The sequence below is a fragment of the Plectropomus leopardus genome, chromosome 6 (assembly GCF_008729295.1).
Source record: "Plectropomus leopardus isolate mb chromosome 6, YSFRI_Pleo_2.0, whole genome shotgun sequence".
Taxonomy (NCBI): Eukaryota; Metazoa; Chordata; class Actinopteri; order Perciformes; family Serranidae; genus Plectropomus; species Plectropomus leopardus.
This window is the reverse complement of record NC_056468.1, coordinates 19473967-19615776: the sequence shown is the minus strand read 5'-3', so window position 1 is coordinate 19615776 and position 141810 is coordinate 19473967. Positions and strand designations below refer to the sequence as shown.

The 141810-nt window shown below is 38.6% G+C and overlaps 11 protein-coding genes and 1 pseudogene across 17 annotated transcripts in view; 5 read left to right on the top strand and 7 right to left on the bottom strand.

Moving 5' to 3' along the window:
• Positions 1 to 19612, bottom strand: part of clip1a (CAP-GLY domain containing linker protein 1a) — a 23498-nt gene extending 3886 nt beyond the window's left edge. For 2 of the 4 annotated variants that reach the window (XM_042488547.1, XM_042488548.1), the window contains exons 1-22: positions 19363 to 19612; positions 18427 to 18989; positions 17395 to 17519; positions 17073 to 17289; positions 16784 to 16981; positions 16557 to 16648; positions 16233 to 16293; positions 12963 to 13067; positions 10778 to 11686; positions 9951 to 10067; positions 9614 to 9662; positions 9408 to 9491; positions 9135 to 9291; positions 8770 to 8935; positions 8371 to 8586; positions 4623 to 7076; positions 2815 to 2952; positions 2607 to 2713; positions 2333 to 2453; positions 2167 to 2210; positions 1316 to 1433; positions 1 to 77 (exon numbers count right to left, since the gene is read on the bottom strand). The exon at positions 1 to 77 is cut by the window's left edge and continues 74 nt beyond it. In XM_042488547.1, coding sequence (XP_042344481.1) covers positions 1 to 77; positions 1316 to 1433; positions 2167 to 2210; positions 2333 to 2453; positions 2607 to 2713; positions 2815 to 2952; positions 4623 to 7076; positions 8371 to 8586; positions 8770 to 8935; positions 9135 to 9291; positions 9408 to 9491; positions 9614 to 9662; positions 9951 to 10067; positions 10778 to 11686; positions 12963 to 13067; positions 16233 to 16293; positions 16557 to 16648; positions 16784 to 16981; positions 17073 to 17289; positions 17395 to 17519; positions 18427 to 18989; positions 19363 to 19453 — 6209 coding nt within the window. In that variant the 5' untranslated portion in view covers positions 19454 to 19612. The remainder of the gene's footprint in view (positions 78 to 1315; positions 1434 to 2166; positions 2211 to 2332; positions 2454 to 2606; positions 2714 to 2814; positions 2953 to 4622; positions 7077 to 8370; positions 8587 to 8769; positions 8936 to 9134; positions 9292 to 9407; positions 9492 to 9613; positions 9663 to 9950; positions 10068 to 10777; positions 11687 to 12962; positions 13068 to 16232; positions 16294 to 16556; positions 16649 to 16783; positions 16982 to 17072; positions 17290 to 17394; positions 17520 to 18426; positions 18990 to 19362) is intronic. The other 2 variants (XM_042488550.1, XM_042488549.1) reach the window with 2 other exon arrangements.
• Positions 19613 to 27835: 8223 nt separating this feature from the next.
• zcchc8 (zinc finger, CCHC domain containing 8) lies at positions 27836 to 34595 on the bottom strand. Its single transcript, XM_042489007.1, has 14 exons — positions 34403 to 34595; positions 34201 to 34243; positions 34042 to 34116; positions 32849 to 32951; positions 32669 to 32746; positions 32443 to 32546; positions 32088 to 32153; positions 31924 to 31984; positions 31708 to 31844; positions 31453 to 31595; positions 31219 to 31334; positions 30460 to 30546; positions 29408 to 29528; positions 27836 to 29116 (listed from the first exon to the last, which is right to left on the bottom strand). Exons 1-14 carry the CDS (start codon positions 34575 to 34577, stop codon positions 28209 to 28211), a joined length of 2217 nt encoding a protein of 738 aa, XP_042344941.1. The 5' UTR covers positions 34578 to 34595; the 3' UTR covers positions 27836 to 28208.
• A 683-nt stretch (positions 34596 to 35278) lies between these two features.
• Positions 35279 to 38598, top strand: si:ch211-110p13.9 (uncharacterized protein LOC562347 homolog). Its single transcript, XM_042488863.1, has 4 exons — positions 35279 to 35533; positions 36531 to 36660; positions 36744 to 36877; positions 37727 to 38598. Exons 1-4 carry the CDS (start codon positions 35414 to 35416, stop codon positions 38501 to 38503), a joined length of 1161 nt encoding a protein of 386 aa, XP_042344797.1. The 5' UTR covers positions 35279 to 35413; the 3' UTR covers positions 38504 to 38598.
• A 1203-nt stretch (positions 38599 to 39801) lies between these two features.
• On the bottom strand, positions 39802 to 46960 carry rsrc2 (arginine/serine-rich coiled-coil 2). Of its 2 annotated transcripts, none has more exons than XM_042488453.1 (10): positions 46877 to 46960; positions 45265 to 45409; positions 44744 to 44784; positions 43221 to 43384; positions 42787 to 42918; positions 42457 to 42573; positions 41666 to 41751; positions 41310 to 41575; positions 40619 to 40708; positions 39802 to 40525 (listed from the first exon to the last, which is right to left on the bottom strand). In XM_042488453.1, exons 1-10 carry the CDS (start codon positions 46880 to 46882, stop codon positions 40340 to 40342), a joined length of 1233 nt encoding a protein of 410 aa, XP_042344387.1. In that variant the 5' UTR covers positions 46883 to 46960; the 3' UTR covers positions 39802 to 40339. The 2 variants fall into 2 exon arrangements, with proteins under 2 accessions (XP_042344387.1, XP_042344388.1); XM_042488454.1 differs by having other exon boundaries at positions 42526 to 42573.
• Positions 46961 to 48025: 1065 nt separating this feature from the next.
• kntc1 (kinetochore associated 1) lies at positions 48026 to 72652 on the top strand. Its single transcript, XM_042487817.1, is given in 64 exon segments — positions 48026 to 48074; positions 48327 to 48473; positions 49557 to 49677; positions 49859 to 49974; positions 50214 to 50292; positions 50442 to 50519; positions 50610 to 50644; positions 50728 to 50838; positions 51162 to 51255; positions 51917 to 51969; positions 52076 to 52188; positions 52291 to 52345; positions 52460 to 52558; positions 52686 to 52729; positions 52835 to 52900; positions 53006 to 53081; positions 53283 to 53408; positions 53525 to 53691; positions 54248 to 54359; positions 54453 to 54596; positions 54685 to 54741; positions 54931 to 55002; positions 55128 to 55247; positions 55363 to 55506; positions 55599 to 55694; positions 56233 to 56336; positions 56445 to 56547; positions 56641 to 56775; positions 56876 to 56995; positions 58193 to 58265; positions 58879 to 58946; positions 59032 to 59333; positions 59496 to 59668; positions 60614 to 60714; positions 61100 to 61244; positions 61368 to 61424; positions 61515 to 61678; positions 61813 to 61917; positions 62018 to 62146; positions 62687 to 62803; positions 62915 to 63024; positions 63173 to 63389; positions 63956 to 64045; positions 64144 to 64309; positions 64627 to 64685; positions 65365 to 65581; positions 65664 to 65737; positions 65842 to 66052; positions 66337 to 66449; positions 66555 to 66610; positions 67666 to 67744; positions 67830 to 67954; positions 68055 to 68190; positions 68307 to 68402; positions 68995 to 69051; positions 69640 to 69694; positions 69831 to 69894; positions 70697 to 70826; positions 70922 to 71011; positions 71494 to 71635; positions 71638 to 71647; positions 72319 to 72376; positions 72378 to 72422; positions 72617 to 72652. Coding segments are annotated over 63 exon segments (6648 nt in total). The 5' UTR covers positions 48026 to 48074; positions 48327 to 48335.
• Positions 72379 to 75094, bottom strand: LOC121944827 (annotated as a pseudogene).
• A 3150-nt stretch (positions 75095 to 78244) lies between these two features.
• Positions 78245 to 79218, bottom strand: LOC121944130 (hydroxycarboxylic acid receptor 2-like). The gene is given in 2 exon segments (XM_042487816.1): positions 78245 to 78285; positions 78288 to 79218. Coding segments are annotated over 2 exon segments (972 nt in total).
• A 6884-nt stretch (positions 79219 to 86102) lies between these two features.
• Positions 86103 to 119508, top strand: hip1rb (huntingtin interacting protein 1 related b). Of its 2 annotated transcripts, XM_042488063.1 has the most exons (32): positions 86103 to 86393; positions 99923 to 99986; positions 102006 to 102148; positions 102462 to 102518; positions 102736 to 102816; positions 102936 to 103012; positions 103206 to 103267; positions 104625 to 104765; positions 105520 to 105577; positions 105981 to 106056; positions 106312 to 106479; positions 107165 to 107217; positions 107326 to 107398; positions 107854 to 108037; positions 109139 to 109227; positions 109327 to 109443; positions 109545 to 109646; positions 109858 to 110052; positions 111771 to 111918; positions 112111 to 112197; positions 112308 to 112415; positions 112663 to 112799; positions 113893 to 114003; positions 114760 to 114818; positions 114983 to 115013; positions 115140 to 115202; positions 115363 to 115463; positions 116258 to 116363; positions 116457 to 116580; positions 116659 to 116720; positions 118008 to 118238; positions 118339 to 119508. In XM_042488063.1, the coding sequence occupies exons 1-32, from the start codon at positions 86301 to 86303 to the stop codon at positions 118345 to 118347; spliced, it is 3210 nt and encodes a 1069-aa protein (XP_042343997.1). In that variant the 5' UTR covers positions 86103 to 86300; the 3' UTR covers positions 118348 to 119508. The 2 variants fall into 2 exon arrangements, with proteins under 2 accessions (XP_042343997.1, XP_042343996.1); XM_042488062.1 differs by having other exon boundaries at positions 116258 to 116580.
• Positions 119509 to 120684: 1176 nt separating this feature from the next.
• Positions 120685 to 127728, top strand: LOC121944409 (RILP-like protein 1). The gene is given in 8 exon segments (XM_042488190.1): positions 120685 to 121176; positions 122492 to 122642; positions 124291 to 124409; positions 124529 to 124804; positions 124886 to 125065; positions 126027 to 126190; positions 126281 to 126379; positions 126726 to 127728. Coding segments are annotated over 8 exon segments (1410 nt in total). The 5' UTR covers positions 120685 to 120846; the 3' UTR covers positions 126817 to 127728.
• Positions 127729 to 128757: 1029 nt separating this feature from the next.
• On the top strand, positions 128758 to 132214 carry rilpl2 (Rab interacting lysosomal protein-like 2). Its single transcript, XM_042488724.1, has 4 exons — positions 128758 to 129195; positions 129282 to 129433; positions 130521 to 130643; positions 131093 to 132214. The coding sequence occupies exons 1-4, from the start codon at positions 128902 to 128904 to the stop codon at positions 131112 to 131114; spliced, it is 591 nt and encodes a 196-aa protein (XP_042344658.1). The 5' UTR covers positions 128758 to 128901; the 3' UTR covers positions 131115 to 132214.
• Positions 132215 to 132396: 182 nt separating this feature from the next.
• Positions 132397 to 137995, bottom strand: kmt5ab (lysine methyltransferase 5Ab). Of its 2 annotated transcripts, none has more exons than XM_042488722.1 (8): positions 137848 to 137995; positions 137530 to 137633; positions 135764 to 135911; positions 135293 to 135503; positions 135098 to 135185; positions 134913 to 134972; positions 134325 to 134515; positions 132397 to 133256 (listed from the first exon to the last, which is right to left on the bottom strand). In XM_042488722.1, the coding sequence occupies exons 1-8, from the start codon at positions 137855 to 137857 to the stop codon at positions 133046 to 133048; spliced, it is 1023 nt and encodes a 340-aa protein (XP_042344656.1). In that variant the 5' UTR covers positions 137858 to 137995; the 3' UTR covers positions 132397 to 133045. The 2 variants fall into 2 exon arrangements, with proteins under 2 accessions (XP_042344656.1, XP_042344657.1); XM_042488723.1 differs by having other exon boundaries at positions 135764 to 135878.
• An 876-nt stretch (positions 137996 to 138871) lies between these two features.
• On the bottom strand, positions 138872 to 140975 carry mtrfr (mitochondrial translation release factor in rescue). The gene is made up of 2 exons (XM_042488834.1): positions 140552 to 140975; positions 138872 to 139271 (listed from the first exon to the last, which is right to left on the bottom strand). The coding sequence occupies exons 1-2, from the start codon at positions 140819 to 140821 to the stop codon at positions 139041 to 139043; spliced, it is 501 nt and encodes a 166-aa protein (XP_042344768.1). The 5' UTR covers positions 140822 to 140975; the 3' UTR covers positions 138872 to 139040.
• Between the last annotated feature and the right edge of the window lie 835 nt (positions 140976 to 141810).

Below are 141810 nucleotides of genomic sequence, written 5' to 3'. Positions count from 1 at the left end.
GCCTTGTCCCGCTCCAAGGCCTGAATTGTACCCTGCAGTGTCTTAACTGAGGCACTTTCCCCACGCAGCGCAGCCAGCTGTGAAGAAAACAACCCATGCTTTTCAATAATGAAAAAGATGTTGAGAGGTTAGGTACAAACTGATACAGTACAGAGTCATCCAAAACTCTTTATCCATCCGTTTCCCTGTTATGTGACCGGTGCAAAGAAGCAGAGGGCTCTTGAACACATCTTTTCTGACTTTGTCCTCAATAACACTGTTATTGGTGTGAAACATTTCAGTGGTTCTCCAGGCTCTATGGAAGGGATGTTTCCCCCTGACTCAGAACTGGCACTCTTTGGATCTGAGGAGCAATTGGCATTGATGCTTGGACAGAAAGCTGCCAAGAAGATGAGTCTAACCAGCTGGAAATCTTGTCCACCCCCTGCTTTCAGAAACCACTCAAATAAATTATCATAATCACAGAAATGGAAAGGGCACAGCTCTACAACACTCAAGCATACCATTGATTTGTGGGCAGATGGGGTCCATTCTTAGACTATCTCAGATTCTTTTTCTTTTCTTTTTCTTTCCTTACTTCCTTCTTTCTTTTTATAGTCTAATTGCCTAAAATTGATTTTATGTTTCCTGTATATAAAACAAAACATTTAAAAGTAAAATATATTAGAAAGAAAGAAAGAAAGAAAGAAAAAAAGAAATTCTGTGTCTTAGATCAAATATTACTCTTTACTGTAATAATATTATGCCATGTCAAGTGAGCTCACTTATGAAAAACAATACATTATCAATTATCATAATCAGTTATTTAATTTGGGAATTTATCAACAAGTGTTTATGTTTTATGAGAATAAAGGCATAATAGCTCTCATGAGCATGCAAAAAAAATGTGTCACTGGGTTGGCACAGGCCGCAGGGTTTTTTTTCACACTCTTCAGTGTTGCGCTTTTAAGTCAGACTCTTGTAGGGTCATTTGCATGCTCACTCAAAATGAAAGTGGAACAACATATTTGACCCAAATGTTACATCTGTTGACTCTGAAATGCAAGAAATCTCATAGCAAGGTCCAAGCTTCTTAAGTCTAACGGCTGTGAAAAGGAAATGAGGAGGCATGACACACAGCAAAGGGCCACAGATCGGAATCGAAGCCAAGCTGCTGCGAAGGCCTCAGACTATATGGGGCACACACTCTTCCAGGTGAGCCAGAGGACACCCCACACACTCTAAAATATTGCTTGAATTCATTTTGTGCAAGCTCAACAGTTCTGTCAATACACAGATGACAATATCAGACTTTCACCATGCATCAGATTCTCACCTCACTCTTGAGGTTTTCCACCTGCTGGTCCTTTTCTGACATTAAGGCACTGTTTTTGTGGATGGACTGTTGAAGGGCAGCCTTCTCCTTGTCAAACTGCTCTTTCAAGGCGCTCTCACTATCAAATAAATAATATCAATTAAATCAAAGAGGTACAGTACACAATCACTACAGGCAGAGAAAAAATGGCCCCAAAACTCTAAAAAAAAAATGGGTCTTATCACATTTCCAACATGGAATTTTAACTTTTTATCTGAGATTTTGGGTCAAAAAAGATATTTCACAAATTTGAAGAGCCATTTTCTCTGGCAGCTGTTTGGTCAAAATATCTGGTGTACTTGTAAAAAAATTTAAGATTGCAAATAAAGAAAACATCAAAAACTAATGTATATTACTGTCATCACATTAAATGTAAAATAAAGTGGAAGAGGCGGACGGCAATGGCAAAAAAAACCCAACAAAAAACATGCAAGGTCAGAAGTGAAAGCGCATGAAAATGTTGAGCGAGTGAGATGGGACGGTAGGTTAAATTACCTTTTGTATAAAAACCTAGGCTGTTAATGTAAGTGAATCTTCTTGCATATATGTGATTAATGTATTTGTACTACTAAATGATGATGACCAACATCACATAGTTTTAATGGTGTGAAGTACCTGAAGGCATTATTTGGCAGGCTTTAAAGGAAATGAACAGTATCACATACCATTTCTTTATTAATAAATGCACTGCATATTAGCAAATGCCACACAGGTGAAAGCATTTGTATCTATCTTTATAGGCTTTCAACATGTTGTTGAATTTGCAGACATCTGAGAATCTGCCTGAATCACAAAATGATGCCTTTTCTTACCTTTGCTTCAACTGTTTTTTGAGTTTTGCATGCTCGTCCTTGAGCTAACAAAGCAAAAACATAGTTAAAATCCAATGATGGTCAGCAGATTAATAGTTGAAAAACAACATTTCTGATGCTTGTTGGTTTATGATTTTTTTTAAAATGAAGATTTAAAGTGTTGTACCTTCACAAGATCACTCTGCCCTTTGTGATTGTTATCCAGCTCCTGAGTCAGCTTGTTGTTCTCCTCTTGAAGTGTGTGTACGGACTGCGTCTTCATAGAAACTGCTTCTTTGAGCTCCTCACTGAAAAAAATACATAATCTTAAAAGATCTGACATATCATGTAGACAACATGAAAGTTTGGAGAAGCTCTTTCTCCCATGTCTCTTGTTTTACTTAATTAAAATAATACTTTATTTTTGGTTCCCCAGCATCCAAAACTGAGGACATACTCACATTTCCTTGCACAGATTCTCAGTCCTCTGGGTTTCTATGCTAAGCAGCTCTTTGGAAACATTCAAATCTTCTTGGTACTTGGAATTATTTTCCTCCAAAGCTTTCAGCTAAAAACATGATAATACATTTATTTATTTGCTGAAATTGCAGCTATAATACACATACAGCATAGCAAAGATTTTCCGTAATTCACATTTGCATCTTTCACCTGTTTCTCCATCTTCTGCTTGGTGCTCTGGAGCTCTTCCAGCAAAGACCGGGCTTCGTTCTTCTCCTGCATCAGACTGTTTTTCTCTTTCGTCAGCTGTTCCAGAGCCTCAGCAGTCTTGCCAGAGGCCTCTGTCGCCTAAACGGTGCATGAGCAGGACATTTACTAAGAATGGTTTCAAATTAAGAGTAGCAAATACTTGGTTGACATCAACGCCTAATGACCTCAACCAGCTGGAATAAGTAATTTGCAGGTCATTTGATGGAGCTATTCATGATGCAACATTTGAACTCCACCAATGATTTTAATATTATCTATTAAATTAATGCATGCTTCATCAGTTATCTAACTGAATTACTGATTTAGAATCAGTTATTCAAATCTCAGTTCATTGCAATTTGGACTGCATTCTTGTCGAGAATTAACACATAAATTCATATGTTGGAGGACAATAATTAGTATCTACTCTAACAACTCTACAACCTGTGGCCTCAGAACGGATACTAACACCCCATTAATTTATGAAACAAATTAAATAAGGACAGAAAAAGTTTAAGGGGTATTCTTACTTTAAACACAGCCTGAAATACTTTTTTTCCCTGTTTACACCAGTGCACTAGTACATGTAAATTTATAAATGACATGCACCAAAATGTTTTACCTGCACCCAATTAATTTTTACCACACCATCTGGTGTATTTGTCTTTTCTCAGCATGTTCGCCACAGCCAGAGCAGACCGGTAGAAATCCTGTATCGACCGCTAAGGCATTTTCCTTTGGAGGATTACACTGAAAATTTTGGCAAACCTCCAAAGGAAAACATTTAATATGTAAGAGTTTAAAAATAAGGACATCTTTTAATGTGTTAACTTATTTAACATATGTTTTATAATAAATTATTGCTAAAATGAATCTCTCTTTCTATTTTGGCCACTGGCACAAACAGCTGGCACAAACAGCATGAATGGATGCGTATCAAAATCCAGGCTACTGTTGTTTGACTGCACTGTTTTGCACAGTGCTGCTGTCACACTGCTCTGCACCATTATCAGTAACAAATTTGTCCTTCACTGTGTGAGAAAATTAAAACGGACATGTGGTGCGAGAGTGCGTGAAAAGTGTCAACTGCATAAGTCTTATGTCAATGCGTGAGAGTTGGCAGCCCTGCACGACATATTTTCTGTACCAAGTTACTTGAACCAGTGCATGTAGAGCTGAGAATCATGTGCACAGCTCAAATCTTACTTGCGCTATTATGCAAATGCACATGGTATTTCAAGCCCTGTTTTAAGTAAGTTGTCCCTCTATTAGCCCTGAGAGTGACATTATATCAAAATATTTCTTTTTGTTCTTCATACTTTTTGTGTAATTCTGCTCAGAGATTTTGCAAGCCCCATAAACTTACAGATCCGACCGAATAACATACTAAAGCAGGTTATTGGGGCTAAATTTCTAAAAATGATATGTTGATGAATCTATCAGTAAGTACATCTGTCAACATCTGTTATACAATCAAGTCAAAAATGGCACACCATCAGATGGTGAGCATGATAAAGATCACCTTAGACCCATAGAATCATGTAACCCAGAAGAATTTCGCCTTATGTTAGATCACGTTATAAGCCCACAGGCAAAGGCTGGGAGCTAGGGGTAATTTACAGCGGTTAGTAAATGGAAGATGAAAGTTAGACACGAAAATAAAAGGAAAGGGGAAGGAAAACAAACCAGCAAGCATGCAGTGAGAAGGTGACATAGCTCCAGCCACTCTACGGTTTGTGTGACAGTGATTACTACTGGAGGAGGAATACCTCAAGCTGCTTAGAAATGGCATTTTTTAGTTGGGACTGCAGCTGCGTGACTTGCTTGGTGGCTTCATCTCTCTCGACCAGCAGGGCATCCTTCTGAGCTGTTAGGCTGGACATGTTGGAGGAAATCTCCTCTTTTACAACAGCAGAAGCAGACGCCTCCGCGACAGCATTCGTGTATTGCTTTTCTAAAAGTTCTTTATCGTTTTGCAGGCCCTTGACATCAGCCTCGAGTTGTTTCTGACTAGCTTGCATCTTTGCTATCTCTCCAAGAAGTCTTGACTGTTCTGCAAGCCAGTTTTCTTGGCTTGTGTTGAGAGAAGAAACGTTCTGCTCCAATTTACACTGTCCAGCTAAAAGATCTTCCTTCTCTGTGGTCAGGGTGGTCATCTGTTTGCCTATCTCCTCAAGCTTAGACAATAGCTGCTTTTTATCTTCTGTCAGCTGACTGGTTTCTTGCTCCCGCTGCTTCAATTGCACTTTCAGAGCTTCCATATCTTTCATAAAAGACTTCTTTTGCTCATCAGTGTTCTTAAGATTAGAGGAAATGTCTTTATTTTCTTGTGTAACTTTGGACAACATTTTCTGGAGCTCCTCAATTTGTTTGGAGAGACTATCCTTGTCAGATATGGCTTTCTTCCGTTCACTGGACTCAGCCTGTAGCTGGGTCTCCAGAAGATGCCTGGCCCCTGACACTGACTCAGTCTGACATTTCAACTCCTGGATTTCTTGAAGCAGACCCTGGTTTTCTTTCTGCAAGGACTGTGCTCTGCTGTCTGCTTCAGTCTGCAACGACTGCAGACGCTGACAATCTTTTTTAAGGTTATCAACCTGTTGAACAAGTTCTGAATTAGCCTCCTCTAAATCCCTTTTTACTTTACTGTGCTCTTCAACAAGTTCATTTTTGGCCTTTTTGAGAATTTCAAAATCAGAGTTGAGTTTCTGCAGCTCGTTTTGTAGGTCAGCTTTTTCTCGTTTCAAAGAGGTCATCTCCGCCTCAACTTTTTCTTTTTGCCGTTTGGTTTCCTCGATCATTGCTGTTAAATCAGACTTTTCTTCAATAAAGACGTCATTAGCTCTGGAGTAACTATCCAACTGGTCCTTAATTGTTCGGATGTCACTAGCTAGCTTATCGCGCTCAAGAGAAATTGCATTATTCTCAGATACAGCTTTTGTGAGCTTCTCCTCTAATTCACCCTTCTCCCCTTCCAAACGCTCATAATCCATTTTCTGCTGCTCTAATGCTGAATCCAGGCTCATCTTTTCTTTTCTTACAACATGTAGAGCCATCTCATTTTCACAATTCTGAAGGCGAAATGCTTCCTTCTCATGCTCAAAGGATGATAATGCTTGCTTAAATTTATCATTGGACTTTGACAGTTGTTGTGTTGAAACCTGAAGCTTCTCCTTTAATTCCTCTATCTCTTTGAGGAGCTCTTCCTTCTCATTACAGACTTTTCTTTGGACTGCAAGTAAGTCTTCTTTCTCCTGCAGAAGGTGAAGTCTCTCAGAATCAGTCACCTGACTGCTCGTCTTGAACTCTTCCAACATCTGGGTCAGGCTCATTTTGCAGGCTTTAAGTTCCTCACATTCTCGGACAGAGCTCTCCAAGTCTTTCTTGGTAACACTGAGCTTATTTTGGAGCTCCTCCTTCTCTGTCTCAAGGCCCTTTTTATCTAACACAGCAGCACTAATCTCAGAAGACATTTCCACCTTCTCATTTGTCAGTGTTTCTGTGAGAGCCTGCAGCTGGGTGTTCTTCATTGTAAGATCTTCTTTTTCCAAATTCAGGGATTTAAGTTTTGCCTGCAGTTCAGCGTTTTTAGCATCAAGAGATTTTTTGGCATTTCTAGCAGAATCTCTTTCTAAAATCAGATTGTCCTTCTCACTTGTGAACTTCGACCTGCTTTCACTGAAGTCGTCTTCAAGGCGGTTCTTCTCTTTGCAGACATTTTCAAAATCCTCATGTAGTTGCTTCTTTTTAGCCTCAATTTGCTGGATGTCCTGCTGATACTTTAAAAGCAAGTCATTCTTCTCTGTATTTTGTTTTTGAAACTCCTCAATTTGGGCCTGTTGTTCATTTTTAGCATACTTCAGGCTTTGGTTTTCAGTCTGAACCTCCTGAAGAAGATTTTTAAGCTTCTCCAACTCCTTCTCCAATGAAATCTTCTCTTCATCTGAGCTCTTGTTGTTGGCGAGTAGTTCCTCTTGGTGTTTTGAAAGCTTATCTCTGTTTATTTGGAGTTCTTCATGCTGGACTGACAGCTCCCGGTGAATATTCTCAAGGGCAGAGAGCTTAGTCTGCACATCTGAAAGCTGTTTCTTCAATTTGCCTTTCTCATCCTTAATATTCTCATTTTCTTTACCCACATTTTCCAGATCTAGACTCTGCTTTTCCAGTTTTTTGGACAAATTTTCAACATCATGCTTGGAGGAGTCAAGCCCAGCAGAAAGACACTGGGAAAATAAAAGTTGAAAGAAAAAAAGGAGGGGGATATATATATATATATATATGTATGTATACAGGGAAAAGTAAGATGAATCCAAAAATAAACCAAGCAGATATGGACATAAGTGATATGCAATTGGAAAGGTTAAGCTGCAGAAGCATCAAAAATGGCAAAAGATCACACCACAGCTTTCACCACAATGGTTTTGAATAATATAAGATGAAACATTTTCACTTTGGCCCATCCATACTTTTAATATGTGTAATTAAATTGATGCCTACAAAGTTGACTGGCATGTAAACAAAGAGTGGCTGCCAGCTGCCAGAGTGCATTACTATGATCACTGGCAGCGTCTTAGACAGCCCTTATTTGATTACTTACAGATATCTGTATTGCACGAGTATTTTCTATGTGTATTATTGTATACTGGATTTTTTTCATTAATAAAAAAAGCAGAAAACATATACTGTATAAGCCAATGTTATCAATGAATGTTTTCCATAATGCATATGTGGACACAAAAGTTAGTTGGTTTTTCTTTTTAAAGTGAAAATGTTCTTCTTGAATGAAATATCAGGATAATAAATAATGCTAGCAGGGGTACAGAGCAAAAGCTGTTAATGTTATGTGAAAGAAAATTTTAATCAATAGCTATTCAGTAGGTTAACGAAAGCTAGTGATTCAATTTCAACTCAACTTGAATCCTACTAAGTGCATAAAATATCAATTTTGCAGCCACAGCACACAAGGTTAAATCTTATTTTTACAATAACTTATTTGGCTTTTCATAAATACATTATAGACAAAATACATTATAGACAATGTAATCCGATGTACCCCTGCAAGCATATAGCCCATGGCATCCTCCAGTAAAAAGATGAATATTAAAAAGAAGATGTTAGCCTTTATGTTGTGGTGGAAATGAGCAACAAATCACAAAAAAATCTGTTTGGAGGTAATTAAGAGTGAAAATGTAATAAATGATATGATAATAAATATTAATCACTGAAAAATTAAGACAAAAATTCTTACATAGCTACATATTGTCTCCCATAACTTAGTTGTAAAGGGTATGTAAGGTCATGTTCTTCACATTTAACTGGTTTGGGGGACAGCTTTTGTCAATTTTTCATTTACAAAAAAGGACAGGGACATTTTTCCTAATGATTTTCACTGATTAAACATTAGCAAAATCAATAATACATTAAAGTACCTGTGTACATGAAACAACTTCCTGGTAGAAAAAAGTAAAACCCATTAATTTAACCAATGTGTCGATACCTTTCCAGGTCTGTTCTTACCTGAGCCTGTTCCTTGAATGGCTGCAGCTCAGATACCAACTTCTCCAGCTCCTGGGTTTTGTCCCTGGAGGAGGAGAGCTCCTGTGCCAACTTGTCAGCCTGACTTTGCAGCACCTCAAGTTCCTTTGCATGGAGCTCTGAGGCCTCAGACAGGGATTTTTCTTGTGAGGCCTTCAGCTCCACAACCTGGGTCTCACCTTGTTTGACTGTCTTCTCCTGGAAAACAGGAAATGAGAGAGACAATAACTACTCACATTAAAGCGCCTATGTACTTGTTCTGTACTCCCAATGTGTAGTTGGCCGAGTATTACACATTTTAATGTCTATAATACTATTTCTAAGCCTTATCTGACATTTAATACTCTAACGCATTTTTTCTGATTGTCCAAATATACTAACCAAGTTAGAAATCGTCTCCTGAAGGCTACTTATTTCAGACTGATGTGTATCTCTGGTCTCTTTCAGCTCCTGCTCTTTGCGGGACTGTTCCTGCTTGAGTTGTTCATTTGAGTGTTCCACCTTCTCCTTCTCCTCTGATAGTTGACTCTGTAACTCCTCAAGCCTCCTGAGTGATGACAAAAAAGTGGAAATTTGAGGAGGATGTTCAGTGACAGGTTAGATCATTTAAATATACACTGATTACAGCAAGACGTGTACTTTAACACATCATTGGAAATAGAGTATCCACTTCTGACATTATTGGTATAATATGTTTTGTGGTATAATGAAGTAATACCGGAGCAGAGAATAATGAATTGTGGTACCTTTCTTTCTGCATGAGATCTTCATTCATTTTGGTCAGCTGTGCCGAACTGTCACCAGATGTCTTCATCATGTCTGAAATATCATTTTTCAGCTTGCACTTGTCCTTTGAAAGCTGCTCAAGTTTTTCATCTGCGGCCTTCAGCTTCCTCTCTAGTCCTGAGTAAAGACAACAGAAATTTGTTCGGATCTTCTGAGGTTAGAATTCAATCAAACGCAAAAAATTAATTAATTAATTAATTAGTAAACTTATTACAATACACTGATGTTCGCACCTGCAAGTTGACTTCGTAGAGACTCTGATTCGGTGGTGAGAGATGTGCACTGCTCTTCCTTCTGACTGAGCTTCTCAAGAGTTTCTGTAAAAATAAAGTGGTACGGTTTAGATTCTTAAAGCCTTTGAAAACTGAAACAGGCATAGCAGTAGCAGGAGAAAAAAAATACCTGACGAACCGAACCTTTGAAATTGCTTGTCATTTACCTTGCATAGTGTTTGAGGATTTTGTCATCTCTTCAGCCAACTTTTGTTTCTGTGGGGAAAAAAATTGAATCAAAGTTTTATGTATGATTTTTTAGCAAAAGAAAAAACTTGAATCAGGTTTAACCATGTGATAAACCCATAATTTGGAGGAGCCAATATTTTGGCTTATATAAGCTCATTGCAGATAGCAGTGTACATGTTAGCCAATCAGTACCAAGACACTGCAGTAGAGAAATGCCAGACGTGATAAAGGTAGTTTGTTCGTCAATCCTATTCTTTCAATCACAATGCAAAAAAGGTACTGAATCAACATTCAAAATAAAACCATGAGCCTCACCAGGCCTTCCAAGTCCTGTTTCAAGGCATCCTTCTCCTGCTGCACAGTGGCCAGACTCTGCTGTAAAGAGACAACTTCCTGCTTTTGGCCCTCCAACTGTGAGGTCAATTCACTAACCTATAGCACAAGTTAAATAAAAATTACAAAGGCTAAAGCAAACAGAAAGAAAATAAATACAAAGAAATACATCATAACAAAAACATTAAAGTTGGGCTGCAGGACTTTTTCATATTATTTAACATCTGTTACATTCAAGCCCTTGCCAAATGAGTTCACACAATGCTGATTAAGTCGCCAAGGGAAGGTTCTCTGTATTTCGCCATATACCAGAGTTGAGGTATTTGGTGTCTGTGGCAATTTTCCCAAGCAAGCGAATCATAGGTGATGTGTTTTACATCAACCAGTTAGAGCTACAAGGGCAGACAAAGGGAAAACACTGTTGTGATGGAGCAGTATCTTGGAGAACGGTGGAAAGTCCTTACAAGCATCCAAGAGAAGTTTCTAAAGTGGATGCTAGAGGAAAAATAGAAACTGTGTTAAGAGGAAGGATTCAAGTCATAAACGGTCATTCCTGGGGGTGGGGGAGATGCTGCAAGCTTTCCTGCAGGCATACATTATAAACATGCATCGACAGTGTTTGGCAAGATCTCTCACTGTCAGAGGGGAGAGAAAAAAGTCCTGCACTCCAGCTTTAACAAAATATGACTGACAATCCTCCGGATATGTCACATTGACTTAACAGAAGAATTAAGGACACAGCTTTGTTCAAACATGAGACACACTGAAAATGAAACATTAAAATGGTCAGGAGGTGAATAAGAACCCACCTTGGCACCCTGGTCGTCCCCTTGGCTCTGAATCACTTCTAACTGACTCTTTAGGGTCACAAGCTCCTGGTTACCTTGTGCTACTTGGCTGCGCAGAGCCACGATTTCTGACATCTTCTCTTTGGTTTCTCTGTCCTTGTCTTGGGCCTGTTGTACCACTGTTGCTTCTTTCTCCTCGAGTTCCTTCACCCTAACTTCTGCTGCATGTAGTTTTCCGAGAACATCCTCCATCTCCACAAGGTGCTGCTCTTCTGTTTTATCGACGCTGGCTCGAAGTGACTCCTCCAGTCGCTCCTTGTCCTCAGTCAAAGTCGACACCTGTGCCTTCAGTGTCTGCGTCTCCCGAGTCCAAGCTGCAACATCAGCCTCATGTTTGGTTCCAGCCTCCTCTACAGCCAACTTGTGCTCCATCTTCAGCCTCTCTAGTGCACTTTTGGTTTCAATAAGTTCTTCCGTCTGGGCACCTGCACCCTTGCTGAATGACACCTTCAGCTCCTCCATGGCTTGCTGGTGAGAGGCAACAGCAGACTCCAACTTGGCACGCCACTGTTCAATAGTGTCAGCATTCTCCTTTTCAGCCTGGCTTAAGCGCATCTGCAACTGCTCGTTGTCACCAGAGAGCCTTACAGACGCAGCCTGAAGCTGGGCAACTGCCTCACTGTGGGTCTTTTCTTCAGCTTCAAGCTTATCCTTGTACTTTGCCAGCTCCTCTTGCTGCTTAGCTTCTTGGGCAGCCAACTGATCCCTCAAAGAGTTAATCTCATCCAGAAGAGGAGAAAGAGTAGTGTTTGAGTCCTCAGAGCCCTGCTGGATACCAAGACGCAGCTGCAGGTCAGCTACCTCTCTTGTTCGTAGTGAAAGGTCCCTCTCCAGGTCCATAATACGGGATCTTTCAGACACAGTTGCAACCTTTAAAAGGAGAAATCTTACATTCAAAGATGTTTCCTGATCTGGCATACTGAGGCACTATGTGCTAACAAAAGTGAGTTAATTACTTAATCATACTTTACTGTTATTGAACAAATGGAAACCTACAAGACAGCACTTGGTAATAGTATAGTTCAATTTGCTTACTACATGAGGAGGGTATGAATAACATTGATCCTAAAACCAAGGTCTCATACTGACCTCTAGTGGCTAAAAACGGTATGATCAAAATAATGGAAGTGAACACTGAAAGCATGTATGGAGCTATAGCTGTGTGTAACATATTTTCCACCATCCATAACACTAACACTTTAAATTGCTCAATCAACATTATTATTGACCTCGTGATTTAGGAGAGGCATAAAAAACTATTTGGGAGCATTGGCCATTATTTTATGTTAATCCAGCTATATTCCAAATATATTGTTTATTCTACAGTTCTCAAACATGCATCCTCTTTTGCTGTTTAAAATAATTGTCAGTATAGAAACCTAAACTCTGGAACTATAGAAATATATTTTTCCCCGATACCCCATATGATTATACTACCTTAAGGGAGCACAGGGATGCAAAGTTTGGGAGGTGGAGCAAGTTTTAGACTAGAAGAACGCAGGGACACCAAAAAAGCAGGACAAATGGATGCTGGGAAGGACTGAGGAAGTAGGACATAGGATAACCGAGAAAATGATTAGCTGGGACAAAGGAGAAGTTTGTCTGTCTGGTTAAGCAGTGATACAATTTAAGCAAGAGTGAGTTCAAGTTGGATGACTTACTGTAAATTAGTACAAGTAAAAGAGCCATCACCCAGGACAGCTGAAAGATGCATGTGGTTATTTGTTTTTGACCTTTATATCAGAAATTGATATTTTTCAAAGTGAGAGAATTTTGATTGAGTCAATTCAAATGTGAGGGAACACTTAAAAAATGTTTCCAAAACTGTCTGCAGCTAATGCCACAAATTGTGTTTTAAAAATCTAACTTCACACTGGATGAACTGCTTTGAGCATTTAAGTTTTTTTTCCTATTTTAAACCTAATATATGCAGTTACTTTTTATTTGTATGCTTTAAAATCAGGAGTCTTATTTTTCTTATGGAAATCCTGAAAAATGTATTTTTGGGGTTCAATACTAGCCCATACAAAGCAAAGCTCCAGTTACTGCCCAGCACCTCTCTGTACCCCTTGCAAATTTTTTGGCCACTCTCCCCGGCACAGGCCCTCGTTTCCAACGCAGCACACTGCAGAGCAGAATTCATTACCCTAGTGTCTTCTAACTCTCTTTGGAGTTTCTCAGCTTTGGTCTTTTCAAAGAGTAGGCTCTGTTCAAGCTCCTTAATGTGGGCATGCTCCAGTCTGGTCTGCGTCTGTTAGTAAACAAGGGGGAGAGGAAGAGAACACACCAGTGCCACCATCACATGCTAGCCCAACGCAGACAGAGAGGGAGGGAGACAGGAGAGAGGATGGAGGGGTTTTGGACAATGACAATGTTCATGGTGACTGTGATTATGTGTGTGTGTGTGTGTGTGTGTGTGTGTGTGTGTGTGTGTGTGTGTGTGTGTGTGTGTGTGTGTCTTGAATGTTTAAGGGATTGGGGAGAGGATATTGGGTGGGGTTGGGAAGTGATGGATGAGTGGAAATGGGAAGAACACCCCATGCAGAACTTTCAGGCTGTGCCATAAACAGCTGCTCAAAGGGAATTTTGTGAAAGAATGGTGGGAAATACAAAACAAGCGACAAGAGATGGGGGCCATGTGTTATGGATGTGCAGGATGAGTATGTTGATGAAGGCAGTTTATAAGTAACCATGCAAAATTGACACCTGGTGAACAAAGCACATTGATTGTTATGATACAGAGAAAATTTGATAATGTGTATCAAGCCAGCAAATAAATTAAGTAAAATGACTTCACCACATTGTGGAGAGATAGCAGCGACGTTTGTTTTCGGATCTCTATACTTGAATGCATTATAATATACAGAACATATCTAATGTTGACATATTGATTTAAAAATTCAGAGCCAATGTAAAAACATATTTATGCATGTATTGTATTTAAACCTAAACCAACATTGTAGTTTGATTGAGTACAGGTAACCTCATAAAGCTTGAAGCATAATCAATAACCACACTGCTTTCTCTCTTTGGTGATGAGGCCATTGTCCACAATGTATATAATAAGTAAGAAACCACCAGTTATCAGACCACCATGTGCAGGATTTGTGACCAACTTAACAGAAATTAATCAGTGACACAAGAGCTGTTGGGATCAAGAAACACAAAGGATTCCCATTTGACTTCTTACTACTGTGTGCTATGAATAAAGGCTTTATGGCAACTTGCTGAAGCATTTCCTGGCATAACTTTGTGCTTCTTATCTAGCGTGTTACCATGTGTATGTTAACTTAAAGTTTCATTTTAAAAAGGGGAATAACACCAATTTTACTTGTTGTGCCAGCAGCGTATCCTGGGACATACATTAGGTCTTCCATGGACACAGTCTGACAAAATGACGTCATCTCGCAGGATATGTGAAATGACCACAACCTCTAAACATCACATCATTTTGTTGTGGCAACTAGAGTGTTGAAATTATATGTGGCAGCACGGTTGAGTTTAGGCACCAAAACTGCTTGGATAGGTTTAGAAAAAAAGATTGCTTTTGGTTGAATTATGTTTGTCACGTAGAGGACAGAAGGACAATGAACTAAGTTTGTCACGTAATGTGACGCAACGAAGCAAAGGACGTAAAGTTTAGAAAAGTCGACACTGACTTTTAGCTTCACATACAAAATGAAAAGCGGTCTCCTGTATTTCTTTGACCCATCAACCCCCCCAACCTTCTCTCTACTCTCAGACTTTCTCACTCTTTGGACTGCCTATGTGGTCATAACGTGAACCACCACCCATTACATAATGAACCAGGGAATAATGTCTATTTACTTTCCATTGGCATTGTGAACAGTATGTGATTTCACCACCATATGTGCCACTACCACATAATGCAGTGTTACGAGGTCATGGTCATTTCAGGAATTTCTGTGAGACCAGGCTGCAAATGAACTGTCATGCTTGATTAACTGACATACATGGATGTGATTATGAAACTATTATAATTACATATTATAGACATTTCCTGGGTACTCTGAATGTATAGGTTTTCATATATGCACCCACTGATCATTGTCTGTGTAGTCGGGAGAACTTTATATAGACTAGCACAAATACTTGTGAATGAAAATTACATTTGAAGTCTTAATCTGAGTGTTATTCCCCTTTAGTTGCAGTGGGCAAACTGAATTCAGGTCTGTGACTGGGCAGTGGAATGACAAGGGAGCATCTCCAGTGGTTCCATGCTGAGCACTGGACCAACATGAAAGACGAGGAAGAGAAGGAAGAAGAAGCAATAACACATCACATCACTGAACAGGGAGGCACCAAGGGTTATAGCACAACATTAGTACACCTTCAACAGCTTGAAGTCAACAAAGCGTTTTTGAGTTTGGCCTATTAGGAGTGTTTGTTTTTTGTTGATGTCTTTCAAGCTGCATGCAAGTTTTTAATATATCCACAGCTGTGAGTAAGTAATAAACTGTTAGTATACACGTTTAAAAAGAAGATAAAGGGATATTCTAACCCTGTAGCCCTGAATTTAAACATCTATTTTGAGCTTGGATGCCTTCAGGAGTAACTGAGATGGTCCCCTGTGTAGCACTGTGGAATAAATGACAAATCCTTTAATCAGATATGAACACAAATACCAGTGGGCCCCACTACTCTGCATATCATAACTTAGGAAGAGAACATGACTCATTGAAGAAGAGGACAAGGAATAATCAGAGCCTACTGCATTAAATTACTGTATAACAATATATGAAGGAAAATGAAAGATGCAGGCCCTTTTGGAACAATACCCCTAGCTTTGAATTAACCAGGGCCATACAATTACTCATTTCTATATATAATGTATAAATATAACAAATTCATCTCACAAGGCTAATCCCTATAGTCTACAGCAGCATCAGCATGTCTTCTGTTTAGTAACCACATGGATTTTGGGCCTGGGTATGTATTTGTTTCTGGTTTAGGTAAAGTCTGGCCTTGTCATCAAAGACAGAGCCTTCCTGCACCACAGTATCAAACTGTTAACGCACACACGCCTACTGAGACGGCAGAGTGGGTTGTTTCTACTGCTATAGTGCAAGATAATGCAAATGCTCAGTCTGCATTGTACACTGTACAGTATACAAAATGAATTAAATCAATTTGAAAAAAACAAAACAAAACAAAAAACACTTAATTGTAATCGATATAGAGCAAGGTTTATAAGAACTGAAATCCAAATTTAGACCCAAAATTTGGATTTTAACTCAGTGGGACCAATACTGAATTAAACATCCACTTTTGTATACAAAAAGGAATGCCTGGTTTGCAGTCTGACTCAATACCTTTACATTGATGATTGTTTTGTTTTTCAAACATAGAGTCAATAAAATGTGTTAACTGTAGTGGATCTGTGTTTTGCATTTACCTCCAGGTCTCCTTTGGTAATGCAAGCTTCCTCTACACGGAACTGAAGGTCCTCCACTTTCCTATTCAACAGAAAGAAATAATCTTGCTTGAGATTTCATGTTTTATGCTTTAACATATAAATAATCAACAAGGTAAAGCCAACTTAGGCACAGATCCTTCCTCAGAACTGTATAAGACTGTATTGTAATAGTATAACTGCATTATGATCTTAGCTGCCATTTTCTCTTTCAAGACACTGACCCCATAAAGTAAAAACAATAAATACTGACATATTGTAATGGGTGACTAGTCTTTGGCTAGTCATACCTCTGGGAATCCTTACCTACGCTCCTCCTCCAGCTGATTCAGCAGCTCAACTTTGTCTTTGTCTGCAGCTTCTACCAAGGCACGTAACTGATCCATCTTGGCCTCCATCTTCAACAGAAAGGTTAATATTAGACAAATAAAATAATCAGTGTAGATAATGAGGTGACTCGAATTTGCAGAGTAATTTAGGATCAACAGGAAGTTCATACAGAGTGGTATTACTGAACCAGTGGGTGAACTGACCTGCTCTTGATCATCCCTGAGCAGGCTAATTTCTTGTTCCATCTCTCCAACATGGCCAGTGGCCTTAGCAACCTCAGCTCTCTCCATGTCCCGCTCAGCCATAAGCTGCTCGATATGCTGCTGCTTCTCCTTCAGCGCCTCCTGTAGGGCTGTTGTTCCTGAAATCTTACGATTATACCGTGATGATGTCTCTGTTAGCTATGGAGAGACAGAATATAAACAAGGTCAGACTGGTGTGTAAATACAGTAATTAAAAAACCAGATGAAACTGAGTGTGTCCATGTCCCACCAGGCCTGTGCGGCTGGGCTTGGCGCTGACAGAGGATGCCACAGAGCTCATGGTACTGATGGAGGAGGCACTAGGGCTTCGCTTTAGCCCTGATGGTGTGGCCACTACTTTCCGAACTGTTGTTTTTGCTTTGGCTGGCGTTGTGGAGGGGAAGCCGATGCGTGTGACTTTGTGCACTGGAGCAAATAAGCCATACTTGGGTTGGCACTGAAAATATCTGGGGAAACACAATGGAATACAGTCATGATAATGGCAGTCATGGTATACATGTGGTTAATAACAACTTTTCTTTCAGTTGTTTGCAGATCCAGCAATTTTGTACCTTGTGCCTGCCACTGCTCCGTCATTTTTTCCTAAGGGCTCGTCCAACTCCACACCGCACCACTCCCCTTTGGCAAAATCTGTTTCTCCAAGAAAACGTACCACTCCAGCCTTTGTACCACCAACCTGAGAAGAAAACACCAAACATTAGCCAACATTTAATCTCCTCAAAAGATAAGAGAGGCCTAAAGAGTAATCAGCTTTGCCTGGTAATAAACCCCGAGTGAGATAATTCCATCAAAGCAACAGAAACAAATATGTACCAGCTTTGAACAGAATGAGGCCAAACTGTCAATATATAACACCAAAAATTTAAAAACTTTGTCATGAATTTTTAAGAGCCCAGAGTTTAAAAAGATGTCATGCCCCACTTGTGGGGCATTTTTCAAACATATTAGATTCAAACTCTGTGAGAACAGAATACCAGCTAGCTGGCACACATGTGATGTCTCACACCGACAACTACAGAAAATCAATGATGATACCTCACGTTAACGTAATCCACAGAAGATTACTGTAACAAATAACAAGTACAAACAACAAAGTTCCATAACTTTTCAACTCTTTCAATGATTTTTACTAATTTCATGACTTTTCATGGCCTGGAAAATGTGACTGTGAAATTCCAGGTTTTCCATGACTGTGGGAATCCTGCATATTGAAAAAGAGGAGGTTTCTGATATGACTTTTTCGGGCTGTCAGCCCAAATCTTTGTTTTATGCACATCTAGATATATCCTGATTGATTTTAGAAAATCTGAAAACACATAAAATGCTATTTCTGCAAATCACATCAAAACCACAGATAGAGATTTCAAATGTGTATCAAATTATATTTCTACAGATGCTTATCAGTCAAGTCAAACTGGATGTTTTTTGGGTCACTTGCAAAGACACACAAAGACAAATAGTTTAAATCCAGTGTGATGGACGTGCAGATTTGCCTGCAGTCTAAAAGTAGAATTGGTCGTTTCCTAGAATATCGAGGGAAGAAAAGATATCTTTATTCTCTTAGATAATGTAACAAACTTTACCAATACTCTGTCACCCATCTTCAGCTCCCTTTCGCCCTTCTTGACTGATCCAGTCTCAGAGAGGTTGGACACAGATTCACTGTTTGTGCGTGCGAGGTTGGAGGATGGTGTAGCTGGTGTAGCTGGTGTAGTGGCGGAGGCCTTCTTGGCTGCTGTGGTAGTTGAGGGTAATGTTGATTTTGAGGCGGGTGTATGTGAGGCCACGCTGCCAACCGAAGGAGTGGGTGATGCAGCACGAGACGGGGGCGCCGTCTGAGTTCCATTAGCCTCGCCCTCTGTGCGAGATAACTTCGATGGGCGGGTAAATATTCCTCGCAGGGGTTCACACTGGAAGTAGCGTACCCCTGCCACCGACCCATCATTCTTCCCAATGGGCTCATCTAGAACAATCCCTGCCCACTGTCCCGGGGCAAACTGTGCCTCTCCCAGAAACTGTATGTAGCCTGGCTTATTCCCGTTCACCCATACTCGCTCCCCAATCTGGAAGTTCTCCCCAGCACTCTGGTCGTCTCCTCCACTGGCACTTGCAGCTGATTTGTCGGCTGTTGCAGCTTTAGCTCCCACTGAGAAATAAGGAGAAAGAAAGAGAACAGTCTGTCTTAAAAATCCATTCATTGATTTAACGTGTGAAAAAGACAAATGTCACAAACGCTGCGCAAAACGTTGCAATGTCATTCTGAATATACAATGGAATCTTTCCTCTGTTTTAACGCACTTACTCACATAAGGCTCAGCATAAAACAGGTCTTCCAAAAATAATGGAGGAAGTGTAACTCAACGTTTTACATAATGTCACATTCACACGCTTTGTTTGAATGGAGAAAGGCTCAAAATCATTTTGCAGCACCAGTACAAATAAAACATATACAAGAAAAAATATTGCACTGCCACATGTTCACCACAAGTTTAAGAAGCTGCACATGGGAAGAGTCTTACCTGAGCTGGGATTGGTCTTGGGAGCTGCTGTCCCAGGTGGCCTCGCTATCTTGCTGGGCCCTTTGATCCCGCTGGGCTTGGCTGTGCTCATGTTTCCTCCTGTGATCTGTTAGGCCCACAAGGCTTGTGTCCGTCAGTGGGTACAGACTGACCCGAGACCATCCAAACAACAGGTTGCAGCTCTGCAGCAGCAAAGTCTTTCTCTCCTCACCAAAATCAATTAAACAAAAAATAAAAATAAAAAACAAACAAAAAAATGTTCAACCAAAAGAAAAACCAGGAAAAGGGAGGAGGGAGGAAAAATGCTGCTCACAAAAAGGACCCTGGTTGGAAGAAAAAAAAAAAGGAAACATTACTTGACTTCACTTTGGTTTACTGACTTAAATTTTTAGTGACCCCTAAAATTATCACTGTTGGCTGACTGACAGGAAATGAAATATTTAATCAAGTTAATTCATCATTTGGGCAAATGTACTATTTGCTGACTTTTCCTGCCTCAGCTGTGGGTGGCAGTGACAGAAAAAAAAAAATATGGAGCAAATTAATAAATAGCAAGCACAGATATGGCTTTAAGGCATGTTCATTGACTTTGTTTTTGGTGCTCTTTTAATGGAGGCATTTTGTTTCTGTTGTGACAACAAGCTCCTCAGCACACACCACATCACAGTAAAGACCTAAAAATACCCCGTCAAAGGCCAGCGATATGCAGTCTATGTTACTGCCATCATGAACTTCTGAATAGCTCATCACCAGTGACCTTGACCACAATACACGCTGTGGTCCAAACAGTCTCTCGCTCAATCTGTGTTTGGGGCATATAAAATCATGTAAATCTGGTTGGCAGCTTTTTCTAAAACAGGATTACTGTAGAAACAGGACCACCATCCGCAGCAGATTATCCTGTTTGTCAGATTACCTCCCACAGAAACTGACTGGCTGAATGTGCCATTTCAACACGGTCCACCCAGTGTTAGTACTTTGACAATATGACTCAGTGTGGCATCATGATGGGTTTTTAAACACCTATTGCCTTGATTAATTAAAGCAAACAAGAGCAAAACTAGTGACAAAACGCTGAAAAGCTTTGAGTTTCAGGCCAATCTACTGTCAGATTTGTGGCATCTCTCTTTCAGAGGAGGGTTGCATTACAAAAACATGATCTCTGCAGAAAAGGTGCACAGAAGTCAAGGGCACCACAACTGGCATTAGATTATGCAACAACAACTAGTAAAAGAAAACTACACACATACAAACTAAAGTAAGGCTGAGCTGCTCTGTCAATGTCGTAACCTAACACCTGCTAAAATGTGTCTGTGTACAAACATGCCTCCATGATTACGCCACCTTACATTTGGTAAATGGTATGCCATTGGCAAAGAAATATGACAGGAAAATTTGCATTTTTTTTTTAAATCAAAAGGTGTTTTCTATATGACTGAAGCTTGTTATTGGATTCCATGCACTGGGCCACTTAGAGATCAGCATCTCAGGGCACCCAGTAGCTCACCCAGTAGAGCATGTACAAAAGGCTATGTCCTTGCCGCACCAGCCATGTGTCATCCCCTCTCTCTCCCCGTTTCACACTAATATCTTTCCTATTCAATAAAAGGAACCACCTCCCCCCCAAAAAGAATAGCATCTCTGTTGGTAGATGTCAGGGTTTGTGTAAATTCTGTACTTGAAATTTGCTTTATGCCTTAAGGGTGAGATTATTTTGGGAATAATAAGGATGAATGACAATAATTATTAACTGAATCGTTTACTGATACAAACTGCATGCCAGTCCATTTGATACAGTGCTTTAATTTATCCTGAATATTACCCCCAGCCAAGTGAGTAAGTACAGTTGGCGAAATGGCTTGGATAATGTCAAGAAAAATGGTTTCGTTATTCTCTGTCATTACCATAATTACTGATCTTAATGCTTGCAGGATCCTGGGGCAGAGTTAACAAAAATGTTTTGAATGTGCTAAGAAGGTGCTTGATTGGATGGATGTGAAATACACCTATAAAATACTAAATAAACAAACTCAGTGCCTTCTCAAACTGTCCTGAGTCATATTTAAGTCAGCAGATATGCTTGACCTCACACACAGTGTAGAAATTTAACACAGAACTGGTTCCACAATGTCACACAAGCATACCTTTCATTCCTGACAAAGAGCTACAGCATGTAGGTTCACCAAAACAAACTGAGAAGACACACTGTCAGACACCCTCCTAGATGTTTCTCAGCAGTGAATAAATGGTGTCCATCAGAAGGCAGTGACCTAGTTCAAATGCAGCGCTCCAGTTTTCTCCCACTGTGCCTTTGAATGATACTGATTAGTGCCCTCAAGTCAAGAGGAGGCCAGAGACAGAAAGCATTTCAATGGCTGACGACTGCATGGTGGAAATCAAAGTCGCAGAAAAAAGCCTATATGTGACCAAGTAAATCAACAGTCATTGATTCTTCACAAAACCTAAAAATGCCACAGATGTCATCAATATCTAGTGTTAGTGTGACCTATAAGCTTGAGGAATATGGCAAAAAGCTTTTCTGAAAACCGACTGCATTATGATGTCTTTGTAGAACGTCACAAGGCTCTTACAATGTCTGTCTTGTGAGCATTAAGTGAGGATGTTTCAGTTCTGATTGGTGAGCTAAAGCAGTCAGCTGAAAATGATCCACTTAGTCTGGAGAATTTCCCACTACAGTAACGTTAATCTTTTGCCTCTGACTCCCACTCTAATCTGCAGCTAGGAGGAAAGCCAAATAGCAATGTTTTGCAAAGTTTACGGGAATTAAAATAATGTTGATGTATGAAAAAGTACAATTATTTAATAGATAAACATTTTTTTTTAGAACTAAGCCAGACCCAAATTCCATGTAGAGTGGTTAAATCAGGCATGTCAAACTGGTCCACAGGGGGGCCGGTGTGGCTGCAGGTTTTTGTGCCAACCAACCAAGAGCACACAGTTTGACCAATCAACTGTCTGAAGACGGAGATCAGTTGATTAAATGAGTCAAGTCAAAACCATTTGTCTAACCGGCCCCCCTGTGGAAAGGTTTGACAAGCCTGGGTTAATTTTTTGTTTTTTTTTTTACACATTTTTTTAATGCAAACACACAGATCGAAACAGTGGATTGTAGCCTGTAAAACAGAACTGAGAGTTACTCTACTTCTCAAAACAATTGCATAGACATTATCAACTTCCATGTTGGTAATAACAGAAGTTTATGTGCTCAGATTCTGTTAAAAAAATGTATGAACACATGAGGAATTCACTGCCCTCTATTATGGAAAGCATGTTTGAAAAAACTTCCTATAGAATGAAATAAAATTAAAGTACAGACCGATTTCTTCGCAACACTGCTGCATAGCTGACTGTCCAGGGCTCTGTACTTCCACCCCATAAACTTTAGTTCAGCATATCATGCTGACTACAGGAGTACAAAACCACTCATGATATAGACACTAGCTGAGTCTGCTTGCATGTTTTGTAATAGCAGTAACAGCATTTCAGCCTCCCAAGTATTTGCTAACTGATGGGAGGGTGTCACTGGTTACACAAGCCAGGGGGCTTTCATTCCACATTGTTTTTCAGCAGGCTAATATTAGCCGTTGACATCAAGAATACTGAAGTACAAACGGGTTTCCTTGGAGTGTTTTTACAGCAAATCCAACTGTGACTGACTGATCTAAGTCTACAGCTTTAGCTGCTGAGGCATCATGCTTCACACAGGGAGTAAGCAGGACATTTTTATGAGATTCGTAAGCCTGATAAAATAAACTCCCTACTAGGTTTCACCAAAAAAGAGCAACAAGCAAAAAAGACGTGCGTCTGTGTCGTCAGAGGTGTGTACTGATGTAACCCTCACTCCTACACTCTGCTTTTGTCATCACAAGGCCAAATGGAGCTCTGGTTCTTCCTTTTTGAGGAAACATCTGCTGGGATGATTATGTAGGCCCCTGCTAGCACTGACTGACAGAGGAAGGTGTTAAGAATCACTAACAGGACATGAGCTCAGAGTAAGAGCATCCTGCGTCCGAAGAGCCATGTGAATACAGATTCACCTGTTTTCAAGTGAACAACCGTCATTGTCACAAGGTGGACATTAAACCTACCTTACAGATCATATAGATCAACACCGCCCTGTCCTATACAGATCCTGGTACTTACTATTGTGCCCAGACAAGGGTTGCAGCGATATACTACTTTCAAAGTATATCGTGGTATGATAATTGACAGTTATCATACTGTGTAGATTTACATATCTATGGTACTAAAGAAATATGTACGGAGAATCTCACCTGCATGTGCACATCTCCTTTCCTCCTCAACTACTGAGCAGACTTTTTACCCATACTTCTAGCAAAACTGGTTACAAATTTCAATTAATTAAATTGTTCATTGGTTGGTAAAACAACTCTGAAAATCACTTTATGGATTATTTGAGGGTTAACGATGATGCAATAAGAGCAGTGTACTCATGTGCATAATGCTTTTTTTTTACAATTAATGTGTGAATTTGACACCCCCCACAACCCCTTTATTTTTTTCAGATGTTTTTATTTCTATCTTAATTTATTTTATTTCATCTTATTGTATATGTGCTTGTTTGTTGTTGTTTTATCTGTGCATGTCTTTTTAAGTTAAGGCCTGCTACAAGATGATTTTATAATTGTAGAAAATAAAACAAAATTCATTATTTAAGAAAAAAAAACTTCTATTTTCATCCCTTTAACAGTCACTGTAATTGATAATGATAATAGTAATTGTGTATATTGAGAAACCATGATATTTTCCAAGACTGTTATGGTACTGTGTAGATCTCATACTGTTGCAACCCTCGCCCAGAGAAAAACTGAGACCAGAAATACTAAAATGGTAAAGTTTCCAATGCAGCCCAATGTAGAAACCAGAGTTTCCACAATGAATATAGCCTATTAAACCTTAATAGCTAGGGTGTATGTATTACATAAAGTTCACGTAAAATCATACATAATGCTTTCCACTCCTGTGGGCTGAAATCAAGTGATATGATGCCTGTATGCCAAAAGATATTTCTGTTAAGTCACAAATGTATACATTTTTATCAGACTTCCTCACAACTGTAAGCCTTTCTCTCATACATCCTGAGCTTTAATTCCACATGAGGAAAATCAAAGACTGCAAGTATCAAGAGATATTGCCTTTGCAATTCCTCAGATTTCAACCAATTAAAGCGTTAGTCTGGTAAGTGAGTTCAAACAAGTTAAACTGCTTTTAATCTGGAACAGAGAGGCTACATGAGAAATGCCTAAGTCACACCTTTAAACCACAGGGACTCTCCTATCGCACAGCTCCTTCACTGACACATAGCACGGTGTACCTGTGCAGTTAAATTACTTATTCCGTGGTCTGTAAAACGAACTGGCCTCTTCAGTGTGCCTCGCCTTGCTGCCTCTGTCAGTGGCTAACGGACTGAGAGCTGTCGGTGAGGTGGCACATCTGGTAGGAGTGAAGCCTATAAAAATACACTGCAGCTAACTCACCTTAGTAGCTAAATCGACGCCTGAGACAATATCCTGTTTATGGCGGGTTAAACTGGTAACATCCACATGTTCAAACATTCACTGACTGACCACTGTGGTCAGCATAGCGACTGAAGCAAATTCCCCAAGTCCAAAAGTCTCCGCAATGTCACCGGAGCTCCGGTAGGGCACACTGCTGCTACAAGTTGGGAGTCATCATAACAAATTGTGACAGATTAGATCACCTGTAAAGATAGTTTGCCCTTTAATGTTGTTGTAATAAGCAGTCCGTTGACTGTAATGTCACCTCTCCGGCTTAAATGAATCCCAGCCTGTTATCACGATAAGCACAGATTAGTTGCTAAGTAATGTTAGCAGCGAGGCCCGAGCGAACCGGTGGTCGGCACTAGGAGAAGGGCTGGTTAGCTCGGTTAGCTAGCTAAACTACCACCGCCTCCTCGACAACTTTCACGCAGCGGTTAGTTTCCTGGTTTACCAGCAGCAAGCGGACAAGCAAGTTTAAGGAAATACGTGACCTCAGTGTGGGCTGGGTAATACTGACCTGATATGTGCCTGTACAACCTACGTCTTCTCAGGAAAAAACACACAGCTAGCAGGCTAAGAGGAACCACGACGACTGACTGCTCAGTTCAGACACTGGCAGGAACAGTCCAGCGCGAGCGCAGCCTGTCCAACGGCAGACAGAAACGTCAACTGTAGGTGCCGAACAAAGATGATATGTTCAGCAAGATGGGTCACTTCCTCACTTCTAAGAGAGCACAACAGTTTCAGTAAAAAAATCAACAACAAACAAACAAACAACATAAAAACATTACTAGTGCAATTAGGATATGGAAGGAGTCACTTAATGGTAGATGTTGTTCATATCTTGCTGGGAAGGCAGATTTGTACTGTGGAGTAGTTCAAATGTTGTAATATTGTCAGACAAACAAAGATGATATGTTTAGTAAGATGGGACACTCCCTCACTTCTGAGAGAGAAAAAACAGTTTCAGACAATTAAAGTATGTCACATAAAACTAAGTTTTACAACTAAAGACACAGATTTTTACTGTGGAGGGGTTTAAATGCGGTGTTGTTGTCAAACGATGTGTTAATTCAAGCATACAACATGCAAATAGAGAAGTAGGCTTGTTGTAATTAATCCTTTGAAAACTGAGCAAATTGACTTGATTTCTTTCACATTGGGTGAAGATGATGAGAAATGACCAAAACATTTAGCACAAAAAAATAGTGAAAAGTAGAACTAAAATGACCTGGAAATTAGTTTTAAAAAATTTAAAGAAAGAAAGAAAAATTTAAAATTTCTTAAAAACAATAATTTTGTAACATAGTTATAAATATGTAATTGTGATCATTATGCATACAGTTCTCCCCAAGCTTTTTCTCCCCCAGACATTTTTCCCTAGTTTATTTTTTTATTTGAATCTACTAATTCAATTTCATCCCAAGTTGCTCATTGCTTTGTGTCCCCCATGTTTTTGAAAGAGATTGCACCAATTTGCTCAGGGTTCAAAGGCTACATACTTGTACAAGGCATCTGAAAGCAGCATAAGAAAAGTGATGTCACTCCAAGTTCCAAGGGCTAAGTATACAATGCTTAATTAATCTCACACTTTGCTGAAGATATTCCAAATTATGAGCATGAGCAAAATTTTAAGATTAGATCTAAATTTAAAAAATAAAAGTTGTAACTGTGCCAATAAAGCGAAACTTCAGGAAAACAAGTGTAAATCACAAAATACTAATCAAAAATTTCTGAATTTTGAATATAAAGACAGCAATGTGACAACTTTCTTACAAAAGTTGCAAGTGAAGACAGCATCAGTTTCACATGACTATGCTTGGGGTTTTTTATAGGGCTGGGACACATGGAGAAAATAATATATTACAATATTTTGACCAGATACTTCAATATCAATATTGTGGTAATATTGTAGTACTAATGGTGCTTTCACAAAATATTTACACATTGAGATTTTTGATATGTTCAGAAAATTGCATAAACTAACTGTAATGCCACCTTTAAAACCCGGAGAGGACAACACTTTCAATATTATATCCAAAATCAAAGACGTTATCTAGTCTCATATCACAATATCAATATTTTGCCAAGCCCCAGGTTACACAACAGTACTCTTGATATTCTCAGAGTACACACATCCAAACACAGATGAGCCTGTGCATGCATGGATATTTGCATAAGTATGTACTGTATGTAGGTGTATGTGAGTATCCAGTATGCATGTATCTGCAAATCATTTACAAGTCTATTCTCTGTGCATCTCAGTGTTCGTGTGTATTGTATGTATTTCAAATATGGACTAAAAAGTCAGAGGAACACACAATTGACATAAATAAATTGACATACACTGAAATCCCCTTAACTTTAAAGTGATTAAAGTAATTGCTATTAACACAATATTCTCAACTGCATCTGTGAAATATTTACAAACTCTAAGTTTCATGCTCCAAAATTAATTATATTGATAACTCTTGATTAGATAAAAATAGCATTTGTTTTCTGCAAGAAGAAACCCTCCAGTTAACCATCTTATTTGAACATTTTATGGTGCCTTTTTGCTTGCAATCAAATTCCAACGGGGACAATTAACTTTATTTCAGCTATTATATAAATCTATTTAATGTATGGTAAATGAATAGAGACAGAAGATAGACCAAGCATTAGAATGTCTTTGGGGGAAAAAATGCAAATTGTCCTAGTGTAGTTCCAATTATATGCAGATTCATTTGCAACACGCATCAAAATCAGCAAGTGGGCTGATTATGGCAGCAGAAGGTCAACTTGTTCACCAAGCTCTGCTTAAGATGGCTGACAATCAACTATATACTGTTAGCACACATATTTGGCCGCCCGTACAGCAAAATAAAATCCAACCCACATCTAGCCATGGCTACCAGATGAAATAATGCACTGAAGCAAGTAAAAGCATATTTACTCAATGATTTTAGAGCAATTCAAATGACAAAAATAGAAAAAGCCATTTAAACACCATAATATTAAAATTAATACAGGTCGAGGAATGACCATTTTACAAATTGTACAATAAAATAAACAGCATGAGTGAGACAACTGCTACAAAAACTGAGATTAATTGGTCAAAGCCTACAAACTGTTGCAGTACTCCTCAATGCCCTGACTTGTATGTTTACAGATCACATGTATATACACAGCCATAGACATTTGACCAGGCACAAAATAACGGCTAAAAATATGCTTGATAAGATGATCGTGAAAATGGAAATAGAAGTTTTGTTTAAAAAAATATCCATGTATCCCTGTGTTCCAAATAAAGACTGTGCATTTTTATTTTTTCTTCGCCAAACTTCTAGGGGAACATTTAAGCAAGTCTCTGATACGAAGATATGTCCCTGTGGCTTCAGCAACTTCTGTGAACTCTGGTGTATCTTCAAATGGAACAATGCCGGCCGCAAACTTGCTGCGATGAGGAACAGCTGTTATCTTTCCGTCAGGCCTGGGAGAAGGACAATCTCCAGCCCCCTCATTAGGGGGACCTAGATCAAGGATCCGCGGGTTGTCTTCCTGGCTTTTGATTGGATCAGGGCTCTGCGGGCTGTCATCTTGGGATTTCACTGGACCAGGACTCTGAGGGCTATCGTCTTCAACTTTTATCGGCCCAGGACTCTGAGGGCTGTCGTCTTCGACCTTTATCGGCCCAGGACTCTTAGGGCTGTCGTCTTCGACTTTTATTGACCCAGGGCTCTGACAGCGAATCCCTGGTAGTCCGGTTTGACTTTCACTGCTTTGGCAAGTTTCTGCAGGTTTTGTTGTTTCCATTGCTTCATCACCCTCCTCCGTTTCTGTGTCGACATGCACGGGTGTGGACACACTTGGTGAACTGGGTACAGGTGTTCCCGCTGCAGGTGTATCAGAGTCACTATTAGTGTTAGTTTCTGCGTTTTGTAGAGCTGCCCAAATCAGCCTCTGTTGCTCCTCGAGTTCTTCCAGTGTAAATTCATCTTCTGTTTGTGCCACGGTCTCATCAAGTACTACCCAGTTATGCCCTCGCAGAGCTGGAGAGCCGTTGGTGGGTGTGGGAGGAGGTGTCCCTTTAGGGAGAGGTGGGGGAGTGGGTGTGGCAGGTGGAGTACCCTGGGGTAAAGGAGGAGGTGAGCTAAAGCACGGGGAGCCAGGAGGCAGCGGAGGTTGGAACTGGAAGTCACCTTGGCCATGATGATAAGGTGTTCCTGGGTCTGTGGGAAGACACCCAATGATTGGAAAGTGAACCAAACAAAGAGGCAGCCGATTTAAATAATACTCTGTATTATTCTACATTTTAGCAATGAACAAAAACAGATCTGCTTTGCAACATAGCAATGTTGCAAAAAAGCAATATATTATGCATCAAGTCATAAGAACAAGAGTGGATATCGAGATCAAGAACATCACAGTTTACTGCTTCAGTTTGACTGTTATCTGGCTTTATATGTTTAATACGCATTATGGTGAGCCTGCTGAAAAAAGTGACAGAGATGAACACTGACCCGATTCAATATCCATGTCCGAGCTCCTGTCCGAGTGTCGATCAGGACTTGTCCTTGTCTTCTTCCGTTGCTGTGGGGATGAGTCAGAATCATGCTGTCTTTTGTTGCAGGTGGCACCAGGCTGATGGCAAAGAAGAATGACACATGGGATGATAATAGTGAAGGCCTCTTCCCAGATGTACAGTTATCATCCTTGTTTTATCAGTGCCAGTAAACTGATAACGAGTGAAAATGTAAAATTCCAGAGGCTGGAATGACAGAGAGCACTTTGTGCTTAGACTGGTATGAATGGCTGTCTATGTGGGATTATGAAGAATGGGCATCCACTGCATGTGAAAAGCGTGGACTTTTGTACGGTCAAAGTGGCATGCTGACGCCACATTTCTGACATGTCAAACATTTCGATGAGCCGTCATTAGACGCTCGCACAGATTACGCAGAGCCACAAGATGATTCCCCAAGGTCAGTGGTCTTTTTTCTCAATGAATCAATCCTACAGTGTAGATACATTATAGTGAATCATACCACTGGTAGCAAACACACTTCTACCTTACCACAGCTCCATAACTTTCAAACAAATCCTTATTCACAACTGTAAATGGTCAAAATGGTCTGCAGGCCATTTTGTTGTCTATTTTTCCACATACATTGCACATGGAAAAATAGACAATAGATTAGGCACTCAGGTCATGGCCTGACAATTGGACTGCACACTGTGAGCATGTAAATCCTGAGTCTTTAGGTTTTGCAGATGATTCCCTCGTACAGTAGTAAATGTCAAAAAATAACAACATTTCTAAGCTTCCTTTTTAGACCTGGAGACTATGTTCACTCCTTTTACATACTTTTATGATTAAAAGCTTTTGTCTTTCATTTTAAACCTGAGTGGTATCATAGAGAATGAGTACAGATCTAACTAATTAAGCCTGAGGGGTATGCAAGTGTTGACATGTTATACCCAGAACGTTTGGTTAACATTGCTGTTGCTTGAAGTCAGGCGTACGTGTTGTGAAGGAGAAATCCAACCACTTGAGGGACTTTAAGATAATTACCATAGGGAAGTTGTTGGACAGGTACGCTGCGTAATTTTGCTTCATGTGACTGGACTGCATTGGAATAGATCCATACTGCATGAACTCCTGCAGGTCAGAAAAAAAACAGGAAGTGAGAATCACAAGTGAAGCTGCCCTTCCACTGAAAAGCACAGAAATGTTTGACTTGAAAGACAATGTACAGACATTATGATTTATGCATAATTCCATACTACAGTATTTACATAATTAAATTATTCTAAATGTCTACTATGCAGGATTGCTCACCAGTTTAATTAAAAACCAACCCCAGGTTAAGTCTTGTTCAGCATTTGGCCTCGCCATATTTGCATTTTTTGGTCGCGTTGCCTATTTGATGCCTACATCTTACAGTCTGGCACATGGTCACTACCTCTTTTTAAACACAGCGACCTCAGCTGAGCGCTGTGAGGGTAAAAACCCATAAATGTCCTGAACACAGCAGATGAGAAAGTACAGGCAGAGTGTAGACACTGCATAAAAATACACTGCCACACACTGATGATTGAAGGGAATTACCTCTATGTGAGCCCATACAATGCTTTTTCTTTTTTTTAAGAAAACAAAACAAAACCTCATAGTATTTGAGTACTTTACAGTAAAATAATATCATCATAGATTACTGAAAAGGGTATATTTACAAAAAAAAAAAATCTAACCTAGCTGAAATATAATTCAGAATATTGGACTCACATATAACTCGTGATATATTCAAGAAAAAGATTATAGTGTAGGACTTACATCTTTCATGTTGTGTGATGCAGGTACATTGAAGCCGGGGAAATCCACCAGTTTAGAAACATCATAAGAGGTGTTTTGGGAATTGGTATTGTCTGTTACATTACCATCATTTGACACTAGAAAAGAGAAAAAAAAACACACATATTCAGCCCAACCTGTATATAGTTCAATAACATTATGTTTTGCAGTAGTTTGTTAAAAGTTAACTCATTTTTACTTTCTTTTAAAACATACCATTTCCATCGTACAGCGTTAGGCCGGAGTATTCCATCTCTGCCTCTTTGAGCCAACCTGGTGGGTAGCCGAGCTGCCTCATGCGATAAATCAGAGGAGGGAGGGTGTTGCCATCAATTCCCAGCGCTGTCAACAGCTCCTCACTGTTCACAAGCACAACACAGCATAAACATTAAATTATCAATATTTACTTGGTACAATAGATGTCGCAATAAATCACATCTGTGTCTGTTGTATACATTATAACAATCCTACCTCATGACTCCAGGTTTGTATTTACCAAAACGCTCCTCCACTTCATCCGCGTGGTATCGCTGGTTACTCTGCATGCCCTGGTTGTTGTTCTGATTAAACTCCTTTCTTCTCTCATTAATTGCAGCCATGTCTTTAGGCTAGGGAGGTAAACACATTTAAATCAAGCTCTGACTCATGTTTAACTCTGGTTCATACCATAATAATACTTGTTTTTACCTTGGGACAATCTCTCATCTGATGACTACTCAAACCACAGTTGAAACACATAGATTTGGGTCTGCAATGAACAGAACAGTGATGTACTTGTTATATTATTATAACCACACACCAACAAAACAAGTCAAAATAGCAGCTTAAGTTTAATTAATAACCTGACGTACCGTTTGTCTTTCATTTCTATCTCCTGTCCATCTGTGCCAACGACTTGGTTGAAAACCTGGTGATAGCTTTGCAACAATTCAGGAAATGTTATGATAGCACAGAACAAGAGCAACAAATTCATTATCTTGTCAATTTCAATACCTTAACAGAAATCACACAAATACCCTGGACATTTTATAATTATTGTATAATAGCTGTAACACTTCAAATCAGGAAGTCTTTACTTGAAGAAAAATGTTTGTATCCCATGGCAAAACAGTTCTTAAATGTGCAACACATGTTCAAAACAGATGACCTGAAACACTAGACTGTGAAGCTTTGATGGCGTGTTAATGCATCCATTTTTAAAGATACGTTGGAACTTCCCATCCCTCTGTCAGCTGGGGGTTTTCATTCACCAGAGGCTGTCCAAGCTTATCAACGCTGAATGTCGTGAAATATAAGACACTCCCAACCACCTAAGCCAGGAAAATAAGGACAGAGTTTATGATATGTTAACACAGCATGTAGACTATTTCAATACATCAAATTTCCATGAATGCAATATCCAAACAAGTAATAATAATAAATAAGTACTCACTTTAAATGCTTCTGTTGTTGTTTTAACACTACTGGAGGAAGACTTCTGCAGATCTTCTTCCAAAGCAAAAGCTGAATTCTTCATAGAGGATAAAACATGTTTGTTCATTTTTTTTTTTTTTTTAGCCAAGTCATAACTGTGTTGATATTTATTACAGAAAAATATATTCTGGGTGAATACCTGAGCTTTCATTTGATAGATGGCATTTTTCTTGTCCTTGCTGAGATTCTGGTGCTTCAAAATCACGCCACAGATGCAATCTTCAATTTCTTGTCGACACTGCCTAAAGGGGAGACATTAATTGTTGATTTTACTTTAATATTATTAATTACAAAGCAATGTTGCAGTAACTAGCGATAATGAGGTACACACACAGCAAGACAATTAATATGCTGTAATTTCATCTTATTGGCCATAGTGCAAAAATTAACACAAGTACTGGCCAAATGTGTTACTACAGAAATAAATATGTATAAACATGTTGTTTAGGGACTGTTTACACACACACACACACACACACACACACACATATATATATATATATATATAATTTTTTTATAATTTTTTAAAGCACTGGGGAGGGAGTTGAGTTTTTTTATTTGACTTAGGGGAGTAACATTTAACTTTAAATGGTCATATTTTGTATTTACTTTTAACTCCAGACACTGTGAAATATGACTATTTGTGTGAAAGAGGTTCATGCATTTCCCCCACGTCACTGAGGGAGGCTCAGAGGAAAATATTTGTAGCTGAAGGGTCACTGTATGAAATAAAACCAAGGTCACACATAAAGGAAAGCCCTTTACCACAACCTTCTCATTTATTTACTATTTTATTCCTTATCCTTCTGATGTCCTGTTATTACCATCTTTTCATGTTTTAAATGTATTTACTTGTTCATTTAATTCTCATTTATGTTTTGTCAGACCACCTGAGATGTCATCTTCTTATATTATTCTTATATTATTTTTGTCTTTTAATGCTTATATTATTATATTTTCTAAAATTCATTCATTTAGCACTTAAACTGCCTTTTGAGATCTACCTGTTTTTATCACTTTTATTCCTTTTTATTTGCTTTAATCTTGTTGACCGTCTGTATTCTTGCCTTTTGGTTTGACTTTTATAGAACTTTCTCTGATTGGCATGTTTGTTTATGTTTATTTTATTATTCCCTGAGTTCCTGTCATTAATTTGTCTGTCAAAGCACTTTGTAAACATTTTTTTAGGTGCTATATAATTAAGTGTTATTATTATTATTACTATTACCACAACCTCAACTTGACAGTCACCTAAGCCAGACGTAACAGAACTGAATATGCAAACAACAAACGAACAAATAAACTAAGATGTTATCCCATATGACTGCTTACTTTGAAATGATGTTGTTCACATAAAGGATTTGAAGAGCTGGCCCGTCAATGTTGACATCTTCAATCGAGATGCCGCTGTGAAGTCAGAGCAAAATTATTAGTGAATGATCAGTTTCGTTTCGTTTGTTGTGCGCATTTCCTAGTGTCAGCTGCAATTACCTTGGTCGTGTCAAGATGTTCAGTTTTCTTCTTAAAGATTTATGTAATCTATGAGTTAAGGAATAGAAAGCTTACAGCAGAGCCATTAGCAGATACTTTAAGGTTGCGCTGTTTTTGTTTTGGGTTACAGACTTACGGTGCTAGCAGACGGTAGCTAATGCTACATCCACAGAGCTAGCACATACATCTAACGCAAGGATATTCTCCTCGGTGAGCCTCTGGATGTAATCATCGCTCTCCTCCAGCCTGCTCCGGAGCAGGCTCGTCTCCTCCTGCTCCTCCTCGTCATCTGTGAAGCGAATATGTGTCGGGACCGGCGGTGCGGAGTCATCAAGCTGCTCAAAGAGCTCACGATCTCCGAAATCAACGTCAGCCATTTTTACCCAGCTCTGTGGCAGGACGGGAGGTCAGAGGTGAAAGCAACTATTCTTTGTATTCATTGGTCCTCCTTTGGTCACGTGGTAGGTGAATAGTGAGAGGGTTGTTTTTAGCTCACAACATTGTATTACAGGTTGCATGAATCCATCACCCTGTGTAACTCTTACAATTTACGTCTCAACATCCCCCCAGACTGTAAAAAATAAAATGAGTGATAAGACAAAACACGCAACTCACCAATTCTAACCTACGTGTAAATCTGTAGGTTTCACATAAAGAAGCCAGTTTTACTCTAATATTTCCATTTACCATTATAAATATTTTATGAATAGACGTCTGACTTAAAAATGACATTTAAAAAATTGTCTTTTATTCATTTATTTGTGTTGCCTTTTTTAAATGGGTTTAATTCATTTTTATATTTTCATGCTCAGTCGATAATTCGCACTGGTTATTAAATAAACTAATGTAATGGGAGATGGCCAGAGTTTGTTTTTTTTTCGATAAATATTTTTAAAAGATAATAATAATAATAATAATAATAATAATAATATAAATAATAATAATAATAATAATAATAAAGGTAGAAAAAAGGCCAAAAAAAGGCCATTTTACTCACAGCAGCTTATTTGGCCTGCAAGACGGCGTTGAGGGCTTAAAATACAATAATCGGCATGTTTCTGTTCGTCTGTCCTCAGTTGCGTCGGCTCGGTTTGTTTCAGCTGTTTGACTTTACTTCTTTCGTTTACAATATTCTGGTAAAAAAAAAAATTCAGTCTTTCTACTGTACAACACACGATTGTGACTGAATGAGAAGCCTCACTGTCTTCCAGCAATGTCCAGTAGCTCAACTATCCAGTTAACTTTACCGCAGTGGGACGGGGGCTCGCGGAGGATCCGCTTCATTCACCTGGTGAACCTGACGTCCTTCAGGCTGACAGAGTGCCCCAACAATGTGAGTGCACTGCAGGCGCAAAGGTGGATTTTGCTCTTGTAATTTCTATGAAAATGATAGATTTGTTCTTGTAATCATATTTTCCATAACTCCTGAAACCAGCTAGAGGGTGCTATATCGACCAACACCACCATCGTTATCTCTATTTTGTAGTTTACATTACGTTTCATCAATTTACACACACATTTATTCAAATTCTGCCGTTTTTCCAAGTTATGTCTATATCTTAGGGACTGTTCGTTATTTACTTTACTGTGCAAAAGTCGTAGGCCACCTTAAACTTTGTTATTTTAGCAAGGTTATAATGATAATACATAATTATTTTTCAGGAGTGTCTTTAAAATACAACCAGAACATACAGGAAATTTGTGTGCAGTTTTAACAACGCAAATAATTCAGAATAAACCAATTTCAATGGCTTAAATTTATAATTATTTAGTGTGACCTCCTTTTCCACGCAGCATGTCCTTAACTCTGCCGGGCAGACAATGAGATTTACAATAATAATCTTCCCTTGTATTTTCACCAGGTTGTGTTCAAAACATGTCAAAAGCTCAATATTGAGCGGCCTTTGAGGGGAGGAACTTCATATATTTTTTAAGCACACGAGTAGAGGGAGTTGTGTTTTTGTGTTGCCTTAGAGTAGAGACAGTCAGCTATCAAATAGTTGTATTTTGTTTTTTATATAAAATACCCCCACAACCCCAAAACCTACAACTGGGTTTTAAAGGCATGTTTCCTTTAAAAATTTCAAAATCATGCTTTTTTCATAGACAGAAACTGTAAAATATTATTATTTATGGTGAGGAGATGGTAATGTATTTCCCCCAGCCACTGAAGGAGTTGAAGGAAAAATATTTATTTCCCAGAGGAGGGTAATGATATAAAAATAACAAGGTCACACGCCCTCCATCCCCTTGTCTGATAAATAAAGTTTAGTCTATTCATGGAAGAGATGATAAGGATTATGTATGTGTCATCTTTCTATCTGTTTCAGAGTCCAGTGGTCCCTCTCTTTTTAGGAGCTGATCTCTTCTCCAACACTGACATCCGAACAGAAAACCATCCCAGATACCATGCCAAGTTTGCCAAGAAAGGATTTGCTACAAAAGTACATTTTTCCTCAGGTAAAATGCCATAAAGGATGACTCATCTGACACCAGTGCACAGACATACACTAACTTCAGACAATGTTGTGTTTCTGTTGCAGCATTCAGGTTCCACGGGTTAAAGGTACCTACTGCAAATAACAGCCTGTGGTTCTACAGCGTCCAGGGACTCTTTCGAGTAGCCTTTGAGATGTACAGTAAGCAAGAGCAACTTGCCGTGCTAGAGAACTTTCAGGTGCGTAATATGTGTATTTAATTCAGTTCAATTCAAGGAGGCTTTATTGACGCGACCACAGTGAAACAATATTGCCAAAGCATATTTTAACAGCTGTTTTTAAACTATGTCAACATTATCTAAAGCAAAATGAACATGTGTGGACATCAGGAACAATATTAAAAAAACTATTAATATTACAATAAATAATAATTTTAGTAATAATAACGGTAATAGTAAACCATGTGTATGTATGTGTGTGAGAGTGTGTTTGTCACTCACGGTTTCTCAAAGTGTGGCCGGTGAAGACATATTCTGCTGCCAGCCTTGCAGCTCTCTATGTGCTTTCCCACGAGGTTTGATAATTTGTTTATTTGGGTAGTGAGGTCAAAATCAGGATGTTTGTGTTTGAACTTGGGGAAATATCTTTCTCAGACTAGCAGGAGTTTTGTCAGAAATTTCGTCTTGCTTGCCCTGCTGGCAGAAGTGCTCCTCTTATCTTTACATAACACATTTGCTTCATTTTACCCCAATACATAAAATAGAAGAGAATAGGATAGAAATACTTTATTAATCCCATGAGGGAAATTGTTTTGCTACAGCAGCAAATATACTGTAAAATAAAATAACAATAACAGTAATAAACATATGTCCAGTATGTACAGAGAACAAACAAACAAAAAACCAAAAAGATTAAAAATAAAAGAGAGCAATAAAAGAGAAATAAATGTGCAAATAAGTGTGCAAAAGTGAAGATGGATGTGCAAGTGAGTCCAGTGCAGATGGTGAGTTCACCTGCCACACAGAGGGGAGCTGTTAAGGATTGAAAATGAGAGGAATATGTTTTAATATATCACTGTCTTTCCTCAGGATGTTTGGAAATCACAGATAAATGACAGCCCCCTGAAAATGAGTTACAGCCTCAGTGTGCAGCTCGACTTTCCACCATACAGCAGCCTGCACGATCCAGAATCAAAGAGCATAATGTCACAACCTCAGCACTGCCAGGTCGGCAGGGAATCGGTGGATGTATATGGTGGTGCCACGGGTAATACATCAGCAGATCACGATTATTGTTCTTTTCCCAAGAAGAACTTGCAAACTGAGCAAAGTCACTCAGTTGTATCTGCAGTGAGACAAAAGTTGCACAGCTTGGATGACAAACTCTCCTCTTGGACTCAAGGTGACACAGAAGAGCTGGAGACTACCTCGCTGCTTCTGCAGTACACTGATCAGTACCTGACTGGGAATCTAGAAGAAAAAGATGTGACAGAAACTGTGTTAACCCTGCTAAAGGCCAAAGACTGGGGCTGTGTGTATTCAAGTTCACTGCTTTGTGGAATAGGACGCTGGCTCGGCCAACAGTTTCACGCAGCCAACAGCAGCATTAGCCAGAAAGTGGAGGGTTTTAAAGTTCAGCACATTGAAAGAATTAGTGACTTGCCACCTGCTGAGGAACTAGCGACAGAGCTGTTTCCAGAAGCCATGCGAACACTGCTGCTTCATTGGATGGGCCTCAGTGAGGAGTCCACTGTGGAGAAGAGACACAGCGAGTATCCAATCCTGCTCCTCATCCTCGAGTTTGCCAATCACAACCTCATCACTGGAGTGGCTCATGTGCTGTACTCCAGTCTAATATGTAAATAGAGTGGATTTATATTTAGGCATCAACACAAAGACCTACAATTAAACTGAACAATTGCTAATATTCTAATAAATTTAATAATACAGACGTACAATAAACATACAATACATTTTTGTATGTGATGTTGTCCTTTCTTGTCAGTCTTTTTGTTTTTGCTCACACTACTTCTATCAGACAACAACTGGGACTCTGGCCAGGTAACATTTCAGTATTGTGTTGACCCTCACCGAAATAATATGGCCATGACAGGATCCTTTTATTTTTTACAAAATGATTTATTCCAAAATGAATGTGTTAAACAAAACAAGTTACATATCGTGAAGATTAATGTGAGCTGTTTGTCTGATCTAATCCAAAGTGTAATTTCCACTGCAGACTTTTCAAATTTGCATTTGTACCCCTACCTCACACACACTTTAAAAAATGTATTTTTAACCACGAATATCATGCTTCAAGGTCCAGTGTGTAGGATTTAGTGGAACATTGCGGTAAGGTTGCAAAACTAAAACATCTACTGTCTGCCAAGCATCTAGGAGAACTATGAAGGCCAACACAAAAGTGCAAATGGCCCTAACTATCTACTCCATCAGAGTTTGGTGCGTTTATTCTGGGCTACTTCTGGACCCACTCAAAATATGTATTTATAAACGGTTCATACGTACATAACAAAAACATGATTCTTAGTTTCAGGTGTTTAAACACTAATGAAAACACAGTCATGAGTATTGTATAGTTTCAGGTGTTTATACACTAATGAAAACACAGTCATGAGTATTACATACATATTTTTGCCTATAGATGTCCCTAAATCCTACACACTGGACCTTTAATATGCTACTGTTAGACCAGTGGTCAGATTCTGGTTGAGTTTGAATTGAGCTGATTTTGCTTATACATACCCCCAAAATGCCACATAAAATGTCACATCTAGCATATTTAGTAGTATTCTGGCAGGCTTTAGCATGATGAGCAACTTAATTATTTCCCAGATTTTGTTGTGGTTACCATAGTCTAAAAATGTACGTAGAAATGAAGGAAATGGGATCCATAATGTTTTGTTTTTTTTTCGAGGGATGGCCCATGGATAAAATTGCACTGTTCTTAAATGCACTGTTGTTAAACCCAGTTAATTTAATTTGGCATGTAGTTGATTCCATGATTTTTCTATACAATTTACTTGGGATTAATTCAATTTTTTTTAATTACAATTTTATCATTAACTCCAAGCTCTCGCAATGACAAAAAAAAGTCCAATAACCCAGAGATAACCTTAAATAAAACGGGATGTATGAAAACCTTGTTCAACACAAAACTAATTTATTTCAAGAACAATTGAAATATGTGATTTCTCCTGTCAAGCAGATCTTTGTCCATTGCAATCCTGAAGACAACATGTATTACAACCCACTGTTTTGTTGTTCCCAATCATCTGTGGGATTCTGATAATGCTACACTGACTTCAGATGCCTTTCGCTAAATGGATGTAAACAGTGTTCACTTGAACCACATTATATTCACTTTATGTTCAAACAATCACATATCAATATATATTTGAGTTAAAAAAAAGAAGCTACCACATTATTGAAACAAATATCTATTTTTAACCAGTCTCAACCAGTCAAACCGATGCATCCTTTTGCAAAGATTACAGTACAGATTAATAGACGCTGAGCCAAACTCAGCATCTGGCTATTTACATTATAATGTTTCAATACGTGAGATGTTTGTCTATAAATAAATTACAGATTCAGAGCAACATCCATGCAAGCTTGAGGGCTAGCGATGAATCGGTGGTCCTATATGATCAGATGAGTGGCAAAGACGGCCGATGTGCGGCACTACATGGAATCCATTCCACGCGAGAATGAGGAGGTGAAGCCGAGTCCCATCCCCCTCTGAGTGTGTGTCTGAGAGCGAGCCATCTCATACTGAACATCAAGGTTCCTGAACATCTCCTCCTGCTTTTGAAGAGTCTTCAAGCCCTCTTCATTAAGTGGTTTGGCAGCTTCAGCTTCATCCTCTCCCTGCAAAGACACCAAATTTAATAGAACTCTAACAAGTTAGAGAGCTTAAGTAATATCATACACCCATTGGTTAAGTAAAGTAACTATACTTACTTTAATACCCATTAGTTTGCGGAATTTAACATTTTGGTTCTTGTTTCCAAAGTTTAGCTTCTCCCACAGCTCAGCTGTCTGGGACTTGTCCTAAAAAAATAAAAGGCATCATGTGAATGTCATACATACAAACATTGTACATCAAATGAACCTTTTCTGGTGTACATATTTTATAGCAATGCATGATACAGGATTTTTTGCCAATATGCAAATATATGCCAATATACAACAACTCATTTGGCTGATAACCGATTACTGATGTTGATGTATCTACTTTTTTCCCACCTAATTTAAGTGATTATCTTCCGTAGTGCAATTAACATCATATTCTCTTATTGAGATCATCCACCAGCAAATGGAGACATAAAATAGAATGCTTTTCAATGTATGAATATTCATTTATTGTGCAAAATAAGAAAATATTTTGACTAACGGTGATGTTTTGTACCTGTTCAGTTTGTTAAAAAAAAAAAAATCATAATAAAGATTTGTGATAAACATGAATTAACATATTGGACAATTTCAATATTTAATTTTAAAGCCGATACCTGTTGCTAACAATGTGTTGATATTATCGTGCATTCCTAATATTTTATAAAAGGCTATTTAAAACATTTGAAACACTGGGCATAAATATTTACCAGAAATGGTAAAAAAAAAAAAAAAAAAACACAGCAAAATCTGTTCTTACCCCCTCCTTTTTTCCCTGCCATAGCATTTTCCTCTTTTTCTCCTGCTCTGCGAACTTCATAGGATTTACAGCGGATGGGTTATAGTAGCTGGGCACAGCAATACCAGTCTCTGCCAGTGTTTTTGCTTGAAGGGCTGCCATCTGTGCTGCCATGGCTATCTGAGGTGTGACCTGCGTCCCAGAGGCCAGGAGGGCTGCCACATTGAGGGCAGGGTTTGAGGTGGCAGCTGCAGCGGCAGCAGCTACTGCTGCGATAGGGGCAGCCACTGGAAACAAAATGCAGACCAGCATTAGTAAGCGACTCTTGACTCTAACAGTAAGGGTTTTTAAAACTTGGCAAAAAAAGTGCTTTTCACCTGCAGCTATCTCCTGCTGTTGCTGCTGCTGTTTGTCCAACATTTCCTTCTCTTTCTGCTCCTGTAGTTTCTTGGCTCTCTCCAGCCTGGAGAGAAAAAGAGAGAAGATCATGCTATTCATTTGGTTTAAAAGCCTGTTGTGCTCACTGATGTGCTCACTGCTGTGTGTCTAAAAGTGCTACAATGACCTGCAAGCAAAATAACATGATGGAGACATCAGCCCAACTTTTAATATGTATATTTGAGCCGTTGTTTAACAGGGGACAGCAGAGTTTTTAGAGGAAATGAAGAGACAGGAGAGGTTAATATGCTACACAGGTCCCCGGCCAGACTCTAAATATAGCTGCTGAAATTACATTACAGTGTCTTAGATACAGACCACCAATACACCCCGCTTTTCACAATTTTAGATTTTCCTTCCAATGTGGTTTTACGAACAACAATGCTCTCTGGCAAGTGCAACATGGATGAGAAGTCAGATTACAGCCAAACTAGTGGTCCAAACTTTCAGCTGAATAACTTCAGGAATGAATGGTGGCTCATGGCGAGTTGCGAATTTATTTGTTTGGCCCTATTACCTTATCTGCGCCTTTACTGTTAGCCATGTAACTGTTTTAAATTGTCAGGCATTAGCTGAGCTGTAAAAGTTTAAAATGTGTGCAAATCGTTTTTGAAATGCTCTGTAGCTGCTATTACGCTAATGCAATAACCACCTCTACCATTGTTTGGATTTGACCACAACACAATGACCAACCATCTTTTTTGTAAATGCCTGTAAGCTGTTGCCTTGCCTTCTGGCCAGGGCCTCTTGTGCATCCATAGCTGTGTTTCGGCCCCGAAAGGCAGGTGGATTGACAGACCTGCTACGACTCTTTCTGCGTACTTTCTCACTCCTTTTCTTTCGCTCCCTGGTGGAACAAAAAAAATAATTAATGAGCATACAGTTGATGACAGGTAGAATAGCAAGCATGCAAGAAATACTTAATCCACACAGACTTGCACTTCCAATCCAATCCAAGTTTATTTATAATGTACATTTAAAAACAACAGTTGACCAAAGTGTTATACATCATTAAATAGATTAAAAAAAAAAACAATAATAATGATACAATTAAGCTCACCTGCTCTTACTGCGACTTCTGCTATGATGGCGGTGTTTGGACCTTGAACCTGACCGCGACCGAGCCTTCTTCTTCCTGTCCCGGCTGCGTGATCGCGATCTCCGTTTGTCCTTACTTTTGCTGTGATGCTGCCTGAAAGTAATAAAATACATAAACAAGAATAAAAGAGATTACTGGCATAAATCTTGGAATGGGTAATTTACTGTGAACACAAAAAGCTGTGTGGGATTAATGAAACCAGAAATTCCACAACAGAAATTATGATGTTTATTTAGGGGCTCTGGTTTTTCCCCCAAAAAATGTTCTGGCAGAAGCATCAATGATCCAGAAACTATACCAGGCCTCTGACAACCATCTAATTCCTTCTGTGTCATTAAACACGTTGAAAGAGCCACTCAAAATATTTCTTTATGCAGTTTTTTGACCAGACTAACCTCTCGCGTGAGTGTGACCTGGAAAAGCTCCGGCCCTTGGAGGGCCTCCTGTCCTTGCGTCTGGACCGCTCCTCTCCGTTCTCTGCTGAGAGTCTGTCATGCTCTAGCTGCTCGTCTGTTTTTCTGTTTGATTTTGGTGGCTTCTCAGAGTCCCTCCTTCGTGCCTGTTTTAAGAAGAAGTTGTCTCTTTCAGGAAAATAGTGCAACAAAAAGAGTTAGTACCATGGCTTATGGCAGAAGGTAGGTCATAAATTTTGACAAGCTTGTCATTTGAAATCCATTTTCATTGCATATACAGAATGTCATTCTGTGAACTCAATTGCAAGTGTGGAAATTTCTGTAATTTATCTCTTATTATCTCTAAATGAAGCACTCCGAGGAGATGTAACTACATGACTGTTGCCTTTCTGGGGTTGTACCCACATGTTCGAATGCACTTATTGTAAGTTGCTCTAACTCGATAAATGTAATGTCATTAATCAAACCATCATGGTTAGAATCTCTAATATCTCCTGATAGTGACATCTCTATCTCATATATTTCGTAATAGCGTGCATGCAAACCTTTAAATCTGATTCTGAGGAAAAAACTTAAAAAGTGGTTCTCCAGTTCAGCAACTACCACAACTCAATGTTACCAAATTGCTTTGAATTTGAACCCACAGAAATGTGGACGTAGGGATGGGCATGAATCTTACTTTTTACAGCCGCTTTACTTATGTCATCCAAATCATACAAAGCACAATAATAAATGAACATGAAAAACATAGATAAACTTCATAAATTAAGACGACGCGTTTCTGCAATGTGTTTTTGCCAATTTCGTGTCTCTTCATAATTGAGTCACCACATTTATCTCATGTGATCATAATTTGAATTGGGTCTCATTGGTATGATGTGCCATTAAAAAGAGCTGTTACTGTTCTTACAAACAAATTAGTCCCGAAGCAACAATTGCATGATTACATAGGCAGTAAAAAAATTAACTGAAAAATAAATTAGTTCAATTATGCCCATCCCTAGCTGAAAGAGATGCAAGAGTTAATTCCATTTTTTCTACCAACAGTGTGAGACAAATAGGAGTTTGAATGGCAGATAGTTACCTGTCCCAGTAGAAGACATATTATTTTGCTATGTCAGCAGGGTCTTCTGTTCAGTCTCTTCGTGCATTAGCACGCTGAGTATGATTTATTATAGAAATGTTATCATGTGATCTACACACAGGATTTAACAAAAAAATAAAAAGGAAAAAAAATACTCTTCACCATTTAATATGGTTACAAATAATGAAAGACATCCAAGGATGAAAGCTGCCTTTGAGACATGTCAACAAAGGGAGGGTAAGACAGGACCCTTCCCATGTGAGTAAGTCCATTTCTTTTGTTCTTACTTTTGATCATTGTAACATATTTAACCTAATAAAATATACTCACCTTGACCTAAAACTAGCATGGAATATAATGTAAGACCTTGAAAAATCACATCAGATCAGTTTCTAGTCATAGAAATGAATGTATTATTTACCTCTTTACTCCTGCTGCGACTGCGTCTGTATTTTCTGTCACCTGGAAAAAGCAGAGAGCAGAGTGCTGACAAATACACATGTAAAAAATACCTTTTCAGCAAACCTGTAATATAAAGAGTGTTGAGGAGAGCATATTTCGGACAAACACACTAGAGCTTGTGTATTAAGTATTTTATGCAGTTAGTGGACAAGATGTTGCAGTAGATACTGTTGGGGATTTGTCTCTTTCTGTGGACACACTGAATCTGCTCTTAAAAAAAGAACACGAGTGCTGACTTTGCAAAGCTATTTGTTGACATACTGTCACATGCTACTGTAACTACATGTTAGCAAAGTGACCTCATTCACCTTACAAATATTAGGATAAATTTATGTTTCTAGCTAAATGTTTTTTTTTTAACTTTCCACCAATTCAACAGATTGATCTCATGGGCATATACACTGAAAACAAATGTCAGTAACTGGCCCTAATTATTTTGGATTTGCTTGCACTGTCTGGATTCTGTTGCTGAATACTAACGTTTTCGGTCCCTGGAGCGTGACCTTGACCGTGAATGATGGTGTTTGGAGCTTCTGGGAGACCTGGATGAATCCATGCTGTGTTTTTTTCTGTGATAAACTGGTGAGCTTGTTCTGGTCAAGTCGACCGAGTCATTGTCACTTCCCTGGAAGAAATGGATATGGGATAAAAACATGTCAGTGTCAAATCAGTATGGTTCAGGATGTATACAGTGCAAAAGTCTTAGACCACCTTAACTTTATTTATTTAGCAAGGTTTTAAAAGTTATACATATTTATTTCTCAATGGTCTCTTTCCTATAATATAACCAGAACATATCGGAAATATGTACACACTACTAAAAACTAGAATATTTCAGATGGGGTAACGTTGCAACTATTTAGTGTGACCTCCCTTTCCACTTAAAATGACCTGAACTCTCTTTGGCAGACAATATGAGATACTAACAATACTAATCATGTATTTCCACCATGTTGCATTCAAGACATGTCTAAAGCTCAATATTGATTGTTTGAGCTACCTTTTGTTATGGTTGTATGATTCCATGATTGGCAGTAAATATTGACTTCAGTCTCAATAAGCCATTTTGTTCTGACTTTTTGGTGTTTAAATGCATTAAACATGTTCTCTGTATTCTTTGTTTGTAGACTGAAAAATACTTAAATATCATCATTACACCTTTGCTAAAACATCAGCCCTGGGGGAGGTGCTTCAAATCATTTTAAGCACTCTAAAGGGAACAGTTACGTTTTAATGGAGAAACATTCAGTTTTACGTGGTTGTATTTTGTTGTTACATAAATTACCCCCAGAACCCAAAACTTTTATAACCTGGGTTTTAAAGGCATATTTTCTTCATTTTTTTCATCACACCTTTAATCATAAACAGAAACTGTGAGATACTATATATTATTTACGGTAAGGAGAAGGTCATACATTTCCCCCAGCCAATTTGTATCCTAGGGGAGGGTTATGATATAAAAACAACAAGGTCACAACTCAGCCACCCCATGTTCTCTGTATTCTTTGTTTGTATCTCAATAGAGAGACTGCGATATACACACACACGTAAATATATATACATAAATTACACAGTAGCGTATACATTAAACGTTGCAGCAATTTAGTATTAGGTTGATGGGCCGGTTGTTAACTGCCATCCATACCACAAGAGCGTTTTTGTGCCACCACTATGCCCTGCCTTGTCCACTACATGAAATCTCGCAGATCATCACAATGTGAAACAGCTGCAACTGATGTTAAATATGGCAGTTCTTGTTTTCTTTTCGAGATACGACATCTGATGGCCTTTATTCAGTATTAATGCATTGCTTTTTTCGACCGGAATACATCCCAGGATTATCACAAATAAAACACAAGCCAGTTAGCTATATGCTATCTACGTTAGCTAAATCCCATCACGTTCGCCATTCATACTTCCATCACACAGCAATTTTGGTGTTAGCTAGGTCGCTAAGCTAACTAACGCTAACCGCCATCTTTAAGAAGAAATATTTCGAAATAAAATCGTAAATATATCGATATACTGATGTTATTTAGGTGGTCATATGTTTTAAGTCTTGTTTTGATTGTCGTTATGTAATGGTACTTACCGACATAATCCCGAAACACTATAACGCAGCAGTTGTGCTCGCTGTGTGAACGAACACGGAGGTTTAGCTGCTACACTGCAGCCGTTGTCCTGCTCAACTAGCTAATTTAATCTGGGTTGCCAGGTTTTACCTCCCGTATCCACCTGTTACATTCAGGCAAATGCAAACGCGAGTTTCTGAAGTCAGATCGAGCACACGACACAACAGTAACAATGTGGAACCGTATAATAGACATCTCAATTTATACAAAGTCAATTCAGTTATATGCAGTTTATTGTAATAATCAGATCGATAAACTTTGCCGTAAATGTTGCTGTAGAACCCCTGAAACGTAACAATTAAGTATACTCAGATATCACCCGGTAAATTTTATTATTTATAAATGCATTCCTGATATGAAGGACAAATACACATTATTTAACAATATAGCAGACTTTAGAAGACATGTGACAATCTTCTGGACTGATTTTCAGTTGGATCTCCAAATACATTTTGGCAGGAGCATGTGACTCAAAGAACCTTATTTGTTAACAATATTCAAAAATCCAAATTTCTTCAAGAATTAACAGTATATAATTAAACTGTTCTCCCACTGTCAGTATTTTTTTTAGTTTTTGGGGTGTGTTATTTTCTTCTTTTTTAAAAAAGATTTTTCTGCGTTGGGTACTTAAGGGTACTTACTGAATACATTAAGTACATGTTCCTGATTATGCTCACTTACTTTTACTTCAGTAATAAGTTCATTTACTTGTAACAGAGTAGTTGTTTGTACTTTTACTTAAGGATCTGAATACTTGAAACACTGACACCAACGTAACGAACCTGGCAACGCCGTATGACGTTCCTTTAACGCCCCGCCCTTCTGTGTGATAATCTTAATGTTTTTACCCTCTTTGTAGCCTGCCAGGCAGCACTCACTCTTAAGCTTTTGACAGCCCAAACAAGATTCGTCAATTAAATGGTTATGTTGAGACTTGAAATGGATGGTATCAAAACATAGACTGTGCTTTGGGTTCACTCCTGCCAATCCCGAGAAAGAAGGCATAATTAATACATAGCTTGGGATGGCGGTTGTATCTGTTAGACGATACTCAGGGGAGAATTACCCAACATATCCCACACAGACCCGCCAAATTGCGAAGCTGTTGAGTTATGTCGTTTCTGTGTTTTGTAGCTGTCTGAATATTTCAGTGGAGTGGTGAGTTAATATCAACTCATTTTAGTCACATTACGTATACATATCAATTACGTTAGGTTATTTTGAAATGTGTCGGTGTTGTAACTCGACTGAATTCCATCAGCGTTTTTACAACGTTGGTTAGTTAACGTGCAACTGAAGTTGTTATTAACGTTAGCTAGCCTGGCTACTTTATTGGATTACATGTAAACAGCTCACACGGCGTCATTTTTAGATCCAAATTAAACATAAAACTTGTTTTATGTAACTCAGCTCCACGAAATGGCGATGTGGAGCGACGTTGAACTTCTGACCAACGAGGATACAAACACTGTCCGTCTCGGCAGTGTGTCAACGGAGGAAAATGGTAGCGGCTTGTATCAGGTGGATACATTGGTCAAAATCTCCACCGCCAATGAGGTAATAAATATCAACATTTACAGTGCACAGTACTGTTCAGTATGTTTTTACTGTATACCTGTTGCTCTATTTATTCACTACACACTCCCACACAGGGGCGTAGCGAATAATTTTGGGCCCTGTTAAAGAATATCAGGGTCCTGAAAAAGTCCTCTAGTCAATTATATAAATGTTAGGCCTTAAAATTAATTAAATAGTCTTAAATACGATTTTGTAGAATCTTAATTTCCACAAACACATTACCTAATTTCATTTGGCCATCTTTTAATTCCTCTCTGTTAAAACGAGTCAAGCTCTTTTTTGCATTTTGGATGTTATGAATCTTGCAAATCCAAGGCATTCACACACATGGAAAACCTGGAAAAGTCATGAAGTTTCACTATTACGTTTTCCAGGCTTGGAAAAGTCATGGAAGTAGTAAAAACCATTGAAAGTTTTGGAAAATGAAATGGAATTTTGTGTGTAATGAAATTGTTATACTAATTTTCCAGGGTTATCCTTCCATGTAATGTAACAAACCACCAAATGTATTTTCTAAAGCTGTCTACACAACATTGCTCTAATATGCGTCAATATGACCAAAACATTTTTTTTACCATCACGTACATGTCTTTTTGATTAGGATTGAATCTGATATGTTTGCAAAACACAAGGCAAGTTGGGTTAGAAAAAAAGTATGGGTCCTTGAAAAGTCATGGAAGACTTTTAACATTTTTATCCATGAAAAAGTGTGAGAACACTGCAAATCTGATTTATCTGTCGTCAAAATGAAGATTACGTACTAACTCTAATAACCATATTGCTACATAAATCCTACCTGTCTGCACAGGCACCACATACATACTACTTACCTTTATGCTTAACCTTCAATACTTAAATAAGAAAAACATTATGTGTCAAAAGATCTGTTTTAAATTTGGGTCAAAGTCATCTCACAATAGTCTTAAAAAGTATGAAATTTAAGTGTCTGGTACCTGTCAACTCCCTGTGTAATGCCCCTTTCTTCTTTTAATGTACTGCACTCTTTCACCCTATAAGTGACAGCATTGATCAGAGATAGGATGGAAATGCTGATTCTTGCAGGTGCAGGCAGATCCCCGTCTCTCCTCCTCCAGCGGCTCAAACTGGAGCATTGTTGTTGCTGATAAGACAGTTATCCTGTTTGACCAGAGCTATCAGACCATCCTGCTGCTTCTTAACTTCGGTATGTTGCTCCTTTCATCTTCACGTGGTTTATAATCGGTCAGATGTTAGTTTGCATGCTCCGCTGCATATCTGTTGGAAGATACTATAAAGGTTCGTACTTAATACTCATACCAATTTCACTCATTAATGCAGTTTGACCTTTTCACAACGGTACCTTAATACCTCAACTTATTTTGCAGAAACTGATGTGGATGCCATTGATGTATGCCTGGAAGGACAGTTTTTGGTGGTCTGTGAAAGAAATGGAAACCTTCATTTGATCTACGTTCCGCACAAGAGAACCCTTTTCACCAGGGTATGAGTGTTGTTTAATATCAGGTCTGCTACTGTAGGATTATATTGTATATGATCGCTCCATCTCTGACCTTTGAATTTTTACAATGTCCCTTTCAGATTTCACATTCAACTCTTTACAGATGATGGCACCAGACAAATAATCCTGAAAATTTAGTGTTGTTTTTATTTTGCTTAAAATAGTTTGTGAGTTGCTCATCAGGTACTTTAACATTTTTGTGTCATTTTCGGGGTTTGTAGGCTTTGGTAGAGAAACCATCCAGTGGAGAGAAGAAAACATACCGTTATCTCATCATAGAAGAGGACAAGACATCGTCAGGTGAAATTTTTATTATGAATATAAGACTTTTTATGAGAAATGAAGGTGGAAACCTAAAGGAATTTCTAACTAATCTAATGTTTTTATTTAATCTTCCTTGAATGGTGTGTTAACAAGGGTTTCTCCCCTTTCTTTTTTTGGGTTGACAGGGATGTACCATGTGTTCCTTCTCATAAAGGACGGGTTTTTCCACATTACAAACCTTGCACTGGCAAAGATCGAGACAGGTATGAAAACATCATGTGCAGCAGACTTTAAGTTTTGTTGGAGACATTGTGTTGACCAAATAATCATTTATTCTTCTTTTGTAAAAACAGCCATTGAAAAAATGGATGTGGGAGCTTTGAAAGAGGTATGTTATGGCAATCATATTTCCATGCAATAGCAGACTTTTTTTTTACTGTAGAACTTTAATCACACTTTTCCCCAACTCAGCTCCAGTCGCTCATCAAGATAGACTTCTGCTCCACCAGTGATCATCATGACGAGGGCTGCAGCACAGCAGTGATGTTCACTCTGGGACCTGAAATCCACCTAATGATCGGGGTCAGTGTCTGTGAGAGGAGTTTTACTAATATATTTTCCACTTACGTTATGATACATTGGTACATGAAAGTACATTAAAAGGACAAAAATAAAATGAGCTCCCTAAAAATGGATGATGATACTTGAAATATTTATTGTTTATTTTATTTCAGTTCCTTTATAGCATTACTCATTTTTATGCTCATGTAGGAAAATGAAATATGATTTTAAGAAAAATTAAGCTTTAAAATATTTGTGTAAATAAAATCTTTCTAGGAATGGCACTCCTAGCAGTAAAAGAATGTGTAACGATGTAATTTGTCATAACATTATTATCTTCACAGGGGGATAAAGAAAATGTTGTGACTCACTGGACGATGGACCCTCACCAGGCCAAGATGTGCCTTGTTCACTCTGTCAACAACAGCTTAATTCCAGGTAAGGTCTTGCCTCTGTGTACAGTACAGTTAAACATTGTTAACGTGCCTTTTGGAAGATGGTGAGTATTTATTTTCATCTAAATATTTAACATTTAATTTTTTTGTGATGAGTGAGGGCCAGGTTGCCATTTGCAATCATCTTGAATTGTTATTCTTGGCCTTTGGCTGCCATCGGCTGCAAAAATAGGGTCAGAAAACAGCAAGACATGCACCCCAAAATAAATGTTTTTTGATATTTGTTACATGAATGATGTTTAAATATTGCTGTTACAGTCAGAACCAGAACCAGAACGCTGCATGTGTGTTGATAGGTTTACTAGAGTGCACACCAGCTTCTGTTTTAGAGAAAATGGCGAAGCAAATTAAGTTGGTTGACTGTGGAGTGAAAAGTTCAACTAACCCATCAACATCACAAACTAACGTGCAAATTTATTCAACAGACAAAGAGCTGTAAAATATCGGATTATACACAAAGTTTGGGTGGGCTAATTATGTTTTAAACATTTGGCTAATCAATGAATGAAAATGGTAACAATATTTTCAGTTTCGGCATCCAAAAGATATAGTCAGGGATAAAAGATAAGAAATGGAAAGACACTATGAAAGTTAAAATGCCTCTTGTGTGAGGATTGTAACATTATTCTTATGTGTCGTCAAAGGTGTGAGGAAGATGGTCGTGGTGGAAAATCTCTTGTATATTCTTGACACTGAGGTGAGTTCAGTCGTATCACCTGTAGCTCTTTGATAAACCATTGCATGAAGTTTGATCAAAAGTATTTGAGGTATACATTTGGATTGCTTTGTTTTTTTTTTCTCAGGACACCCTGAGTCTGTGGGACGTGCACTTCCTCGTCATGATTCACTGTTGGCAGGATCTTGCCATTCATGACTTTGAGCTCACCACAGAATGTGGCTCTGCCTCCATGGCGGCGTACGTATTGATGTTTTATTACATACTGCAGCTGTGAATATACAAAGAAATGTGCCTCAGTAAACAGTGTTGCACATTTCAATGGATCTGTGTGTGTTTCAGCCAAGACAAGAGCAGCATGAAGATGATTACACTCACAAAGCGGGACAACAGTCAGGTAGCAGCACAACTCCCTCTGGAGAAACTGTAGATGACTATCTCAAGTCCTGCTCTGAGCTCAGTGTGTTTTGGTTTGTTCTTTAATTCAATTTTTACTTCCGTTTTTTGTCAGATCAACTCGCTGCAGATACGATGTCTGCCCTCCATGACTGTCTGCTACTCTCTGGATGTGTCCTCAGTCTCCTGTCTCGTCCAGACAAAAATAAACATGGTAAATAATCAACATTGTATGCATAAGCTGATAATTTCCGCATGTGTGTGGTAACTGTGTAAATAGCTTTATTTAGAGCAGTTTGTACCTGCACATTTAAGTGAATTATTTTATCCTCTGGTTTCAGGATACGATTTATTTAGTGGAGGGGATTTTTGAGAACCCAGAAAGGTAGGATATGTTCTGTATGATTAATATGATCCTCTGTCAGTATTTGAGCTACATGGTGAATATTTTAATATATTGAGTGTTTTTTTTTTCTTGTTCTTCATCAAGTAGTCGAGGAGAGCCTATCTCCTCTGTTGTTGTCAGATGCTTCACGGAGGCGCTGCCTGAGAACAGGTACCTCGTTTTGATTAAATACGTTTCTATATTGATCGCAGTGTGTAGCTGCAGTCAACATGAAGTCAATATAGTATGATGTACTTGACTGTTCTCTGTTCCCAGACTTAGCAGACTTCTTCACAAACACATGTTTGAGGAGGCTGAAAAGTTTGCCATCACATTTGAGCTGGATTTAGAAGTAAGTGAAAAGTAAAATTCAGATGACTGCTCTGGGCTAAATTCTTGTTTTTGTCCTTTGGCCTCAGTGGACATGGGAATAAAATGCAGTGATTATACGAGAGGATGATTTATGGCTTTAGTATTGTTACTTTGGTGCAGCTGGTGGTAATTTACCACCTTAATTGGGACTCTACACATTTAACAATCCTTTTTTGTCCAGCTTGTTTACAAGGTGAAGCTCGACTTTGTGCTGGAGCAGTTGGCCTCTGCATCCGTGGGTGGCTATGGACACGACGTGTGGTCTGAGCTTGTGGAGGAGGCTAGGACCAACCTGAAAAAGATCACAGTCAGTTTTTCTTTTCTAATTTCAATGTGCAGTTTCATAATGTTGATGACTTCTTGAGTTGGTCATGTCAAATTAAAACTCTTGTGAAGTAAAAGTTATTTCTTTGTGTTGCCCAGGATGAGCAGTATGTGGTGGAATATTGCCTCAAGGCTCCGTGGCCGACCTTCGAGACTGCAGAGAAGATGCTAAACCATGCAGCCACGCGATACTCCTCATTACAGATCCAAGAGGCCCTGGCCAGACTGGCAACGTTCTGCAGCCTGCACGGACCCGAAAACTTCAAGTAAATAGGAATTCTTATGCAGTTTCTCAATTTGAATTCTTCCGTTAGTACACTTCCATGCAGTACACTGTGACATTATGTACTTAATGCCCAGAGAGTGCATTATGATGGGGTCAGATTGTCTCAAATTGAACATTACAGCCAACATTGGACCTTAATTTTCAGCCACCAGAATATTTACCGGCTTGTTTGCTTGTTCACTGGAGCATCTGTGATCACTGCAGCTTCCTTGGACACCATTTTTCATACTTTTGGTGGTCCCCCTCCTTCACTGTGTAGCTAAGATTGACCATTGAAGGTGAGAAATGTCCAGAATTCCACATAAACTCTTTGACCTCAATGAGCACACCATACCGGTACTCATAGTGTTGTGTATTTTGCCATACTTGTGAGTGTGAACATACTTATGCACTCAAAAATGGTAAGTGTAAATACGGAAGGACGTGAATTGAGACACAGCAATAGCTGGCTCCTTTATTGCACAGTATTTTTTCCCATAACGTGGGTTGTTCATTATGTACACTTATGTTATGTTATGTTATTCTGTTATCCATAGTGGTATCGCCTGGATCGAGTTTCTGAACAGCACTGACAACTTAGGAGACATTCTGACGCACCTGAGAGAGGGAGACATGAGGGGTGCACAACTCCTCTGGCTCAGATATGAGGTAAAGAACTGCTTCATGCACCTGATGAAACAAAACTGTGAGAATTATCACAGTATCAGTAGTGATGTTGTGTATTACTGGCTTTTGTTACAGGGACAGATTGCAGTAGAGTTTGATGAGAGAAATCTTGAAGCTGTACTCAGTGCCATCCCAGAGGACCTGCCGTCCCAAGACCTCTGTCCATGGTTTAGGACAGTTTTTGTTCCTTTTGTGAGGAGAGTGCTTCCAACGGGACAGGTAGGATACATTCGCTGTGTAAAACACTACCAACTTCAACATACAGTGCTACATTTTGAGCATCAAGTTTTCCTTTATGTACCCATAGAAAATCCTGGCAAGATGGCTGGAACAGAGGGCAAGGAATCTGGAGTTAACAGAAAAGGTAAAAATATGTCATCTTGACCTCAATTGCAAGCTAAAATCACAAAAATATATAAAAGTGCCCATCACTTGCTCTTTATTGTGCATCTCTATTTTTTTTAATTACACGTTGTAAGTTGTATAAAACATTGAGTAGTAAGTATCAGATTTAGCAGATGAATCATTGATGATAAATAACATGTTGTTCCAGGGTGCATGGCCTCAGAACGGGTTGGACTTGGCCGTGCTTGGACTGCCTTCGCTATGGACATGGATAAAATCCGTAAGTCACTTTTTTTTGTCTTTTCACTGTAAATGAGAGCCTTAACAATCATGATGCAAATTTAGTAATCATGACATTATGTGATCTGTGATTATTTCTGTCTTAACTTATTGATTTATTTGAAGGATGATAATTATGGTGTAAAAGAGGTGGAGAACCTCAAGTCCCTGGTGTCCCACCTCCGTCAGCTCCTGGACCTCCAACGGAAATACAACTGCAGACTTTCACTTTCAGTCTTTGAGAAGGTTTGTTTTTTAGTGACATATTATGATTACATTTGAGTTTCAAACAGCAAATATTCTGTTAACTTGCAAAAACGTATGTAAAATTGCTTCCAAATCATGTTTGTGAATTTGAAAGGGAAGTGTACGGAGCGTGGCATTCTTCATGCTGGACAAAGTGTCGGCTCCGGAGTTGATTGCTGCCACGGTGGAGAGCAGTATCCTCCCCTATGCTGAAGAGCACGAGATTCCTTTTGATGAGCTTCTTCTGCAGTACATCAAGGTAAAACTCCACCACATCCAAGCCCACTGCAAGCAGACATTTGACTTTACAAAAAGCCTGATTATAAATGCTCCTCCTGTTACCTGCACCAGGATCTGCTGGAGCGCTGCAGTTCTCAGACCACGACACTTTTCACAGAGTGGGAAGCCAAAGCAGTGGCTGTGCTCGGCTGCATGACTGATACTGACGTAAGTTTCAGTTATACACAATCCAGGACATGTTAATGTCATGTTATTGTGCACAAATATTTGAGTTAAAAAAAATCTGTAATGGGCACCCAGAAGCTCATTTGGTAGAGTGGGCATGCCATGCACAAGGCTATGTCCTTGCTGCAGCGGCCATGGGTTCAATTCCAACCTGCACCGTTTTGCTTCATGTCATCCCCTCTCTCTTTTTATACTATAGATGTACTGTTTAATAAAGGCAAAACCCCAAAAATAATTTTATTATTAAAAAAAACAACCAACAAACAGCCAGAACAGCAGCAAAATAACAAGAATCTGTTAGGAAATCAAAGTTTGAATGAGGATTTGTAAAATCTCACTTTATGGGGTGCTCACTTGGTAGAGCAGACGCCCCAAGTACAGAGGCTACGTTCTTGTCGCAACGGCGGCGGGTTCAATTCCAGCCTCAGTCCTTTGCTGCATTTCATCCACTCTCTCTCCCCCTTTACCTGTTGAACTGTCCTATTGAATAAAAAACTCACTCTATTGTATTTCCTTCCAGCTGATGGTGGATGCTGTGCTGGAGATCATGGAGAAAGCAGTAGTGCCCTGGAGTAACGTAGTAGAAAAACTGGTTCAGCAATACCTGGAGATGGATGGACCAAAGTATGTATACATTGTCCCTACCCTATTTTTTCCATACAAGTTCATACAATAATGGTAATATCAGCTGTTTATATATATATAACTTCTTAACTAATATATATTCCTCAGGCAAGAGCTTTTAAAGGAGAGTTACCGTTTGATGGAGATCAGGAAACTTCTCAGGGGCTATGGGATCCGCAACTTCAACCTCTCGAACAGCACTCAAATTATGGTAATTTTGATTTGATTAATTATGCATTATTCTAATAATATCTGACTTCCTGTGTAACTGCCTATGAGCTTACTTAATGTATATCTTCCACAGACCCTGATTAGATACATCCTGAAGCAAGACTTACCAATGTCCTTAGAAGACTCCCTTAAATTAGCTGAGGCGTACAAACTTCCAACCTCGCAGATAAACTACTTGTATCTCATCCAGCTGATTGGCCAGGGGAAGGTACGCTCATTCACACAAAAATATGAAATCCCCAAATAAATTGTTTATTTTTATGTTTCCATGAGAAATTGATTAGAGGTATTTTTTATTCTGCTTTCAGACTGAAGAATGCATGACAGTCCTGAGGAAGCTGTCCTCTGCAGAGGCAGAGTGTGTGATCGAGCGGCTCACATCCTGGGCTCGGCTGCAGCTGGAGGACAAAGCCCACATATCTGACGAGGTGAGGAGAACCGTGCCTGAAAATAAAAGGCCTTTGCATTTTATGTGCTTATAGTTTAACAGCTTAATTTTCTGGATACAATTCACTGAATTAATGTTGCATTTTAAGATTGTTTTAAGAATTAGAAAATTTTTGCTGAGCGCTAGATGTAATTTCAACATTGCATCTCTGCTGCCGCTGACACGTATTTGATCTGATACTCCATGATATTCCCAAACCAGGAGCTTTTCCCTCTGCACCTGTGTGATTGCATAATTAGATGATCATACATAGCTGTAAACAGGGATAGATATTAATTTGGCCTATGTGCCAGCAAGCCCTTAAATTTGGTGCCTTAAGTACATTTTTGGTGGCCTATGTATGAACTAATGTGAAAACAATACGGAAAAGGCATTTTAACTCAACCTTCCTTAACAGTGACACTTCAATAAATGAAAAGACATTAACGGACTGAAAATATGATTTATTTACATTGAAAACCGAAGTCCTTTGTAAACATATGGTGCATATATCCTCTCACACTCTTGTTGTCTGCAGTCTTCTCTGTTTTGAAACTCACCATCACTCTGTCTCATACACTCTCCCTCCCTGATTTATAGCATTATGCCTGAGTCAGTCGTGTTTGCAACAAAAACTTCACAAAAACTTTACAGGTGTCAGAATCTCGTCACTTAAACTCCTGCTTCCACTTAATAAATCTGAGTTTTTTTATAGCCCCCTTTTGTTAATCTGGTTTTTCTGTAAGGATCGCATCAGCAGTTTGAGTTGGCTTAATAAACCCGTACTTTAGTAGCCCTGACATATTGTTAGCTAGCTGTTGGTTGTTGGTTGGTTGTTTTTGCAGAATGTTGAACTTGAAATCACAAAAAATCAGGATATTTGTAGAGTGTTTGGTGAATGCTTGCAAAAAATATTTTAATTTGACTTGAGCGCCACAGTCTCATTCTCAAGAGAAACCTGATAAAACAGGGACACCTACAGGTGATACTTGGTGGCCACAGAGTAAATTTTTATGGCCTCGGGCCATCGGGCCATAATTAATATCATACCCTTTATAAACAGCACAAATATGCCTTAAAATTGTACATCGTACATGAAACTTTAATCGGTCACCACTTCAAGATCTGAATCAGCATCATGCCAAGCATGTAGTCATTCTGTCATTTTGTATATCTCAGCATTCTCTGTCTTCAATAGCACAAGAAACACCAGATGGTCATCGCTCAGGTGGTCGTGGAGGCTCTGAAATACCTGCATATAATCCAAAAACGTAAGTACTTAAATTGCACATTTCTGAAACATGAAAGGCGGGTGGCAAAGTGAGTATAGAGTTCCTCTGTCAGCAAACGTCCTTCCTGCTGAGGTGTTGTTGAGTAAGTAAGTCAGTACGTTTACATGCACAGTTTAGTTGAGCTAAGGTTATAGCTTGGTTAGGCCATTTAATTGGACGGCTGTCCTTGTCTTAGTAAACAAGCACTGGGGGAGAATTCATTTATTGACATAAGTTTGTCTGACTCTGCTACAGGAGCTGGCGATATGCCCTCTTTCAGCTAGTTGCTATAAACTTATATTATTTATACAGTTGACGCTATAGACTGAATTGCAGTCATAATGGTTTATTGACAATAACTTCTGAGTAGAAAACCGCAGCGGCATGTATCTCTGTGTGTTAGCCCAACTTCAGTCAGACTAAAGGCTCTGACCCCTGATGCGTTGGATGCTTCAGGAAAGTGTTTGTCACTGCCACTTTTCATATTCTGATCACCTGAAATTATACAGAAATAGCAGGCATATTTAAACATGGCTTACAGACAAAGGTTTCTGTTTTTGTAAATGTTCACCTGAAAGTCGAATAGTGACACCAGATTTCATGTTCTCTGCAGACGATTCTCTTAAAAGCATGGAGTGTCAAAATAACCTCATCATGTTCAAGGCAATCGCCCACCTGCAGGTGAGTTTCATTTAAGGGGCGTCTTTTAGTATTATCCTTCTTAAATTGATTTTTTTACCTGGATGCCTTTGGTCTGTTTCTTCAGGAGGACTTTGATGTTTTCTTCACTCCCTCCAACTATGAGGATCCAAACATCAGAAAACAGATCCAGGAGCATCACATCACTGCCTATGAAAACACACGTGGCCGCCATTCATCTAAGGGGAAGGGTACAACAACTCCAGTTGTGGCAAACGATCCTGATGGTAAGACCAAGACCATCTCCACAGAGGCTGGCTTACGTCGTCTTGGAAGGCAGCTGCAGCGCACTGAACAGGAGCTCTGGTCTGACCTGGCCCTGCGAGCTCTGAGAGTGGGCAAAGTGGACAAGGCCCTCAAGATCCTCAGGTCTGCATGTGTGGATGAATCCAGGGGTGGAAAACTGATCGGGCTTGCTGTTTTTTTGAGTTCATATTGAAAATATTGAGAAATATTTATGAATTCAGCCCTGTCCAGTGAGTTGTACTGAGAAGCATTTATGTTTTTTTTGTTCTTTTTCCATGTCTTCAGTGAGTTGTATGAACACCACTATAACACCAGCACAGGGAAGGTTTTGTTCACCGCCGCCAAGACGTTATGCCAGATGCTGGAGGCGGACGTGCCCATGGTGCTTCCTGATGACATGGACTTGCCTGCAGTCATCCATGATGTGGCCTGCCAGGCTATCACTGTGTGCCACTCAGGTAGAGAACACGAAAAACATTGATGATGTTCAACAAGTTTTTATGTTTTTATAAATAACTGTTACATGAATCAGTGCTCGAGGTATAACTCAGCTGTTACAAGAGGCACCATTTATCCTTATTTGTTGCTACATATCTTGAAGTCAAAAACACCTTTGGTTTAAGATGACACTAAGAATGCATTTCTAGTTTTCACAACAGAGTTATTCTATTTTTGTATTTTCTTTTTATTTCATGTTTATTTTTTGTTTTCAATTTAGTTCAGTTTCAGGTACTTTCCTGAGTGGGTTTCCTCAATTTAGTTAAAAAAAACCCCATTTACTTTTAATGTACTTTTTATTAGTTTCTAGTTTTCTTTTTTATAATATTGGGAGTATTTGTCAGGGGCAAGATTTAAAAAGTTCAGATAAGGTATTACAATACACTTCACTTAGTGAAGGCGGTTGACTCACAGTCATGTACGTAGACATCCCAATCCTAATAAACATATGCTCCAATGCTCATGCTCTTTCTGTTGACAAATTTGACCAAATAGATAAAGACGTAAACTAAAATATACCCTGATTTTAAAAAAAAGTAAACTGAAATGTTTTTTCACACCTTGTTTTACTTTTTAGTTTATTTTGAGTTAACTGTGATAACCTCCTACCCGTTAAAGTATTAGAAACAAGATGATAGTAAGTGGCACAGCTGTAGAAAAAAGAAAATAAATCTTTCTGATATATTTGCAGTGGTTTGGTCTTGCTGTAGATACTGACTGCCTTCAGGACAACAGACTTTGAAAACACTGTTTTTTGAAAATCTGACAGAGGACTTGGCTAATTAGTTCACATAAGACAATTATTTTTTCTTTGTGTGATATTTGAGCTCTAAGATGGCTTGGCCTATCTGCTACAGATCACCGTAAGCAAAATCACTAAAATTAATACTTCATTCACTGTTTAGATCTCCTCCTGGACTGTCTGGAGCTCTGCAAGTGCACACGGATAGCCATGGACGTCTATCATCAGTGTCAGTTATCAGACAACTATGGCTTTGTAGCCAAGGTCAGCATCTCATCTTTCCCCATAGAATGACTCTGTTGTCAGTTTATTTTGGTCTGGTTTGTGCTCGATATGTTATAGGATATATTTTTCTGCAGACATTTAAATCAGCCTTCTGTTTTTACAATTATCTACCAGGTGAAATTTCTTAGAGGATTTAGATACATTGCTATCCATAATCTAACATAATTTTGAGTTTGGAGTTTTTGCAATAACAGTCAAAGACTTCCCATTTAATATGAATATTTAACATTTTTCAAAATTCCCAGAAATGAGCAAGCCCCTGAATGTTAAAATTGATTAATAACTGATTGACTCTAAAAAGTGAAATTAACCAAAAGCATAATATATAAAATTATTTTTGTATTTGAACTGTATAATGCAACAGGATTTGACCTTGGAGACAGAAAAAGATGCACATTCTCAGTGGAGTTTTCAGGATGTTTTTAATGAAGATTGCATCGTTCTGGACCCAGTGTCTGTGCTTCCAGTCCAGTATGAAATTACCAACTGCTTGCTGCCTATTTCTCTGGGTAAGATGCTCAAATTAGTAATTAATCATCTATTTAGTGTCTATATGGTATCTCATCATGTTCAGTAGTTTATAGCTAAGTGGCTTCATGAGCTGTTGTGCCAATATATTTCCAATCTTGCAGATACCAAACTTTACCCGCTGGACTGCTCCTGTCTGTCACACTGCTCATTTGAAAACGGTCTGTCCTGAAGTTTATAGTTCACTGTTTCTTCTTCTTGAATTTGTAATATTAAAAGTTAACCGTGTGTCTTGTCTGGCCCACATGCAGGTTCAAACTACCTGCAGCCCCTCCTGAATCCCCTGGCCAACATGTTGCAGATGTTACAGGAGTGCAGTCAGCTGCAGCTGGCCCTCAGAGTGCTGGTCAACTCGTACAGCAGCTGCCTGCAGCACGTCACCTCTAACATTATGGACATTAAGCTCAGTGTGCAGGTAAGGCTGCAAGATATCCAACAGAGCGATGTGTTTTTCTGGAACAATTGTACTATTATTATGGCTTTAGATACTTGCCACTAAGACCAGACAAAAATATTTGTAATGTTAATTGAGTGTTTACTCTTTTTCAGCTGTATGATCCCCAAGAGCTTCAGAAGTACAATTTATTGTTGAACAATCTTCGAAAGACAACTACTTCCTCTCTGAACACTGTCGCTGTGGCTCTCTTGAACAAGGTGAGTCTGCTGACACTGATGTCGTGAAAGGGCAGTAGCAGATTTACTGCTTTTCAGTTGATTTTCAATAACTGTACCTCTATTTTTCCATGCGCTTCAGGTGTTCAACTGGAGGGTGGTCGATTGTGATTTGGCCATTGGGCTCTGTACGCTCCTCTCCAAAGCAGAAGTCACCAAAATACTGTGGAAGGTTATTGACAACACCTGGCAGAACTACGACAAAATCCTGGTATGCATTATGATCACTGTTCTATAATTTATTGTCAATAGAGCTGCAACGATGAATCGATTAGTTGTTACCACTTAAATTAATAAACAACTAATGTGATAATTGAACAATCAAAATTCTCTGATTCCAGCTTCTTACATGTGAATATTTTCTGGTTTATTTACTCATCTATGATCAGAAACTTAAAAGCTTTGGGTTTGTGAACAAAACAAGACATTTGAGGACTTTATTTTGGGATTTGGGAAACATTCAATGACATTGTCCGTCATTTTCTGACATTTTATAGACCAAACAACCAATTGATAAATCAAGAAATTAGTAACTGACAATGAAGATAATTGTTAGTTGCTGCCCTAAATGTCAAACCTGTTTTGTTTTGATAAAGATAATTAAAGAGAAAGAATCAGACTCAACCTGGACAAAACATCAAGCAGTTTGTTGAGAAAAAGGACATTGCAAGTACACATACATGTATATACACATCTCCATTGATGTTTTCTACATGAAATCTAATCAGCAACCACCTCTTGATTATTTCAGGCTGTGGCCAGGATCGGGGCAAATCTCTGCAGCTTGTACAACGAGGCAGAGGAACAGGAGAAGTTTCTCTCTGTCATCACTGATGCTGAATGGGGCATCAAGCTTGCCAAACTGGAGGTGTGTGGAATAAAAATCACCTCATATTCACTTTACACCTCACAAGTTGCTGTCTCTCTTGGTATTTAACATGACTTGACGTTTACCATGCTTACCCCTGCTCGGCCGCAGATATCCATCCAACCAGTGTTCCGTCAGCGGCCCGAGATGAAGCGCAATCTGATCCCTGATCTGGTGAAAAACAGGAGGATCACCCCAGACATTATCCTCCAGTACTGCAGGTCAGTTGCTCACTTTACAGTTTTAAATTATTCAGTCTATTTCAAAGTGTAATATGAAATTTAATTTTGCATCCACAAATGTGCAGGACGGTCTAACAGGCAAGTTTTTATTTTCTTTGTCGTGCTCACCCTCTGCCTCCGTCTGCAGCACCTTTGGTCTCGACCGTGACAGTGTGATCAACCAGTACATTACCACCTTACTGCTGCTCCAAGAGGATGAGGAGGGTGCAGGTGACTCGGGCACAGGCCAGGAAGAGATGCAGCCTCTGTGTCATGCAGATGCACTGGAGCGGGTCCTGCAGATCATCCCAATGTTACACAACACCAGCGAGCTCACCGACAGTCTCTGTGCTGCCATATTCAAGGTTTGTGTACGGGCACAAACTAGAAGAGCTTCAAAGCAGTTTGTTATTAAAATGAGGCTACAACACTTTTTTAACTCTTCTGATAGAATAAAGTTATTTCAGTTTTAGCCTTAGGCTGAAAGCAAATGATTCAAGGAAAACCTACAACACAAGTGCTTAGTTAATGGTGAATGTAAAAAATTAAAAAGCTATATCCACGTTTCTATAATGTAGTTTTTAAATGACAACAGATTATTTTCTTCCAGTTTTTAAACCACTAACTTTATCCAGAATTACCTGCATGCAGTACTTGTTTAAGCATTGCAAGGTAAAAAGATACAAGTCTGAACTACACTAATGAAACAAGTTTACTATCTCAACATTTAACCTGCTACGGGCCAGCTGTCTGTTGCTGGTTGTCTCTGCTGAATAATTCACTGTCACACACTTCTAGTGGATCATGAGTGAAGATTGAGAGGGATCACTTTTGTTTTGTCTGTACATTGTGTTTTTAAGGAAAAGTCCCGTATAATGTACCTCTTAAGTTTGGTTATTCACCTGTCTTGTAAAATGTTTTTCTCCTACAGCTCAGCCCGTACAACTATGAGAGGATCGAAGTAGTTCTGAAGATCATACAGGCTGCAGATGAGAATGTGACAACCTTTTCTCTTAGTCAGGTAAGAAATGCACACACACTGGCACTTTTAAGATCCAATAGTTAATTGTCTTCAAAATGTATTGTGCAGACTAGCAGCCATTGTGTTTTAATTCACAGGCAATGGGCCTCCTTCAGCACCTGAAGTCCTACAAGCGCATCTCTGCTCCCTCTGATGTGGAGAACACTTATCTTCTGGAAAATGGCCTGCTGCCAAACTCCCTGTCCAACAGCAGACTGCCCTTCCACCTGCTCATGCAGACCAAACATTACTGGAAGATTATCTGTGAGTTAGCCTCTGTGGTTATTTTTATGCATCTGTGCTGATGACCGATTTAAATTTCTCTGATTGTATTAGATCTTCACTGGCTGCATGTTGGTATTAGGTATAATCTAAACAGAAGGAACATAATTGCAGATATTTTGCTGAGATAGATAAAACTTTAAACACTTTAATATGTATTTCCCATCTCTTTGTGAAGCCTCTGTTGGAAAAATCTATGTTTTTCTTAGATTTAATTTGTATTTCTCGATATTATAAGAGTTATAAGAGTTAATGAGATATGGGAAGACTGAGGAACTAACTTGTTTTTCTGTTTTTAGCTCCTGAGCTCAGTGAGGAGACCTTCCCTACACTTCTTCTGATTAGCAAGCTGATGAAGGTAAAGCACACTAATCTAAAGAGTAGCCTGAAGGTCTTTACACATGGGGGACATGACGAATAAACAGTACAAAAATGCAAAGTACTTGCCTGCCAATATTTCACATCAAAACATAACATTCACATCATATTCATACTGGTGGCATTGCAAATTTGCAACAACTCCAATGTTTGTTCAATGAAAGGTTTGCATAAATTTGCTCCACGTGAATTTGTTCCCTCTGATAAAGCAGTTTATATCACTGCGGTTTAATTTGTGAAATGCAAGAATGGAAGTAGTGGTTCTGGTATGCGCTGCCGTTGTCAGGGTCAAAAGGAATGACAAAGTTTGCCGTCTTGCTTTAGACTCTGGAGCCTCTATGTTGTTCAGTAAATTGTCTATAATTTTTTAGGTCCTTTGTCATGTAACACAGTGCTGAGAAACACAAATGACAACATGTCCGCTATTGCTGTGACGTTACTATGTAGCATCTGTTTTGCATAAAGTGCTGGGTTGATGTCTTTATTTGCAGTGCAAAAGCTCAGAAAAATATCCCTTTTTGACACACAATATTCACATTTTGTGTGAAAAAAAAACTCAGTGTGTAAAGGCATAGTCTCTGTCAGTCACAAAAGATATTGATTCATCTGTAAAATTTGACTTTTATTCAGGTTATTGAAACCTTCCTATCTCTTTACAGGTGAGCCTTGACAAGTTATACATGTCAGCAGCAAATCACGTGTTTGAGAAGAAGCTCAAGCCTTTACTATTGGAGCAGAGGAAAAAGGGTCAGGGCCACGGCTACAATAAGGAGACTTTTAAGGTGGCCAAGACCATGATGAAGTACATCCACTGCATCCAGAGCCCGGAGTGGGCCGCTGCCACTGCCCACAAGATCACCCAGGAGCTGCCACCAGGTTTGACTTGCAGATCACACACTGCCGCTGCACAGCCTTCATGTTTGCATGCGTGTGCTAAACTGTTTCTTGTTTTCTGCAGGCCATGAGAAGACGCAGTCTCTCCGCTTCTGTTTGGCTCTTGGAGATGCCTGGCTGAAGGATCCAAACCTTGAGGTCAGTGTTTGTGATGTTGCAGAGATTATACAGTATAAACTTCAAATCTCACATCTTTATCTGGTTAGTTTTTTAAAAATATACTCCCCTCTCATCCTGCACAGGAGGCAGCACGGGTCAGAGGGGAGACCTTTCTGTCCAAGCTGAAGCTGCAGTTCCAGCGCTCAGCTACTGAGAACAGCTTGATAACCAGCCAGCTGAACAGCCCAGAGCATCTGAAGCTTACTGGGCTGCCAGCCAGGCTCATCGTGGCCCTGTATGAGCACAGCTCTGTGGAGCAGCGCTTCAGAGACTCAGGAAGTCAAACTTATCCTGGTGAGGGCGCGCTCTGACAGAGCAGTCTACTGTAGTAGCTGAAGTGAAGCAATGTTCCTCTATAAGACACGTTCATGTGCTAAAAATGGCTACTGGATTTAAAGTGTGGTGTATTGTGTAGTACATAGTCTGATTTTTACAACAATAATATATTACATTATTCTCTACTTGTTACCACCACAATATCCTGCTTTATAATGTATGTTAAAATTGTTTAAAATGCTTTAACTGGGAAAAAGTAATAAAGTTGATTGTTTCTAATGGGATTATTTGCCTCTGAGCAGATATACATGCAGTGGTAAAGGAAATAGCCACCATCAACAATGTGGATCTCCTGAAAATCCGTAACATGATGTTGGAAAAATGGATCTGCAAAACAGGCCCGGCTGTCACCAAGGTTTGTCTCTCTGAGCTTTGTTTTAACTAGCTTATCACAATTTATAGTCATGTCCTGTGAGTCTGCTGTGTAAAAATGTAACAAAACATTTTTTGTTTGATTAAGGATATCAGTAATCATGAATGTGTCAGCAACATCGAGGAGGATCCAGACTTAATGAGGTAAAGACATTTTTTTTTTCAGTATTTTACCTCTGAAGAACCTTTAATTATGTTTTTTATTGACGACAATTCAATTTTAAAAAGCACAGAAATTGTGCTTTTTTGAGTATAATGCACCTATTTGTACAGATTTATTTTTATTTTTTCTTTCACTCGATATATTGTATTATACATTGAGCACAATGCAAATATTTACTTACTTATTTTATATTTCCTTACAATATATCAGACTTCTGCACGTCTGATTTTCAAGACATGCTCCTGAGCACAAATTGTGACGCACAAAATTGTACCCTCCCTGCAACCCACAAATGACTTATTGTTCTGCATCCCGACCCTACAGCTGACACAAGATCAGCGGCCTGACCCAAAACCAGGAATCCTATAATAACCATAAGCTGTTAAAATAATTTGTTTAGGCAGCACATTTAAAGTGATCATTTGGGACATTTAATACATGTCAAACTGAGATTAGGTGTTTTAGAATGAAGGTAATTCAAGATATACAATTTAAATTCATATTTTTTCCTTATTATCATATTGATAAGCACATCTCCATAGTTAACATGCCTGTTAGTAACGCACCTGACTGAGGCGGCTCCCATATTCCAGGTGGTGCAGAAGACAGCAGACACACAAGGTCAACAATCAGGATTAAAACTTTGAATAAAACGATTATTCCTCTCATTTAATTAAATGTATTTCTCATTTGTCACCAGCGATCTGACCTGCGTTTTTGCTGCGGGTTTGTTTTCTCACCCCGCAAATCACCTTTTTTGTTGGTCACCCACTGGTTATCAACCTACTGCAGGACTCTGAGATCAAAGAACTAATGCTGCAAATAATTACATGAAAATTAATTTGTATCGCTATTTGTAGAGTACATACTTTACATACTTATGTACAGTACAACGTGTACAGAGGGAAACTTCAGTCTGTTATGAATTAAAGTTTTAATTTAGTGCATTATTTGACATCCGTAACGATTGGGCAAAGATTTGCAACTCCAAAATGTGTCAGCTTTTCTCTTTCTTGTGTTTATTTGATGCTCTCAGGGTGGTGTACATGCTGCAGTCTTGCCCCACGGAAGACGCTGTCCGTCTACTCAACCCTATCCTGTCTGCCGAAACCTGGGTGAGTATTAGATTGCAGGGAGTCGAAACTGGACATCACGTCCAGAGAAAGCAACTGATGTCTGTTTTTGGATTCCTTCCTGTAGCCTCTCAGCACTTCTGGGCCTCGTCTGACCTTCTGTCATCGGACTCGGGCGCTGCTTTGTCTCGTCCGCCTTGCTGATTCGGCCACACTGGAGGCAAAGTTGCAGATCCCCAGGACCAAAATACAGTAATAGGAAATCCATTTAACGATCCTGAATTTGTGCAAGTAAATCAAGGTGTGTGTTTGGGTGTGTTGATGTTTTTATGTGTTTTTCATTGCCATGCAGATATTACCTGAAGTGCTACATCTTTGTCTCTCAACTGGAAGCGTTAAACATCCCTTACACAGTGCAGTCTTTCCTCAATAGTCCGAAAGAGGGCTTAGTTAAAGGGCTGTGGAAGAACCACAGTCACGAGCCACAGGTATGTTCTAACTGAAAACATTAAAACTATTCCAGCTAGTGTCTCCACTTCAGCATCACTGTTTGAAGCGTTTCAAGCTGCACGCAGGAAAGCTGAGGCTGATTTTGTCCTCTTAGGCGGTGCGGTTGGTGGCAGACCTGTGTTTGGAGTATCAGGTGTACGACCCTCAGCTGTGGAACAGTCTGCTTCAGAAGATGCTTGGCGTCAATTTGGTGAGAGGACATGCACCGGAAAAATGTTTTTACAGAGGCACCGTCTCTTCCAGTGTCTACCACACAACCTTATTTCTGGAAAAAAATATGTTCGGCAAGAGACAATTGATTTATTGATCTTATTTAAATTACACCTATGATCTTTGTCAATTTAAAAGATAACTTTGCAATTTAAGTCAGTCACAGTTTGTTTTAGGTTTCTTGTAGTACCGTTTAGTTTTGTGTAAAATCGCTCAGTGAGCTACATCTCTCTTCTCACACAATATGCTGTATGCCATGAACGGCAACGTGGACATCACCTTGGCACATTTCACTTTCTTCCTCCAGAAGGAGGGAAAAAGTATTAAAGGAGGTGAAAATCACTGCAAGTCTGGCCACGTTGAGAGCTGCAACTATACTTTTAAGAGTACCTTCCGGTGCAGACGCAAGCATTGTAGCTCCAGTGAGAGTGAAAGCTATGATGTAACTTATGCAACTTGTGTAGTATTTCTATTTATATAAAACACTGTTGAAGGTGATATCAAAAAAAAGAGAGCTTGGTGACATGTTTTGTGCTTAGACATAAAAACTGCGTGTATGTGTCTCCCCTCAGATAAGCCACCTCCAGAGGGTGCTCGAGGCAGTGGTGGGTGTGCCTGCTCTGTGGGAGGTAATGTCATTGCTTTTGCTTTAAGAGATTAAAATAATGTTGTCATATCCTCTGTTACTTAAGAACATGTTACATTTTGATAAGTAAATTGGGACAAAAACATTTGTAGTGCAAACTGCACCAGAGCCAACACCCAGGTAGTAGGTTGATCACACCAGGATCACACAAGTCATAACTAAAAAAAATACCACGGTCCACAGTTCTGTAATAGTTAAAAAGCCTTTAATGAATGGGCTTATTGTCTATGCATTTCAGCTAACAATGTTCATCAGGGCGTGTAAAAACAAGTGGCAGCTCATGGATATACCAAAGCTGGTGTCAGGCAGTCAGAGCAGCTCCAGATAATTGTCACAGGTGCAATTCATGAAGTGACTGTGTACACACTCACACTCAAGCACCTGTGCATAAAGACCAAAAAACTCATCACACCATAATTTCATACTAAAACATCCATAACAATTAATATAGACAAAATTTGTCATGGTACAGTGTATATGATTCCACAGTATAGGTTTGGATGCTTTACCTAAGCTGATCACCTGTAATGATTTTTTAAAATCTATGTATTTAACTTAATTTTTGCCCCAGATTTCTAGTTTCTCCAGGACCTGGAGGAGTATGATACTGGCACCTTTTGTCTCAGGTACCAAGTTTATAACAGTAAATTCACTTCCATCCAACATAACAGATGTAAATGTCTTGGGGCTTACTGACCTTTATTATACAATGCTCTGCCCCTTAAATGCTCCTGACTGTCTGATCTGTTTTCTGTGTGACAGCCTCTGTTCCTCTGAGTCCTGATCAACAGGCAACACTCTACAGGACCTTTGTTCTCCTCCTCAAGTACGCTTTACTCATGTTCAGCCATTTACAGACAACTTTCATGCACGCAAGGACTGTAAAGAACAGTCATGGACCGCTAGAGTACGAACAGGCAATACATGCATTGACAGATTTAACTGTTATTATTTTCAAAATCAATAAAAACAATCCTGGTACACTGCAGACTATACACAGGGTTCCTGCAGATCCATAAAAAGTCTTCAAAGGTATTGAATTCATTAATATAAAAATAAGGGTTTAATTAGTAGGAAAATGACTTAAATTAATCTTTTCAATATCTTTAAAATGTTGACACATGGGAGGTTGGGTTTTATCAATTCTTTTTTTTTTCTGACATTGCATTGTAAAATCTCAAAATAATTGATAAAATCTAGTTTTTTGTAAATAATTTAATACATTTCTCTTCTTAAACTTGTGATGGGAATCCAAGCAGTGGAATCTCACATGCAGAGTGAGCGACACAAAATCGCCAAGAAAACTAGCCAGAAATGTGGTTATTAGAAATTTGGTCTTCGACTTTAGTTCCAGTAGCGTTAAAAGCGTCTTTGCAAGCTGTAAATATTACTTGCCTTAAGCTGCAGGAACCTTAATACAACTGAAATCTAACTAAAAAAATCCCCAGACTTTATGTCCAATTGCAACAGTTTTATAGTCAAAAATAGTCTCTCACAAAAAATCACTTTTTTTCCCTACACCCTGATTTGATTTACTGAATGCTACTAGTTCATGAAAAAGGCAGTGATGACCTGAATATTGTGTCGCGTTTATTCCAACTTTCCTGCCACTCATCTTTCTTCCTAAGGTGCCCTTTCCTGTTGAATCTGGACCTGATAGGAATTGCAAATCGCTTCGCACAGTTCAATCTGCCAGCCTTTGCTCTGGGGACTCTCCTGCTCATCCCCTGTGCCAATAAAAAGGCTCAGCAGATCCAGGTCAGTGCATCCCAGTCAACACAACATGTGAGAAGGAAGTGTTTATGATTTGGGCCAAAAAGATACAGATCTTCTAATCACTGTTTTATTTCCAGGGGTTTCTGTCCGTGTGTAACCCAGTCGCTGTCCTTGAGCAGGTGGACGAGCTCATGAATACCGGGGAGTTAGCTGGAGTTCCCTCACAGGTTAGTTTTGACTTTTGACTTTTTGTACCATTTACTTTGACATTTCAGCTTCATGTTAACTGCTTTTTAAATTTTCAGTATGTCAGATAGTTCAGCACATACAAACATCTTTCTCAGAAAATGACATTTTTTCAATTTCTAATATAAAAATCAACATATGTTGTGCACTGCAGTTGTGAAAGATCCTGCAACAGTGTTTGTTACCATGTGATTTATGAGGTCAGTATTGGTAGTTCTTGTTATCAGCCTTCCTCATCCTGTGATACAGGAAACATGAGATGGCTGTGAACTTGTTTTAAAAATAACAATTAGAAGAAGTGTCATCTAGTACATTGAAATATATTTTCAGATTTTCAGCTTTTATTGCCATTTTTTTGTAGAGATTATATTTATTATTATATAATTATAAATAATCATTATATTCAGTTTTATTGTGTTATTTTATGACATGACGTTGCATCATTTTTCCTGTGATTCCTCAGATCAGGGAGACTGTGTTAACTTTCGTCAGCCAAAACGGACAACACCAGAAACTGTTGAAGACGAAACACTTCAAGCATCTGAGGCAGCTCATTGTGTCCAGTGGACAACCTAACCAGGTCAAAGACTTGGTGGACTACCTGATCACCAGAACTGGTAACCACCTTCTTTTTTATGTTTATTTTAATTTTATTTATTTATTTTTTGCAAATTATGTTTATTTAAATGGTGTCTGGTGGGTTTGGCCATGATCATTTTAGGGCTGTTTCTGGTTAAACAATAAGGATCCTAATCTTTAATAAAAAGGTAGATCTCTAGTGGTAATTTGATGGTGCACAAATGCCCCGAGTGGTTACATTTCAGCCTGTTTCGCTGTTGCCGGCTATAGTGCTCTTGCCCAGTATTGGACCAATTTTTTTTTAAAAAACTGTTGTTACAATTAGTCACTTAGAAACAAAATATGGGAAAATAGGGTCCAGGTTGAAAAGTACAAGTTGCCCTGTATACTGAATTTTGTCGGTTCTATATCAGACTATTCCCCTGAATTCACAGTTTCTGTTTAGCTGATGGTTTATATTTTTGTGAGTTTTAACTCAAATTTAGTGGATTCAGTTTTGGGTATATATAGGGTTTATTATTTAACCAGATTATTGATCACAACTTTTTTTAGCTCTTAAAGTCGAGTTTAATAGCTGATTGGCATCACCCAGTGTCTAAGGACGCTAGACCGATAAAGGGCAAAACAAAAAAAACACCATATATGTTTGAACTCTCGAAAAATAAGATTTGAGTCCCTTCACGTCAGATTCTTCTAATATGCTCTTCAGTCAAGACGACGCTGACTCACTCGCTCGTGAGTACGTGAAACACCGGGACCATCAAAGGGGGGAGAACTCTGACAAACGGTTCACCTTCACCGAGCTGCCTGAAGGTAAGACGGTCTCCTGAAGCCAGTTAAGTCTGCAATACAGTCGGGAAATATTATTTCAATTATTTTTATTTAAGATGTGTTCATTATTGATTTGTCAGATTGTGTACCTTTTCTATTTCCCCATTATTACTTTGATTACTGATCAGTTTTAGAAACATAACAGATGTGTAAATCTTCCTTCATTTGTTTTTCAGGAGTTTCTCAAGCTGCAAAATGGAGTTTCGGGGTAAAACTGACACTATTTCTGCAGCTGTATTTATGTATTCTTACTTGGTCTGTCTTGGACTGAGATGCAGTATTTGCACTTATCATCTACAGTATCTTTACATTGTTGTGTACTCTTTGAATAAATTCTTTTCCTCATTGATTGTGTAGCAGAATATTTGAAAAAAATAAACTTATTGTAGAATCAGTAGATCAAAAGTCAAGACTATTAATCTGTTTTTATTTTATAGCTTACCAGCTAGTTTATTATTAGGAACTATACATTATTCATCAGAGTTGGGGGTAGGGGGGGGTTTAAATATATATTTGACCCTTCCCGGGGCTAAAAATATTTTTCTTTGAGCCTCCTGAGTGGAGTAAAATGTATGACCCTCCCTCCACGATAAATAACCATATTTCACAGTCTCTGGCTGTGATTAATGGTGTGATCGTGGAGATTTTTAAAGAAAACATGCCTTTCACACGACCATTCAAAGTTGATTGGACCTCCCTTAGCCAAATAAAAAAACATAATTCCTCCCTGGTGCTTTAAAAGGTTTTTGAAGTGGCTCCCCCATATAGTATTCCCCCCCTCCTCTCTCATAAATAATCAACAGTCCCTTATGTGTACTTTGTTATAGCTGGTAAACAAACAGGACGAGGAACATTTTATGACAATTTGCAGTTTAAAATAAACCACTACCATTTTAAGAGTCTTAAAATGAAATCAGTTCATGTCATTGAGATAAAAAAACAAACAAACCTGAATGTCAATTTGAAAAAAGTAGCTAGATTGCTAATTTATTGCCAATTTGTTTGAGGTTTGTGCTTTTGATGCATGCACACAAATAAAGTACGGAAATGTTTTGTAGGCTGTACTCCTTTCATGGTTAATATTACCCCCAACACAACAGAGAGGTCGAAACATTTATATATTAAATATTACCTGAAATTGTAAACATTAGAATACATTTACCACACTTGTTCCTTAATGAATCGTGTAATACGATTTCAGACACCCCTAAAGTAGATGCATTTCTTAACATTGACATTACTTTATTTTTTATTTTTGGATGTAAAAAATGTATTACTTACACTTTGGTAAAGTAATCTGCCTGAGTACAAATTTTTCATAATTCTTGAATCGATATTAAGTGACCACATTTGAGGGCTATTTTTCTGACAACTTTCACATCTAATGAAAGAGTTCCTTTATGTAGTTGCACAAGTACACAGAAATTAGAAATTAATGTTTTTGTTGCTGAATTAACCAAGTAAAAATGTGCAATGTTAAAATAATACATGTTTTGCAAAGGCGGTACTATTCATTTAAAAGTGCAATCAATATACACTGAATAACTACTGTGTGAGAAAGGTAAAAATAGCATATTTTCGGCTTAAGTTAGATAATAACCATCAAAAAACATTTCACCTTTTTATCTGAATTTTAGCTGCATCTCTTAACTCTTTGCTGGATTTTGTGATCACAGCTGGCTGAGCGACTGGGAGCCTGTGTCTCTGGTTTTCTTCTCTACACTGTCCACAGTGTCCACTTGGGACAGATGAAGAGCTTCCCTGCAGATGTTCTTGAAGGCCGGGCTGGAGAAGTAGTAAACCACAGGTCCAACATGCTGTTGAGATAAGTCAGGCTGATGGTGATGTAAAAGGTGCTGGTGAGGTCTTCCAGAGCAGGGCAGACTTCAGATTCAGGGAGGGTGTTAGCTGCTTGTTTGGTCTTGATCCAGATCAGCAGCTGCGTGATGTTGCTCGGAAGGAAGCAAATGATGAAGATCACCGCCACAACTGCAATCAAGATCAAGGCTTTCTTAATCTTTGCATTCTGGTCCAGCTTTCTCCTTCTCAGGTGTGCGATAATTTGGAAGGTGCAGTAGAGAATCACAAACAGAGGCACAAAGAAGGAAAAGATAAACTCAAACTTTTGCCAGCTCAGATTGCGGTAGGGTTCAGTGTCAATCAAGAAGCTCTCGCAGTAGGTTGTGTTGTGTTTCAGAGTGAAGACATGAGCTGTCATTGAGATGGTGATCACCCAGAGTACAAGTGCTCCGCACATGGCTTTGGAGATACTCAGAGAGTTGATGGGATGATGGGGATGCACCACACGCATGTACCGGTCCACAGCTATAACCATCAAGAAAATGGTACTTCCACTGCGGTTCATGGCCAACATGAAGAGGCAGATGTTGCACAGAGCGCCTCCAAACTTCCACACGATCCCAGAGATGTAGTAGCTGGCACGAAAAGGCAAAGCCATGTTGAGCAGAAAATCAGCCCAGCGCCAGATTGAAGAGTAACACCGTGCTGCTCTTCCAGGGCTTCAGGTGGAAACAGAAGATCCAGAGAGCCAAACCATTCCCAAGGACTCCCAAAATGAACTCTGTCACCAACAGTGGAGGGAGCACACTGTTCAGCAGAGTCCCATTGAAATAGCATTTCATGTTGAGATACGTGCTGTCCCGCTGGCTGCAGATCAGAGAAATAGCCACTTGAGGTCTGCCTGTATTCCTACAAGGGAAACATCTGATCGAGAAAAGTGTCTGTGGTTTTTGCACTTACAGGAAGTTCAGTGCTTCTGCTTTTCATTGAATTTTAATTATTGGAGTATGTAAGTATATGATGCAATGTTCATGTTCATGTTCATTCCTTATTTCTTGTTTTATTCCTTATATGGTCATGTTTATTCCTTACAAGAAGACAAGATATATTATCGCAATAACTCAATGTTCTGGATAACAGTTTAACGTTCTGTATGATAATCTTACCTTTGGGGTCAGTAGTGTGAGTGAAAGCATGATGTCAGGAGAACTTGATATGTGGAGATAAGAGGAGGAGATGTGCGGAATGGATGTGGGTCAAAAGGGCGTGGATGTGTGGTATCTATGATTTTGTTCAACAGGACACCCAGAAGAGAAAAACAATTCCTAATAAGGGATTGTCCTTGAGTTGACCAATCCAAAGATGATGCCACGCTGATAATTCTTGAATCGATATTAGGTGACCACATTTGAGGGCTATTTTTCTGACAACTTTGACAGAGTGTCCTTTATGTAGTCGTACAAGTACACACATGATATTTCTGTGAGGAAGCAGGTTAAAACGCTGAGGCTTGTCTGAACTAAGCTGTCAAGTTCATGATCTCTTTGTCTGGCTTGATTTCTGCTCACAGAGAAGAATATGATTCAGAATAATTCGAGGATATTCAGCTCTGTGTGTTTTATTATTATGTGTGGAGCTCATTTACTAAAAACAGTTGTTTGATGCAGATATAGTGTTTACAGCAGATGTTAGTTTTGGCACCTGCCATTAGAAAGGAGTTTGGGAAACTCGGCGATTAGAACAATAGGGGTAGAAAGAAAGTACAGCAAAAAAACAATAAATCATACACTAAAACATAATATTTTAAAACTAGAAATTAATGTTTTTGTTGCTGAATTAACCATGAATTGGTGATCAGGTAGCGGACTTTGTTCCTTTTACAGAAAAAGTTTGCTGAGCAAAAGATGCTATTCAAAAGTGAATAGTTGAAGCTGATCTCGAGGTTTGGCATATATTTAGTAAAGGCTGATCTGTGAGGTGCGGGGTGGTGATGTGGTCACCGGTTAATGGTACACTCTGCACATCAAGAAGATGCTTCCTGTTTGATTCAGAGGCAGAGGAAGGACCACACCTCAGTTTAATTCAACAGAGTTGTAGATACAACCAGCTCAGAGCCACCTGTCAGCCAGTGTGAGCTAACTTGAAATTTGCCTGAAAAAAGCCTGAAATGACTGAAATGTTGTTTTTTAAATTAGTGTCTGTGTTTGGGTTTAAATGAGAGTCTTACAGTGCATGTCATTCACAAATGTCTGCAATGTAAGGTCTGAGATTCAGTTACTACATGGTAGTGTAGTTACTTTGTAATTATTGCGTCAGGAGTTTTGTGTATTACTGAGTCACGCCCAGCTGCCCTTTGTGTGGCATAACTGAAGAGCATGAATGGAAATCATATTATGGCAACGAGCAGACTGAGTGGAATAACAAACAAATTAGTTTTGTGCAAAATAGAGAGTTTTCAAAACCTGCCAATAAGTTTTAATTGTTGATGGTAATTTTCTCTATTAGTTGTACGCTTAGTGTAAATGTGCATTAGATATATGTTTTTCAAATGTGTTTGTATGAATCTGTTTTTTAATTGAGGTTTTTAAATGCATGCTAGTCAACTGATATTTACACAAAAGGCTAATAACCCTTTGATTGCTGTCTGCATCAGGAAACCGTCTAAATGTAGGCGTTTTTTTTGTGGTTTTAAGAGTCATGTGTTTATTTATGTCATGCTGTGTGTACCATATTTATGAACTATATCATCTAAACTGAGATCTATGAACAGCATCAAAAGGTCATCAGAAAGCAAATATCAGCTGCTCAAATTATGGTTGTAAACAAAACATAGTTGCATGTCTCACTATTCACTTACTCATATGAATAAAGTCAGTGAACCAAGTAGGTGAAAAACTATTAACTATTTTTAATAAGGACACAAATAACAAGCTAACATCCACATTTCATATTATATATTCTTACTTTAAAAAAAAATAATTAAAAAATGGATGTATAGGAAAGAAGGCCAATTTGACCAAACTGGTGCACATTTGAATCTAATACAATTATTTAAATATGAACTCCTCATTTCTCTGCTCTGTGGTGCTCAATTTTTGACACTCGGGACAAAAAACAGATGAGGGGAAAAAGGTGAATACTTTCACTTTCTTCTGTGAAACTTTCGTGTTCTCTCATAAAACTTTCGCATCCTCCAAGAAATATTTTAATTCTCCATGTGCAGCAGCACAGCATGTAAAGGCATAGGTGTTAGACTGCAGGGGTCAGCGGGGGACACGTCCCGCTCAAGAAGTGGGATGTGCATTTGTCCCTCACAATAAAAACATGAAAGTAGCAAAGAGCTTTTATTTTGACTAAAGATAAGACATTTAAACCATAAACTGATGCAGAAAATGTACAATTTGTTACATGATATTCACCTGAATGTAGGAAATTAATATATGAAATGTCGACATGAAAAGATAGAGTGTGGTAGCCATAATTTTCATGTATCTCATGTCCCACATGCCATATAGTTTATCTAAATTACATAAAAAAAAAAAAATTTAAAAAAATATTGAAAACAAAAAATAAGATAAAAAAGACAATACAAGCCATCCACCATTGTTTAAATTTATTTATTATGTTTATGGCCATAATTATACAGTTTTCTCAAAATGACAAGATTTTGCTTTATTCATGTGATGTAATAAATATGAAAACATCAGGTTAAAAGGACAAAACATTAAGTACATAAATTATTTTAAAGCTTTAGAATAGTAAAAAGTAGAAAAATTTTGTTAATATATACTAAAGTAAAAATGATCAATGTTAAAATAATACATGTTTTGCAAAGGCGGTACTATTCATTTAAAAGTGCAATCAATATACACTGAATAACTACTGTGTGAGAAAGGTAAAAATAGCATATTTTCGGCTTAAGTTAGATAATAACCTTCAAAAAACATTTCACCTTTTTATCTGAATTTTAGCTGCATCTCTTAACTCTTTGCTGGATTTTGTGATCACAGCAGCTGGCTGAGCGACTGGGAGCCTGTGTCTCTGTTTTCTTCTCTACACTGTCCACAGTGTCCACTTGGGACAGATGAAGAGCTTCCCTGCAGATGTTCTTGAAGGCCGGGCTGGAGAAGTAGTAAACCACAGGGTCCAACATGCTGTTGAGATAAGTCAGGCTGATGGTGATGTAAAAGGTGCTGGTGAGGTCTTCCAGAGCAGGGCAGACTTCAGATTCAGGGAGGGTGTTAGCTGCTTGTTTGGTCTTGATCCAGATCAGCAGCTGCGTGATGTTGCTCGGAAGGAAGCAAATGATGAAGATCACCGCCACAACTGCAATGAAGATCAAGGCTTTCTTAATCTTTGCATTCTGGTCCAGCTTTCTCCTTCTCAGGTGTGCGATAATTTGGAAGGTGCAGTAGAGAATCACAAACAGAGGCACAAAGAAGGAAAAGATAAACTCAAACTTGTGCCAGCTCAGATTGCGGTAGGGTTCAGTGTCAATCAAGAAGCTCTCGCAGTAGGTTGTGTTGTGTTTCAGAGTGAAGACATGAGCTGTCATTGAGATGGTGATCACCCAGAGTACAAGTGCTCCGCACATGGCTTTGGAGATACTCAGAGAGTTGATGGGATGATGGGGATGCACCACACGCATGTACCGGTCCACAGCTATAACCATCAAGAAAATGGTACTTCCACTGCGGTTCATGGCCAACATGAAGAGGCAGATGTTGCACAGAGTGCCTCCAAACTTCCACACGATCCCAGAGATGTAGTAGCTGGCACGAAAAGGCAAAGCCATGTTGAGCAGAAAATCAGCCAGCGCCAGATTGAAGAGTAACACCGTGCTGCTCTTCCAGGGCTTCAGGTGGAAGCAGAAGATCCAGAGAGCCAAACCATTCCCAAGGACTCCCAAAATGAACTCTGTCACCAACAGTGGAGGGAGCACACTGTTCAGCAGAGTCCCATTGAAATAGCATTTCATTTGAGTTACGTGCTGTCTCGCTGGCTGCAGATCAGAGAAATAGCCCTTTGAGGTCTGTCTGTATTCTTAAAAGGGAAACATCTAACCGAGAAAAGTGTCTGTGGTTTTTGCACTTACAGGAAGTTCAGTGCTTCTGCTTTTCATTGAGTGTTAACACACAGAAGTTATCTTCTAGATGTATTTATCAAGAAAGCTAAAAAAGGATGACATTATCAGTTCACAGCACCGTATTTAATAGAAACCTATTGAACATTTTGCATTCAAAGCTTGAGCAAAAAAAATTATCAGGCAAACAAATTTATTTACATTTCACAAAACAGGGAAATTCAATTAAAGGGCAATAAGATATAAAACATAGTAAAGGATACAGATTTACAATAAAAGAGTTAAGAGGTAGGTGAAATTTAATAACTAAATGATTTACTTTTTTTTAATAAAAGTCATTAAAAATAGATAAAAGTGCAGACAAGAGATGCAAAGATAAAATGATTATTTTAAAGGATTTAAAATCAAGTTTAAAAATAAGTTTGCAGTCATTTCTAGGTGGAGAAGGCAGTGTAGAAAAGTTTTTTAGCCTTGGCTTAAAAGTGGTCAGAGTCGGGGCTTGTCTAACATCGTCGGGGGGGGGGTCACTCCAGGCTTGCTCTGCATGATAACAAAACTCTGCTTCACTATGTTTTGTTTTTGCTCTTGGGGACGGTCAGTGGGCCGGACCCAGATGTCCTGAGGGACCTAGAAGGTTCAGACCGTTCAAACCTCAATTAGTATCCCGGACTATTATTTTCTTAAAACACTGAATTCAACTGGCTTGTATTTGTGACAGGCGTCTATATGGCATGTACTTTTAATTCCTTTCACATAAAACGGGTTGATTAGCAAAGATAAAAATACAATCAAACTGTCATGGTTTCAGTAACATCAGCTGAATGATTGTGAATTTTAGAGAATCTTACCAAACTAACCGTGTGTGTAGCATGTCCCCGTTGGCAAAAGTTTAAACATTAATATTTGTATGTGTTATCTTAGCAGCTAACTAACTTTATTTCCAGCAGGTAGCCAACAACCTGGTTTTTATACATCTAAAGAACCTGTACAAAAATGAACTGCATGGTAACCAGATCAAGCCTCTAATGGAGACAGGCCTTTATTTGTCAAAATAATGAGGGACTGGGTATCTACTTGGGACTAGGCTTATATTTGATGTTTTTCAAGGTGTAACAAGTATTTTAGAGATATATCACTGTTCAGGAGGTAAATGAACTCATGAATTATTTATCTTATTGCATAATTCTAAAGTTGTTAACAATCAACTTGATTAAAGTCTGTAATTACTTTTGTGTGGTACAACTTCGTGGAAGTTAATACACTTTTTTGCAGTAAAAAACAAAACAAAAAAAAAAAAACATTAAGAGCTACAGGGCCCGTTATGTGGAATTAGCACCCATTACAGCATATTAAGTCAACTTCTTATTTCAAGTAAAAGCATTAAGGGTCGGGGAGAAACTGTTGTTTGTGGCTGGTATGTAAATTATCTGTTCTGACTTTTAGTCTCTTCACTTTTGCTTCATTTTGCTGCAATGGAATAAATTTAAAAATATTTGTATAATAACCAGTAATACAAGCAAAAACCTGTGTGCACTTTTTACCACACCCCTCCAAAAAAAAAGTCAGTTTTAATCTACAAAGGCAGGTCTTGCTCAGCTGTGCGTGTGATGTTTGAGAAACTGCAGCGGCCGCAATAAGCCAGATGTCACACTGGTGTTTTTCACCACTTTGAGGAGACTAAAAAGAATATTGTGGCCGGATCAGGCAAGCTATGACTGAAGAAAACAGACACCACAGCAAAGGCAAAGGTGGCGGCATCATGCCGTGAGGAAAATGCAAGACCCTTCCAGGGCGCTGCTCAGTGGCTGACCAAAAGCTTCACGTCGACACTTTGGACTCTCCCTGTGATGATGCAAGAAAATACTGTTCATGACTGGGGGGCAATGGGCTAACCTGAGGGTCCCAGCATACTAGTGCACTCCAACATGCACACAAATCACTGAATAAAAAGTCTGAATATATCAATTAATGTCTGCATTTCATTTGTTTGTCTGTGTTTTTGTGTTTGTTCTTACTTTTGTAGATGTGTGTACTGCCTCAATGCTGTGGGTATTATTGAAGAATAATACACATTATTTATATGGCATCTTTAGTACAAGAAATACAGCAAAAGGTGCTTTATACTAAGGATTTTGACATATGCATATGACACATGAAAATAGACAGAATGGACAGACATAGCCGGGTCAACAAGGCAATTCAATAAAAAATAACTTTTAAATACAAAATATAGAGCACATAGAAATAACTTAATCATGAAATTTAAAAAAATAAAATAGATGAATCGTACAAGTAAGCTGCAGCATTTTAAAACATTGCAGCTGTGTGAGGTGTAAAGAGATCGTTTTGAGCCTATAAAGTGACAAAGTCATATAAGATTCAAGTCTATAATGACACCAGATAAGACAAAGTGAAGGCGTCTGAGGACTGTGACCACATTTGAACAAATAGCATCAGTGGTCAATTCAAATAGAAACAACAAAGTGAAACAATGATAAAGTGAAACAAAATGATAATTCAGTCTGATTATCAGGAAAAGTGTGTGTGTGTGTGTGTGTGTGTGTGTGTGTGTGTGCGTGCGTGCGTGCATGCGTGCGTACGTGCATGTGTGCATGTGCACATCTTCTTCCTGAGTGTATATCATCTGTCAATATCAGCTTTCTTCAAGCACACTGCTGAGGTGGATAAACATGTAAAATACCATGTTGCACTTCATGTTTTGTTTGGCAGAGCAGAGGTTAACACATCATGGATGACTTTAAATTCGTGTCTAGATAGATGGTGTGTGCATATGTGGTTTTGTGTTGGCTGCTTGAATGTGTGTGTATGTACTTGTACTCTTTTACATGTGTAGATATTGGCAAAAATACTCATTTGTGGAGTTTGAAATGCTTTCTTCCACTTTTGGCGGTGGTAGTGGGTGAAGTGTGGAAGTTTTAAGGATGGTCTGGTGGGTGGTGTAAGACAACATTATGACTTTTGTTAAATGTATGATGTGGACAGTTTTTCAATATATATTACTGCTGTGCTTCTACGAGAAAAAATCATGGGAATTTATCTATTGATTTTGCAGATAAAGAAAAAAATCACAAAAGAAGGATCCGTTTTTACATGAGATTTAAATTCAATACTTTACCAGGAAAATGCTTTAGAAATAATGAGGAAGTTATGAAAATGAGATGGCAATGTAGTCTGTGTTCTGCTGTATGATAAAGGCTGTGACGACTGATTTTTTCGTTTATAATTAAAAATGTCAATTAGTCATGTTGAATGGGCCACTGATGCGTAGAGAATTAACTGGTTCTTCCATGAACATAATTTAATCATCAGAGGCTACAACAGGCTGAAATGGGATATGAGCTCACTCAGTTTGTTAACCTCTACTGCTGTCTAGTGGATAATATCTGATAATGCTGCTTTTGCCAGGTGTTTTAACTGCCTCCTGTGAAGTAGGATGAGTCAATTTTGAGGGATCATTCCTCTTAAAGTGGCCATAAGGAAAGTTGTGAGGCAGTACTAATTTTAAGACATTAGTTAAAAGACAAGACGAGTGTATTTTTTTATTTAAGTGTTAGAGCCATGGCGTCAACATAAAGGTTTGACTAAATCTGCAGAGGAGTCTATACGTAATAAATAAACATGCAGTACAGTAAAACCGATTGACACTTAACTCAGACTTAACATGGGCTATCTGATCTGACAAATATACTTAATAAAGACATCAACATTAGTTGAATGTGCCTTTGAGCCATGTTCTGTTGGGGTATGAGCATTATGAATATGAATGTTTTTTTATGGCGAAACCTTTCATACAAAAGCAATTAATAGTGCTGTACACAACAATTTTAAAAAATGTTAACATAGTCAACACCCAAAATGAAGAGTGGGGAAAAGCTTTGTGATTACCGTACAAAGACCCATGCAACAGTTCATTGATTTATTCCCACATGACTTATCAGTCACAAACTCAGTATACATGCATTTGAGTCGGGACCTGCCAGTTCAGAGACTGGTTAAAAGTGTGTGTGCCATGTTCAGAGCATGCGGAAATATGTGAAAGAGCCAGTTCAGCCTGCAGGGCAAACACATCCTTTTGTTCCCTTCTCCTGTTGTCCCATCAGCCCCTTGTGTTTCCTTCACCTGCATACTTAGGAACAAAACATCATGGTCAGCACTCCACCCGACGCAACCAACATGAAATTCCAGTCCTACAACCTTGAAGAGGACTGAAATGCAGACAGAGGCTGAAATGTTCATAAGTCACAGCTGAAGTGTTGGTCCTCATGTTGTATTTTCCACTTTTTGAATGCAATACTGTTGACTTTGTATGTTTCTTGTTTGAGTCGTATCTGAAGGTTTTGACTGAATCTGTGAAATAATAAAAGAGCAAGGAAGTCGTGATTGAGACAAACAAAACAGGTTATTCCCCGTACCTCAGATCATATGATTTTTTCAGTCAAGTCAAGGAGAGTTGGGCACAGCAAGAAGCTCCACACTGAATGAGAAAAACACAAAAGTAAATCCAATATCATTTACTGATGTCCTTTATTAAACAACAGAAAGGATATATATGAGCAGAACCAAATGAATTAGAATCACTGATCCATTGCTGAATTTTTACAGCCAGCTAAAGCAGACTAGAGACGTTTTGAACATTGTTAATTTTGTTTTAGAGGACCAGCATTGTTTGCATTTTTTGCCTATACATCTCAGGGGATTTGCAACCACACAGGCCAAATAAATTAATTTACAGTATTAGTCTTTGCTTTAAAGGGACAATTAACCCCAAAATCAAAAATACCTAATTTTCCTCTTACCTGTGATGCTGTTTATCAATCTAAATTGTTTTAGTGTGAGTTGCAGAGTGTTGGAGATATCGGTCGTAAAGTTGTTTGCCTTCTCTACAATATAATAGAACTAGATGGCACTCGGCTTGTGGTGCTCAAAGTGGCAAAAAAATAAATAATAAATTGAAAAGCTCAACAGCAATGTCTCATTCCATAAATCATGACGCGCTTACTGAAGATAATCAACAGACCTTTTTGTGAGCAGTTTCATGTAGGAACTATCTACTGAACTAAACCTGCATATTGTATCATTGCGCACAAAGAAGCATACACTTACTCACGGACGCAAGCACCCGGCCCCCAGGAAGTGTGCCGGGGTTTGAAGACAACTTTCATAATGGTCAAACAGTTAAATTATATCTCCAGAGTTCGTCAAGCGACGCGATGGGGCCCAAAGACTTTTTCTCCATAGACTTAGATATTGAAAAAGACATCTGTAAACCAGTTGATACATATTTTTGAATATCATAAACTCTGTGAAATGACTCATTTTATCCCCTTTACATGTAAAGCAGAGTTAAACGGCTCACTGTTGGAAGTCTCTAATGCGCCTGCTCTAAAGGAGCCCAATGATGCAGAAGCAGTGCCAATTATCCAGGTAATTTCGAGGAAATAAAGCTTTTTTTTTGGCTTCATGCACCACAGAGCACCTTTCATAGGAATGAGCAGGGTCTAACCTCCAATGCTGTATCCTGCCCTCTTAATACATATATAGGCTACATGCTTTACTCTGTGCGATGATACGGTTGGCTGCTATAGTTTGCTACAAAATAAAACAGGTCCTACATAAAACTGCTCACAAGAAGGTTTTGCTTAACTGGGTGATAACTTCTAGAAAGAGACTTTGCTGTTGATTTAACTAAATGTATTTTTGGGGCTTCCAGCACCATAAATTGAGTGCCATCTAGTTTCATAATATTGCAGAAAAGGCAAACATCTCTGCGGCCAATGTCTCCAACACTCTGAAACTCACACCAAAACAATCTAGATTAATATAAACAGGTTAGATGAAAAACTAGTATCTTTTTTTTTTATTTTGGCATGAGCTGTCCCTTTAATGCCAAAACATTGTTTATACTAGATGTGGTGAATAATGTTTTTTTTTTTTTTTTAATTCTGTTTTATTCCTTTTGTTGGTTTTTAACTCAGGTACATCTTTACTTTTGCAGGTTTATTGTTTTTATTCTATTTTTAGTTCAATTGCTTATTTTAATTTTGTATTATCCGCTTCTAATGGTCCAATGATAGTATTTCTTATAATTAATTTTAACATTTTTTGTCAGTTCTTATTGATGATGTCTTTGTATCTCTTATTGGTGTAATCTTCATCTGTAATATTTTATGAATTTTTATTCTTATTTAACGGATGTGATTTGCTTTTCTGGTCAGTTGACGGCTTTATTATCAGCCTGTAACCTGAAGCTGACAACGCATTGTGCTTCCACTTGTAATTAAATGTGCTATATAAATAAAGTTTTGCTTGCTTGCTTTAAAATAATGTAAAATTGTAATGGGCTACATTTCCATTCGTCACAGCAGTCAAATGAAGGCACATTCACTGATTTCAATCTGAGCTCCATTTTCTAGTCAATGTCACCACTACTTGATTGTTATTGTAAAAGCAGATGCAATCTCGGGATTAAGGGAGAATCACGGGGGGAAAAAACACCGAAATAATCCTCATGTGTTTTCATTTCATTGGGGTGACGTCACTGCCCACAGTTGAAGGAGATAGAAAGAAGCGCGCCAAAAAAAAACAAAAAACAAAAAAAAAAAAAACAAGAAAAAAAACCCAAAGCAGAATATTATAAGGGAAATGTAGCTGTTAAAAAGGCGTGTGTGGGAGCATGTCTGCAGGAGACATGATGATGATTATTTCCTCCACCTTGGGGGAGGATCCGTCCACGTAATGCAGGCAGGCAAACACCGTCACTTGCTCTTCCTCCTTCAGTCGCGATGCATCACCCGCGATGAAGCTGCAGTTTGGAGATGTCCCTCGCGCTCACAGAGAGAGTCTGGAGTCTAGATAGAAGAAGAAGAAGAAACCGCTGATATTTCCTGTCAACCTTTTTCCGTGTGTTTCGTTTTAATTAGTCCTCGTGCTGACAGCGTCTTAGGGAAGACAGGAGGATGAACAGCATTAAACAGGTGCCGTCTCGGGTGAGAACCAGGCGGACTGAGGCCAACCTCGGAGCGGAGAGGGAGCATTTTGACAAGCAGCAGGTAAAAATATAACACACCGGGACTCGGCGGGTTAATGCACACTGCGCTTTATTCAGGCCTGCTGTGGCTCTCACCGGGTGACCGTTTATATGTGTGTGTGTGTATGCGGGATCTCTGTGTACCGCATAGGCCACATTTCAAATTAGCACTTTGACTTGGGGAATTAGTGTTTGATACGTGAATCAAATGTCTCCAAGGCCTTTGTCTGATGGACAAAAATGTCCAAGTACAGCCAGCCAGGGACGGCCCAGAGACTTTTGTGGGCTCAGAGCAGGATTTGATTTGGGGGCTCCCTTCATTGTAACATATTCACATGGCACTGAACCAACTTCTCTACTGTAAATATTAGCACACACAATGTACAAATAAGCATGTAAAAACAAAGGTGAGAATGTGAGCAGCAGAATTGTGAAGTAGAAAACAGTAAATACAGTACTTGTTTATAACTCTACAAATTTTACCACAATATCCTGGGAGTGTTTGTTGTGTAGGGGGCAGTAAATTACCATTAAAGAAAAATAAATATCTGCCGACATGTCACCCATTGGTTTGTGGATCCAGGTGTTGAAGAATCGAGTTTGGCATTTTCACCGTCTTGTTTTATTGGAGCAAGAAGAGACCATATTTGGACCATAGATGTATTAAGAGAACTAGATACCGCTTTTATTCCTATGAAAGTTGCGCAATGGCACATGAAGCCAAAAATGCTCTATTTCCATGGTATTCAATTCAATTAAAAGCTTTATTAAGGACTCGGCTCATAGAGAGGTCCATAGGTGACAGCAGACAGCCTGTCACTCAAGTGGTCCCATCCTTAAATATGCGAAATTTTAAGCCTAAATTAAATGTAAAAGGGGGAAATGTAACTTTTCAGCACTGCTTGTGAATTACTTTCATAGCCCACCATAGCTGTCCATTTTGCCCGTCTCTGAGCTTTTTTCTTTCTAGTAGGCCTATTTGATGACAAAAAAAAAAAAAAATGTTGGTTTTTGTTTAGGTAATTGAGTTTTTATTTTGTTATTTTCTCTTTGTCATTAAGAAATATATTTTCCAGAACAGAGGACCTTAAGTAACTGCTCATAATGAGTAGGGCCAGCTCTGCAGCTCTGCAGCCAGCTATGGCACGACGCTCTACATGCTTTGTGAGTGTGTGCGTGCGCGCGCGCGCGTGTGTTTGTTTTTAAGTGTGTGTATCTTAGAAACAGTAGGCTACTTATCATTCATTATTTGGCCGAACTGTGGCTCTTACTGTAAGATTTTTTCTTCATTGTAAAACAAAAAAATGGGATAAACTTGATTATTTCACATTAGGTTTCAGAAACATGTGCTCAATTATCAATTCTGAGAGGTTTGACTGTTTAAACATAATTCAGATGAATCGTATAAGAAGCCAGCCATGTCCACACAGCGCTCCTCTGTATAGAAACACCATTCATTCCTCACTGAAGTCGGTCCAATGGTATCATGCTGATCTAGTCCTTCCTGTTTGGCCACCTTTCCTCCCTTACGGACATTTGTTTCTTTGTTGGATATAGCACTTAGCTTTAACGTGGAGATATTACTGTGGTGAGGAATCTGGATCAGTTTCCTTTGAGCACTGAAGGAATGAGGTTTGTCTCATTCTTTGTGCAACAACAGGTGCGTTGTGGTCTCTGGCTGTTACCTCGCTGCTGTCGTCCGCCAAGTAGACCAAACTCTTTAACCTCATACATGAGTAACAAACTAAAAATGTGTACAGTATTGTTGAAAAAATGCTTAAATTTGTTAAAGGAGCATATCACTCCCAAATCAAAATCTATACTTATCCTCTTGTCTGTAGTGCTATATATCAGTTTGCAGAGATGTCTGTCTTCTCTTGAAAATAATTGAACTCAATGGCACTCGGCATTATGTATTTTAAAAACTCAAAAGCAATGTCTTTTTCCAGAAATCATGACCCATTTGCTCAAGATTATCCACAGACTTAATTGTGAGCAGTTTCTTGTAGGAACTATTTTCTTTCTACAGAACTACACCCACCAACTGTACCACTGCACAGAAGCAGGCCAGGGTCTATTGAGCCAACTTAGTCGAGTCGACTTTTTTTATATAGCTCAATGTACTTAACACACCAAAAATATGCACAAAAAATAAATACATAAATACATTAAAATAATTCAAAAATAAAAATAAAATAAAATGGGGAGTGAATGCGTATTTCCATACATATGCAGAGGAGAAGAGACAGAGACGAAGAGAAAAGAAAAAAGAAATAGTAATAATAAAGAAATAGAGATTGTTCAATCTCCACCCACCAACATAGTGTACCCACCCATACACACATTACAGCTCAGCCGAGGAGGACGCCGTTTATGTTTCCATCTCATGCTGTTATGAGCATGAGCCTGAGTAGATGCATGCTTCTCTCTGCACTCTGATACGGTTGCATAGCATTGTTTGTTAGAAAGAAAATATATCCCACATAAAATGACATGATTTCTAGAAAAAGACAGCACTTTTGAGTTTTTTTTGGCGCTTTGAGCACCACAAGCTGAGTGCCATCTAGTTCCATTATATTGTAGAGAAGGCAGACATTTCTCCGTCCAATATCCCCAACACTCTACAATTATCACCAAAACAATCTAGACTGATAAACAGAACTGCAGGTGAGAAGAAAAATATGTATTTATTATTATAAAGATGAACCAGCTTGCAGCTGCTGCTTCAAGTGAAGCACACACACAAGTCTGACTTGGAAACGGGAGATTGAGTAAGACGAGGTTGAGTAACTAAACAAACTGTTTAACTGCTGCCTGAGAGTTCAGACTCGCAGCACTTTGAGTATAATACGATCTACAGTGGGCTGAGCCTTTTCTCCGCTGGGTGTGTTTTCCTCCGTCAATGTTTTATTTGTTTTTGAAGCACGTGTAGAGAGGTGGAGCTGAGGGGCTTGGACCGCTGCTTCTCTTTCACCTGGCTCCCTTCTTTATCATAAAGTGGCTACACTATATAACATGAAACATTTAATTGTACATTAATCTCCAGACTCCTTGTTTCTAGCTCTGCATTTACTTATTTAATGTTGCACCATATTTGTTAATCAGACCAGCAAATGGTGAAAAGAAGCCACAGTTTTGGTTTTAAAACTAGGCGGTGTTGCTTTACTTGTTCCACCAAGGTGTCTGCAGGTCTTTAGAAATCTTAACATTTTATTTAGGTCTAAAAAGTAATTAAATAGTCTTAAATTTGAATTTGTGTGGTCTTAATTTTCCCAGATATCTTATATAAAATCATTTATCCATCTTATCATTTCTTCTGTCAAAATGAGTCAAGCTCTTTTTTGTGAAGGTATATGATGTTACAAATCTTTAAACCTTTTTTAGTCTTTTTTTCTTTACCTTTTACCTGCATTTACCTGTTCGCGAAATGTAGATTAATCTACCTCACTTAAATAACCAAAGTCAAACCTACTTCTGTAAGGTACTGCATGCATACGTCTTAGAATTAGATCTACCTGTAATGGTTGAGAAAGAAAGTGATAATGTTTCCAAAAATCTGTTTTAAATTTGTTTAAAAATGATCTTTAAAAGGTTTTAGAAAGCCTTAAAGGTACTTGTCTGGTACCTGTAGACACCGTGTCCATGCTATGCAACAAACGCTCAACAAAACTCACCGCATGTTCACAATCGAGTGAAACCAGTTAAATTACCTGCTCTGAACTGGTGCTCGTTTATATGAATGACTGTCGGGTGCCACTGCTGAGCTGAATGAATCCACTGGCCAATACACAAATGAAGTAGGCAGTATGGGGAAGACTCCTGATTATTCTACGACTTTTCTCCGCCTCCTAATTTGCATTTTACTACGAGCAGTTTGGTGTTGGTGGAGACTAAACTGGTGAGCTAGTTGCACATGTTCTGACCGAGCTGCTTTAGTATGGCAAACTGTGCAACTGTTGGTTAAATGTGTCCTTTTAAATGTAACCTGTTGTGTTAAAAGGCTGCTGTGTGTAGGAGGGAGCCCCATATTTTTCTGTTATACTCTGTATTTTTGTCTCGTCACAGAGTTTCTGAGTAGTGCTTAGTCATCCGGTGCTCTTACTGAAACTCCTGCACCACCTCACTCTCACTCCCTTTCTCCTGCGTTCGCTTCTCTTTATGTTGACCTCGGTACCAAGGTGAAATGTCTCACACAGCGTCCTCTGTGTGTGTGTGTGTGTGCAGTGTTTGCTTTCTCTCACTCCTGTTGCCTGAGTGAGCGCCCATGAGAGAGGAAAGGGGGATGGGAGTACCGGAGGGTAAATACAGCTACTGAGTGGGAGCAGAGAGAGAGAGAATTAAAAGCACGCCGTTATGATTGTTTCACACTGAAATGAAAAAGGCTGAGGTGTTAAATGAAGATTTTTTTTCTAGAGAGATGAACATTTGTCAACAAACAAAGAGGATATTCAAGCTATGATTCCACCTCGAACCTTTTCTGTCAAGGTGTTTAAATGCTCATTATTAAATCATTTTTAGAGTGGAGTCTTTTGAGCACAAAGCACACACGTAATTCTCATGCATTATTTACAAAACATATGCTCATGATGGCCATAATATCCTTGTATTTTCACTGCAAATAGACCAATGTTAAAGTAGTGTTAATACTGCATCATACTGAGCATACTGTGCATATTGTGCTGCTCATAACCATAAACATCATGTGAATCACAAGCTAATTAACCAGCTCAGCCAACTGGCCAAAAACAGTCTGGCTGCTAAAGAACAGTTTATCTTTTGTTGAATATTTTAGTGGATGCACTATTAATAATTAACTTAGGCACAACCAAAAAATGACACATGACCTCGGTCTGTGCAGCCATTCATGTTTAAGTTAATTCATTCACTGTTTTTTAAGTTCATCCTCGGTTGACATATTTTCTCCTCAGTGAGAGTTTGATCCTCTGAATGTGAAAAGGACTTTTTTTAAAAAAAATCAGACATACTTTTTTTTATCCTTAGGAGGAAATTGCGATATGTTGCAGCTGCTCAGATATAAACGTGGTAGATAAAATATATATGGTATGTAAAATATGTGTCCAATGTGTGTGCACCAATATTTAACACAATTTAAAAATAAGACTTAGAAATGTGTAAAAGTATGTGTATCATATGTTAAATATAAACACAAGAATAGTTTAGTAAGAATACATTTAAATATTAGATTAAAAGGATATTGCGCAGTTGAATCGTTGCACAGAATTTTTGTACCATTAAGTCAGTCATAGCAGCGTAAATTACAAGTTTTATCAGGATATGATATATTAATTCTTTGGACATGATGCGATATTTGCTGTTATTGCAAAGTCTGCCACGATACAATTTCGATTTGATTTAATTCAATGGCCTGCCACTGATGTGAGAAGATATTGGTAAATATCCTTATCGTTTTTTTTCTTGGCTTCTTGCCGTCATCTGCCTGCTGCTGAGCTTCTGGCAAAGTTTGAATGTTTCGGAAGGAGGCGGGCTCAGTCGAAAATAGGCAAATCTTAAATATGACCATGTATAGATATTTTCACTTTACACTGATAATATTGGATCATTTATCACTGAATCAATATATCGATCCAGATCAATGTATTGTCTCATCAGTAACATTGTATTTTATAACTTAATATGTATCTTATGTGGCATCAGTGTTTGTAGTACATGGAAACCCTTTTTTTTCTTTTTTTTTTTGGCATACTAGAATACTACATTTTTTTAATCACCTTTTTAATTAAAGGTATTTTTTAAACTGTTTTTTGCATTGTATACTATGACATTAAAAAATATATTGGCATGACTTCTAGACTTTTTTGGTATAATATATGATGTTTCTATCAGATACTATATTATGACATTTGTGATAGCTTTTTTAAATGACATGTATTTTTTGACTGTTTTTTTAGCACACTGTTTTATGACATTTTTTATCACTGTTTTGAATGATATGTATTTTTTAGCCAAATATCCAGGTGTCCATTTAATCTGATGAACTCAATGTTTTTTATTCCACATGATAAATTCCATTGGCATATTTTTGCGTTAAGAGTAAAGCAGACGGTAAATCTGAGGGATTACAACTTTGCAGAACATCAGACGAACACCATGTGTTGTTTGTGGGCTGGAAGAGTGCTTTTTATACATCTGTTTGACGACAGACAGAGAGCAAAATATCCAGTGTGGGCTTGTGTGTTCGTATTATTGCCTTTGTTGATGTGGGAGAAGCTGTGCTGGTTTAATTAGAAAAGGGAGAAAGAAGCAGCATGGAGAGAAGAGATGAGCAATACGAAGTATGAATAATCTTTTAAAACCATTTCAACTGAGGAAGATTATTAAACTGAAAAAGTTGTGAAAGTGATCGAAAAGCACATTGAACTTTTTTTGTAAATCTAAATGCTTACTGTAACTGGTTCATCTGTGAGACTGTCACCACTTTCACTGACTTAACACACTGCTCAGGTGAATTGTTAGCGTTCTTGTTAGCGCCACATGCAGCTAAGAGGTGTGAGCTGTGCTAAAGTCTGTTTGTGACCTTGTCAGCCAGACCAGCAGCAGTCTGTTGAATTAAGCTGATAAGGACCTGCAATAAGTGCTCTTGCCTCGGGGCATTATGTCCAGTGAAAAGCAGCTCAGGTGTAGCGTTGATGCCTCGACCTCATTAACTCCACACACTCTGCCACACCACCATGTCCAGGCACATGGACACACTGCTGAAAGGCAAAGGAGATGACAAGGTAAGGCAGAGACGCCTCAAGGTTGGAGGTGTTAATGCAGCGTGGTGGCTGTGGACTGTGGCGGGAGCGCAGAGACGCTACAGAAATGCTAGCTGGCAATAGACCTTATGGCAGGCCTCAGGGATTAGTCCAGGCTTTCCCTCCCTCTCACTTCTCCTCTCTGCTGGTCAGAGGATTTACTGACGCTTCAACCAGATGCAGCACTAACGTGTTGGGAAGTCGGCAGTGTCAGCATGTCCGGAGCGCTTGGACGGAAATGCTCTGTTAGTAAAAAGTTTGGATTTCGTCTGACTTACCTTTTGACCGTGGCATTGAGGGAGTGGTATCTGTGTTTGTGTTCATTTGTGTGACTTGCGTGTAGGTTGATGTGAGGCTTGATAGAGTTTTTGTGTTGTGTGGTAGCAGAGCCTTTTTTTAGTTATAGTGAAAGATTACAGTTAAATAATAAGCTGTTAAATATGCAGGTAATCAAAGAGGCTGACATTAATTAGAACTGTAAGTTGATTTATCGGATAAAATTACATTTGAAGTTGCCTCGATCTCTAAGAAATTGTGAACGATCATCGTTTTCTTTTCGTTCTTTCTTCTTTTCTTCTTCGTTTCATTTGTTTGGGTTTTTTTGGTGTAGTTCGGTCCCTATGCAACCAGTGCCCATTACTTCTCCTACAGCCTAGAGCAAGGGCATGAAAGGGTATGTACACTGGAGTGCTCCAACGAGTGACACTGAAATCGGCTATTGCTTCCCAAAAAGCTGCATTACAGCACACGAGCTGGCAGGGCCGCATGATATGAAGAAAATATGTGATAACGTTCTTAAATATCCCAATAATGATATTTGTCGCAACACATGAACAGATATTAAAGAATATGCAGTTTTCTGCAGCTTTTAGTGATAAAATACAACCAATTGCTTGTTAAATTTAAAAAAAGGATAGGAAATTATTTCCAACATTCTTTTATTGAACAAAAACAACCAACACATAAGGCAAACTAATACTGGAAGACTTTAAAAAGACTTTAGTCTGGCACTCTCAAGTTTTTACTTACACACTGTAAGATTTTGCAAGGACTTGCAAAGCCACTATTTGCAAGACTACAGCTATATTCTGTTTATTTTTCTGATTATTTCCCATCCTAAACCTGGAGATAAATATTATGCTAAAACACCCTTAGAGAATTATAACATATTATCAATTCCTTATGTGTTCAAAAAAACACAAAACTAGAAAGACGAGATAAAAGGCGTCATATGTTGACATCATTCTTGTTAACTCGGCATCATTATCCGTGAATCCGCGAAGACAAACTGTATTTTTGTACAAACTTTACATTTTGGATTGTCGCTTCAGCTCGCCACCAGCCTCAGTTGGTTATCTGCAGTATTTTAGTGGGAGAAAACTGCCTTTTTAGCCATGTATTCAAAAGAAATCAGACAAATTTGCTGAGATGTCAAAGGCTTGTGAAAGGGAACAAGAAACTTTTGTCAATCCAGGCTTCAAAGGGTTAAACTTGTTTGATTTAGACAGCTCAGAGTAGACTTAGTTTTACGACCATCTTACACCAAATGATCGTGATTACAGGAGTGCGCACCAACTCCAGCATGATTTTATTCAGACATTGGAAATTCGTCTGCAACATAAAAATCGTGTGAAAAGTTGTCATAACTCAAAAAATCCCTGAGTATCAGTCTGTCGCAATGTGTGTATTGCAAAAGTTGGCGATGCAAAGACAACAAACTGTGCAGCCCTGTTAGCTGGTGATCATGTTTGGACAGTGATGGCTAACTCTCGTCCTGCACTGGGTGTCCTTCTCTTTTCCGTCCCTCTCGCCGCTCCCTCGCCGCTCTCTGACTGACAGCCATTCTGCATGTACTGTGAGAGTCTCCCTGCAGCCTCCCTGCTCAGCGGCCATCTGTTGAGGCCTCAGTGCCAGGCTCTGTGTGCCAGAGCGCGGCCCCCATCCAACCCAATCTTCTCCCCCAGCTGTCGGCCTTCCTCCCCCAACAAACCCCTCATTGTCACACAGGCCTCCATGCTAGCCCACTACACTTGCGCTGTGTAAACGAGGGACTGGCAGTTCATTTGCGTCAGAAGCAGGCAGGAGGAGGAGGAGGAGGAGGAGGAGGGAGGGGGGTCTCCTATTAACCAGTAAACTCACTCTGAACGCCACAGAAGCCCCTCTGTGCCTTGTTGTGTGGCCATGTATGTTTTGGTGGTTGTGTGTGTGGTTTGGAGTGTGGAGGCGACTCTCAGGTTTTGTAATGTATTAAAGAGGCTTTTATAGGGTTTTGTGGGATTAGGGGCCTCTGCTGTGATATGTGATCGGGTCTCAAACAAAAATGTGATATGGAGGATATGGAGCCTGTGTTTGAGGGTCAGACCACGAAGCTGAGTCTTATTGCTGTCATTTAATGGTATGTCCAACTTGTAGATATTATAGTTTCACACCCAGAGGGGTTTTTATGCAGGAAGATAATTTGGGAAGAGAGGCAGAGATTGAAGATGTTGCTGATTTAATGCTTGAACTGTATGTTGGATTAGTCTCTTATGCAACACTGTGGTGGTGAGGCTGGTCTGCTAGCATCATATAAACACTGTGGGCCTCAACAGATGTGTTAAAGGGACACAAAGGCACTTCGCAAACATCTAGATATGCATTTTTCTTAATCACATTTCTACCTCTTTCCTATCTAGGTGGCCTGAATATTAAAATAATCACAGCTAAGCACTTAAGGAAGATTATTAAAATAATGTATATTTTTTAGGGGTACGGTTAAGGCCTGTTCATATTGTGTTATATAGCGTTAATCAGTTGACATTCTTGTCTATAAGCAGCTGTACCGGGCTGAGTTTTAAAGTTAGAGTAGTGATACTGGTATCATATGAAACTAAAAGTACTGAGGAATCCAGGTGAATATATTTTTACTAGGACTGTCAGCATTTTTTCATTAATTGTGATGCGATTATAGTCCATAAATAATGCGTTATTTTTTAAAATTCCAGTTTTTTGCTGGCCAGCATTCCTGTCTTTTACTGGACAGACTGAGTTTGATAATACTGGTATCATGTGAAACTAGAAGTCTTAAGGAATCCAGTGGTACCAACCATATCATACTAGCTTCTCAGGAACAGAGCTGAAAAACGCTCCAAATTTAGGTTCGTTTTGGTGATTAAAAAAATAGCATGGCCTTTTCACAGACCTCAAGATATCTAAATGAAAATCTATTCTCACCTGTACATACATGCCCCCTTTATGCTAGTCCCATGAAGCTTTTTTCTATCATTTGATTCCTAATCAGGACAATCTGGTAAGAGCTGCTTCACCTTGCCAATATGTATTTCATAACTGTTTTGAAATACAAAATAATGGAATTGAAAACATGTGATTAAAAAATGTGAATAATCGTGATTTAAAAAGAATGAATTGCTTGATAGCCTTGGTGTTTTTCCAAACTGTGAACAGCACACAGCTGTGTTTTTCCTCCGTGTTTTAACAAAGACTGGCAGGTCTGGTTGATTGCAACACCTCAGTGGGACATGGGACTGTAGAGCGAGTTATTCTCTGGCTAAGTGCTTCTTTCTTTTTTTTTGCTCAGCACACTGCCCTCAAACAAAACACAGCACTGAGTTGTGACTTAAGGCGGGGCATGCCAATCCTGATTTAGCCGAGGGTGGTGTCATAATAGTCCTGAGTGATTGTGCTGTCTCGCTGCAGCTGCTTTAATCATTATGTAATCGTAATGTGTTAGTGAGTCAATGATCCAAATCTCTTTTGAAGGATCACAAAAGGCAACATCATGGTCAAGCACGTTCGATCGTATAAGGGATAGTTGTGTTGCATTTCTCGGCTGTGCAGTTGTGCTCAAATGGAAATTAATTTTATTCGATAATTAAAATGTAATTTGAAAGTGAGGAAGGAGGACAAAAATAATAACAACCTTTAGTGTAATCATTTGCCTATGGCCTCAATCAAAAAGACTTAATAAAATATATTTGATCATTTACTATTTTTTAAAATCTTCATGGAAATTAAGTTTAAACCTTGGAAGTCCTTGCATATTGTAGGACTTTGATTTTGACAAGATCTTGTGCATGTTATCTCTTTGCAAATCTCAGCACCAAACGCAGCTCACGATATTAGTTTCCCTGATTTAAGGATATATTGGACATTTGGTTATTAAATGCATTGATGTGAATGAATGTTTTACTTTGCTTATAATTACAAAAAATCTTTTTATCTTTGCTTATAATTACAAAAATCTTCGCACCTGGAAATCAGTTGGCCTTGGAAATAATTCATGAAAGCTAAATGTAAATTTTAGAGGGGATGCAGGGGACACATCCCCCTCAATATTTAAAATGTTTGCATTTATCCCCCTCAGTAAAAAAATAAAAGTAGCATAGGACTTTTATTTTGACAACAACACATGAACACCATAAATTGATGCAAAAAAGGCACAAAGTGAGGCACAAAAAAATCACCAGAATGCAGGAAATTAAGTGTTTAAGGCTCAAAATTTTCTTGTGGAGGACCCCCCAAAACCCCCATTTCATGTGTGTCCACCCCAGTGTTTAAATGAAACCTACGCTTTGGGGCGCCCAGTAGCTCACCTGGTAGTGCGGGCACCCCATGTACAAAGGCTATGTCCTTGCTGCAGCAGCCGCAGGTTCAAGTTCAGCCCCGGCCCTCTGCTGCGTGTCTTCCCTTCTCTCTCCTTTCTTTCGCTCTAATAGTTTGTCTAATGTCCATTCATCTTAAATGAAATATACGCCTTTGCATGAAAGACAAAGACACATTACAATGAAGTTTAGAGAGGAATTTACAGACATCACATCCCAGGCGTCCTTTAAATCCTAAAAGTTTGTGGACCCCGAGGGAAAGAAATCAAGGCTTTGAAAGTTTTTAAAATAGACACAAATAGGTCATTAAAAGTGCTTGAATTTATATAATTTGTGGAAGAACAGGAATTCTCCGTCTCTGTCGCTCCACTTACACAATATGTTTGCTGTGCTTTGTTGAAGAAGGAAAAAGACCACACAGTCTGCCATCACTGAAACACAGCACAATGAGAAGTGTTCACACATTCAAGCCTCTCTCTCTTTTTAATTGAGCTTCTGTAAAGCCTGCTAGTTCTCATTATAAAAACTCTCAGTGTTTTAACAATAATTAATCTTAATGTGTGTCTCAAACTATGTCCTGTTGGGTCATTGAATTTTGGGGGGGATTTGGCCTGGAAAGTCAGAAAAAGTCTTCAATATTTGATGTGTAATAAGGTGTTTGAACACTGTCACATTCATTTATGGAATATTTTGTTTTAATCATTATTTTTTTTTGTAATTCTCTTTATTTAAGTACAGAGTACAAATAATAAAGTCAGCACAACAAAAGAGCCTTTACTATCCAGGCTTTTTTTTTTTAACAAGAATCAAAGAAAATAATAGAAATTACAATTAACAAAAGATAGAAATATATGAATAAATACATGAATATATTTAATAAAATATAAATATATTTAAAAATAAAAATAATTATTGATTAAACAAATCAAAATTAGAGAATCATGATAATTCAAACAATACAAAAATTAATAAAGAGTAAGATTTAAAAGAAAAAGACATTTTATAAAGTACATGCATAAATGTGTAATGTACTGTATAGGTATTTTATATTTGACAGGGACCATGCGGACAGAAATTAACAGAAATTTAAATACTTTTTTTTCTTATCAGCAAATGTTATTTTACATGGAGACTAAATACACAACTATACCCCCCACCCCCAACGGCAATCACACATTAATAATGTCATAATTTAATACAGACCAATAAAGACCTTCAAAAAGGTTACAGTGCATGGTTAATAACATAACAGTGGCAAAAGGATTTCTTCCCCAGTATCTATACTATAATTTTATTGGCAAAGTAGAGGAATGGCCATGACAAGAGCACTTTTGTGTAACACGACCAGACCAGGCAGTTATCATATTACTTTTGGGCTATGGTCTGTCTGAGGTCCATTGAAATAAGTGAATGTCCTTGGGGACACACGTCCAACAGAGTGAAGTTCCAGACTATAGTGTGTTTCTCTCTGTCTCTCCCTTCCTGCTGCTTTCAGTGACACTTGTTTTACCTGTTGGACAGGTTACAGCGTGGTTCTGGTGACACGCAGTCTCTCTCATTATCAGGAGGAAAAGTTATGAGATTTTATCTTTCAGATGCAGGATTAGTTTGCTTTGACCTGAGCTCCCATAGATGACAAGATATAAAGCTTAAAGCCACACACATTAATTTTGTTGGCATGAATGGTGGAAGAGCAGCACCAGGTATAAAAAAGGGTTTGAGACATATTTTAATCAAAATGTTAGTTATATAGCACCAACATAGAAACAAAATGCACATGACTTATTTTCTCTGGTCACTTTTACTTTGAATCAGACTAACCTTGGTATCACAGCCATTAAAATTTGCAAAAAAAAATCAAGCTGCTAATTCAATCTAAATTACCATATGTTTCTGTTGGTTAAAATTGGGCTAAGCATAAAGGGAGAGCAGGAAGTCCGCCTGTTCAACACTCTGTGTACATAGTGCAGAGTCATTGTTTCTCTGATTCATTCCTGTCATTGCAGCACGGCCTGTAATCATTTGTTTGACTCCTGGTCTTTATTTAACTTCTCATGGCTTGTGTATTTGTTGTTACGTCTGTAAGCCTGATGACTGATGTGGGTCATGTGGGTGGAGAGGCGAGCCGTACAAGATGTAAAGTTAACTCCTCTACTCCCTCTTCTTTCTTCCAGCTGAGCAGCATCAGCAAGGCCATCAACTCCACTGAGACGCCTGTGAAGGAGAAACATGCACGACGTATCCTTTAAAAAAAAAAAAAAAGAAAGAAAATCACATTTTCAAACTCACATCAGTAGTGTTTTTCTCTTCTTTTTAGATCAGTAGTGTGAGGTTCTGCCTTCACACCACAAGTTGTTGAGTAATTGATATGTAAAGACACTCATTTCCTGTGAGTGTCTATTTTTCCAGACAGAAAGAGGTGATATTTTGTCACTGTTGAAGAATTTCAGCACAGTTAACATGTATTGTTTAGTCATCGTGAAACAGTATTTTGAGAGAATGTTTATTTTGAAATTTGATGCTGATTTCCTGTTTCAACAGAATATTGGGTGGGATATAAAAACAGGAGACATAATTCAGAAGTGTAAACCAATGAGAGATTTAAAAAAAAAAGAAATTGAATAGGTGTGTAGGTCAGATGGAGGGAAATGCTCAATTTGCAATGGTTCACAGAGGGGTTACCATTAAAGGGAAAATTTGCTTACCTTTTGTGTGGATGTTCAATCTGTGTAAAGATACATTTCTCAGTGCTAAATCCCCTGAGAAAGCAGAGTTTAGCAGCTGCAAAACAGGCTGTTCATCCTGCTTCCAGTACCGTTATTTGACGTGATAGTGACGTAGTTGGAGGGAGGGCGGTCCCGAATAACATTTTCTGGGCTCTGGAGCATCAGCAGTAATCAACAGCAAATACGTCAAAGGCTTTCCAAACTCCCAAGATGTCGGGTTCAATGACCTTTCTATGCACTTTATGTGGCATTACACAGCTTGTGACAGTTTTCATTATCATGGACAAATTATCATAGTCCTACAAACTACTCATGATAATCTGGCAAAGCCCTGTGAAACAGAGGGAGAGCACACAAACTCCAACACATCTATGGTTTAAGATGTATTTTTTTCTCTCTCACTAACATTGAAGCGAAATTCGTAATCTGCAAAAAAGAAGAATACCTACCCAATTAACAAATATTCTTGTATTCAAATATTTGGGTCCATCCTTTGTTGGAGGCAGGAAGAAGTACAGGTTGTCAGGTAGTCAGGGGGCTTCATCTAGATGCTGCTAAAAACAAAATTTCCTTTTTTTTGCTTTTATTGCAAACTAGCTCTGTGTCCAACAGTGGGAATAGCTTCTCAATATTTGAGTGCAGAGGATGTCATAGACATGGATACATTTTACTTTCTACAGTTTTGCCTTTGAATCAGAGTATATGGCCAAAAAAATGCGGCAGAGAGAGGCCAATGCTGCAGCTGCATAAGAAAATATGGCCAACAGGGACCCTCCAAAACCTGAGCTGTCAAGAGCAAACAGCGACTGGTGGTGCTTTTGCTCAAGTTGTTTCTGATGTCCAAAGAAACTGAATCATTTGGCTGCAGTGAATTTCAGCGTGGGTAGTTTATGGTGGATGCTGTAGCTGATGCTCGGAGAGCCCATCTTTCGTTACCATGTTTGAGAGTTTTACTCCTCACTTGGACGGACGTGTGTTGGAGACTTTCAACATCCCAAAGAAAAACTTGAAAATACAACCAAGACCAGCAGGGGCAAGAGGGCAGCTGGCCATTAAGATGGTATTTTTGTCACCTAAAGCTATGTTTTGGCCAACAAAGTAATGGCTACATTACATCAGAGCATCAGTAACTCGAACGCAATGCATCCTGGTACATGTGGGCACTGTCAGCATAACTCTGGAAGCAAGAGAATGCTGCTTTCTTGGTCAGTATAGCACAAAGTGAGGAATTTATTGCTTCACTTGACAACATTTACCATCAATACTGGCTCGACATCCACATGACGGCACATTTTCCCTTAAATAATAATGCATTAAAGGAGGATTAATAATGAGATATAGAACAACAAAGGCAAAAGATTTCCTAGCATGTTATCTAAATAGTTGCATATCATGAAAACCTTACTATTAAAAATATGTCTGTTTTCAGTTTTCATTTCATTGTGACATTGTTTGGGGAGTGGCACGTGTTGAATGTGGAATCACCAGAAGTCCTGTGATAGTCGGTGCTTCCTTAACAACACGACATCAGGAATCATCCTGGGGACTCACAGGGAGAAGGGAGCCTACACCTTCTGGTCGTACGCTCTGGGCTTCCCGCTGGCCAGCAGCTCCATCCTCAGCTGGAAGTTCTGCCACGTGCTGCACAAAGTCCTGCGGGACGGACACCGCAATGTACGGCACCAAGTACTCTTCTCTTACTGACTGTTATTACTATCAAAGACAGCAGGGAGATCTTAATAGAGTATGACGATAAAAGACCAGACTGTTGTAGCATCATGAGTAAAACATGAAGCTAGCAAAAATAATCAAACATAAACAATTTGATGGTGTGATATCTTGTAATTTTTTTAATAATGACTTTTTTCTTCCTTGTTCTTTTTTATCTGGTACTAAAATTGAAAACAGTTAAAGCTGTGTCCTAAGGGCAAAACCCTCACATTTATTTAAATTCAACAACTTGAGTTGTTCATTGTCACCTTCACAGGTTCTACAAGACTGCATGAGACATCACAGTTCACTCGTTGAAATTGGCAAACTATGGGTGAGTCTTTGCATCTTTTTTTTATTACATCTTCTAAAAATAACTTGAAATAAAAAGTAAAGCAGTAGAGAAATTAATTAGAGGTTAACGTGATTTCCAGTGAAGCCCCAAGTAATGCCCCACTAGAAATACACAAAAAAGCTTCAACCATAACTATTTGGGTTCTTATTTTTGGTAATTGTGCTTAATTCTTAATTGTCTGCTGCTGTGGTTCAAGAGTAACCTCCATGACAGATATGGACAGCTGGTGGCTCTGTATACCAAGCTGCTCTGCACAAAAATGGAGTTTCATGTGAAGGTAAGTCACACCACACAATATGTTACTGAGAGGCACATACTGGGCGATTCAGCAAAATGTTAGGAATTCATTTTGTGAAAAGAAATAGACACTAAACCTTCAAAACTATACCTTCACAGCATTCAGAAATCCCACCGAGCTTGGAGGCCTCAGATGAAGTTCTAGAGCGAACTGCAGGAACCGACATTAATAATGTGTAAGTTCGCAAATACAGCAGAAATGTTCTGTCTCATGATCAGTCATAAGCACAGCTGCTACATTTTAAGCAAGTTTAAAAAATAAGAAAAGACTGGCCCTGCGGCTCGTTTCACTCCACAGGGTCACATCAGTATTGTTTCTGAGTGCGGCCTGTTTTTTGTCTAACGAAGGTATCAACTTCTCTCCTGCAGGTTCCAGCTCACAGTGGAGGTGTTTGATTACTTAGACGCAGAGCTGAGGCTGGCGGAGACAGGTGAAAAAAAAAATCCTCCTCCCACCTTTCCCTCGTCGCACTCTTCTTAGGAGGAGAAACTTGAGCTAGAGGAAAGGGCTGCAGCCTGCTGACATTATCTATTTATGTTCAAAAGCCGAGAGTCCTTTGAAGAAACGCTTAATGTGAGCAACTCTTGTGCTGCCTGTTTCACAGACTGAGCTCCATTTTTTTAAGAAAAGGATTTTAGTCATGTGGCTTATTTTTAACTCATGCCCTCCTGTTTTTCCCAATTGTGTTTTAACTGATGAGGAAATGCCTTCAATTAGAGCACATTATGTTGATTTCCTCTGGAGCAACTGCAGTGGTATGCTCCTCCCATGGCTGCAGGGTGGAGGCCCAGGATCACATCTCAAACACCATAAACAAATTTTGCAGCTGTACTGTGAAAAAAGTGTACTTGTACTCTGTAGCTCAAACAGGATGAAGGAGTTTCCGTTTAAATTTGTACAGACAGTACTTTCCCGTTAAAGCTATTATCTGTAATTTCTTTCAAATGTAAACAATAGATGCACTCTTAATTGTGAAGGGGAAACTAATAAATTAACATGTGAAAGTACCCTTCAAAAAATTGAGAAATCGCAATTTCTTGGCAGATGAAAAGTTCAAAGATTAACTTGAACATTAGTATATATATATATATATATATATAGCTTTAAAGATGATTTTAAAACGCACTAGAATACTTTAAATTTTAATGTTATAAATTGACAAAAAATGTTATTATTTAAACCTTTCAGATTTTCTCTGTTAAGCATACTCCAGGTTTTTGTTTCTTGCATTTTGTTTATTTATGGTACAATTTAATTAATTTTTACAATTTTTTATTATTTTTGTTTTATGATAAAACTTTTATATTGAAAATCTGGAACATAGACCATGTAATGAATTTATTCAATCATGTCGAATTTAAATGAAAAAAAAAAAAAAAATGTATGTGAACTCACATGTGCGATTTAGTCTCAGCGCTAAGTTTTAGAGCCATTGGAACAAAAATCTTCCTACTTCAGCAATCAGTGAGGCACTCAAATAACAACAGAACCGAATGTGAAAACTATCTTTGCAATACGCAGTGAAGGAGTCTGCACTTTTTTTTTACCAAAGGAATCTGCGGAGACCACATCAGGATTATTTATAGTCATAATGAGTAAAACTACACCCTGTCTGCACCAAAAGTCTGTCTGCATCTAATTGGATAATTGACAGAGACACCATCTAAAGGCTGCTGCAGACATTAAAACAAAAAGTATACATCATCAAAATGTTTGGTACATGAGAGTCAAAAGAGATACGGTACTTAATAATTACTGTGTTCTTGTTTTTTTGATCTGTCCCCCAGTGATCCGACAGCTCAACACGTCCATCGCCATCTCCACCCTCACGTCAGGCCAGTGTCGGCTGGCTCCGCTCATCCAAGTGATCCAGGACTGCAGCCACCTGTACCACTTCACCGTCAAGCTGCTGTTCAAGCTGCATGCCTGTAAGAAAAGTTATCACTCGAAAAAAGACAATTAATGTAAATATTTCTGAAGCTCTTAGCCCACAAATTCTGGGATAAATATGTTAAAGGGACAGTTCACCCAAAAAATATAAGTGCATGTTTTTTGTGTTAACTGTACCTATACCAAACCACACCTGTCCAAGTATCATCCTGCAGAAAGAAAGCGTGCATCTACTGTTTACTCATTTAACACTGCTGAGCAAGCTAACGTCGAAGCTTAGCCAAGGAGGATGCCATTAATGTCACAGGCATGAGCCTTTTGTCCATGAGAAGACGCACGCTTCCTTCTGCATGGTGATATAGTTGGCGGGTGTAGTTTGGTGGAAAGAAAGTATTTCCCACATGAAACAGATCACAACAAGGCCTGTTAATTATCTTGAATAACCGGGTCATGATTTATGGAAAGAGACATTGCTGTTGGGTTTTTTCAAATGTAATTTTTTGGTGCTTGGAGAACCACAAGCTCAGCCATCTAGTTCCATTATATTGAAGAGGCAGACAAGGCAGACATCTTTGCAGCTGATAACTCACACCAAATCAATCTAGATTGTTAATTAGCGCCACAGCTAAGAGGAAAAATATGTATTTTTGATTTTGGGTTGAACTGTCCCTTTATATCTTCTATGTCAGTTAAATGATGCATGCAATTTGTGAATGTAATTCAATATATTTCCTTTAAAGTTATTTATGTGTCTCAAAGCATAAACATTTTGCCCCATGTTGTGGATTTCAGGTCTCCCGGCTGACACCTTACAAGGACACCGTGATCGTTTCCATGACCAGTTCCACAGGTAGGTCACAAATGGCCTCAGGCTGCTGGTGAATGAGAGTGACGGCATTAAGGAGAGAGAGTCACTCAAACAAGTGTGCAACAAAATCCTGCCTCGCCCAGCAGTGCCCATGCAAATGTGCCCGTCTCTGCCTCCTGTCCCCCGCCCTTTGTCATGCGTCAGTTCACACATTCACAGATCCATTTATATCTTTGCTGCTGAGTTCAGAGTCTCCAGAGTTGGGGGAGATCTGTTTCACATTTATAACAAATTATGTAGTTTAATTGTTTTCCCTAATCCTTCATGTGCCTTTTAGTACAATGACTCAGATTGCAACACCTGCCAACTGTGATAAAACACATGAAATAAGTCCAGAAAACATTTTATTGAGTGTTAGAGTAACTTGTTGTCCTTTGTCCCACAGCCTTAAGACCTTTTTCAATAAAGCCAGAGACATGCTGTACTTCAAGAGACTGATCCAGATCCCCAAACTGCCTGATGTAAGAGCTCAGAGGGACGGGGGGAGGTGGGATGACTTCAGTGCTGAGTCACAGCTTCCATCTTGAATGTCAAAGACTTTATGATAAACCCAATACTCCTACTGTCAGCTAAAACTGGGGAAATTGGCTTATTATTTCTATACACAGCTATGTTGAAATTCAAAAGTTTTCTCATGGCCGACCATAGACAAAAGGATAACACACTGTTACATGTTTAAACTACGTATATCCACTATTGGTCCGTCTCTTTGTCAGTCCCCACCTAACTTCCTGCACGCGGCCTCACTGGCCAAGCACGTGAAGCCAGTGGTGGTCATCCCTGATGAGGACGAACCGGAACAACAAGATGACGATGATGATGACCCTGAGCCGCTCATCGAGGTCAGCGACGTCTCAACGTCCAGCATACAGTCACAGCCACAGGTACTACTCATAATTCACAGATGCAAACAAGATGAAATAAGAGTGCCCTTATTTATGAGGCCTTTTGACATATATTCTACTGAATACAATACAAAGACAAGTTATCCAATGTTTAAATCTAATATTAAAAAAAGAATATACTCATCCTGGATTTCATGCCTGCAACACAATCCAAAAAAGTTGGGACAGGCATGTTTACCACTGTGTTACATCAACTTTCTGTGATAACATTGGGAATTTAGAAAAATAGTTCTTGAAATTTCTTTCTCAAGATTTACAAGCGGCCCTCTGAAATCCTCCAAATTTAAAAACAATGTGGAAGAATGGACCAAAATCCCATTTTAACACTGTGAGAGATTATTTCTTCAAACAGGAAGTGTCTTAAAGCTGACAATGCGAACAAAGACTTCTCCAAGTATTAAATACATTTCAGTTAGTGTGTTCTAATACTAATATCTGCTCTAAATTTCATGGAATAGCTGCATTGGAAATATTTTCAATGAAAAGAAAATGTGTTGAATACGTATTTCTCCAACTGTGTGGGGGAAGATCTGCCAATCATTACATTCTGTTATATGTCCGTTTTACACAACGTCCAAACTTTTTGGGAATCTTTGTTATATACATAATAGTACATGGCATTCTATTTGCTTTTTTCACTTATTATTATGCTTTTTCTCCACAGCTGGACATTTTTGATCAGACGTTTGGACCTCCAAATGGAGGCTTCGATGACAGGTGAGCCAGGGCGTTTTTCACTGTAACCTGTGATTGTGAGTGAGACTATCTGGTTTCAGTTTGCAGTCTGTGCCAGTGCACTGTGACTGTGTGTTTCCTGTCTGGCAGGGATCTCCAGATTGAGAGCCTGAAGCGTGACCTGGAGTTGTTGAGAGCAGAGCTGGAGAGAGTCAAAGCAGAGGTAAGGACTGTTGAATGAATCAGCATCTGCTTTTTTTTTGTGTGTGCATAAAAGAGGTGTGACAGCAGAGGGCATTATTATCTAGATGCAAAGGAATCTGGGTCATATGTTGGGCGGATGCAAATGCTACTCCCTGACATGTGAAATGTGGCAAGTAACCTCTAAATGAGATGAGGGTGTCCAGTTGAGATTTTTGACGTCACATACGATACTAGCTCGCACCCCCTTTTTTTGCTTCCTTTTTTTTACATGTCATCCCTCCTCTCTCTGCTGTGTGTGTTCTTGCTTTCGATTGCTACAAAAAAGATCAAGTGATAACATTCTGCCAGTATCGAGAGACGAGCTGCTGATGTTTGTAAAAACTGATCCATCTTATGGGATGAGACTTTCAAGATTGTCATGCTGAATATTGAACAAACTAGATTTTCACTGATGTCTCTTTCCCCCATCTAAAGGCTCAGCGCTACATCACACAGCTGAAGTCCCAAATCAACAGCTTGGAGGCAGAACTGGAAGAACAGCGTGCACAGAAACAACGTGCTCTTGTGGAAAATGAACAACTGCGTATGGAGCTGGAGGCAACACGACGCCAAAACGCACAGCATGAGAGCTTACAGACCGTCTTTGCTGAGGCAGAAAGTAAGACAAACAGACAACACTTACAGCATATGTGATAATTTCAAAGTATGCAAGCACCATTTGTGTACAGGTCATGGAGCCGTGAATTGAACTGTTCCCCCACTGCAGACAGAAACTTCTTAATCTTTAAACTGATTTTAACACCCTGCAGCACGTCCTATCAGATCTGAAATAGCTTTTGAACTCAACGTTAAGTGAAATTATGACTTTCTTCCCTGTGCAAACAAAGGCTCTAACCCTCTCCATCAATACCCTAGAGTCTTTTTTTAACTTAGGTTTTATTGTTTGTTTGTCAATACTTAAGTACATAACAAACAGTCTACCTGGCGCCATCTCCTGGTGATTGCCTTCTTAGGTGTCTAAAAGACCATATTGACTATCTTGTAAAGAAATTCAAATTCACATTGGGCTTTCTGAACCAAAATCCAATGGAAAATCCCAAAGCCTTTTTGTCAAGGTGACCAGGGTGAAGCTAACTTCCTCGCTGACATACAGAAAATCACTGAACACTAAATTACAAAATCTAGCTCCAGGACTCATCATTGTACCTGACACAGCATGGTAGGATGGTCATCCCTCACACCGCTTCATTTTAGATCATCTCAGGTAAATTAGCAATTTACTTAATCATTGCAAAGCAGTCATAATATTAGGCAAAAAAATGGCTTGAGTTTAAAGTGCCTTTTACAGCACAGAGGCTGGAAAAACAAGTCTGTTCTTCTACAGTCTCTGGTCCTAGAATGACCTGCAGGCCAAGCTCAAGCTACAGACACTTCTCTCTTTAAAATAATGGAAGTGTTCACTGCTAGCCACGGCTGCTTAAATAAACTAACATACTCGAGACCAAATATTGGTGCCTTGTCCATGCACTGTATTATTTAATGAATTTTGACATATCTGTTTACAATGTTGTGATTTGATGTTGTTGTCCTGTCTGTTTTTATTCAGCTATTTGACCTTGTATTGGCTAGGTCTCACTTGCAAAAGAGGTTTTAATCTCAATGTGACTTCCTAGTTAAATGTAACACTGTCTCTCATATGCATGGACAAAGTGTGGTCAAGTGCATGTGATAACGCTGTCATCTCTTCTTCACTGTGCAGAAAGAGCGCAGGCCACTGAGCAGCGGTACAATAAGCTGAAGGAGAAGCACACAGAGCTTGTGGCCAGCCATGCTGAACTACTCCGAAAGGTACAGACAGACTGCAGGACAGTCCAGAGATGTTTGTTTTAATTAGACGTCCGCAGCTGGCGGTGTGTGGTCATACTAAATGTGTTAATGTGCTGACAGAGTGCGGACACTGTGAAGATGCTGTCAGCGACACAGCAGACCCAGGAGGAGGTGGAGAGGACCAAACAGCAGCTGTCGTTTGAAGTTGATCGAATTAAACAGGAAGCTGACATGAAGGTTGGTGGTTTAATGTTTTCCTTTAAAAAAAACATGGAGGTCTCAGTGTAGTAGAGCTGTGTAACTGTATGAAAAATAATGCTTTTTTTTTGTCATCATAGCTGGAAGAGCAAAAGTTTGAAATGGAGAGGCTGAAGAGAGAGCTAGACGAGAAGATGGCAGAAATTTTGCGCATCAAGGGGACTCTGCAGAGTAGCGAGAAGGTGAGTCTCCCCCTGCACTGTTATTATACACTCTGTTATTATACAGAAACGACCTTGACTGTGTTTAAAAAATGTACCAACATTTAGTATTTAGAGTTGTCCTGTGGTTTCAGGCATGTCATACATTTCTGGATGGACTTTCCTGCTGACACTCATCGCCATCTGCCTCTTCTGGCTTCCCTCTCTCTTTCTCGCTCTCTCTCTCTCTCAGACGTCGGAGCAGATGAACAGCTCAATGACGGCTATGCAGGCAGAGAAAGAGCGTCTGATGCGATCTGTGAGTGAGAAGGAGGCGGAGCTGTCGTCTCTGCGGCAGTCTGCGCAGTTGCAGCAGTCGTCACTTCAGCAGGAGCGAGAGAGGAACAGCAGGGAGCTCGGAGAGCTGCAGGGCAAACTGCAGGAGAAGGTCAGTCAGGACTGTCGAGCTGAGCTCAGCAGTGTGAACAGCAGACACGTCTCCACTTAATACCATAAGTGTATTCAGCATTTTTGGTCTGTCTCCTTAAAGGTATACTGTGTAGGGTTGTCATTTACTGTTGGTGAACATGCTCTCCAGCAAAAGTAAAAGCCAACACCAGATTCACGCTCGTTTGGTGTTTCGCCTCGCTATACTTGCATGTTTTTTTTGGCACTGTATCTTTCAGATGCATGCTGCTTACTCTCTGGCATCTGGCCATTTTATAAAGCCCTGACCTCATCTGAGCGCAGGGGTGTACACACCCATACACATCCCAACACAGAAAATAAGAAAAGGCAGGGAATACAATACACAATGCATTGTTTTTAAGAAAAAAAAATAGTATAGTATAGTATAGCGTTTAGAGGGAGCGCACTGGCTTGTGTTATTTTCTTATCAGAGATATCACATTATAATCAGGCACAAATCTGAATATTACTTTTTTTTAAAAACATTGATTCTTAACCTTATCCTAAGGGTGACTGCGTTTTTGTACAATGGCTTTGTTTACATAAAATGCAATATTATAATTGTAACCCTAAGATAATACTGACAAGCTGCTAAATAAGGAAATTGTTTTCCAATTGTTCCAGTTCCAGTTAAATTATTGGCATGCACCTTTGACATGTACTGTACAGAATACACCTAATTAGTCTTTGACTCATAGTCAGCTTTTGATGCAAATTTAGTAATCATGCAGTGATAAATAGTGGCTTCCAAGCTGGTTTGTGACACATGCTCTACCATCTGATTCTGCCATAAATAATAGATAAAAGGGAAAAGACTTGAAGCACAGTTTGTATTTATTTTGGGTTGTCTATAACATGAAAAGACAGGGGTCTGAATGCTGACGGAAAAGTGTCCTGGGGTCCTAATAATAAAAGTGAGTGTCATTACTGATTCATCAGGCAACTCTCTGTGGGGCTCATAAACATCAACAGCAATGAACAAAATAGCTTTAAATGCACTCCATGAAAACAGCTCACATAAACGGTTTACGAAGAAGGCCGTTGTCAGTGTGAAACTGCTAAACTATATTTTTATTTAAAGAGAGCAAAAGATGGACACTATAGATAGTTAATTTATTGTCCTCTGTTGGAGGAAATTTGTTTCCACAGCCGAGGTCAAGATCAACTAAAGAACACAAATCACAAAAACATCCACAAGGATAGCATGCCTTTTTACAAATCAGAGATCTTAAACTGCAAAGAAACTTAGGATGAATATAGTTTTTTGTTGCGCCACCACATTTTCTTCACTGCTTCTTGGTCAAACAGATCTCTCAAGTCTTTTGATAGATGCAAAATAACACAGAAAATAGAACCTTTTTGGAAAACTTGAATGACAGATGAAAGTTTCTAAGTGTCCAAACGTGATTTACACAATGTGAGGTTGTATTCATTTATAAAAGTGCAACAGTTTTAGACAAAAAAATACAGACTTGGTGTACTGTGATCGTAACAGTCAGTTTTGCTGTTGATGAAACTGTATTATTGGGCGCACTGGCGACTCTATGCAGATGTACAGACTGGCTATCGTGAGATGTTCTGATGTATCAACAACCTAGTTCATGTGTTTCATTATATTTCTCTTGTCATTAACAAGTATTAAGCCAAATGTGTATGTGTGTTTTTTTTAAATGTGCATTTGTGTTTGTGTGCATGTAGTCGAGTCAGGAGGAGCAGCTGAAGCAGAAGCTTCTGGAGGAGCAGTTTGCTCTGCTGCAGGGTACCGTCACTGAGGCTGAGAACATCATCCAGGATGCTGTGGCTAAGCTGGATGATCCTCTTCATATACGCTGCACCAGCTCTCCAGGTCAGACCCTGGCTCTATTATTTAAATAAATTGAACACAATAACAGCAAAGAAAGAGATCTGTGTGATAAATAAGTAAAAAGCCACGAACCTACCTGGTTAACTTGACTATACAGAGTATGTTGTCTGTTTTGGAGACTTCAACAAAGCTGATGTTTTTTTCTTCAATCCTCTGATTATCCTCCAAACACAGATTACCTCATAAGTCGGGCGGAGGCCACACTGGGCTCTGTAGACAAAGTGAAAAAGGGCCATGGCGATTATCTGAATAACATGGGGGGTGAGTTTGCTCTGCTCCTGATTCGACATTATCCTGCTGACCTGCTGACAGTTTTGTGGCTCGTGTGTTAATGTGACATACTGCTCTCTTACTGATACTCTTGTAACCAGATGCTGGAGGTCTGCTGAGGGCGCTGACCCAGTTCTCCCACTTGGCTGCGGATACAATCATCAATGGCAGTGCCACTGCACACATGGCACCCACTGACCACGCAGACCGTAAGGAAGCTCTAGATCACCTCACTGGCATTACCTCATTTATACTCACAGTCATTTAATCTTTATCACCATTCATCCACAACTAAAGCCACATCTGTTATATATAAAATAATATTTACAATTTCGATTTCAAACATCAGCTGTAGGTGCTTCAAACTGCATTTGAAGAGTAAGTTTCAAGTGTCAGTGTAAAAATAAGAACGCAGCATTGAGGCCGAGTTGATCGCTGCTCGTTTACACTCTGCAGGATTGACGGAGAACTGCAGAGGCTGTGCCACTGAGAGTCTGCAGTTCCTCAAGGACCTGAAGTCCAAGACCACCCTCCAGAGGGCAGACCCGGCCGCCGTTCGTGTCATTGTTCAGAAGATCCTGTACTTGGGCCAGGTGAGAGACACTAACACAGAACATCTGCACCTTTTTTTATTAGATATGTTATGAAACTTACATTAATTGTCAGGGTAAGATAAGAAGCCCCAGGTTCACCGTATGAGATGAAGAGCTGCAACGATTTATTGATTAGCTGTCAACTATTAAACTAATCACAAACTAATCTGACAACTGATCAGTAGGTGTACGTATAGCAAAAATTGTTAAAATTCTCACATTTTAGCTTCTTAAATACGAATATTTCTGCCTTCTTTACTCCTCTTAACAGTAAACTGAATATCTTTGTTGTGGACAACAGAAAATATTTAGGGACATCATCTTGGGCTTTGGAAAACATGTTTTTCACCATTTTCACCAACAACTAATTGAGAAATCATTGAAATAATTGGCAGATTAATCAGCAATAAACAATCATCAATTGCAGCCATAATGAGATATAACAGTTCTGTATTGAAGTATGTTAATTGACTGAACACACTTTTCTGACTCAGTTTTCAATTAATGTTAGATGGAAGTATGTTTATGAGTAATACCTTGTCTTAATCTCCTCCACTGCGGGCAACATCTGGCACATTGCTTGCGCAGTGTGCAGTAACATAATGTAGGTTCACTGCAAGAGACTAATGCTGCACCTGCATACTGTTTAGTTACCAGTACCACGACTTGTCTCCTGGAGAGTTAGGTAAACATCAGTCAGCAATCCAACATCCTCATGTGACAAGTTGGTTGCATATTATTTTATATTTGTAAATAAATTCAATTTAGTATTTCATTTTTTTGGATCCACTGAGGCCAAAAATACAGTGCTGAAATTCTGACTTCGCCTCTGGCTTTGACTTAGTGTCAGTGGGTGTTTGCTGATACAGAAACAATTTTATCTTCACTCTAACACTGTAAATGCATCAGTGTAATTTCATAATGTTAATATTTTATGATTTCATTGGGATATCAAAACTTATTTGATCAAGACTTGTTGACATTTGGGTTTTTGCACTAGTGATGTTTTAAGTCCTTCTTAATATTGTTCCTTGTGTTGATTTGTGTTGCTATTATTACTATTACTAATCATTTTTCCTCTTTTGACATCCAGGAGCTGCGGCCAAAGGGCATGGATGTTCGTCAGGATGAGCTCGGAGATATGGTTGATAAGGAAATGGCTGCAACATCAGCGGCTATAGAAGAGGCAGTCCGCAGGATTGATGTGAGTATGATAAATCTAACTTTAAGATGTGATCATATTATTTTCAATGTAAACTGTGTTGTTGTGAACTGTATCTATTATCAGGGTTCCTGCAAATCCTTAAAAAGTCTTAAAAGGCATTGAATTAATTCATCTAGAAATAAGACCTTAACTGGTATTAAATTGTCTTAAATTAATCTTTCAAAAGTCTTAAAAATGCTCAGACAATGGAAGTATGATTTTAAGAATATTTTTTTCTGACATTGCATTATAAATTTACATAATAATTGGTAACATCAATTTTTTTTTAATTCATTTAATAAATTCCTTTTCTTAAACTTGTCATAATGGGAATCTGAGCAGTGGAATCATACATGCAGATTGAAAAACACAAAATGACCCAGAAAACCAACCAGAAATACCAGATATTTCCCACTTCCCACTATTTCCCCACTGTTGGTAAATCAAATAGATATTTTTGTGATAATATAACATGTCCATTGTCTTCCATATGTTTCGTCCACTTTTTTTTTCAACATTTGACATAGATATCGAACTTTTTCACTTTTTCACAAAAAAAGTACTTATTTTTATATTACAAATTTTATTTGGGCCAAATGAAATTGTCCATCTTCAAGTTTGGTTACTAGAAAATTGATCGTAAATTTAATTTCAAGTGGCATTAAAACAGCTTGTAAAAGTCTCAGATCTACCTTGCTGTCAGCTGCAGGAGCCCTGATTATAACTGAGTACTGTCATGTACATTTCTGTGTTTAGGAAATGATGAATCAGGCACGAAAGGACACATCAGGAATTAAACTGGAGGTCAATGAAAGGTTTGTGGAACTTATAATACAGACTTGTAAGAGGATGCATCATCTGTTAAAGTTGAATTAAAATCAAACCCTTCTCCTGTCATTCTGAACTGAATGTTAACAGACGGAAAACATAAATCATTGTGTAATTTTTTCTGGCTTTTCTTGTTGGCTATCTTTTACAGAATCCTCAACAGCTGCACAGACCTTATGAAGGTACTGTAGTTTGATGTGTTTCTACTAATATCTTCTGTATTGCCACAGTGTACTGTGAATACATGCTATTTTTTATCATCATCCTCATTTCTTGGTTCTCCTCTGTTATCCTCCACTCTTCTGAAGGCCATCCGCATGCTGATCATAGCATCCACAGACTTGCAGAAGGAGATTGTCGAGGGCGGGAGGGTGAGTCACACTGTTCTAATTTTGAATCCAAATCTGGTAGCTTTGTTTTGTTTGAGTTCAGCAGCTTTTGTTTTTGAGATGAAAACAAGGAGCTGCTCTGCTCCATTCAGAAATTAAAAAAACTAACAGGACTGACAGTACCATTGTTTTGCTTGTTCAGGGTGCAGCCACCATTAAGGAGTTCTACGCCAGAAACTCTCGCTGGACCGAGGGACTCATCTCTGCTGCCAAGGCTGTGGGATGGGGAGCCACTGAGATGGTGTAAGTTATACAGGACATTACATATTATATCCTGATATCTTTTAATGTACTTCATGTAGCATTTTTAACACTAAGGTCAAATAGATTGTGATTCTTAGGGTCCTTTCACACCTCACCTGTTTGGTTTCGATTAAATTTACTCAGGTCTGTTTACCGAGTTAGTACAGTTCATTTGGGAAAGCTGTCAAAGCTGGCTCTCAATCAGCTGTCAAGCGGACTCTTGTGCGGCTCATTTATGGCATGAAAGCAAATGGTTAGCAGATATGTGATTTCAAAAATTATACTACTAATGAAGCCTCCTGCTGATCGTGAAACCTGTTCAGGAAGCAATCTCATAACTGATCTGTATAACGCCATGTTTATAAACTATTAATGCTAATCATTTGGTAACCATGGCAACACATACGCACATCAGCATGGTTATTTTCCCCGATTAACAAGTCAAAAACTGTTAAAACTGCTGTGCATATCTGACGTCGCACTTTTTCAGTTCATTATTAAAGAGTGTGTGACAACAATCCTGCATTTAAGCCCCAAATCATCACTACAGAAGACAACTCCTTTTTGTCTTGTCTCTAACCGTCAGCCATTATATCAAAACAAGGGCCAATAATTTATGTGACATGATAGAGCAAGTTCAGATTTCATTAGTGTTTGTTACCGAAATGTGCATTTGCCATCATATTAAAATATGATTGCAGCTGCCAGAGATGGTTTATCCAGGGTCAGTGCTTGAAATGTTGGATTGCAGCTCAGGCAAAATAAATATCCTTACCCTTATCCTCCCCTCACAGGGAGTCTGCAGATAAGGTGGTGCTGCACACAGGCAAATACGAAGAGCTGATTGTCTGCTCCCACGAGATCGCTGCCAGCACAGCACAGCTGGTCGCTGCCTCAAAGGTAATTATGAAAATCTTTGAAATACTTCATTACGGTAGAAATATTCTACATTGTGTCATCTGGTCTCACTCAAGCGCTCTCCTCCGCTCTCAGGTTAAAGCCGACCGCAGCAGTAAGAGGCTGTCGGTTCTCCAACAGGCTTCTCGCCACGTGAATGAAATGGCAGCTAATGTGGTCGCCTCAACAAGGACGGGCCAGGAGCACCTGGAGGACAAAGGTGAGTGTAGTGTGATTGGTGAACTAGATCACTGTTGACTATGTTAAGCATCTGTCTAATACCATTTTTCATGTGCAGAAACCATGGACTTCTCTGGGATGTCCCTCATCAAGTTGAAAAAAGAAGAAATGGAGTCACAGGTTTGTCGTGGGACTGTGAGGGGTTTAAAGAGTGATAGCAGAAGGCTGCATGTCTATATGTGTACTACTTTTTATACTTTATATGTGAGCTACTGAAAACATTATTCCTCATACTTCTTGATAATTAAATAAAAAAATGGTGAGTCTCCAGACATTCTCTAAAACACAGATCATATTATATGTTGTTTTTTTTAAATATTGAGTTCAGAAAGATACATTTTTGCAGTCTGCGTTTCGAGGACAAGTTTTATTAACAGTTGTGGCTGCATAGTTCTGCAATCTCATCTAAAACTGAAGGCTACCACACTGAAATAATATATTAAGCCATTAATACTTTTAAAGAAAACTAAATGTCAGCACAGGCTATAATACCATAATAAATCATTAAACGGGGTACTTTACTAGTGTAAAGTAAGCTGTCTATAGACTAAGAAAAAATACTTTAATTCACTGGGCAGCTCAAAGGCTACGACCAGCAGCTACCAGCCACTTTTAAGGTGGAATATTTTTTTGCATGTTATTCAAAACATGAGATGATGAGGTGAATCAGTCAACCCACCCTAAATTTTAATATGACAACTTGAACTATTCCATATGTTTGTACTAACTCCTCATATTATTTCTTCACTTTGGGGGAAAAAAAGTGTCAGAGTGTTGTTCTGGTGCACTCCTGTCATTAAATGAACTTCAATTTAACTAAATAGAGCAGAAACAGTTTTGAGTGAGGGATAATGTACAGCCAGTGGGTCATTATTGAGAAAAAATGTGACCTGGTGACTAAGGATCATCTTTGAGTCACTGTGGAAAAAGAATCAGAAATACCTTATTTATTCTCAGGGAGATATTGTGATTCATCACAGTCACTTAGATGTAAAGCATAGAGGATTGTAGAAAATAGAAATTAGAGCATGAAAATAAGAAATAAATTAAAAAAAAATGGAATAGAAATATGTGCATTATGCTTACATTTCACACTAGTATGTAAAATATTTTTAAAAAATTAAGATATGCCTATTATGCTGGGTATGGAAAGTGATCAAAATATAAAAATGTGTGCCTTATGCTACATTACAATGTGCCAAACTAGTATGTCAGGATTAATATACAAAAGTAAAAAAAAAAAAAGTGTATTATGACATATATATATATATATAACACAATATATACATGAGTAGAAATAAGAATGTACATCGTATATGTTAGATGCATTTAGGAGTGGTATTGGTGAGAAAAAATAAAGCTGTGTAATAACCAGAAATAACCATCCGTTTATTTCCTGCCCCTCAGGTGAAGGTGCTGGAATTAGAGTCTCAGTTGGAGAACGAGCGTCTGCGTTTGGGTGAGCTGAGGAAGAAGCACTACGATTTGGCCGGCGTTCCTGCAGGCGACGCTCCTGAGGGGAACGGCGAAACCTCCTCGCTGGTCAATCCTGCCACCATGTCACCAAAACCCAGCAAGCCTGCTCTCTTTAAGAAACCTGCATTGGCCCAGAAACCTAACTTACCACCCAAAACCACGGTAAGGGCTGTGAAGAAAGAATACGTCTTGTATGTAAGAGAATATGACATGACTTGTTGGTAAATCTCATCTTTATCTGTCTCTTGTTTTTGTGCTTCAGTTCAAGTAATGCCTGGGCAGAAAAGAAAAATGCCCCGCTCATGGATGGTTGGATTGACCATAGATGTATCCCTTTGTTGTGAACACACGGTTCCTTTAAGTTGCATGCTGACAATCCTCTGCCTCATCCTGCATCGTACTTTTTTTCCTTTCTTCCTGACTTGTTTTTGTTTTTTGCCAAAATGGACCAGAAGCCTGATTTTTTTTTTTTTACCCTTGATGCCTATAAGGAATATGCTGTCTTTACCCCCCCCTTTTTTTTTTTTTTTTTAAGATACATGCCATCCAGGCAGAATCCTTTTTATTTTAGTATTCGGCATCAAGAACAAAAAATAATTCATATTTGACTTTTAGGTTGTGTGAAAAAAATATTTCTATATCACAAAATTTTAGATGATTAAGTACTACTGCTGCTTTTAGAATTCAGACTTGATAATGACCACAAATCCGCAGCGTATGTTGTATTTCAATAGTTTTGATCATGCTTCGGACAAAGTTTTTGCACACTATTTTTGACATACATTACAGAGCACATCACATTTTCTTAATGTACACTGTATGCTATTTATGTTGTGGTGGGGGGTAAGGGAATCTGGGGAATCACATTGTGTGCGTCCACGTTGCTGCAAAAGTTTTACATACCTCTGGTTTTGCCTTCATTGTGGACACTGTTCCTCTTAGGTGCAAAACAGCTTTCTGTCTCAACAGTACGAGATTGTCTCAGAGGCCTTGGAATGTACTAGACTAATGCATCAAATCATAACCTGTAAAGACGCAGAGTCTGTAAAGGAGTGCGTCACTCGCAGCAAGTATAATTTATATCTACACTCTTGAATGTCCCTTTATTAGATGAGAACCTGCATCTTCTGTTAAGGCATATAGATAGACTTAATGCTTGCACACACATATCAGATGTAGGTGTCCTTAATTATCAAACGCTTCTCGCAGGGTTAGTTAGTTATGTACAATATGAAGGTGTCTGAGTTCTCTTTGCCTCTGGGAGTTTTTCATACAGGGTCTTAAAATGCATCTTTTTATGTTCTGTCCTTTCCTCTGTACGAAATGTCTTTATACACTCAGATCTATTAATATATTTTAGTAAAGATAATAGTGGTTTCTCCTTGTAAGAAGTGTAAATGTCAAACAACTGAACAATAAATGTTTGATTTAATGTCCCATAGTGTTACTTCATCCTGTCGTATTATTCTTTTTTAGGTATAATTTATTCAAAGGTGTTATCAAAATAAACATATAATCATGCTAACAGTAGAAAGCTCATTTAATTTTTTGTTCAACCATCTTGAACAGGTTCTATAATATAATTATATAATTGACGATCAGACAAAACTCATTTGTCAGTCTGGTATGGTTTATTGGGGAGTAACTTGTTACATGTAATTAAAGTATTAAAATAAATGTTATGTAATCAGTTACTGAGAAAAAAATGTAATTTTAAAAGGGGTTGTATCCAGGTTTATTGTTTTTTGTAAAAGGCTTGTATGTGGAATATAACATTCTTTCTGTTGCTTTGCATATTTTAGCCATGCATGAGTGTCTTTTTTTGGGATTTCTGACATTTTTCAGCTTTATTGTCCAGTTTAACAATTGTTAAAAGAAGTAATTAAATGTAATAAGATTCACTACTTTATTAAAGTAACTAGAACTGTATTTGCAGACTGTAACTGGAAGTGATGAAAATAACTAAAGGTAATAAAAATATTGGCAAGGTCGGTAACTAGAAAATAATTAAATAAAATATTCTAACAGAATAATTAATAAAATATGAATAAGTATTGAGTAAGAATTCAAATTCTAATTCTGTAGGCCTACATATGTTATTATATTCCTATCAAGAAATTCAGCTAATTTTCCTGTACATGTGCATACTGTAAATACACATTTGAAATACTTTGTTCGGTAAAATGTAATTTGCTTTAGTTACTGCTTATTTTTCGCTGTCTGTAATTTAAGAGCCAGGTACTTCAGCTGGGATATTTTAAAAACTTAATGATGTGCATAGAAGGTAATACGACTCTAATATCATGACATGCGCAGTAGGACTTTGGCTCAACGTAAAGGGGGACTGCTGCATTCAGGAAATGTTGTAAATTTGAGGATATCTTCAAACTCGATGTTAAACCCTTCCAGATACGACGTTCACGGAACAGGACCATGCGGTGATAGTCAAAAAATTCAATTACATATTATTTATATCGTTATACGTTTCAGTAGACAGTAATGCCGAGCACTGTCAACTTTTTCCTTTTCCACTAGTAACACTTTGCTCTTTAGGTTGTGACATGTACGAGTTTTGGCCTGGACATTGAACGCAGCATCGTAAGTCAGGTTCGCACTGTTCGGGACGTTGGTGAAGTTTAAACTGTCAACAAACCGAAACAAGTTTTCTTCATGTCCACACCCGTCTCAGCTAACTTGTGTAAACTAGTTTTTCTACCGCCTATGTGAGTCTAACGCACTCGGAGTGTCGGAGGAGAGACAGATATGTTTTATGTCGGAGGTGTAATTATAAATACAGCAGAGGACAGACATGGAAACCTGCGCTGTGTCAGCGCTGGACAGACCCGCGGCGGAGCTGACGGTTATGGATGTGTACGACATCGCGGCGGTGATCGGACAGGAGTTTGAGCGGATCATCGACAGGTTTGGGTGCGAGTCTTTGGTCGGGGTGGTGCCCAAAGTGGTGCGGGTCCTGGAGCTGCTGGAGGCCCTGGTGAGCAGCGGAGCCGCCGGACAGGAGGCCGAGGAGCTGCGGAGGGAGCTGGAAAGACTGCGGCAGGAGCGGAGCGACAGATGCGAGACTGAGAGGAAGCACCAGAAGGTCTGTGTGTTTACCTTTGTTTACCTGCGTCTGTCTACCTGCATGTTTACCTGGATGTTTACCTGTCTGCGTGGCAGCTGTGTGTGCACTTGTTTTGACCTTTCAAGGTAGTACAATAGTAAGTTTTGACATTTCAGACTTGTTTTTGTCCTAAAACCAGTGAAAATCCCATAATAGTCTATAGTGATGCAACAGAAAACACTGTCAGTGATTCATCAATTATTCAGTTTAGCAGTATTTTATATAACATGTACTTGAGCCTTAGTAGTAAAATCTATGTAGTGAACTATCCTACACTAAGCTACTCCACACATGTCTTTGCTATTATAGTGATTAGGGTTTAATCATAGCGGTTATTTAAAATGTGCTAAACAAAAATTTAAACGTAACAATTTTGTTTTTGCTCCCATTTTTTCACAGGTTTAAGTGAAAGATCTAAGACTTTCTATACTCTCAATAGATATATTTCTCCCTAATTTTGATGACAAATTTGTTAAAATCTAGTCAGTGAGCACTTGCCCCCTTTTTTGTAATTCAGTTTTTTAAATGTCATTTATTTATTTAGTCAAACTTGAACATCAACAATATTGTTATTGAAACTCGACATATCGGCAGGCTCCTTGTAGCTACACATTCTTAGACCCAAAATAGTAATTTAGCAACCACAGCGCTACGACTAAACCCCAAATCATTACAATGCAGCACGAAGCAAGCAAGAAAAAAAAAGCCTGCCCATGACCACTTAAACCTTTCAGGTACCATCATACCCAACCACTTCCCTGTGTGATCCACAACTTTTTCCCAAAATGGGTTAACAAGTTAACATTTCAAGATTGCGTGCAGAAATATTCTTCTAAAATGTTCCTCCTTAAAACTTGTGACATCTGTGGCATTGTGCTGTGTGATCATTTAGAATGGCCTTTTACTGTGACCAACCCCAGGCACACCTGTGCAGTAATTATGCTTTTTATTTAGAGTCTTGATATGCCACACCTGTCAGGTGGATGGATTATCTTGGAAAAGGACTTTAAAAAGTAACCAATATTTGAGAGAAATATATCTATTAAGTGCATAAAAAATCTCCGATACTTAAATTAAACCTGTGAAAAATGAAAGCAAAAACAAAAGTGTGCTCAACTAATCTGGTATAGCAACCAAGTGATTATTGAGGCAGCAAAACCTGAAGTGAAGTGCTGTTGTCTTTCTCATGCCCTCATCTATACTAACCTTTTTCAAACAAATGCCAAGTACTCTGTGCACACACTTAACTGTGTTGGTGTTTTCACTCGTTTTTTTCTTTATCTCTTACGCTCAGGAGTTGGAGCTGGTGGATGATGTGTGGCGAGGAGAAGTCCAGGACCTACACTGTCAGATCAGCCAGCTTCAGGCAGAGAATAAGAGGCTGTTAGTGAGTCTCTCTCTCAAAGAGTCGCACATCACAGAGGAAGACCTGCAGAAACAGGAAGGTGGGTTGTCTACAGCAGTAGCTTGGGGAGTTTTCAAGAGTATTTATTGGATAAGAGAACAATTCTAATAAAAAATAAAAATAAAATAAAAAACAAACTATTTATTATTATTTCTTTTTTTTCTCTAAGGCAGTGGTTGGATAACCTCTCATTTTCAAATTATATGGTAATAGGAACCCACTAATCCAATATGCAGGATTGGTATCTATGCCAGTAAACACAAACTTGGCCACTCCTGTCTACACTGCTTGTATGAACACTGCAAGTTATTACTGAAGGAACATGACATTTGTTGTAATGGAAAAGTTGATAATTTAGCAAGCAGACAAAGCTAACCACAGGCATCCACCAGACAACAGGTCAACTCTCCTTTCCTCTCCATCTTCTACTTGAGTGCTTGGTAGTGAAAATGAAAGCCAACCCCAGATTTACTCTCATTTTGGAACAAGCGTCATCTTGGCATGGTGTTTAGCTTTGCTTTATTTGTGTTTTTTCAGTGCTGTTTCTGCAATTGTTGTAGATCCAGTTGGATATTTGCTCTTTCTGCCTGGTTGCTACAGTACCAGTCTCACCTGCCAAAAGGTTGTAGCCCATAAACATGACGACAACAGCGAAAAAAGAAGAAAATAACAAAATACATGCAGAATCTCTGCAGATACATACACTGCCACACACTTCTAGTGGACCGTAAGTAATAACTGAGAGGGATCCCTTTTTAAAAATGAAAATCTGGCATAGTATACCTTTAAGAATATGAAAATGTGTTAAGTGCATAGTAAATTAACTACTAATAATCACAACACAGCCCGGTCTGTTGCTGTTTAAAGTCTTTCCATGCATGTCGTACAGTATCTTATCATGTGTTTTGATTTTAAATTAGGTTGGTCCTGGCTAAGAGTTCCAGTACAGATCAGATTTATGCTCCATATGTATGATCACTGCAGATTTGTGTTGCACCATTAAGTGTAACCATAACCATCTGTTGTTCAATACACACATTTACCCCTATGGAGTCACATGGGACTCTGCTTAATGCTGGCATGTTGGCGTGAAGAAGGAGGCTGTGAAGAGAGGCAGTCAGGAGCTTGTAAAGAAGACTATTTTTGAAGCAGACCAGAATATATCGCTCCTGTGTGAGACTTTCATGGCGGCTGCAGCTATACTTACTCTACAGGGCCACAGTATACATAAACAGAAACTGCTTATAAACATGTCCATCCAAATGAATGGGCACTGCATATGACCACTCTGCTCACTGACACATCATTTGTGTATAAATACCTTAATGGTGTAATACATGCTTTAATAAATTGACAGTGTAATTGATTACAGATGTAATTGATCACAGTGACTTTTTCTTTTTGACTGGAAAAATGACATCTGCATTATTATTTTATAACTTTTTGATGTTATTTTAATATTCAGATTTGAGTCGCCTGCCAAACCCATTGCACTTTTAGTCATTCTCATCAAATCGATGTTGCTGAATTTCATCACTTATTGTATTAAAATAGTAGCTGTTTGGCACAGTTGGAAACTGATGGCTAATAATAATGGTAAAGAAATTACATGAATGAATCCTCCTGTTAGATTGCATTGATGTTGCATTTCTGAACATTTGATCTGTGTTTTTTTATGAAATCCACAGGAATGTCAGAGAAGGAGAGGCAGGTGAGGAATAAGCTGAAAGATTTGGTGGATAAACAGAGGGATGAAATCCGCGCTAAAGACCACGAGCTGACTCTTAAGAACGAGGATGTCGAGGCGGTGAGGATTTAGACCATATGCAGCTAATATACTCACACTCAAACTTTTTACATTAATCTGTAATTTACCTATTTTAACCCGATTTTGTGAAGTCATCAAATACATTTCCCCAAATTTAGCTCCAGATGCAGCAGCATCGGCTGATAAGAATCAACCAAGACCTCCGTCACAGGATAGGAGTGATGGAGTCTCAGGGCAAGGCGCTGATCCAGCAGAGGGCTGAGCTGGAGGCTGCAGCCCAGGCACGGCAGCAGGAGCTGGGGGCTCTGCAGCTGGAGGTCACAAGGCTGAGAAAGGAGGTCCGCGGCTGGGAGCTGGAGAGAGAAGTCACTGATATAGAAGAAAACTTTCTTACCAGATCTGGGGGGTCGCCATCTGCATCACCACAGACAACGGTAAGAAAAAGACAATTGACTTATTAGGCAGGTTTTCTAGATTTCTTGTGCCTAAGTGGATGTTTTGTGTTATCAATCCAGTCCTCAGCGTCCAACTCCATCAAACCAAATTCGGTGTGGGCGGAGTGTGGAGGGGACCCTGGCTTCCTCGAAAACTGTTTTGAGGGTGACAAGAGTCCCTCCCCTCTCCCAAGGTCATCAAGGAGAGAAAATAATGAGGAAGAGGGTGATGAAGATGAGGACACGACAGCATTGGTACTGGTAACACCTGTTTAACTCTCCACTGTGGACAATCTGATCATAGCAAAGGCCCACTATGAGACTATTTACATTAAACACAAAGCATTGACACTGTCATGCTGGTGTGTCTTTAAGGCCTCAGAAATGCGTCAGATACATTCCTACCCCATGAAACATTTGCAAAATCTTTTTAAAAAATGTTTTTAAAGCTGCTAGGTGTTCATTTAAGTACTGTGTTGTTCTTTTACTATTTTAATGTCGCATTGCTTCCTTTCATGGTGCATATCTGCATAAACTGTGGATATGAGCCACCATCAGTACTCTGCAGTTGGCAGAAATATGTATCACTTTAACCCCCATGTTTGTGTACCAAAGTACAATTTCTGGATTTTTTTTTTACCTCTTTCATCTTGCCCTGATGGCTGTTGCCACGTCGCTTGTATCTTTTTGCACCGTAGGTGTTTCACGCATATTTATGAAAATTGAATCCAAAGCGCTCGCTCCAATATAAATGATAGAAAAAGGGTGCTGAATCCTGAAAAGTCTGACTGTTTTTGCCACACATATTTATGCACATACGGAGCAGTGAGAAAGAGAGAGGAGACGTGGGTTTTCCGAAATATTTGTCTCTTAACATTATTATTTACTAGCCCGCATTACAATTATACCATGTCATTTAATTATTATTTTTAACAACTTACCAAAAATGAAACATTGTTGTAGAAGGTGTATTAAAAAGCAGCATTTTGTGTGAATCCATATCGGCAAACCAAAAAATACAATTTACTGCTCAGCACTACCATTAGGAACCTTTACCTTTTTAGAGCGGTCAAAACTAATCAATTTACTTTAACCAGCAGACACAAAGATTGAGATTGCACCTCTACTTGGTTGCCTAATACAGCTTTGCTGAGTTATGTGTGTCATTAAACGTGTCATTGTGCTGTGCAGGAAGAAAAGCTGATTTGTGTTTTGACTGCAGAGGGTCTCAGCTGATGCACAGTCAGAGGAGGAGACAGACAGCCTGGAGAGGGAGTCAGACAAACCTCGCTTCACCCTTCAGGAGCTGCAGGACGTCTTGCAGGAGAAGAATGAACTCAAGGCCCAAGTGTTCATGTTACAGGAGGAGCTGGCATATTACAAAAGGTATGTTTGTATGTTTTGTATCTGAAATTAAGATTTTACTCATCTCAACTACACCCAACATTTAACAGTTACCTTCTCCACATCCCTCAGTGAGGACTTTGGGGATGACGTCAGCTCCTTTGTTTGTCCTCCCTCTCCTCCACCATGCTCCAGTTCCACTGATCAGGCTGAATCTGGTATTAGACGCTTGTGAGTAATGAGTTTGTCTTGACCCTTGCACACTTTTCTTTATGCAGCAAAGTTTTTTTTCTTTGTATTTGTCAAGCAGGCCAGCATTTCATTGCCCTGTTTTATTTTCTCCTTTGAAACTCCATTAGTGTAGTGTAATTAGCGTGTCTTACAAACGTCATCAGATAAACGCACTTAACTGAGCGTGTCACTGAGTGTCACTGCATAATAGTGAGCACGTGAAAGTCCTGGTTGATTCTTATCAGCCGATGCTGATGCTGATGCTTTTGTCTTTTTTCTTTAACTCTAAATTTCCCTCCTGTCTCCATTTCATATTGTCACCATTTATATTTTCATCTCTGCACAGGATCTTCACCGCCATAATGCCGATGGTGGCAGCCGGTCTGATTGCAGATGACCCTACGTTGTTACCAATCAGAAGACTTTCCTTTGTATGACCCTGAGTTTTAATTGTACAGTTGCTCTTACTGAATTTCCCCACACCGTGTCAACACGGTTTGTCGATGGACGGATTTACAAGAATAAGTTTAATGTCTGTATTATTTAGTTATTTAAAACAAAATCTGTATGGTGTTTATACACTTGAAAGTGTGTCGATGTCATTACTGGGGTCAACTTTTACAATACTTTTTAGCTAACCTGGGAAGAGCTTTAATATAAATTCTAAATGTGAGACGACTGGCCATGCCTGGACCTCTTATGTGTATTTATGACCTCTCAGGGTTCTGAGCTTTAATAAGATATTATCTGTCGATGCATTGCTATATATTACAATGAAAAAGCTGTGCTTAAAGGTGTAATGCTGCTATAATGTCAAATAACTTCGCACCCAGGTTTTTTTTTACTACATTACTTGATCCAAGTATGATTACTGCATGCCCCAGTGTATTAATTGAGTTTTCAAGAACACTTTCAAGTTCCTTAGCAGTCTCTGAATAATGACATTGTCTGTCAGGAATGGGGCCAGCAGCTATAATGCCCATAAAAGCTACATCTTGTGTCATTTATATTTAACTGATGTTAAGATGTATCTCAATCTGGTTTCAAGGTGCAGCAAATGAGCAGGATGATCAAGTGCCTTTGTTTTCCACTATGAGAATGTTTTACAAAATGTGCTTAGTTCTCTAAATTAATGAAAAGAGGATATTACAGTAAATGTGCAGTCACTATAGTGACACCACACTCTATGGTGTACACCAGTATAATCTTACTGGTAAAACACCAGTATGATCAGTACACCTATTCCAAGAACAATGAGTACTGTAAAAACATGATATAACCAATATGTGCTGGGTTGCGTCTGTAAAATAATGCTTGTTCAGAATAAAGAAATAAAGTTTTATTTTTAATCTTTGAATGATTTTATTGTTTGGCAACAAATACTAATATGGCTAAGACAAATGTCCAAGATTCACTCCAATAAATAGAAAATAGTAGAAAATAAGCCTTCATTAAACCCCAGAGGAGAAATTCTAGTGTTGCAGCAGCACAAGAACAGATTTCAGTATTGAAAAACAGAGAACTTATACAATAAATCTGTAGAAGACTGTAAAATAGAAATAAAAATACAGACTATATAAAAGCAATATAATTCAAAATGAAAAGCAAGAGTGACTGGCAGCGAGGTACAGTGTATAGGCTACCAGAATAATAGATCAGGTAATGATTGCGATGTATGTATTAATATACACATATAATGCAGTATAAAACATAATTAAAAAGTATACCATGTCATCATAGCTTTTATATAGTATGGACCTCAAAAAACAGTTTGATGAAAGGCAGCAATTTAGTATGACATTATTTGAGAGCACAATCCTTTCAAATTTTATTCAAGGATGTTTCAGTCGGAAGTCCCTTGAGATTGAAATGTATTTTGCCAATACAGCACCCGTACAGTTACAAAAACTAAAATCCAGCATTCAGGGAAAAAAATCATCAAACACGAGTCAAAAACTCAAAACAGAAAAAACTGTAGCATATATAGCATAGAACAAAAATTCTAAATACTAAATATAGTCTAATATAAAACAAAATAAATAAATCAGTCCAAAAGAGATACAGTGTGAATGAAAAAAATAGAAAAATACGAGAGAAATATAGTACAAATTAAAAACATCAAATCACGTGCTTTCTCACCTGATCCTAAGAGATGTTAAAAACTAAGAGCACCCACTCTCACTGCCTACAATACCTGTTTTTTTTTGTAACGTGTAAAAAAAGACCAGCGTTCATGGATGGACAGAGTGGAGGGAGACATCTTCAGTTATATACGATCTTTGCACTCACCTGTCGCTAGGATACTTTGCCCTCCTCTACTGTCTCGCGCGGCACGTCATTGGTGGGTGAGTGATGGGGGAAGTGCCGCTGCCCTGGAAGTGAGTTACCTTCTGCCAGTAAAACGACTGAACTCAAGACAAAAGGAAAGAAAGCGCTGTTTTTAGAGAGTTTTAGTTAAGTCGTGGTTAGTGGAAAGAAGTTGCCTTTATTTCGGTATTTGTTAGGAGTTGTATCGTCTTGTTATGGAGTTTGGTGAAGAGTCGTCGCCCGCTCTGGCTTTCGAGAAGGACGCGTTTGAGCTCACGGTGGAGGATGTGTATGACATTTCGTATGTAATCGGACGAGATTTGTTGAAAATAAGCAGCACGGGAGATGAAGTGTCGGATTTACAGTTCAGGATAGTCCGCGTGCTGGAAATGTTCGAGACTTTGGTGAATAAGTACAACTTGTCTCTGGAGGAGCTGAAAATGGAGCGGGACAACTTAAAGAGTGAACTGGACAGGATCATTAAGGAGAGCTCCTCTGCTCAGGGCACGGTGAGTAGGCCATTAAAGTTTGTCATGTACAGTTGTCACACATATAAAGTGTTTAATTATGTTTTTTTTCTTGTCTGTTATTAAAGCAAACAGTGGGGCCAAACCAGCTGCTGGTGGACCTCACAGACCCCAACAGACCGCGGTTCACCATGCAGGAGCTGAAGGAGGTGCTGCAGGAGAGGAACCAGCTCAAGGCTCAGCTCATGGTGGCTCAGGAGGAGCTGCAGCTGTACAAGAGGTGAGGAGTCCACTCTGTTGGGCTCAGAAAATAATAAGAATAATAATAAGAATAATATCATGTAGGGGTCAACCGATAGTGTTTTTTCAGGGGTACCATTAACACTAATTAATGAGACAGACAATCGATATTTGGATATTTTGGTAATATGCAATTACATTAATAATGAAAATATTTCTGTCAACATTTAGACTTTGGAATTTAACAATGCAATTTTTATTAAGTTAAGAGAAAATTTAAATTAATTTTTTTAAAAAAAAAAAAATAGGTCCCTGAGGTTTAACAAAATAAAAGTTCCTCCCATGCTGATATCTGCCATAACTCATACAGAATAATACAGAGTCTCTATATAAATGGACTTGTAATCAACTGGTTATTTAAAAAAAAAAATTCTCTTATTGTTTTGACATTTTAATAAATGTATGTCTGATATAAACAGCAAAAGAAATGGCACAGCAATTAAGCAGATATCAGCAGTAGAAATTACCTTTGCTCATGGGCCCAAACAGTTTCAGGGGTCCCTCTGGCTTTCACTTGCAAAATGTTAGAGTAACTTACAGACCAGGAAGGGACTCATAACGACTATGAAAAAAAGCAAAACATCTGCAAAGGGACACAAATTGACTACAAAGAGACTCAAAATAACTACAAAAAGACACAAAATTACTATAAAGAGACTCAAAATGACCACTAAGAGACAAAAAAAAAAACAATTACAAAGACATGCAAAATAACTGCAAAGAGACACAAATCACAGAGGTGCAAAACGACTACAAAGAGACGCCAGCAAGAACAAAAAGATGCTACACAACTATAAAGTTTGTGTGTCGTGCTCCCGTAAGAGAGGTATTGGGGCCTACGGCATGTCTGTGTCTGGGGGATCATTGGCTCATGATCTGTTTAAAGACTTGTTTAAATTATTATTATTTTTTTTTCATAACAAAACTGACCCTAGTTTTGAAAAAGGAGAGATGATTGAGATTTGAGAGATCAGTTCAATCTGATTGATAACGTCAACTCGATACTGTGGATATTTCATGTGCGACGCCTTCGTCTAGTGACCTTGCAGCTCCTCTTTCTTCTGCAGTGGGATTCTGCCACAGGGTGAACCAGCCATGGTCGAGGTGGATCTGGAGACGCCAGCACCCACAGAGCTCAGTCCAGTCACGATAAATGATGCAAAAGAGGAGAAGACGACCATAGGCAAACTGTAAGTAACATGCTCGGTTGCTTCTCTAAATACCGTTGTATTAATATGCAGACAACAAAGAATTCTTTTTTTAAAAAAGTAGAGCGGAGTAAGTCAAACATACATTTTTAGCTGTTCACCTCAGATGGCGAGGTTTCCGGAAAAATTTCATCAGCGACCACATGATGTTGAAGTGAGCTAGCAGGGAGATTGTTCTCACAGTCCGTCTCCTGTCTCCTAATGATATACTTGTGACCAAATGAATTCAGGCTGATGCTGTGGATGTTTGTGTGAGCGCTGAGTAAGAGAAACACAAGTAGGAAACTGGCAGCGTGTCTGCCAAACTACTGCAGCCGTCAGTAATTACAGGCTGCCATGACTCAGAGTTGCTTTCTGGCAGCGTGCAGATTTGTATGTTCCACTATGTTCGGGCACACTCTCCTTTAACCGTGTACCTTTTCTGTTTATAGGTTTTCATTCAGGCGAAAATGAGAAAAAAACTTTCTCAAGAACTGGCCATGTAGAAGACAAACAGGATTTGTCGGCACAATTTTCTCATCAGTTAACCACTTTTTATAATGATTATTTTTTACTATGTCTGTTTGTAAATCTAACAAGCACTGTATTTTGTACTGGAAATTTAAACCTAAGGTGGTTTATGGCAGGGATACCCAACTTTCTTTGCCTGGGGGGCACTTTTGCAAAAATTGAAGGAGACCAGGGGTCAGTTAATAATAAAACATTTACGATAAAAAGGTTTTAAACCTTACAACTTTTGCTGTCCTCACTCATATTTGCTAAAAGGCAAATCCAGTCGCAGCAGCCCCATACATTTCTGGTGTATGTAGGGGCATTTCTAGGATTTTATGACATTGGGGGCTTAACTCGGACCTCTTACCATTATTGTAGAAAGAAAAAAAAGCTCCTTTTTTATGTACTCTGTCACACTTTTTATATTTTAAGTACAAAAAAAATCTCAGTGTTAATAAGTTTATTTTTATGATGAATTTGAAATTGGTCGGCGGGCCACCTGGTACTCTATAACTGGCCACACGTGGCCCACAGGCTGTAAGTTGAGTATCACTGGTTTATGATGATTCAGAGTCATTGTAGTAGAAATATATATTAAATGGAAGGTTTGGTGAAGATATAAACTGGAAAGTATTATCTAACTAGTGTTGGATATTATGCTGAATGCATTTACTCAAAATGAAGTTATTTATAGGCTTGAAAATGTTTTTCTTTTTCTATAAATCAAAATTAAATCTTTAAGGGGCTTCATGTTGGTCCAGTAATCTGAAACACATTTTTCTTTGTCACTTTAAACTGTTAGCTGTCATATAAAGCATAAGGACCCACCAACATTTAAAGTAGTAATAAAAAGACATAGTATTTTGAATAGTTTTTTCTGGGGTTGAATATTTAAAAAGCTTCCATGTTATTTCACATTAATATTTCGGGTTCTGATCTCGTGTCAATGTAGATAAATTACAACAGACAGAAGTACGAGGACCACAGCATCACTTAACTTCACATGTATGTCAGGATGATGAGGATTTAGTGTTTATCTATAATGCAAAATGGCATTTCATTCAAGTCCTATACCAAAATTTGACTTTGTTAATGAGATTACTTTTGACTTAATGAATAGATCGCAAAGATGAACAGAATTTAGTTTGATTCAATTTTGTCTTAATGTGTTAAATTATATTATTTTTTCCTTTTGAAGCAACATCATTTTTATTGCAAAATATAACTTAATAATTAACCCTCAAAGCTATGTTGTACATACAGTGCATACTGCTAACATCACTGCTGTTCCTACATACTGTGTATTTTTGTCAGGCACAAAATTTTGACCTTTTTCTCACTGGTTTTCTTCCAACTTCCCAGCAAAGCTTAGGTACAAAGTAGTTTTATCTTCAGCTACACTGTATGGATGAAAATATGACACTGGGGTACTTAATTCCAGTCAGGGACCTTTACTGCATGTTAAATCCCCTCTTCCCGTGTTTTCCAACATATTTCCATTAACAATGCCACAGCTGGAATGAAAACTCAACAGTGTTTTATTCCTTAATTTACAGCACAGGTAATAATTTATAATAGTGAAACTCAATTGTCAATTATATTCATTACAAAAGGAAATCTCGTGGATAACATGAAACACTACTTATCCAGGAGATAAAATCTTCAAGCTTGCATCAGTCTGCTACAATTAGATATAAAAAAATAAAACCATGATAAAAACAACAGTTGCAAAAATACACTGTGTTGAGGCATCAACGCTCATTTAAAACAAAAACATTTTTTATACTAATAAAAAAAGCCACTTGAGAATCTATAGCATATTTTACATGAAGCTGAACAACACGGCAGAGAGCACCAATTCATCTGAAATATAAACACTTGTGGTCGAGGATTCAGTATTTGAGCCAAGGGTGAGCCAAGACTGAGGCTTTGCTCCGATCACCGTAGTCATACAGCAGCTCTTCCTCTGCTTCGATGTCTCTGGACGCCACCAAAATCAGATGAGGGGTTCCATCGATGGGGTGAAGCCTCGTGTGGCAGTTTCCATTTTTACTGTGGTTGATTAATCTTCCAAGACGACCTGATTCCTCTGTGGCATCAACACTGCAATATGTAAACAGACAAAAGGATTATACTGTAACCAAAACACAGTCTGCAGTCTCAGTGATGTTTACATGAACAAAATAGTGTTTTTTGCGCTTATTAATATTCTACTAATGTTCCTGATTACATGCATCTGTGCATACTCCAGTTACCTAAATGTCATTTATCACATCAAATTATGATAAAGTGGAATGGCTGTCACTTGTGCCATGTCTCTCCCCCCCATTAGTTTTTGACTGGTGGTGTACTTTGTTTACTGTGTGTGAATAAAGTCTCCCTCTTTCATTCCTTCAACCAACTTCTTAAAAAAAGGCCGGTGTTGCTAAATTTGCACAAATCCAAAAATCTTTTGATACCAAAGTCTTTCACAATGATTTAAAACAGGTGTGTTTCTCCTTCTGACCAAAAATATGGGCTTTTCTTTTGGGCATGCATCTCTACCCCAGCCTTTCAAATTGTTGAGATGGTTTGTATACAATGTATCCATGACAACGGACAAAGCCGACCATTAACAGGCAAAAGGCAGAGTGTGGCAAACTGCCGAAAAGACCCCAATTAAGGCGCACGGTATATTTCAAATATGCTGTATACATGTCCAAAGAATACCATACCAGCATATCCCAAATTTCTTAATTGAGAAAAACACTTTGTTCAGAATAAGGCCTAATTCAGAATATGCCATTTACACGACCTGCATCAAATTCCAAATATTGTCGTATCTGGAATAATAGTGGAGCACAGGTGTGCATATAAACTTTGTCACTGACAAAGTCAATGGGGAAAAGTTTTTGAGTTCAGAAAGATGTTACTGTGACATAGAAAAGGGACTCTTTTTGTATTTTAAATTTTTTAAAATTAATTTCTTCTTTTCTTAGCAATTTGCCTTCATTTGACAGCCAGCTGAGAGAGAACGCAAACATAGGGAGGGAAATGGTTATGATATGCAACTAAACTAATTCATAGAATTGGTGTTTACGGTAACAATTAATCATTGCCAGAAAGTTGAACAAAAAACAAATGTGAACCTGCATGCCAATCCTATTACAAATTGTTGCCATTTGGACTTACCAGTACGTCTTGGATTGATACTGGAAGTAGTACATGTAGCAGCCTTTCTGGGGATCCTGTGCGTACTGGGCCTCTCTTATTTTAGCCTCAGATAGTTCCAGTAGGTCTCCATGGTACTCCACGACAAAGTCCCCCTTCTTGAAGCCACTGATAGCAAATATCCCTCTTCCTTTTCCCTCGATGTGTTTGATCTGTTCACATTCAAAAGCAACAAAGTGTGAGATTTATCTGAAATAGCAATGGTGCAGGGGTTGCTTAACTACTACTTTCAACAATATTTAATTTATAATGTTGTTTTGTTTTTTCCCCCAAAAACTAGCAAGTACTAATGAATGACTTATGTTTTATAAAAAAAATAAAAATTGTAGCAATTATGAATGATCTACAGAAATCACTGAAAATGCACGCAGTTTGGTAAGATTCATTATTCTGCCATTAAAGACTTCTGATCAATGCTGTTGTTACTGGAAGGATTTTAGTACTTTCAGACATCAACACTGTTAAAGTGTACTAATGGAAGCACTGTATATCGCAAAATACATAGTAAAATGTATCAGACATATTTATATTTGAACCTTCAAATGTTACCTTCATTCCTTCTTCAATGTCATTCTTTATCAGGTCATCAATATGTTTGTGTTCTTCACTCTGTTAACAATTTGAGGATTTAGGTCAAAGTCAGACTTTTTGTTTATGGTAGAGTTGCAAACTTTCACACAAAAAAATCTAAAAATGTTATTTGCAGGTAAAACATGACAGTGTATTAACCTGACCTTTAACTCTGCTTTAGTTTTTCTGTTACTCCGTCTGATGGGATAATAGTCTGTGACCTTTCTGTTTTGAGGAGCTTTATTCTCCGTCCTGAAAAGAGAAACATTAAGAGAGATTTTAATTGTGCAGCTTTCTATTAAATATAGGAGTATTTTCTTCCATCAAATAATAATGACTTATTGGCTTTCTGCACTCACTTTTTTGCTCCCAGTTTGCGAGCAGTTCTACTCCGAGGTTTGGCTGCTGAAACTTTGATGTCTGCTGCAGACCTGCCGTTTGTGTGCGTGCCGAACTCTTTCTGCTCGAGTCGATCAGTGGCTTGTTCTCTGATCTCATGACTGTGACAAGCAATTTCAGGCTTCGGCTCTTTGGACTCACAACTCTCAGCTATTATTTCATTAGGCATGTCTAAAATGAGGACAAAGAATGAAATTGAAAGCTGTCTGAAACATTTGACCTTGGTCAAAAAAAAAAAAAGATAAGTTGTGTCATAAGACAGTGGGTCAGTGAACACTGCTACCATTCACATGAGAAGGAAATGTTTATGTGGTAAACGTGGATCTGCTGACCATACGATAACAAAATAGCTAGGAGATCACGTGTAATACAAGTAAGCAAACTATTTCAGATTAGTCGATTCAAACTCTTAAAAAAGTTCAGGTACTCACCTTTCTTTAGCTTTGACGTGTCGGGATTAGCTGCATCAGATTCATTTCCTTCTTGGATCAGCGTGCTTGAACTATCGCTCAGAGGGGATCGAGGTTTGCTTGGACTCCGTAGACTCTGGAAAACAGACTGCACTGTACCTAAGCAATCCTGCAAAAGTAATAATTATTTACCATGGTGAAAAAGTGTAAACACCATGTACCATTCATAGAAGTAAACCCGGGGATGTACATACACATTCAGCTAACTCTGACAAGATGAGACGTCATATATTATGAGGCTATATTTAAAGCTTGGACCTGGTGCAGACTGTATTTAAGGCTTTCATTCCTGCTCCCACACACTCATAACATGCATGTTGTACAAGTACATCAGTTTTTGCTTAAAAAACTGCTGGTTTTCTTTTACAAAATGAAAATTAAAAAAAAAACACTGGATCCAACAGAAATAGAGGACTGACAGGTGATGAAGACTTTTCAGCTCTGCCTGCCAACTCCAACACAGGAGTGGTAAACATCTCCATGGTAACTGCATCATGTCAGAAATATGCTGGTAGGGTATGCATTAGGATTATTGGATAGTATTTTTAGCCACTGTGGTAAAAGTGTATGTAATAGTCTGCCTGAACATCTGAAGGACTGAAAATAAACCTTAAGACTCAATTTTTAGCTTGGCTTTTCATTTAAGCCGCCTTATTATTTGTTGCCTCTCTTTTTAAATCTTATCTTTGGTCTTTTATGCTTATTTTTTTTTATACCTTGTATTTATTTGTTTCTTTGACTTTTATTCCATCCATCCATCAATTTTCTACCACTTATCCAGGACCAGTTTTCTTTTATTATTTATTTTAAACATTTTATCATTTTTTGCTGTAATTTTTGGTTGTTTGCTCGTTAATTTTTTTGTGTTGTTTCAATCCTGCTCTGTGAAGCACTTTGTGTTGTGTGATTCTACCAAAAGTGAAGGGTTCCTGCAGATCTTTAAAATGTCTTGAAAGGCAATGAATCCAATAATTTAAAAATAAGGCCTTAATTGGTATTAAAATGTCTTAAATCATTCTTTCAAATGACTTTAAAATACAAAGACATGGAAAAGGGATTTATATGAATGTTTTTTTTCTGGCCTTGCATAATATTGGGTAACATTGGGAGAAAAAAAATTAAGGGAAAAATAGAAAAATTAAATGAATGCCTCTTGCATTATTGCATTATTTCTCCTGTAAGTAACTGATGTAAGTCCATAATTTTTTTTCTTGAATTTTGGCTAGTGTAAAATTGATCTTAAATTTCATTATGAATGGCATTAAAAAAAAACCTTCAAAAGTCTCGAATCCAATTTTTAAGCTGTAGGTATCCTGTATATAAACAAAGTTTGATTTGATATATTTTTTTTAAAAATGAGTGCGGGAGCATCAATCATAATTTAAAATATTACAACAAACCGTAAATCAACCTTTGTAGGGTGTTCATTAAGCAGTTTCTCTAGTGACAATAAAGCATGTTAACATCCCACACTATTATTTTCAGCACTATACCCTAAAGTACCAATATCGCTATAGTACTTAAATTTTAACATTTAAATCTTATGGTTTTATTGGTTACATGGGGCAGAGCACAGCTGGGAGTTGTTATGACGCCATGCTGAGGCAGGACCACTGTAACAGTAACTTTGGTGAATTAACAGAGAAGCGACTTAAAACTACGTGTTTCTTACTTAAGTTATCAAACACAAAAGCTGAGAAAGATTTAAACGGAACAATATAACATACCTTGTTAGTTGCTGGTTTGTTTTCCTTTGTCTCCTTCCGCGAGGTGACTTTATGTTCAACAGTGTCCTCGGGCTTTTTGTCGGTTCTTTGCACACTTTTCTTCCCTTTAAAAACATGGAAATAAATAAGTGTAAGCACAGCTGTGTAACTCACCCGATAGTTTACAAAAGAGGACCATTACCGGCGAGTTTTATTTGTAAACAACTTAGTGTAGCAAAAACTGGCGCTCCTCTATTTACGATAGTTAGCATTAGCTGCACATTGACGACTGCAGCTTGTGCAACATGCAAATATACGACAACACGTTAACACGTTTACCTTTTGCCATGTCAGTTGCAAGAATAAATTTAAAAAGGGATGAAGAAGTTATTTATTCTGCCCTCTGAGTCCACGGGCTCCTCAATGTGTTTAATTCACCCCCTCTGTCCCTACAAATAACAGACCACTCCGCTGTGAACCAGAGCGTGAGAGAGAGAGCGTGGAGGATTTAAAAACCGTACCGCTCCTCTCATTGGCTGATTCATCCAGGCAGGGCGGGGCATGAGCTTGAAAGACGTTCTCTAATTGGCTGAAGCTCTGCAGGGGTTTTTCTGCTGTAGTCATATCCAGTGTACTAGAATAAACAAAAAAAGGGCTCTGGTCATATCTATATTGGCAAAAAGATGTTGATTGTTGATTGAAGTAGCATTACTAAATTAGATCAAGGCAATAATAACAACAATAATAATAATAATAACCATTATTAATACTATTATTATACTACATTATTATATTGTTTAACATTAAAAATAATGTGTTTTCAGAATTTACCATACTGAGCAAAAACAAAAGTTAAAAGTTAAATTTCCAGGGTGTAGCCTATGGGTATGTCATTCTCTGGGCAAACAAGTTTTCATGCAAGTAGCTAAAACAAGTGTCTGGTCTGTGCTATATTTTTAAGAGAAATTGTTTTTTTTTTAGTACTGTGAGCTCAAAAGGTTTAGGTTAGAAAGCTTTTGCTGATATCTTGTAATAAATTGGGCCAGTAGGAAATGTTCTATGGTATGTGGCTATGATCAGATCAGGCTATGATGAAATTGACTTCAACTTAATACAACTTACAAGAAATTACTTAATCATCAAATGCTAAAAATAAAGAAATGCATCATCTTAAATTACATTTATCAACAAGTAATGCTACATATCAAAGCTTTTATCTAAAGCATATATCCCAATATTTTGTTTTTTTGGGAGAAGGGCACCACTTAAAGCATAAAAACATGCACTACACATAACCAACATTTTTTATTTTTTTTTACCAACAACAACAAAATACGTCACATAGTCATAATCATGATCACATAGTCTTGTATTAGGCTATGTGATGTTCTTTGTATTGCAACTTTTTTTTTAAAAAAAAGGCTTATTGGATTTACAACTCTTGACAGCTCCTTTTCAGGTTTTGTTATCCATTCTTCATAGACATTACGCAAAGAAATTTTCATATATTTATTTAATTCCACAAAAACATTTTAAACAGTGTCATTTCCAGGTTTGGAGTCTGCACTAAGCGCTTCTTTAAACAATCTTTTCCTCTCCAGATTCTGATTGGCCTTCCTCCTCTTCTGCTGTTTCCTCTGCTCGGACTCTTTCTTCTTTACTAGAACTTCACTGAGTTCTCCTTTATAAACAACATCAAGTTTCTCTCTCATGATGTCCCGAGCACGCTTTCGATTTATGTCCACAGATCTGGTTTGATGGCACTGCAGAGTAAATAGTACAAGACATTAAATAACATGGTTAGTGACTCACATAATGTTTGTTGGCAAAAATAAATGAATTAAATGAAAAATCACATCATCCCTACCACCTATTTAGTAGATTTTCTGTGGCTTTCATTAATCATTTCCTATTTTTTAGGGCATAAAAAAACTTCAATGTGAAACTCAACTTTTAAACCATCATGGACAATAAGTCCTTAAATTTCAACATCTGCATTTCCATGACACTTGGCATCACAGGATAAATATAATGATTCTACATGGACCTTGAGATGAGACTGATTTGTTTCCATGCTCAAGAATGAATTTTTAAAAAAGTTTCTATTTAATCATTCTGATCTGGGTCACTCACTCACCAAAAAATACCAGAGTGTCTACAAGTAAGGCTTTTTAAGAATAATTTTTGGACAAATTATCTTTTTCTAACTCAGGTCAGTATAAAGGTCACTAGCATGTGTGTTCCTGTGCATAGAGAGATGTTACGTAGCGTGATGACCCCAGTATGTCGTCTCTGTGTATTTGTGTTGTCATCTCTCACCTGTCTTTGTGCTGGTGCTCGTAGGAGCAACTGGGAACACCTGAGAGTGCTTTGGGTTATTTAAGCGTGTGTGCAGCAGCAGGTAGCTCAGTCTGTCTGAACTTCCACTCTGCTGCTGCATCTCCCTTGTCTGGTTTGATTATGTTTCCTAAGTTCTTCGCTTCGCTTTTATGCGCCTTTATAACACCTGCACACATTTTTCACTCATGCATAACACACACTACTGACAACACTGACTTCCACATTACACACAAGTAAATATTTAAGCTAACCTTTAATTTGTTCTGATTTTTTAAAATTTCGATTAAATAAATAAATTGTGTGTAACTTTGCCATGGTGTGTCTCCCTATATATTTCCTTTTAAGACAGGTCATAACAGTAGGAATATGGTTAAGTTATCTATATTTTGACAAAAAGTAACAAGTATTAAGACAGCATGAGGTTCAGTGGTGGGTTTAAATATGTGTAACATCATATATGTAAACTTGTACACAAAAAGCTCGACTAATTATGCCTGGAAGACAGTAAATGATGGATAAATGGAATTAGATTAAATATTTGGTAATTAGGACCTCACAAATTTGAATTTAAGACTATTTCATGACTTTTAAGGCCTAATATTGTTGAATTTAAGACATTTTGAAACTTTTTAAGGACCTGTCTACGACACATGGACTGTGGGATACCAAGTTGCACTAGGATGGATTTATAAACAACTCTAACCTTCACGATTGTCCCGGTGGGGATGTGCTTGAGCACCACACAGTTGCTGGTTTTGTTGGTGGCCTGTCCACCAGGTCCAGATCCTCTCACAAACTGCTCCTCAAGCTCGTCCTCATTCAGGACGGGAAGATCTATCAGGTCCTTTTTACCAGCCGCAAAAACACACGAAAGTCCAGGTGGGAGCGGTCTTAGCAGTGGGGGGACACTGGTACAGCCTGTCCACATGACCCGCCTGGACACGCAGCTGATGAACGGAAGAAGCCGCGACATCTTTTACATTAAAGTGACTGACAGCATTACATCACGTTGTGAGTAACCAAAAAGTAGATATCGATAGTTTATTAAGTACTTATATCAATTTAAATAGACGCCTTTTTGATTCCAGTTTGTTTCACGGTCATGGCTGCATGTGTTGTTTATGTTGTCTCTTCTTCTTCTTCTACGTTTACGTCACCAGTCGACCAATCGGCAGACGTCATGTTTTTCTTCGTGGCCAGAATAACAGGTCTGTCCCTCTACCACCCTCCTCTGTTTGGTGGCTGAACTGGATATACTGGCAACAAACCCCCAGCAGGTAGGACACACTGCAAAAACTGTTTCATAATGTTGATAATCGACTTTTAAAGTTTGAGTTTCTTTTAATGCTCTCTCTGGTAGATATTTTGGAAAGGCGTGACTGTGCGTCAGTGGTGGTTAAGGTTGGAAAATAGCTCAGAGTAGTCCGAATCAACGTTTAGGAAGTTCGGTGTCTGTTTGCAGTGAAAGATAATTAACAAACTATCATCTGGTGTGAATAAAACCTAACGAACTCACTCTTTCTGTCCTGCACAGTTTTGGTTCAGCTTACTTTGAGATGTTGTCAGTTAATGGATACAAATGGCACGAATATTGTCATAACTAATAATATGATTTAAAAGATAAAGAAATAAAGTGGATGCTTTTGGATTAGGCTTCAAAATTATACATTAAAAATATTGCAGTTTATAGCCTACTAAAAAATGGATGCTGCCACAAAAAAATTGAACTCAACACCTTTTCTTTTCAAAATATTTCCCGTGCAAATAAAATGCGGTTTACATGCCCATAAACAGCATTTGGTCAAATTAAATTCTTAATTAACACAACAAAGTGGAGCATTTGTCTAAATAAACTCCATATGTCAGATTTTTTCATGATTTAAGGGTCCACTGTGTAGATTTAGATGCATTTATTGACAGAAATTTTAGTCTATACTTTATATAACATTCATATTATTTTTC

What these genes read in the sequence shown, in the direction of transcription:
- zcchc8 (XM_042489007.1), bottom strand. Translation starts at nt 34,577, where the DNA reads ATGGCTGACGTTGATTTCGGAGATCGTGAGCTCTTTGAGCAGCTTGAT. An exon ending in ATAGAAATGAAAGACAAACG is followed by an intron (nt 31,985 to 32,087) that starts GTACGTCAGGTT and finishes TGTTCATTGCAG; the next exon opens with ACCCAAATCTATGTGTTTCA. An exon ending in TGTCCAACAACTTCCCTATG is followed by an intron (nt 29,529 to 30,459) that starts GTAATTATCTTA and finishes CTTTGCCATCAG; the next exon opens with CCTGGTGCCACCTGCAACAA.
- si:ch211-110p13.9 (XM_042488863.1), top strand. Translation starts at nt 35,414, where the DNA reads ATGTCCAGTAGCTCAACTATCCAGTTAACTTTACCGCAGTGGGACGGG. An exon ending in TGACAGAGTGCCCCAACAAT is followed by an intron (nt 35,534 to 36,530) that starts GTGAGTGCACTG and finishes TATCTGTTTCAG; the next exon opens with AGTCCAGTGGTCCCTCTCTT. An exon ending in CCGTGCTAGAGAACTTTCAG is followed by an intron (nt 36,878 to 37,726) that starts GTGCGTAATATG and finishes GTCTTTCCTCAG; the next exon opens with GATGTTTGGAAATCACAGAT.
- rsrc2 (XM_042488453.1), bottom strand. An exon ending in ACAGCAGGAGATAGCTGCAG is followed by an intron (nt 41,576 to 41,665) that starts GTGAAAAGCACT and finishes TTTTGTTTCCAG; the next exon opens with TGGCTGCCCCTATCGCAGCA. An exon ending in GGCAGGGAAAAAAGGAGGGG is followed by an intron (nt 40,709 to 41,309) that starts GTAAGAACAGAT and finishes TTATTTTTTTAG; the next exon opens with GACAAGTCCCAGACAGCTGA.
- hip1rb (XM_042488062.1), top strand. Translation starts at nt 86,301, where the DNA reads ATGAACAGCATTAAACAGGTGCCGTCTCGGGTGAGAACCAGGCGGACT. An exon ending in TTGAAATTGGCAAACTATGG is followed by an intron (nt 102,519 to 102,735) that starts GTGAGTCTTTGC and finishes CTGTGGTTCAAG; the next exon opens with AGTAACCTCCATGACAGATA. An exon ending in AACAGGAAGCTGACATGAAG is followed by an intron (nt 109,444 to 109,544) that starts GTTGGTGGTTTA and finishes TTGTCATCATAG; the next exon opens with CTGGAAGAGCAAAAGTTTGA.
- rilpl2 (XM_042488724.1), top strand. Translation starts at nt 128,902, where the DNA reads ATGGAGTTTGGTGAAGAGTCGTCGCCCGCTCTGGCTTTCGAGAAGGAC. An exon ending in GAGCTGCAGCTGTACAAGAG is followed by an intron (nt 129,434 to 130,520) that starts GTGAGGAGTCCA and finishes TTTCTTCTGCAG; the next exon opens with TGGGATTCTGCCACAGGGTG. An exon ending in AAGACGACCATAGGCAAACT is followed by an intron (nt 130,644 to 131,092) that starts GTAAGTAACATG and finishes TTCTGTTTATAG; the next exon opens with GTTTTCATTCAGGCGAAAAT.
- kmt5ab (XM_042488722.1), bottom strand. An exon ending in CACGTCAAAGCTAAAGAAAG is followed by an intron (nt 135,504 to 135,763) that starts GTGAGTACCTGA and finishes TCCTCATTTTAG; the next exon opens with ACATGCCTAATGAAATAATA. An exon ending in TATCAATCCAAGACGTACTG is followed by an intron (nt 133,257 to 134,324) that starts GTAAGTCCAAAT and finishes TACATATTGCAG; the next exon opens with TGTTGATGCCACAGAGGAAT.
- mtrfr (XM_042488834.1), bottom strand. Translation starts at nt 140,821, where the DNA reads ATGTCGCGGCTTCTTCCGTTCATCAGCTGCGTGTCCAGGCGGGTCATG. An exon ending in CCACCGGGACAATCGTGAAG is followed by an intron (nt 139,272 to 140,551) that starts GTTAGAGTTGTT and finishes TTTACTCTGCAG; the next exon opens with TGCCATCAAACCAGATCTGT.